The sequence below is a fragment of the Xiphias gladius genome, chromosome 21, assembly GCF_016859285.1.
Source record: "Xiphias gladius isolate SHS-SW01 ecotype Sanya breed wild chromosome 21, ASM1685928v1, whole genome shotgun sequence".
Lineage (NCBI taxonomy): Eukaryota > Metazoa > Chordata > Actinopteri > Istiophoriformes > Xiphiidae > Xiphias > Xiphias gladius.
This window is the reverse complement of record NC_053420.1, coordinates 988,050-1,132,228: the sequence shown is the minus strand read 5'-3', so window position 1 is coordinate 1,132,228 and position 144,179 is coordinate 988,050. Positions and strand designations below refer to the sequence as shown.

The following is a 144,179-nucleotide window of genomic DNA, read 5'->3' as shown; positions in this document are numbered from 1 at the left end:
TTTTCATCTTTACCAGTTAACGTGAGCTCGGTAGAAAACATCACTGAATTCACTGCGTCGATCAAAGGATCCTGCAACTTTTAAGGTGGAATGCGTCCTGGCATGTAACTCGGTGCGTGAGTTGACGTCGTGAATCAGTCAATACCTTAAACGTCAATATGACGACTCTGACCATTGCATGCGTTTTCATTGGCTGTCTTCCATGACGTACGCTTCAGTGATGACTGGATCTTCAAGCGCTTAAAAAGTGTATAAATATGAACAGGCAGTATGTATAACACGACTATGGAAAGTTTGATTTATATACTTATATTCTAATAGAAAGCGTGCTCGGCACAACCCGACCTGCTCTTTTAATGATTGAAGCGAAAATAGCTGACAACGTGAACCGGACACAGGTGGCAGTTACGTGGCTGCTGAGGGCTGCCACCTGCGTCCGGTTCACGTTGTCAGCTCCAGTGGGTAAAAACTGGTCATTTAGTAGCACTTAGCTGAACAGGAGACGCACCATTTCCTCTGTTTACGATTATTTTATGCAGCTCCTCTCCTAATATAGAATTTCCGCTATGTAGAATTGAAAGAAATGTTCCACTAAAATTTAAAACTCGAAATCATGGTTGAGTTGAGACATTAGGGAGGAGCGCGTTAGTATTCATGTCACAGGAAGTGTCCGAACCGAATATTTCTAAAACCATGGAGTTGCTGTTTTCTTAAAGTCAAAAAATGAGGTTCTGCCTCCCTCCCATCCCACTAAATTTCATACCAGGCCCCTAGAACACAATCTGACTGTGAATAAAGTCACATCCCATTCTTCCTTCTTTATTCTGTTGCTCAGCTCTGTTTGCCTGGCTGTTCTACATGCCATTGAAGGAAAAAAAAAAATTGCTCACGTGTCTCACCGTGCAAGTAAATTCAACTGACGGAGGACAGACCAAGAAAAGCCGTGTGCAGTAGATTCGATTAGTACATGTTATCCACGAATCAAGAGAGGCCACCCAAACATTTGTCATGATTATTTACTTTTATACATATTCAGAAAATGAAAGCTGTGAAAAAGACAAGAAGTCTGAGTGACCTAATGTGGATGAACATAACCGTCTGGGTGATTAGTAAAATTAATATCTCGAAGATGATTCATCTTTATCTTACAGCTCTAATCACCTCTGTTCTTCTTCGCGTTTTGCACGAGATACGGGAAAATAGGCAGCACTACATCTTCTTCCTGAATAAACAGTATAAAAAACTGAATATCATAACCTTGGAAGTACAAGTTTCAATCTGACGTCTTTGAGCAGAAATGCCAGGGAGCAATCGGTACGAGGGAAGATTAATAACCATGTTCATTCAAGCGGGTAAATAAATCATTATAAATGGTTGTACATATTTGTCTGACTATGGGATTTTCCAGCATTAGAGCTGTTCTCAAAATTAACTTATTGATTTTTTTTTTTTTTCTAATTTAAAGTGACTGGTTATGATGCAGCTGAAAGGAACAGAGCTGCAGCTTGGTTCACATAATCAGCAATTTTGTCTTCCACAGTCTGTGTAAGCCCGGCTGGGCCTTTCTGAGCACAATGGCTTCGGCCGCAAAGCTGGCAGGTCCTGCCAGCCTCTGCCAGGTTAAAGGACCTGGGGGCACCACGGACCAACAAGTCTGCACGAATATTATACTCAGATACACAAACAGAAACACGCATGTAGTCATGAGCTCATGAGTGCAGACTCATACAAACAGAAAAAAATGCATGCATGCAGGCCCCGTGGAAGGACGATTATGTACGCATGGCAGACTGGCTCACAGATGAACAGCAGACCTTCACGATGAAGATACACGGCCACCAGTTGTCATTTCCAGAGTCTCGCAAGCAGATCAAATCCGTATGTGACATACAGTGAGACACTTTCATTCATGCTTAGAAACACAAATGTGTCTCTGTTGGCTGCATAAACAGATCTGTTTTCCCAGCTACATGGAAAATCAGTCCGTTATCCTTCAATCCAGCAGGAGGTGGTACAGAAGAAGATGATGATGAAGATGAAGATGATGATGATGATGATGATGATGATGATGATGATGATGATGATGATGATGAAGAAGATTTAGGCCCCTCCCAAATAATCTTCATACAGTCTCTCAGAACAAGAAGTAAGAAGTAGATCATAAACCCAACACTACGCAACAGAGGTGAGGTAAAGAAATAAAATGCAGATACTTGAAGTATCAAACTAATGCTGACAGGACAGGGCTCTTCATCAAGGAGCAAATTATATTGACAGCCTTAGATGAAAAGGCAGATTTTGTTTCTTTTCGAGATTCTACTCTTTCTTGGATGATGACTTTGAAACCTCGCTCTGGAAAAAGTTGAACAAAGCTCTTTCAGTGTTGGAGGTGCAGTAGTTGGGGTTATTTTAAATTCCAAAAAAAATATCTGAAAACAAAATTCACTTCTCAATGTTCGGCATATTAAAGGAATTTGCACACACGGAGTTAAAACGACGTGCCTTGAAGCGATGAATGTATTTAAACCTTTTCCAACTTCTGGCTAGAATTTCGTTTCTACAGCCGGCCCACTATCAGATTTGTAACCCTCTCGGATGCTTCTCGGATGCATTCTCCCTTGGCTCTTTACCGATCTGGTCTGCAGTGGCCGTGGGTAAATGGGGGACACACGAACCCTTTATCCAAAAACAGTGTCTGCATGAACAAACATGATCAGAACCACCACAGCAATACACACAGTAGCAGATGCCTCCAGGTCTTCACGCTCACTTGCTGGAAACAGAGCTTGTGCTTTCTGCCAAAGGAATACTTTGGACAAAAAGAACTAGTAAACAACTTCAATTCCCTGAGACAGAGGGGGAAGGGTGTCGAGCTGGCTCGTGAGGCTGGATCCTCCGCATAAATGAAACACTCTTCTCCGTAAACATACACAGCAGTGAAGTAGCTTGCAGATTGGTCGCAGTGTCAGCTGCTGACTGATCAAGATGAAGACAAATACAAACACTAATTCCCCGTTTAGCCATCAGATTACTTTTGACATTTTTCATTGACACAGTTTGCACAGATAAAGACAGACGAAGCGCAAGATCGCTCCTAACACCACCCTCGGTCACTACGTAACCGGCTCTACGCGTTGCTGCCTCAGTTTATGTGTATGCACACTGTACACGCTGCTATGCTCCATGTTTTCTGGCTACCTGTTTATTATTTCTAAATAAACAATATTTAACCATGAACGTAACGACAGAAATACCGCAAGTCATACGGAACGAGAACTAAGGTACAACTCAGGGGACACTAGACACTGATGAACAGGCCTGGACATGGACTCGGTGTTGGAAAATGAGCTAAATGTGCTTTTTATCTTTGCTTTTCAGTTTCATTGAGTTGAAGAAATTTGGCCGTACAGCCATCTTTTACATTTGACTTGAGTCCCGTCTTTTGTTCTGTACAGCTCGCAGCACTTTTGTCAAACTGGCGAACGTGTTTCTTAATTAGCTCGCTTTTAGCCATGCTAGCAGCACGGCTCTATGGTTGGCGCCGTCGGCCTGTCTGTCGGTGCTCGACTTTTATCCGGACTGAAGTATCTCAACAACAACTGGATGGGTTGTCATGAAATTTTTCTGCAGACATTCATGGTCCCCGGAGGATGAGCCCTACTGTCTTCGGTGATCCCCTGACTTTTCCCCCAGTGCCACCATGAGGTAGACATTTGTGGTTTTTGCGTGAATTGTCTCAGCAGCTATTGGATAGATTACCATGAAAATTGCTGCCAAAGTTCGAATAGCTTCATAATTATCAGATACATATGAGAGTGGTCTCTAGTATCTTCTCATCCAACTCTCGCCACGAGGGCAAGTAATTGTGTTCCCCAAAGTGTCAGATATTCCTTCGTGCGTATCGAGCACTCTCAGCCGTCACATTAGTCCATCCCCTCGCTGAACTAAAAAAACCAAGAAAAGAACACAGAGCACAAAAAGACACGGAACAGAAAAGAAAAATCATGACAACACACAAAACGTCAGTCTGACTAAAATGCCGCTCAATTTCTTGTCTGTTAGCCCCGAGTTAATGTTCCCAAAGATTTAAGAAATAATGAACTTCTGTTTCATTGTGTTCACGACCACTGACATGAGACGAGCAGCTCTTGTTGTGTTTGCTTTCCCATGTTTTATTTTGTAGAAGTTAATATTTTAGTACCATTTATAATGGTAAACCAGCGTAATATCATCTCATCTCATACAAACAGAAACCGGCCTTTTGAACTCCACTGCACAATAATATGACAGTTTTCGGTTTTCTCTGCTGAAGGTGGAAATCAGCAGCGTCTCAGAGTGGGAGGGAAGAAAAGAGGGAGAGCCAGACCCGAGTGAAGAGCAAACATGTCCCATAAAATGGAGGGCAGAAAATGTCAAGCTGCTTAGTGATGCTGCGTTCCATCGAAAACCAGGGTGTTTACCAGGCATGAAATCCCTGCACAGAGTTTAGCCCGCAGTCTGGTCAAACTGCTGTCTGTTAATGCAAAGTCTCCAGATGATGCTCCCAACTGTATCTCTAAATCCTAATTTAACCATGATCCCTTTTTCAGTAAATCCTTTCTTAATTTGTCTCTTTAAATTGTTAATTAGAAGGAAAAAAAAGATTCCTTTCTTTCTCTACAAAGCCCAACTTAATCATAACAATAGCTTACATGTTAGATCCACTTCAGACCCACTTCTACAAAGGAAGGTTAAACCTAGTTCCTACTTTCTGAGGCCAGGACCTGGACTAGAGGAATTTTGTACCTATGGCATTCACAGAGAAATGTGCTGTTTCTAACATTTTAAGATGCAAACCTGACCACTGGAGATACGGAGCAAGTTCAAGAGGCTAAAAAAACAAAACGCAGGAAAGGGTAACGCACCTAGAAAGTATTTGTCTCTTGTTTAGAGCAGGAACGTTTAAATGTTGCTTAATAAACAAGATGAACTGTTTGCTTTGTTCGTTTTATCCCAGATTAACGGTCATAACCGATCAAATAATGGCAGACCTTCTCACTTAAATTTTAATGGTGCCATTTAGAGAAAAAAGTAATTGTGCGTGTGTGTGTTTGTGTGTGTGTGTGTGTGTGTGTGCGCGCAGCACAGAGAAATATCACAGCAGTGAGCTAATGTCAGGGTTCTGAATACTATAACAGTACATATTGCACAACCCTAACGAAGAAGCCATCAGTCAGTCTGGTCGGCGGGCCATAATACTCGTACTCGTTAAATTCCAGTCTGGTTTCTGTTAGAGACACGGCACGGAGACGGATCTCCTCAGAGGACCAAATGATGCTTGTGGTGAAAGCTGCTTCTTAATTGTTCTGGATTTAATTGCTGCTTTTGATACCATAGATCATATTATTCTATTAGATAGTCTGAAGAAGTGGCCTGGGATTTCTGGATCGGCAGTCAGATGCTTTACCTCCCATTCCTCGAATCAGAACTCCGTTCCTCAAGGATCAGTTCTGGGACCTGCTCTGTTCTCTCTTCACATGCTCCCTTTAGTGCACATATCTGTCAGTTTAGCTGCGTCTTTAGCATTGCCATTCTGATGATGTCCAGCTCTATGTGTTTGTGAAACCTGGTGATCTCTGAAATTTTTCCACTTTACACAACCGTCTTAAGGCGATTGGTGCATTGTTTCCTGCAGGTAAATCACGACACGCATTAGGTTCAGATCTTTGCACCCAATCAGACCCCGGAAATATTGCCGCAGCGCTCAGGAGGTGAGAGGCTCTCGACTCGAAGCTTGTTTCGGGAAACCTTAAGGTCATTTTTGATTCGCAGTTAAACTTTGAGAAACACCGTAAGTCAGCTATTAAGTCCTGTTATTTTCATTTCGGAACGAGCCCGCCTGCGTCTCAGCTAGCACACAGCATCCACTGTTTTGTCTCCTCACATCTTGACTATTATGATCCTCTGTATTCTTGTTTAAGCCAGGAGGCTGCAGCACAAAGCGTTTTTACACAGGTTTCCTGTCAAATTCGTGATGATATTCAGAATTCTTTTAATTATTTTGAAGGCACGACACAAGTTGGCTCAACCGTATGTTAGTGAGTTGATGGTCCTATACAGGCCTCTCAGGGATCCTAGGTTTGCCCTGCTCAAGGTTTAAGACTCATGGAGACGGAGATTTAGCTCTTCTGTCTGAAAGATTATGGATCAGTCTCCCCCTGGAGATCTGATCAGGAAAGTCTGAATCTTTAAAATCTCGTACTTTTAGTGTTTCTTCCTGGCCCTGATTTGTTCTTGTTCTTTAACACGGGAATAAAACTACCACGAATGGTAGTCAGTTACTCTCTTTAAGTCCACTTTAACACGTCAAAGAGAATCCAGATTTAGCCATTTGCTGATTTCCACATTTTTCATGTCAAGTTAACATGCGGGGGGTTTATTGGATTACCTCCCAAGCTTTGTCAATAAGATGGCAACACACAGAAAATATCATTTGAGCCCGTTATGAGTTTGTGTGTGTACAGCGGTACGCCCCTGCTGAAGATGTTATGGTGTGAATAACCTTAATTCTGAGAAGGAAGCAGGAAGGAAAAGTGGAGGAATTTTTGAACCGGTGTATTGCAGCCTAACTCACCATGTGTCTGCTGGTCCTGAGAGACGGCATACAGTTATAACAATCATCATTTGGTGGATATGTGTTGTCCAAAGTGCATTTTTGTGCCACGTGTGCACACATTTGCAGCGTGTGTGGCCCCGGTGGGAGATGAAGCCCTAACTCTGGCAGAGTTAGTGCCATGCTCCATTAATTCAGGACCACAAAGTTTCCTGCCATCCTCATTGGCCGCGAACTCAATCAGTTGGGGGTTTTTTCCGCCAGCAGAACGCAACAAACACTATCTCTGCCCTCTCCACCCGACCAAATCAAATTTCCTCATGGAAAAGAGGAGCATATGTCAAGCTGGGTTGTGATGCTGAGTTCCTGATATATAAAGGAGCCTACATTTTTTTTAGAAAAGGTATTTCCAGGTCATTGGGGTTGCCGTGGAATTTTCTTTGCTGAAATTACTGTGTCACAAGACTGAACTATCTGAGGAGGCATAACCCGATCAGAGAATTTACTGCCTGCTTCCGTGGGACTAACACGTTTCAAGGAGCAAAATTCGAGTGTTTCTTTGGGTTTAGAGTAAGTCCTAGAAATAATGTCCGGAAAGACCTCTAAACAGTAGCCTGACTGGCTGTCTACAGGCCCATTGCAGTCCTTATTACATGCATTTATGTGTGTGAGAGGCGAGCATGAGAGAAACCCAGAGACAAAGAGGGAAAGAGACAGCCATCCACAGCTGTTGAAATGAGACCTCACATTATACCCAGTCTTCCTCATAAAAACAGGACGCAAGGCTGTCCTCGACAAAACAAGATCGTGCTAGTTTCTAGTTTCTTCTAGGTTTCATATTTCCTCTGATCACGGGGACCTCTAAGCCGCCAAGCTCCTGGAGTTCAGCTCCGCACGTGAGGAGCATCAGTAAACGGCATCAGGTTGTGGAGCTATTTCATCAGTGGGACAAATTAGACTGGCCTATTGTCTGGCTTTAATGAGATGTCCCTCATTCCCTTGTTGTGCGCAGATGTTGTACTCACTGGCCAATCAAAGAGTTGCTAGGCAACAGTGCGTGTAGATGTAGAGGAGTTTGAAAAGATACACCACAGAGGGCTGTGTCTGTTTGTACTTCTGTATACCGGTTTCTCACATGTCAAGTTAAGTCCATTTTATTTCTCTTATCCCATATCACAAATTTGCCTCAAAGGGCTTTTCGATCAGCACAGCAGACGACACCTTCTGTCCTTAGACCCTCGAGCCGAAAAAGGAACAAGCTTTTCAAAGGGGAAAGAGAGAGGAAAAGCCAGGAAGAGCAATGGAGGAGAGATCCCTGTTCCAGAACAAACAAACCAGCAGCACATGATGTGTGTACAGAGTCGACAGAAATTAAGAGTTATAATTCAAATATGGAAAACACACGATATTATTCATAAATTTCCAAACATATATGAAGGATCTGAATCCAGGAGGACACCGGGTAACTTCCAGCTGCTGTCCAAACAGGACCTGAGCGACACCCTGCCCTCCGAAAAACTGCCGTCCCAGCACGACAGCCGAAAAAAGGTTTCTAGCTTTTTGGATTTGCCTCCGCCGATGCACAAGTGCGTGGTCCGTATACTTTACGCTGGGACGATGTCACACACTCAAAGTTGCTCTTATAGGCTCTGAAAAGGTTTTACAAATAAAAAACCTTAATCAATTAAAATCACAATAATGAAATAAAATATAGATTACCTTCAGTTTCAGGTGTCATCAACGGTTTGACAGATGTCTCTTTTTAAAATGGTTATACTTTGTTGCAGTACCTCAAGTGGCCACTGGCACAAATTGGCAGCAAAGCCGAGTGGCGATAGCGTATCAACCTCTCTTAATACATTCATGGTTCACACAGAGGGAAAGGGACACAAAGACACTGCACACGAGGAAAGGGAGACAAGGACACCTTCACACAGAGGAAGAAGAGATGAGGACAACATTCAGACGGCATTGAATGGAGAGAAGGACGAGGGCACTGTTCACACAGAAGGAGAAGTGACTAGGGCACCGTCTGCACAAAGGGACAGAGACGAAGACAACATTCTCACACAGAGACGCACACAGAGACAAAGACACCGTTTACACGGAGGGAAAGACAGACACAAGGACACCATTCTGAAAGAGCGAAAAAGAGATGACGCCACTGCTCACACAGAAGTCAAGTGTGCCATTCGCACAAGGGGAGAGAATGACAAGAAAATGCCCAAGATCCAGGTCCAGGACCTATGGACCCACAGCCAGTGGGACGAGGTCTACCGACCTGCCGATTGTCCAGCACACAAAAGCCTCGGCACTGAAAAGAGGACAAGGAGGAGAAAATGGGGAGAGAGAGAGGAAGGGAGACGGTTAGGTCCACAGCTCGGACCTGTGTCTTTCGGCCTTTCATTCAGACAATCTGCTCTGCTGACTTCTGTCCTGCGATGCTCACAGTGTAGATGTATTCAGTGAATTCATATGTAAATGTGTTGACATTTATCGTATCATTTTGTTTATTCGAGTGCTGGCATTTAATGAATACACTCATCAAATGCTGCTTTGCGTTTAGCTCATCAAATCCTCTCTCGGTTATTCAGTATGTAAATTTTAGCGGGGCGACAGATGAGGCGTCATGAAAATAATGCAGACTAATATCGACTTGTAGATCAGAGCCTGAGCCGCTCGCTTACTTTGTTTGTCTGCATGTTCACAATGAGTTTTCGAATCAATGTGGGTAACGTATGAATAGATGAGAAGCTAATCGACTCCCCCGATCGTGAATTTCACACACACGCAATCATTTTGGGAATATTTCTACTGTGTACTGTATGTGAGACACGCCTTCTACTTGTATTTATTGCTGTATTTATTTATGATTACTTAGTCTCATCGCACTTGAAAGGGGCTCGGCAAAATTCATCGGCGGTACTAGATGTATGGTGAAGTAGAGACTACTTGCAGGGCATCATTTAATTTAAAGTAGATTTATTTAAACGGGGGGAAAACCCTCTTCGAGATAGCTAGCTCTCTAACTGGCACTCAGAAAGCTCATTAGCTCGGCCGCCAACTGCTCAATAAATTCAGACAGTTTATTAAAGAGACATATTTGCGCCATGGACTCTTGTCTCATAAGTGTCTAAAACCCATTCCTTTTAATGGAGCCATTTATTCTCTTATAGATGAGGTTAAATAAAACAGGATGTCGACGCACAGCTAATACGAGACGATAACTGCCTCCATTTTGGACTCCTACAAATTTGTGCGTCAGACTTCAACAGGGCTGAGCTCGACGCAAACGGTTGGAGCAGATTTTCTTCGCCCCTGCGTGCGAGTCCACTGATTGCGGTGACTGCTCTGAAATTAACTGATGTCCCTGCAGAATTTCGCCATTTCAAATGCTTGTGTGGCCGGGGCCTTAGGAAACCCACGAATATTTAGCAGTTGACCGTACTGTGTTTAAGAGAGAGTTGGCGGTCACTAAATCCAGGCTCTATGAAAACTTTGACTGCAATTCAGGGAACCAGACCACACAAAGTCTCATCTGAGATACAGAGTAGATGTGTTTCTTCCGCAAGGAGTCACGGTCTCGATCGCTGCCGTTTCTGTTATGTTGTTTCTCCACTCAAAGGACATATTTAGGCTACAAAGCCCTGCACAGCCACACAGGTGTTTTCAGTCACAGCACTGCAGTGTTCTTGTTGATTTGACCTATGCTCAGGCCGAAGCTTGGTGGGCCCCCAAGATCCATGTACTAAAACAATACAGGTGTTGAGTTTTCTCAACAACAGGTGCAGCGAAACTATCGGGGGAGCGAGAGCGTTGTTGATTAAGTTCGGTCTGTCCTCACCCACGCAGTCATGACTAAGTCCAATAAGTATGTAGTGATTAGTGAAAACACCTGTCACAGCAGGGGCTGTCGAGAACGACCGTCCAAACCTCTGTTACCCAAGTGTAGCCGGTCCGGCCCGACTCTCCAACTCGTATAGTTTCAATTACAATGTCCTTTTAAAAGCTGTTTTTTTTGCGTTTTTAGAATTAATATTAAATTTAGAGTGATTATGATTATCAATACAAAACCAATTTGCATAACAAAGTAACAAAACTCCTTTAAGGAGAGAGAGAGAGAACAGCATCCAAACCACCCAAGAGTTCTGTTAGCCCAGCTGAGATCGATAAACTTCCATGTTACACAAAAGTGTTGTACAAGATAAAACAAATGCATATACACACCGAAATAAACATTATGAGAAAAAAGAACAACATTTGTGACCTTTACAGAGTAAGACCTGTGCCGGTGGTTAGCGCCTTTTACGTTCACGTTTTAACGCGCTACTGCGCTCGTATAGTCTCACCTCTCCTCAGCGGGGCCTGCTGCCAACTGACGGGATTACCGCCAAACTATAGGAAGTGACATGGCCAAAAATGTCAAAGGTCAACTCCCCAAAAGATATTTACAGAGAAACAGGTATGTACAAGAAAATTATGATAAAATGTTAATTTGTGGTAAAAATGAAGTATACCATCTGATGTAAATGTGCCTAAACCTCCATAAAGACCTGTATATTTTTAAATTAGAGGGTAGGAACCAGTGTGCAACCATCAAAAGAAATGTCACTTGGTTGCCTAAAATGTTGAGTAAATCAAGGTGTCCAGAAAAAGTGGTTTAGTGGTTTACGCTGATTCATAAACCGTGGCTCATAAAACACTAGTGAAGCTTTTAACGCACCATTCAGGTCGCTTCCCCTTTACAACCCACTCACATGTAAACTCTTTCCTGAGTAACTTAGACAACGGACTTTTAACTTGAAGCTTATAATACAGATGGTTGCATAATCATGATGTTATAGGTTGTTAGGGATAATAAAGGTATTAAAATAGAAGGTCAGAGGGCATCTCAGTATTTCATAAGATTCACTGTCGGCAGTCATTGTGTAAGAGCTTTTGAAATATTCAAGTAGTCACGATCCAATTTTGGAACAAAACCGTTCATGTGAAGTGGCCGCAGTTTACACAGGTTATATAGTTAAAACTCCTGCTCAGTTATTTCTGTTTTGGTACAAATACATTGAAGAGTGACACTGCAAAGCGAAGACACCAAACTCCTCGCTCTTGCCTTAGTCTTCTAACATTGCCTGTACATCAGTCAGTTTGAAATGACACGCTCTCCATCTACTGCAGCCTCACAAGCAAGAACGAGCCTTCGCTGTCCCTTGGAAGGGTAAAAAATCTTTACAAAAATGTGCAACTCTGCATTGTTGGACAAAAGAACTTAACAAACCCTGGAAAGGACATCAGCGCTCACCTATCACTGACCGGCTTCTCAAGAAGAGACGCAGATAAAAAGGAATCACATGTGTAACAGTGATGCAACAGGCTGGAAACTTTCTTTCTCCCCTCCCTGTCTCTACGAGTCTGTCTGTTGGAAAATGAACGGCTCTCTGAAGACTCGCCGTGCTATTAAAGTTGACTTAACGTTGTCTTTTGGAGAAGAGAAGTCCAACTCGGGCTCAAAAGTAGTCATGCCACAAATGCCGAAGACGATTAAGGTCTCAATTCCCCAATTTTTAACTTCACTCGGGAACTTTGAGGTTGTGAAAGTGTGCACAGCAAAAACTCCGGGTATTGTCTTTAGTGGCAAATGCGGGTCTTTGTCATTCATTACTGGAAACATCTTTATATGTTTCCCCTGTTTCTCAGTCACAGAAGACCTTGAACTCCCTTTTGTTAATGGACTGTCGTTGCTTGGAGATGCTTTTTATCCAACACAAAAAGGCCGCCTTGCATTAAAGGACAGTGGAAGATGTCAAAAAAAGGTCTTCAGACTAACAGTGCCAACTCATTATCTTTCAATTCCTGGAGCTATAAAATTACAGTCAAATGTCCCATTTCTTGTAGTTGTGGAAACGGGTCATAGCAGCGTCGTGGCTCAGCATAATGGAGCGGGTTTTAGAAAACATGCACATTTGACTGGTTTCTTTCAAACGTCCAGTTTGGCCACATTTAATGTTTGCTGAAACCTGTTGTATGAGTTGCAGTTTGTTCGTTAGTGGGCCATCGCGTTTGAGCCTCTCAGCCTCGGACATATACGCAGGCACCTGAGAACCCCAAAGTAGCAAAAACTGTCAGGATGTGGGAAGATCTCTTGTTTGCATAAAGAGAGGACTAAATGACTTGTGTGTTGTTTAGTGGGGTGTCCTCGGATGGATGGCAGGGAAAGATTCCCGCGTTTCCATGTTTATAATGCAGTGAATTGCCTATATAGAACTAGAGCTATTAAACTAGGTTGTGAGCAATCAAAGCTCACCTACTCAAATACTCTAAGTTACCTGAGTATTTCTCTGGTACTCTATACTCTATACTCCGCTATGATTTAGAGGAACGTACTGTATTTTTTTCACTATACTACCAGTTTCATGACCTCTTTACAAGAAGTCCGAGCGTAGCTGTGTCTCGTCAGCATGTTTCTAGGAGATGTTAGCCTTTCCACCAAAGACACATTTCCCGTCTAAACTTCCCACAGTCCAAAATCTGAAAACAGATCAGTTAATCAGAGCTTTGCTTTCTCTTCTTTCCTGCCATCAATCATCGCACGACCCCTCGGATTCATCCGGTGACCCTTTGGAGGGGCCCGAACCCTAGGTTGGGAACCAGTGCACTAACCTATCTTGCTGTATATAAAGTAGTTTTTTAAAAAAAAAGGTACTTTTACTGTGATACTGTAACGACATGAAGCTGAGAATACCTTTACTCGAGCAGATCTGTAAATGCAGTACCTTTCCTTGTAATGGAGTATTTTTACATTGTGGTATTGCTACTTTTACTCAAGTAAAGGACCTGCATACTTCTTACACCACTGGATGGGAGCATCCACATCTGTTGGTTTTCCAGGCCCTTAATAAGTTTGGAGCTGGTAACTGTGGAAAGTCAGATTTGACATGAAGGCAGAACTGGGAGGATCGTCCTCACTTTGTTTTTCTTTCCGCTGGCATCTGCTCTAAATCTTCAACCGGTTTCATTTTGACACCATTCAACACCTTCACAGGACCAATGGATACACTCTAACACATCCATAGATCGCTTTTGGCGCTGACATCGCTGATTTCCACAACCTATTGTTTATTTAAGGTGAGTATAGCTCAAATAAATGTTTGAGTTTATTTTCTTGGCTCGACTCTTTCAAGTATTTATTTTATATCTGGAAGTTACAGTATAACAAAGGCCAGAGTCCAAATCCAATTCCGATTATTGTAATACTCATCGGTTATCCATATACTCAACAGGTATAGAAAATGGTTACACCCTTCATTAGTAGAGTTAAAGGTACAGATTGATAGCTTTGGATTATTGGTAGTGTTGACCTCCGTATTAAACCTTTTTAGAGACACTATAAAGAGAGTGTTTTTAAACCAAATGGTTGCAGGCTTGACTTCATGCCTTCATCGTCCCCTATGACCATAAACCACTGAGACCTTGACTTGATATGTGAATTCATTTCCTCAAGACAACAAACTTCAAATAGTAGGAATAAAGAGGATTGTCAGTTTTATGGGACTTTTCCTCTTTCTGGGCAAAACAGAGCTGGAAACAAAAACAACAAAAAAAAAACTTTAGTCTTAAAAAATAATGCTGGGGGGGGGGGTGAATATATTCAAAAGATTTAAAATTTACTGCTACTCTTTCCTGCTGAATTAATTATCTAAGGGACAGGGTTTTTTTCCTGGATTGCCTTGAGGTTTTTGGAAGACGATTGATGTTATGCTTTTTATCAGCAGCTACACATTGTTATTCTGAACTCACTGTAGTCAGTTTCACTGCTACCAAGCCCGTCTTGTCAGGACTCCAAGAGTTTCTGTTCTTCTTCTCATTATTCATCTCACTGGGATTAATGGTTCTGTCCTCAAAATTGATCAGATATCACAATATTGTCTGACCATATGCTGGAAATGGATTATGGTTTATAACATTGTATTTTGCAAATCGAAAATACGACTGATACCGAACATATCAGTCGAATGTTTGTTTTCCACCAAAACGTCTGATCCTGCAGAACAACATCCACCTGTAGAGACTCCAGCATCATTAAACTGGTTTGTGGTTCTGTTCAGACTCTCGCAGACCCTGGTTAAGGTTCAGGAAAGATCCCGGTCTGGTTTAATACAGAAAGTTTCACAGTGACTTCACACACAACCTGTTTATTTACATTGAACCAAATCCACCATCTTTCCTGAACCTGAACCAAAGAGCTGTCGTCTGAACCACAGACGGGACTCTGGTTGTGAACCTGGTCTCTGGTGAGACAGTCCTGTGCTTTGTGCGTCCTCCATCCACCCCGGCCACCTCCTGGAGACTCTGCTGCCTCTGATCATAATCCGATTACGTTACGTACAAAACACATTTGCTGTTGCAGTTTAGTTGTATGGAAACACAGTTTCAAGGAGACAGAGTTGGACTGTCAGCTGGTGCTCGCTCCCCGGCAGGGACAGACTGAATAAAGTCATATAGCGTATAACTAACCCTTCACATCACTGTCCTGACTACAGCAGTTACCATCTGTGCCACTTCATAACTTAAAATAACCTTTTTGTGCCCGTTGTAATGAGTCATGCAGCTCTAACCGAAGCACTTACAACAAGCAACCACTGCACGCACACGACGCTCAGCACAGACGAACGTGTTTCCTGAGAAAAGGCGCAAATGCAAAGATCCGCCTCGGGATTTTAAGAATCGATACTGGATCGTTCAAGTAAAAATGGCGATCAGTTGGCCTGGACACAGGCCTGCATATCTTGAGGCAGCTGTTGGAGTGAGACTAGTCATACGGTAACATGACAATAAAAGCGTTAATCACATTTTAACGATCCTCCTAAAATGGCAGCAGTGACGATTGAAGCGGTGCACACAGTTTAGTTCATTTGATTTTAGTTCATCTTGGTAATATACTCATCTGAAACCACTAGCGGGAACAAAAAAGTGCCACTTAAGAACAAGGTTCTTGCACCATGTTCACGATGATCATGACAGTAGCGTAGACTGAAGGGTTTCGTGCTCATTTCAATCCTGCAGTTCTGCCTTTACCTGCGAACGAGGGGAGGGGTGGTGGATTTGGGGATTGGGATGGGAGGGGGGGTCTTAGACTGATGTAAGGAGATGGATTCATCTCTTTGTGTTCTGTTTTTTTTTGTGTGTGTGTGTGTTGTGAGGTAAACAATCCCTTTTTCCTTTTTTTCTTTTTTTTCACCACATCCCATATTCTTTGTCATCTTTGCTGAAACCTCAGACTTCCAACACAGTTCACTCGATATCGTCTCACCCCGGAAAAAAGCAGCACAACCCTGAATGTTGGCTTCGGTGAGATTTAGATTTAACGACATCGTCTTTTCTGATTGACAGCCCTGAGGCTTTTGAAATTGTTCAGTTGGTTTAAAAGGCAAAGTATCACATACTATAATTATTCCAGTCATAAAGATGAAATGTAATTCATCTGTGACCCCCAATTTCACAGGACTCATTTTAGAAATCGTTACTTTGCGACAGGAAGTGGCGAGCATTATTCAATACGAGTACCAGATATTTTTGGAAATAAAATAAAAATGAAATAAAAACATAGCTAACACCTATATTCTTAATATATTTTTTCTTTTTCCCTCATTTTAATGTCAGGCTTATATAATATTAGGCTTCTCGACCGGAATTACTACTCAACAAGTTGAGCTCACAGTTGAGTTTGAGGTTCAGTTCGAGATTTACATATTTATTTAGGTATTTGCGTTCAAAGTTCAGGTCAGTAGCCTTTAAAGTTCCAGCAAACGAAAACCCTGACCAGTGCGTTTGGAGAAGGCTGCTGTGTACTAACAGTAACAGACCATCCAACGGACCGTAAGTTATTATTATTATTATTCCTCTAAATTGAGAAATTATTTAATTTCACAGATTAAATGACCCCTGTAGATGCACGGACAACGATTTGTGAAGTAAGACAAGCCATTTGCTCAGACAATGCTAGAATTCACATCTCGGATAATTATAACGGTAGATCGAACGGTAGGTTACTTTGCCGTTGTATCGACCCTGTAACACCGAAGGTTCCATGTCAGAAGTGACGCTTTAGATTTACTTCGGTTTTTAAATGTGTAACATAGGCAGTTCAGATGTAATTACAAATAACTAATGACAATGCAGATGTTTTCAGATTTTAGATACCACTGTTAATTTTCACAGTTTGATTTGACTTTTACATCTGCATATTTAGGTCTATACTTTTTAATTCATTTCAAATTCAGGCTTGTGTTTGCAAGTTTCAATTCACAAGCTTAGTGCTACAGTTAGGTTTGTACTTGTGAAATCCCTTTGGCATGTTTTACTTGTAAGTTTAAAGTTGCAAGTTTGTGCATTATGCTTCCTGTGTGTTACGTCTTATGTTTATGAAAATTCAAGGCCGTGTTTGCCAGCTCAATGTTTATGGGTTTTGAGGCCAAAATTTGAACCGCCAATCGCTTACTGCCAGTTTCGACCACTTTAAGTCTACGTCCTTTTGTTCCTCGCTCTCGGGCCGTCAGTAGCGCATCGGTCCATGTATCTTTTGGTCATTTGATTTTCCTTTCAGAAACGGGTAGTAAAAACTATTATTTGATTTAAATTTTAAAACACAAAGATTCTAATTGAAATACGAGGTGTTCGTCTTTTTCAAGGTCAAAAAGGGATCAGCGAAATTTGATAAATGGTTTGATTTTCGTTTTCCACTTGGGGCCTTTTTCATTTTTTGATCTACATTTTTTCAATATAGTGAGGCAGGTGTTATGCCGAGTTCTGCCCGGGTGTCGCAGGTTAAGCTAAGAGACCAAATTACAATGTGGACTACACCATTTGATCCTTATAATGTCTGTAGTGAAATAGAAGCGGAGGGTGCATTATTAATGCAATATTAATGTGAATGTGAATTTCATACTGTACGTGTACATTTTTTTTTTAAAAATGGGGATAAAACTACAAAATCGGCTCTGCCGAATAATCCATCCCCACTGGAATCAAATGCAATAATCAGTACATGTTTTTGGCCATTTAAGCTTGACAGTGTGAATGTCCAGCATCTAACACTCTGAGGAAGGAAGGGATGTAACGAGAAACAGCGGCATCCGCGTTATAACTTCATTTCTGGAGATGCGTGAATCAAATGGTTTAACACAGTTAGATCCATAAGTATCTGGACAGGGAAACAATTTTCATCATTTTTCCTCTGCACACCGCCACAGTGGATTTGAAACGAAGCCTTCAAGATGTGATTGAAGTGTAGACTGTCAGCTCTACTTGAAGGGGTTTAACAAAAGTATCGTACGAACCGTTTAGGAATTACAGCCATTTTTCTACAGTATGAGGTGTGTGTAGGGTTACCCGGAGTCCACGAGTCCAGGAGCCACACACACGACGTTCGCTGTTCGCTGTCCCTCTGCTTAGTGCGCTTATCTGCACACCAAAGCGTTAGCTAGATTTCGCTGACGTAAGTGTGTCTCAGTCCGTGATTTGAGGACAAAACATGCCTGGCGCTGTAACATACACGTATACAAAAAAAAAAACCCAAAAACGGAGACACTTCTATAATGGTTGCACGCACTTGAGTAACAGAAAGTAATTTTTTTTTTGCTGATTTCGTGTCACACAATTCCAAGCTTCTCTCCCCCTTTGCTTTTTCATGATTCAAACCTTTGCTCTCCCACAGTCAGCCCAGGGCCATGTCTGTGAAAAGCACGGACAGCATGGCCACACCTGCGGGAATCCATTTTGACCGGGGGGTGTGGCGGACCGAACCTCGCGCACGCACACACACACACACACACTGAGTGATTTTTGGTTGTATCGCAGAACCATTACATCATGCCCATACTTTAATCATCTTAGTGAACAGGCACAATGGTCGTAGCAGATGTTGATTCAGGCCAGAGCCACTCACCCAGCGCAGGAACACCATCGCCACAGGACATAAATAACAGCAACATTACAAGGACCAGTGCATCTCACCGTTAACAACAATATTCTATAGTATCAGTAAAAATGACAAAATAAAAAAATAAATCCCCAAAAAAAGAGTGGACCATAGGCCGATGTTGTTACTGACATTGTCACTATTAAGTGATGCATGATTGTAAAGAGTTTCTGCCCTACTCTTGTTCTCCTCTCCTTCTTCCTCCAGTACCCTGTCTCCAGTACGGAGCTGAAATGGCATATGAGAGGAGGCTCCCCACACTGTTACTCACTTTTATCCTCTGCTTCTCACCATGGCCCACCTCTGGAAATAAGTTCTTCAGCCACCGTGGTCAACAATGCCTTGATCCATGTGAGCTTCAGGGCTATCCGCAACTTTACCAGTGCAAAGTACGCATGAAAGATGGCAACGAAGAACATCAATACTGCTCGCCGAGGAGGAATGTGGACTACAGGGGTTACGAATGCCTTAATTGCTGTGAGGAACATGGCTATAACTACCACTGGTGTACAACAAACTCGGGTTGGGGATACTGTGGAGAAGTGGTTGGGGACATGACGCATTACACCTCCACGTATGATCTGCAGTGTCAAGATGGCTGTGAACGGCGAAGTAGCGACTACTACTGGTGCTATACCGCAAAGGGGTATGATTACTGTTCACCGAGTCAGAATGTCGATTACAAAGGCAACGTCTGTCAAAAAGATTATCCCTGTGACAAATACGGGAAAGATTACTACTGGTGTTACTTGGAGAAAGGAAGCTGGGACAAATGTGCAAGAGTGGAGATAAAGGCAATGATTTATCAAACCATAAATAAGGAAGACTGCATTGATGACTGTAAGTATCATGAGTCTAAGGGTTACTTCTGGTGCAATAAGAGAGAGAGCTGGGACTACTGCTCACCTTTATCAGACATCACCTACAAAAATGTGCCTTGTCGCCAAAATCACGAGTGCGGCGCCCATGGCCAGCAATATACCTGGTGCTACACAACAGAGAACAATAACTGGGATTACTGTGGAGTTATTCTTCCTGGAGAGTGCAGTTATTCGCAGTCCCAGCGCACCAAACGGTCTCCTAATGAAGCGGAAGTGATCTGTACGAAGGAGGACAACAACAACAGAAGAGTGACCACTTTCCTAGCAGAAGCAGCTCCCGGAGACATTGCCGAATGCAACAATAGGTTACGCGCCGAAGCGGTAAATTTAATTAACAGGTGGGACAACCAGAGGTTGAGCGACCAGGCCAGATCCAACCTGCTTGTGTCGGATAATCTTCGCATTGACCTGCAGAGATTGTTCGTGAGGAATAATCAGCAGTATTACAACCTGCAAATCCAGCGGAACATACCACGAGGCAGGCACCAAAGCACCACTATATCACAGATCCTAGTTCCTGTAGGCACTTCGTCTGAGTACATGCGTTTTGCCTTCAGGGAGAGTTTAACGCGCCGGGCGAGGATTACGTTAGAAGTAACCGAACAACCAATCACCCAAAGGTGTCAGAGACGACGTCCATAATAACATCAGTCAAACATATGTAGCTAATGATTATGTAGTTAATTAGGTGGTGGTGATGATGTGAAGAACATGAAGGAGACTCCGCTGACACCGTCTTGATTGCATATTAAGGTTTATTACAAAGAAGTACAGCGTCAAATCAAGCACCTGCAAGTCTGCTCGTGAGAGGATGTGAAGCCAATGAACCGCTCTGAAAACCGGCCTTGACCACCGACTCTTAAAAAGGGCCGTTGTCTTCCTAAGAAATGTCACTGACGTATGGTTTCAATCACAAAGCGTTAACTCCCTGCTCAGACTGGGAGGCCTCCTCCGAGGTCCCCCCGACCTTGGGCCTCTATGATAACACATAAATTGATCTCACATGTCAACTTTCGGCAGAACGAGTAAGTCGGCATGAAGCTCTCCATGAGTAAACTTTTCGTCTTTTTCAGTTGATCAATTAGTCACTCAATACCAGATGTTTCATCAGATAATGAGCTTGCATGATTCTGTTTTCATTCTTTTGCCAAACGCAAAAATAAATAAATGAATAAACTTGTGTACCATTCGTCTATGAAGAGAACTGTAACCGTTTCTATTTCATTTTGTTGTAATAGTAAATTAAATTCACTGTGTAAATGGATTTTCATCATGAACAGCTTTAGATACGAATGGAATTCTATGGCTATTTTATTTCACACAATAATGACCAATTCTTTAGTGAAAGAGTTCTTTATACACTAAGCACATTATACCATATATGATGCTGTTCAACAGATTAAAATTTTGTAATTGTACTTTGAATCAATGTATGTCCGAGGATACAAACAGAAAAACGTAATTATGCTAAATATGTAATAAACATAACAAGTTGTGAAGACCACATGTTTTATTTATTTATTTTTTACAAAACAATATGCTGAAAACAATCAAAGATTTTGATTCCAATCAGGAAATTACCAATGATGAGTGGGAACAAGATCGCAAAGCCGAGTATGCGCTCTCGAGTCTGTTATAGTCTACAGCTGCTAATCACGTGACATGTGACTGAGCTTTTCTGTCCAAGGGAACCTGGCTCCAACACCTGGTCTAATGAGAAAGAGAAGAGGGGTATAAATTCATTGCCTCAAACTTCATCAGACGCCAACATTGACTATTGTGCTCATTCACTGTGGATTTAAAATGGATTGCTTTACTTGTAGTAAATGTCGTGTGGAACAGTTCATAAGCAGAAATTTACACAAAGAAAAAACAATCACTCGTGTTTCCTAGCTTAATGTCCTCCACCAGTCAGCATTTGACGCTGGCGTCACCTCTAATGATGGCGCTATGGTGAGTTTAAAAACATTAAACCCAGTTTGGTGTGAAGACATGCCTTAGTTAGTCAGTGGCCTCAGCTGAAACCACAACTCTCAATCAGCGCTCTCCTGACTTTGTCACGTGCTCGCACCCAGTTCCTTAGGGGTAATTCCAGGTCAAATCAACAGATTTCAGAAAATGTTCCCGACTGACCATCTTGGATTTGCTTCATACCTCATGTAAATAATGTCATTGTACTCAACAACTGCAAAACTTTCAGCTTGCATCTTCTTTAGTTTCCGAGATGTCGACGCTTTTAATAAAGGGGTTGTGGCTCTAATACATGAGTGCTGCTAAAAAACTGGAAAGTTCCATAAGTCGTTAGTTTTGAACTATTCGTGCTAGATGCTTGAAATCTTCAGGGATTCTTCTGCACTATTAGATGTCTTTAACTTCTAAAACGGTTGGCCTACAGCTGCATATTTGCCAAGTTATGTCTTGCTGAAAATATTATTAAAAAATTCTTTCGTGCTTTGGAGGCCACTGTGTCTTCACACTGAACCACATCAGATCTTTTGTATATAATACTCATGTTATAGTACTTTCTAAGGAACTAGGTGGGCGTCTGAAAATAAGCAAAATTCTGATCTATGAAGCAACAGAAATGAAAAAAAAATGATTTCACACCTTTATTTCAAGTGCATATTGGCCATATATGAAAAAGTCTACCCTAACAACGTTTTAATTAGTAAATGCACAAAATATGAAGTTGGTACCTTGAAAAAAACTAAATTTATTAAGGTATCAAACACGGCATGTTTAACAGAAATTCTGCAGAAAACAAAACAAAACCGTTCTACAGTCTAACTAATAGAAATAGTTACTAATTTAACAGTCTGAACAATGCAATGATGTCCTTTTCCAAATCCGGTGGCAGTGTATACTGCCTGCCAGCTGGTGGAAGTGGGGCATCAGTGATTTTCAGGATATGCACAAGAAGGACCAAACAGGCATCCGTAGTATTCACTTCCATATGTTGTTTTGTGCTACTGACGGATGAGTTTGAGCGCTGCTCTCCTGCAGTACGTAATCCGGTCTCACAGTGGAAAGAAGCGCCGTCACTGGCAATGTCCTATATCATCCAGCAGCATGATTGGCCTATAAAGAAATGTAAAAAGAAAATACAGAAATAAATAAGTTTGGGGAAGTAAATAGGGAAAATTATACAGATTTATTTATTTATTTATTTTTGATTTTGGCAGTTTCGGTCCTCCATACAAAATAGCATTTTTGTACTGTTGGCTATTCAGTTAAAGCAAATGTGAATTATACCTTAATGAATATCATTATGCAAACAGAATGCCGGTGTCTTTGTTGTGTTTTTTAAATGTGCGGCAAACACTTCAGTGGTCTGCCGCTAGTGGGTGATTTTGTGTGTTGCTGTGAAAATTTGAACATGATGAGAGGAAAGTACGTAAAAATTTTGTGTGTCAGCAGGCAGATATCCCTGCACACTCCTGTTTACGTAAGTTACCAAGTCACGCGGGACCAGATATTAACAACGTTTTCGGTTCTACCAGAAAGATTCGGGAGGTAGGAATAGAATTAAAGTTTTAATTGTGAATAGGATATACAGCCAGAAAGATAACAGATCAAAGAAAAAAATGAAGGAAGGAAAGATGAGTCAGACGCAACAGTTTTAAGACAAGTCTATTCCTACAGTTGTAATGAACGAAGGAATTAGGTAAAGGTAATTACTCGTCCTCAGGCAAGGTTCTTGGTTCTTGCCGGGTGCCAAATAAAAGTGGGTGCAATTGTGCGTAAGTGTTAATACCTTCCTCACGAGGTCCACCAAGATAGAGCGGGTACTGTTCCGACAAGAGCACCAGTAAAATGTCGGTGATCTCACCCGATAGGCATCAGCTATTCAACACGGCAGCAGATCAATTAAGCTGAACACGCGGCGGCGGCGCCACACAAAGTTTGGCGTCTACCGTAGTCAAAAGGAAGGATCAGTCCCAAAAATCCGTCTCATCGGTCTCGTAAAACATACTACGCTATCAATTTGGAACTTGGATTAATAATCACAACCAAAGATATCATATCAATAGCTGGTAAAAGTTGAAGGTCTTTGGAGCTTCGAGTAGAAGAGGTTGGCAGCATTCACTCTTCTGCAACATTAACTAAACCGGGATATGTAATCAGAAGCATTCATTTGCAAAAATATCAAAAGTAAGACACACACACACACGTGTCGTCTATCTGGATGTACCTACTGCCACCTTTAAACTGCACATTTCACGAACTGTTCCTTTCCTCATCGTACAAACAACACGGGGGCCTGTCCTCTAAAACTTTGCTCTCCGGTACCAGTCGTGGTCAAAAACGCCTTTACAGACACAACAGAAACTTGATCCACTGTTACTGTGAGTAAAGCAAATCACGTCCTCACAAGAAAAATCTTTCTACCAAACCAGCGATGAGGAATCACCCTCAGTTTGACCTCTTACATAAACTGTCCCGCGTCTTTCCGAAGGATTCCCAGGCCTAAAATAGTTTCCGTTTGTGTATTAGTGGTTAACAGTGTGTGTGTGTGTGTGTGTGTGTGTGTGTGTGTGTGTGTGTGTGTGTGTGTGTGTGTGTGTGGCGGTGGCGGTGGCGGGGGGTGTATGTGAGAGCAACAGAAATGACATTGAGAAAGTGACTGGAAATAGGCAGCAATAGTACAGGTGTGAGTGAGAAAGTGTGTGTGTGTGTGTGTGTGTGTGTAAGGTGGGGAAACTGAGACACACATGCACACACACACACACACAAAGAGAGAGAGAGAAGAGGATTCAGATTGATGGTCTGTCTCTCAGGGCTCTGTTTAAAGGGGGGGCTGGGGCTCTGGGCCTCAGCCACAGGAGCGTGTAATAACTGCTGAGGAATTTCAATGGCCCCAAACCCCTCTGAGATGTGGACCAGAGCCTCTTCCTCTCTCTCTCTGTTAAAAACTGTGTCTCTCCTCCCTCTCTATTTGTCAGGTCTTCGTACTCCTCCATCCCTCTTTCAGTTCCTGCTCGTTCTGTCCAGCTACGGTGAATTAGGTGTCACACGTAGAGTCCCAGCACACTGCACACCTCCGACAGTGAGGCTTCACCTCAGACCCATTCAGGGGCCTGAATCTCTCCGCACCTCACGTTCTGGGTTTTCTGGTAGTGAGGTGGCTGTGACGTAGCGGAGATGAAAAGCTTAGACACTGCCTCTATAATGCAGCTTTACCCTTTTAGGCTATTTGTCAGTTTAGCCGAGTGTAACTGACTTTTGCGGCATTTGGAATTCCGCTGATCGAAGGCAGATTATCCAGGTGGAGATCTGGACCCATGCGGAACCCTGAAACCCGGTCTCAGAAACTCAGAAATGTTGAACATTATCGCTGGAAAAAACATTCTTGCCGTCACTGGTTTATTGTTAGTCTGTGTGTTCTGAACGGTTTCCGGTGTTATTCTCAAGTGTAGCTCAATCGGTGCTAGAATAAGCAACGTGGCTGAAAAGACCCTCGTGTTTAATTGCAAAACCTAATTCTTCCGTTTGATCCTTTATTGTGAAGCACTGTCCGAACCCTGTTTCGACTTTGACGCCACGTCCTTTATTATTGAATACCTCTCTGCTATTGGATGATGACGACCGAGCCTAGTAGCCATTATGAGTAACAGGCGCCTGCGTTATGCGCTGACGAATTATTAACACTACGAAGCCGGAGCCGTGTATCGGGGCTGACCCTCTGGGTTTGGTGAAATTGCAGATCCATTTATCAGCATCAGAAATGAGCACTCCGATCGGGCCGGTATTTCCGGGTTTTCTTCATCCAACTAAACAGCCAATAAAACCTGTCAGCATAGGCTCTAAGAAATGATGGTGGGCATTTGTTTTTCTTCTGACCTTTTACCGACCAAACAGTTAATCGATAAGTTGAGAACAAAAAGAAATAACTCAATAAATAGGGAGACATGGCAGATTGAAGGATATTTAAAAGAAACGATGCTGAAAATAACTGTTGGCGGTTCTCTATAGAGCCACAACCTGTGACCCAGGTCACAAAGAGATACAGAGCCATCAGAGCCCAGTCTAACAGACTGAAGAGCAGCTTCCTCCCCAGAGCTGTAGGCTCCCCAAACACCCCTTTCCCCTTTGTCCCTCTCTGTTTATGTCTTATTGTTTCTCATTTCTTTCCTCAGTCCAGCAGGAATTAGCTCTTGTCACAGAGAAAGTTGATGAGACACTGCAACTGCTAAAGAGAAGGCTTGGCTGCCTTTCAGCCACCACACACTTGAAGGAGCTACGAAGTACCAGTGCGGCATTTAATTTGCCGAGTGTCTGTGCAACACTGACACCTGCTCCCTATCCTTTCAGTTTCGTGTCCACCGTTGCCCCAGCAGCCCCTTCCGGGCTGTCGCCGTTCACTTTTTCTTCAAGAAGCAAACGCAGGCAGGGCGAGGAGAGCGGAGAGAACCAAAGTTACCCAAAACCACCGCAAATGTATGTTCACATGCGAAAAAATGTGCCTGATGTATTTTGAGAAAAGATCAAATATGACTAGAGTAGTGTGGGTGTTGTGGCTGTGTGTGAAGCAGCGAGAGCTTAGGAAGACACATTAGTCGTGACACATGCGGGGAGTGTGTGTTTCCCTCCCCGAGGCTGGTGTCTGTCTCATGGTTCTTTGTTTCCATATGAAATGCACCATTTCTCAGCTGCAGCACTTGACAAAAGCACAGCCACTGTTTGTGTGTGTGTTTGAGATAGTTTGAATGTAGCCGGCGATTCTCCTAATTGCCTGTTTTGGGTAATGAGCATTTGCAGATCATACGCAGATTAAAAGCACCGTAGCCTTTACAATATGTTGCGCTTGAAAATATTTCATCTTGAAATCCCATTTTCTCCTGCAGACTTGCTGCTCCACTGGTGCTTGTTAAATTCCCGAGAACACATTTTGTTCTCTTTTCGCTGGATGAAAGGAAATGACCTTGTCATTTTTATTCTTCTAAAGAAAATAAACTAATTTGCGCAGAGGTCAAAACTGGGCTGAAACAAGATGGATGCCCAGGCCAGATCGATGCACTTTAATAAACTAGCACAGGAGCGAACACAGCAGAGCGCAAATCCAAAAGAAAATAAATCAAATGAATAATAATAATAATAATAATAGCTCTAATACATCTTCCAGTAATGCAGAAATATACTGTGATTAAACTTGAGCCGGTTTGGCTACTAAGATATTATACTAAGGGAGATGCTCGAGTTAAAAGTTACACACAACCTCAAACTGCTGGTTTTGTATTTGTCTCAACAAACATTTTGTGCTGTGTGTGTTTGTTTGAACCACGAGACCGCGGCTGCCGTCCCCCTATCTTACCCGTTCAGTTTGGGTAACAGGAACCCTTGGTGCCCGTTGCCCCGTTTGGCTGGGCAGTCGGCCTGGGGTGAACCGTGCTCTTGAAAAGGGAGGGTCTCGGTCTGGCGGCTCGTTTGTGGTCTGAAAGCAAGCGGAGCGGTGGTTCAGGATCTCAGCATGAATCAAAAACCAAACCACGGATAAACCCATCTGCCGACCGCGAACTGTTCAGAAAGCGATCTTCCGATCAATCTGTGAAGGTGGTAAATAGATTCGCGTCGATCATTTGGTAACCATGGTAACACGTATGGGAGCGCGGGACCTGTGATCAGTCAGTCAGAGGCAGCTCAAGCTGCAGTTTGCTGTGCCCGTGTCTTGCTCTGCGTACTTTGGCAGTTCAGTAAGTCCATTAAAGAGATCCCACAGTCATGCAGCGGAATATTTCTCCACAAGACTCCTCATTCTGTCCCTGTCTCTCTCAGTCATAATTCATTATATGAACAAGTCTAACAAAACTGATAATGCCCATAATCAGTTCATGCTCATCGAGCTCTTTGTGTCTTCAGAGAAGATCGGTGAAGTTCAGGATGACCTGCTGTCAGTCCCCGCAATTCGATTCCCCCTCGTCGGTCCGTGCGGTTCTGATGGTGCAGGGTGACATCGCCGAAACTGTCCAACATACAGTCCACGTTGCCATCCACAAAGCCACGCCGTGAGCAGGGCTGAAAAGCTGGGACGTAAACATAGTACCTTTTTGTCACTGAGACGGAGAAAGGAAGGACAGTGGAGGACAGTTGTCCATCAACAGCCTTGTCCTGTCAAAACGTCCTCCAGTGAGAAACTCATCCTCCGCAGGCTAACCCAGCGTGAATGGCTCACAACAGCTCTCATGATTTCAAGAAGTAGTTCACCTCTTCTCCACTTCATCCAGGTCACTCACTCCACTTTAACTGCTCTCCAACAGCAAAACAAAATCGCTTCACAAACCCGCCAGCTGTTCTTTCTTTTCCTCGCATGTTTTGTGGCCACAGAAGTAATGCTGCTCTGACCCCCGCTTTGCCTTGGTCTCCCACTAGTTCTTTGCCATTCAAGCGATTCAGAAACTAGAGCATTCAATTCAACGGTTGTTCTCGTTTTCAGCTGTGCTTCATAATAGTCTGAGCTAAATCTCTGCCAGTTGAAGTTAAAAGACATGAGAGCTTCAGCTAAACGTCTGAGATGTAAACGTGAATTTAACTGTCACAAGAGAGGGGTTAAAAAGTGGACCGGAAATTAGACTGCTTGGAATATAACCCGCACTGAGAACACATCACTCGGCAGGCAGAACCACACTCCATGAGTTATTTTTGGGTGTTCAGTCACAATAAAGGATTATATCTGACCATCCGCTCTTTTCCCAGTCCCAGAAGACACTTTGATACTGCAGAGAAGCTAAAGGAAGGGGGTTGGTAGGTTTGGGATAAGAAGACACTCGGCAAAGGTTGGAGACGGGCTGTGGTTTGGGTAACAGGAAGTCAACATGACCCTCCTCAGGTTTCAAGTTACAGTTGACTTTTTCAATAATTCACTTCAATATATATTTTTGTTGGTGCTTTAATGTCCTAAACAAAGCCATAAGAGCGTTAACGTGTGCTTCACAGTAGCTGCGAGTGTCGACATGTTCCTACAAAACACAAATTAGATGAAGATGAAGGTAAAGGAATGTCACCAAACTCTCCCGCTTGAGTCACCGGTGCAAAAGATGAACGACTGTGTCAGAAGATATCTGGTTCTTTGATTTAAAAAGTCAAAGGTACAAGAAGCCTGTGGACATAAAAACCTGGGGGGGGGGTGGTCAACTGCAAGTCCCAGGGTGCATTTCAGCAAGAAACATCAAACCTCAGGGCTTCAGATTCTGTTTTGTGTGCTGCTAATGGCGAGCTGAAGCTAAAGATCACAGTGCTGAGAACAGATAATACAATCTGCAGCTTAGAGCTGCTCGTCCTCTCCTTTTTCACGTTCACGTCCAGCGGTACCCACCAGTCCGGCAGTCGCGTTGAATGTGCTTCCTTCCTCTTTAAAAGCCCTGGCGAGACCCGTCTCCCCTCCCAGTGCAAACTACATCGCAACATCATGAAGCTTCATACTGTTTGTACAGGAAGAAATGGTGTCTATAAATACACACTCCGTCTGACTTGATCCCACAAATGTTTGAAAACACACACACACACACACACTGGCATTCATATACAGACGTACCCGCTCTCCAACACTCTGTGCACCTGTCGTCTTTATCTCTCAGCTTCATGCGTTCATCACATTGTCTATAAAACTTACACCCACACGCATAAACACATCAACATAATGTCACTTAACTCTCAGAGGTTCAAAAAACAGATTATTTCCTCCTACACACACACACACACACAAATAAAACACACGCTACCCTTGTCGTACCTGTTCTCAGATCCGTCTGTGTGTATTCGGTCTATATAAGAGACACGCAGTGACACGCGCACACACACTACACGAACGTACAGATGCTGATTTTATGGGTGGGTGTGAGGCTTTCTGAAGCATGATGGGATTTACACCAACAGGCGCAAGCCGTGGCTCCGTACCGCGGATCCATAAGCTAAATGGGTGAATCACAGCAGCCATGACACGATCGGCTGCAAGTACACACTATTTAATCGCCTTTATCACACAGCAGCACACTGGGGAGTCCATTTTCATTTAATAAACCTTTAAAAGCTCCTCGATTGTCATTTACTTTCCTGCCTCTTTTCTTTTATGCCTGCATAAGCTGTCGCTGAGTGCTTTATGAAGATGTACGAGCATCATAAAAACGTGTTTAGGTTTTCTCGTCACTCTTATTGCCTCTCATGATTGCAATGGTGCCGGTGACACGCTGCTGTGATGTGGGCTATAAAACAGACATTAGTCAAGTCGATACCAGACGTCCCCAGCGTACAAATGTACAGTAGGCACACACACAACCTTCGCATGGGTGTGGCAGTCATGGTCATTTCACGTGCTCTTACCTCTCTCTTGTGAATTGCAATATCTGGAATACTGAATTTAATAGATCCGCGCAACGTTAATTAAAGGCACCGCATCCCGAATATGCTTTCAAGGTCAGATGATGATGATGAATTTTCATTCAAGAAGACATTGAAACTCCCTTCGGTGTCTATATGCTGTGTTATTCAAACACAACAGTTTGAAGATTTGTATTTCTTTATTTTTAATAATTGATTAAAAAGTGTCGCATTCACTTTGGCATAGCGGGTTGACTTTTTCTGTAAATACTGCGAGATAATCATCCGGCCACGTCGTATCTCATTTGTTTAATCCCTACAAAAACAAACAAACAAACTGGGACTACAAACAGCAAAGTGCAAAACCTACAGATCGCTGTTTTTACGGGCAATGACATGCCGGACTGCAGATCTACTGACTTTACCATATTAAAATCTTAGTTTAGCATGCGAAACTTCACTAGTTGGCGCCGAACACAGAGTACGAGGCTGATGGGAAAGTTAGCTTTGCAGGTATTTGGTCATGAATCAAAGTATTGGGCTCACGATCACGTTGACCTGATGACGGCGCTAGAGGAAAGGTCAGAGGATCAGCAGAGTTATCCCAATTCATCCCGAGGGGAACACCAACGTCCGAGCCACGTTTCACCTGAGTTGTTGAGACGTTTCAGTCTGAACCAAAGTGGTGACCGACGGACATCGACATCCCTAAAAACACCGATACAAATCTGTCTTACGTTCTCCGGTTTTCTTTTTTTTTCTTTTCCACTTGTCAGTGACTGTTTGCCAATTTGCACACTGAGGAAGGACGTCTGCTCGAAACGTCCGTGCAGTGCATGAATAAACATTTTAGGTGGTGTGCTGTTTTATTCATGATTTTAGTGCTGGATAGTAACATGGACTGTGGCAAACAGCTTCCTTTCAACCTCCAACAAACTTGCTGCAAAATTCACCCTGATACTTAAGTGATCTGAAATGAATCTTAATGTACTATATGTTTCATCTTTAATAATCATTAATCATTGTCAAACTAACTGATACCTCATTGTCATTACCATAAACAAATGAAGCCAAGGCTGAATGATTGATAGCTTCTGTCACACACCGCTGGGATTGTTAGGGTGTTTAGAGTGGTACACTGTTTCTCAAAGTCAGCAGCATATTTGACATAAATCCTCTCTACCCTGTGATTTTCTGTAAAAAGATGTAAGGACGTGTGATGAAAACAGCTGCTAAGAACAGCATTTCTGCAGTAACAAATTAATAACTTTTAAACTTTAGTTTATGACTTGCAACGTGAAAAGCCTTCTGTTTTCTCAAATGACCTATATGTAAGTTTTTGCCATCGCTACATAGCCAGTGTTAGCATGTTTAAAGCTGTTTACTTATCAGTCTGGAAGAAACGTTGCGCGTTCAGCACCAAACTTCTTCCCTTGACTCTCCCAGAGCTGCCTCCAGCGGTGGAAAGCAGCGCCAGTGTCGACTCTTGTTTTGCTTCTGTTTTTACCACTTCCTTTCGTCCACTGAAGTTAGCATGCTAACCGGCTAGCCCTGGCCCGTCTCTCGTCTGCCCTCAGTGCAACATGGGAGGACGAAGATGTAGCTCGGCTCCGAGGACGTAGTCTAACCTCTTGTCTTGTAAACCCAACGGTGGCTGAAGCTCTTGGTGAGCGACTACCACCACCACCATCACCACCCGCTACTGGAAAGAAACCACGGTGGGGTGCAAATAAATGGCTGAATAAATAATTATTTAAAGGGATTAATAGATGTTGTCTTACCGTTGATGATAGATAACAACCCAGAGCTGCCGATTGAGGGGAAAGTCATTGTCTGAGATTCAGGTGTATTAAAACATGGTGTTTTATTCTCCTTCTTAGACGTGTTTTTTTAGCTTTTATTCGTTCAGAGTATGTTCACCGAGAGGCAACCTCTCTTTCGATCACATTCACACCTGGAAGCAAAGTACAATCCACGGTCTGATCTGCTGGCCACTGAGCAGCTCCACCGGAGCAGTTGAGGTTAGAGCTCAAGGGCACCACAGTGGTGTGGATGAGGGCTGGATAAGTGCTGCTTTTTCACTCTCCCCACCCAGGTTTAATCCTGCCAGCGACCTTCCCGTCACGAGCTTGCTCCGCTAACCTTTAGTCCACCGTTGCCCCGTTCGAGGACGACAGGGTGCATGTTCATCAAAGAGACTGAAAACTTGAAAATGTCGCTTATAAAGGATTTATAATGCGTCGAAAGTCTTATAGACCCCCGGTGCTTGGCAAATGCAGTGCTGAGAAAGGTTAATGCAGACTGAAATGATGCAAAGTCGTATGATTGGACAAATACACACATATACTGTATTTACTAAATAATTGGTCGGAAGAACCAACTGCCCGACAAGCAGCTTTGTTTATAACACGACTGAACATATTACAAATCAAAAGGATTGATTAAGAATCAAAAGTGCATCTTGTGTGGATCTCTGGGGTGGTGTCTTTCGTCGGTAGCATAGAAATACATCACCCCAGGTGGAATCAGAGCCCGGGTCAGCGGCTTAACAGGCACCCGCATCCCACTTTACGAGATGTCATGATGCCACAGTAAAGCCAGATGTCCGCAGGATCCGGCTGCTTCACGTTCTGGTTCTGCTCCAGCTCGGTGACGGTGTCGCGGTGGAGCGTCTGTTCTTCGGCAGCCTCATTTATTTTAGAGTTTAGAATTGTTTTGCTGACATCTCTCGTGTTTTACAATTTGAATGTTTGCAGCTTATTTAGGCGTGGTAACATGCTTTGTGGCTGTACTTTACTCGCTTCCTTTTGTCTGAACGTCCTGAACAGTGTATGCAGAGTAGTCTTTGTCCTCATTACAGCCGGAATTATGTATAAATTCATCTTTTTTCTCTCCGTTTTGGTCCTCCGTCCTCACCGGGCTGGAGTTTGTCTCACCACACGCTGCCCGGTGAGGGTCAGGGGTTTTGTGGCATTAAAAGCCTTTTGTCGCCTCCCGAGGTCACTCTTGAAATCGGCACAGCCAATCAAACAGTTTGGGCGCTGTCATGAATCTGTGAAGCGCAGCACAGCAGCTTGAGAGTGACTGCAGTAACAGGCAGAACTAATTTACTATTCAAATCACTGTTAAGTCACTATTTCACCGGAGAAATATGTAAATAACGAGAAACCAATCACGAGTGGGACTGTATTAAAACACAGTGGTGGTGATCACAGAGAGCAGGAGGAGCCTGAGCGGAGGTCAGGTTCTCCGTCTCACCTCTCGCCAGATGTTGGCTGGGATGCAGTGCTGTTGTTTTCCAACTGAGGATGAAGAGAAAGAGACGTAGTAGCAGGAAAGCTTTCTCCATCTCTCTCTGTCGCTCCTCCTCCGGTTTTGCTGTACAGGCCTTCAGTAACACACGCATTACTACGTCGATAGTCAATAAATGCAGGCATTTACACATTCACATGAGAAGTTAAGGCCTCGGAGACACAAGCTGCTGAGGCAAAATTAAAAAGCCAGCAGGTAAAGATACCAGGGTGGAGACTCGAGGCGTGAGCGAGACGCCGTCTTGAATTGGCAACGGATAGTCCCCTGCAGTCCTGACAGAGCCAGACATTGGCCGTGAGGTTCTGGGTTTCAATCCAAGCCCTTAAAATGTTGATTAGCTAAAGGTGAAACTTGGACGGCGTGATTCCCTCCACCCTCCACTGCATTTGTTCTCAAGTGTGACGAGATCTGAGGAGGGAAAAGAGGGAAGAATTTCTGCCACAGAGAATTAACAGTTAATGTTAAGTCTCCTTCAAACACCTCGAGCAAACAGATGGAGGAGCGCTGTCTGGACCGCTGCCCAGGTGTGAAAGTGTGTCGGGAGGCTAGCGTTGTTGGCGTCGTTATTCTAAGTCCGATTTAGTGATGTTGTCAGCCTTGCCCAAGTCAGACTTCCTTCCGTTCCTCCACTGAGAAAATGAATTTAAAAAATACCATTAAACTTGATTTGTGTGTAGGTACATATATTATGTATAAAATACTTGTATCTGATCCCAGTGATGACATTACTCAAACAAAATATATTATTCTTTCGAGCATTCCCCAAAGTAAATGGCCCATAGAACAAGAACAGAACAGTAAACAGAGGTAAACAAATATATTTCACACATTACAGATCGGTGTTGGAGCAAATGCTGAAGTCGCAGTTTACACATTACCATTCAAGCCCTTCTGTAGACAACAACCTTGACCTTGAAAAGTGCTTTGCCTGTTCATTTGGGGTTTTCGCGCCCAGGGCGGTGGGCGTGCCGCAAAGGTCGGAGGAGAGACAAAACGAGTTCCATACAAATAAGGTAGTTTCCGTAAAGTTACGCTGAGACTGAGCGCCGGGACTGTTCCCAGAAAAAAAGGGGACTGCCCTCATGTGCAAAGTCCCGCTGGCCGGTGGCGGTCAATGAACTGGGAACCGCGCAGAGTCGCGGCTGAAACTCTGTGCACGCACAAAGACAGATGTGTGCGTCCGCATTTTATTTCTCCAGATTTATAAAGGCTATTTTGATTGCCCGTATTATCATTAATTGACCACATGTACCTGTAAACCATCATCAGCGGTGGTAGGAGCAGAATGATGTAGTTTATGGCCTTGACTTTAGAAGTAGAAGAACTATCTAAACCAATAATGTTTTACTATGTAGATTCTGTCCCTCACCTAATTTTCCATCTTCACCTTGTCATATTATAATAATACGCCCCAGTTATAATGTATTCTACATACTGTGTTTTTATAACAATACTAGTTTAAGTGTGTGTAAGGGCATATGCCTGGTTCTAGCGTATATATGCATTATTGGCTTGTGTACCCAACTTTTTGATAATAAGTACTAATACAAGATGTTAGAAGATTAAGATATTACTTTATCTTAGATACAGTTAATATGTAGCCTTACAGTTCTGTATGCCGGTTTCAGAATACGGAGAAACATCTGCGGAAGTCATTCGCTTGGAACATCGAGTTAGAAACCTTGAACTGAACAAGAACTGCTGTCAGATGTGACACTTGACGGCCGAAGCGACGGCGGCAGCTGCTGCCGAAAAAACATCACAAAACGAGCAGCTTTCGGTCGGGGGGGGGGCAAAATCAGGTGGATGCGAGGGAGATGAGGTGAAATGAAACATGTCAGTTTCTGTCGCATGGTTTTTTTCCCAAGAAATGACTGGATAAAGGGCAGCACGCACTCCTGGTGCTGATGAAAGCCACTCAGACCCAAGGTTGTTGTTCAGCTGAGTGATGGGTGGAAGCAATAAGTGATTCAATATCACACCGAGAGGTAACGGTGTGGGAAAAAGTGGCAGTCATTTTCACTGTATCACCCTCAATATTTGAACATTTTCAGAATCACAGTTTATGTACCATATGTGAGGTAAGAAAAAACTAAGAATGGAGGTCACTGGTAGGAGACATGAGGACAGAGGTCAAGAGACAATACTTTTAGAGATAGTGTTGTACTTTTTCAGATGAGCAACGCACGCAGGTCCGTATTCCGAGTAACCACGAGGGGCCTCGTTTATCAAAGCATGCGTAGGACCAGTTGATAGTAACTGCCCCTACTAACAAGAAAACTGGGTTTCAGCAAGCACATTGATAAATCTCGCCTGTTCCGCATCCATCTGCTAGTGCACTTCCCGATCCCCCTAGAATAACAGGGAGGGTCAACACATCCCTGTGAGTTGCTTCTTATGAGCAAAAGTTTAAAACCAGGAAAAGATAATGGAGTACAACACATCCCAGACAGTGAGGTGAAGATGGGAAACAAATCCCATAATGCTCCTTCCTGCCGTGTTACTGCTGTTATTTTAGTCTGCCCTGTGTTGTACAACGTTTCTGCTGTCTCCACACCTCATTTGTTGCTGTATGATTAGTCTTAGACCAAGAGTGATGGTCGAGATCTCCCTACCAAGCAGGGTAGTGGGATTTACAGTTAGAAGATAATGGCCCTTTCTGTCCCACGGATACCGCATAGTGTCAGTTGTTTGCCCTTTTCGCATTTCATAGCTGAGAACCAAAGATCAAGCAGTGATGAAATTCAACTCTACTGTTAGGACACTTCTTCAAGCAGCTTATTTATACAGACAGAAAGATACAGTATTTGACCATTACTTTACATTGTGGTCAAATAAAGAACTGCAGTACCCAGAGTAGACATTGGGCACAGCACCACTTCAATGCAATTCACAGATTCTGAATTAGCTATTCAGTTGTTATATATTTAATATTTAACTTTTTCAGCTGAACAGAAATTAGACCTGTTTTAGCTAAATCAATTCAAATGTAAAAAAACTGGCATAACACAACATTAACATAACCAATCCGTTATCAATGCAGGCTGATTACAATTGAACCCCATTGACAGATCTTGTGGATCTCTCATATGAAGCCCCAGGTGCTTCCTTATTACTTAACTCTGAAAGAAATGGTCGCCTTGATTTCCAAGTAAAGCGAAAATGCCAGTTTCCATGAACCAAAGTTTCAGGCTGATCTTTTCTCACACGGTTGACGGCAGAAATGATTTGTGTGGCGGTAATTTAGGACTCGGTTTGCAGGCGATTGCACTTGTGTACCTTCAGTGAACTGTTGTCATCGTGGACTGGGTTGATGCTAAAAGTCACACTCTTTCAAACACAAGAGGAAATCAATAAATTACATACTATTAAAGTGTTTAAGCACAAAACTGTGTGTACATAAGAAAAGCCCTTTATTATTTTATTGATGTCATGAGCTTTGGTATTTAATCATTTTATCATTCTTTGCTTCAGTCAAAAAGATTTGAGTGCATTTGGAAAATTATGTTGTACTCAAATTCAGCCCTGTCCAAACCTTTTTTTTTTAAATGAATAAATAAAAACAGAGCGAAAAAGAAGATAAATGCAAGACGATCTGTGTGGATTAAGACCAGTGTAGCATGCCATAAAACAAGTCCAATATATAACCAAAAAAAAGATCACACAATACAATAAGAATCAGCAAGAGACAAAGAAAAGGCAGCAACAGTAGAGAATAAACGTAATCAACTGTAGTCAACATAAAATCATCCTCCCTGTCTCCCTCATCCCTCCCCAGCCCCCATGCCCAGGACCACACTGCCAGTAAATGCACCTCATCGCTCGGTCTGAGGCCAAACAACTCGAATCCAGCAGGAAATGAATTCATAGATCAAAAAGCTGGTAGGGAACAATATACCGTGCAGCGCTGCAGACATCTCATTTGGGTTAACAGAAACTGCAGTATGGTTCAGTGGCACCACTAATGACTAGACTGATAGTGTTGAGTTTGATGGATGGGGCCGAAAACGTAAGGATTGGATTGGTATGCAACAATAGCCTGGATTCCACTGGTGGGCCCAACGGGGCTTGGATCCAGTGTTAACTCATCATTCCTCTGACAAACCTTCTCTCAAAAGAAAATATCTGGAAATCCTTCAACATGTTGTTGCTCACAGGCAATTTGGGGGCAGTGTTAGGATTTGAAATTAGCCAGATTTGGTTGGTGCATTTGAAAGGAACAAGTACAGCCTGAACCTGTTTGTGTAGCTGCAGCCCATTCTCACCGCCTGCCAACGATTGAAGTCATTTGACAACTTAACAAGACTACGGGCTTTTACAGACCCATAGTGGGTCTGCTCTGGTCTGAAAACAATCGGTGGATGAGTTTGTTGCGTTTTTGCATCACAAAAAGCCGCGTGAGGCCGTTCGCTTGGCTCATCGGTTCCATGTGTCGGGGGCGAGAGCAAGAAAAGAAAGAAAAGGAAGAAGCTTGTCCAGGACAAGGTCCAGGACAAGCTCCTATCGCCCCAAATACTGTATCAAGAAGACCTCGATTCGTTCTCCAGCTAGCTGCTACTAACTGTTGATTTCACTCATCTGCATCCCAGTATTCCCGAGCCATTTTCCCCAAACCTTCAGGGCACTCCTTTTAGCTGATTTCAGATCGAGGTTGGATCACATTCCCATCTGAAACACTCCAGAATACCATTCGTGACCGGACTAAGACCACCTCCCCTAAGGGGTCACGGTGCCTTTTTTTGGCCCGGTTTCAGTGTTCCGATGCCATTCAGATGTGGATCAAAGTGGTGGACCACCAAACCCACATTGGCGTCCCTAGAGCCACGCCACTCGCTCAGCTACAAGTGAGACGTTAATACACGTCCGACAGTTTCCCCCGTCACCCTGAGAGCGGCTGGAGTTTAGATTATGACATTAACAAAAGTCCTCAGACACACAGGAAACAAACCTCTGTTAGTACTTGGTGATTTATAGATACTGTTCAGCCGCAGCTCGGGTGACACCCTGCAAAACCCTGTGACAGCGGACTGGTGAACGGTGACAGAACAGTTTGTGCCTCAGTGCAAAATGTTTGACTTTATGTGTGAACGGTCTGCAACCCACAGGGCGCCATTTTCCGACTCGGTTTTCTGTGGTAGCATAGCAACAGTTGCTGATCATGCGGTTCTCAGGAGAAGTCTGCCAGCTCATCAAACACACACACACACACACAAATATATACACAGCTGTCTTCCTAGGTTCTCCTATGGAACAAACAGTGTTATACTCAGTGGGCTGTAGCTGTAGAGCAGGGTTATGATTTTCTCTGCATTTGCACAGATCCTTCATATGAGAGCGTTTAGTCAAAACAGTTGAATCCCTCATTCGTATCAAGAGGCCTGTGGTGGAGAGGAACTAAGTTATACTCATTTTAATTTCAGTAATTCTAATTACGTTTCGATGATAATACTTCATCATTTTTACTTAAATGCTGTTAGGAAAGCAGGACTTTCACATGCAGTGCGGTGTTTTTGGCTGGTTTTGCTCCAGCGAGGGCTGCAGGTTGACACAGCGAAGGCTCCGGAGTCCAGCAGACATCCTACAGCTTTGTTATCAAATGACAGCAAATTGATGCTTGAGGGAATATAACTGCTGGCTTCTGCTGTTGCTGCGTGATTATTTAAAGATGTTTTCAAGCGCAGCAGCTAAGAGTTGAATTATATTTCTCTCTCCCCACCGGATACTCGCTGCTACTACTCTTAAATGTCAAGTTAAACTTTCATGACAGTACCGAGGCTTTTCATGGAAAGTAACACCAGACGTGCAGCCGTTGATCTCTTTTCCTTTCGCCAGCCATGTTCACTGCCATATATATACGTGTGATTTTTTTGTCCACCTCCCTATAAAACGTATCACTTAAACCCATGGCTTTGAATAGACTTGGTTCATGTGAATAAGCATGGCTTTAACTCTCAGCATGTTTTGCTGAATGTGTATATCGTTGGCCATAGAGGGCAGTGCCCCCAGCTGAAAATAACAGCTCCTCAAGCTCACCTACATCCCTCCTTTTCTTTCCGCCCTGCTCATCTGTTGTTGTTTTTTTTCCACTGTATTACTTGTAAGTATTTTTGTCTTCTTCTTTGTCATCCTGGTAGTTTTTTCCTCCACCTTTCCTGTCTTGAGTTTTCTTTCTGGCTCCACTGCACCTTTCCCCTTCTCTGATGAAGGCGTCGTAACTATAAAGTTTTTTGCAGTTATCAATCTTTCTTTCCAAGCGTCTTCTTTCCCGTTGCTCCTTTTGGCCTCTCCTAGATGGTTAACCTCTTCCATAACCGTATTTTCTCCTTTTTAGCTTCCTCCTCTCTCAGCCTCTCCCCTTCTTCCCATCTTTCGATCCCTCCCCTGGTGTCAGATCAGTGGTGTGGGTCAGAGCAAAGGAGGACAGAAGCCTCAAGACAGACACATTAGCACTGTTAATTGGGTTGACCCAGATGGTCCATCATGATCAGCCAAACTAAGGTTCATCTTCTACAGACACAGATACTGAAATGTCCTCAGGTGCAGTCAAAGGAATCAAAGCACCAAAAGTTTCCTAAGAGTAGCTGCAGCATGAATTTTCTTCAACAGCCGAATGGTGAAAAACAGCAAAATTACAGCACCTACCCATCTTTGAGTGTCTCCTCTTTATCAAAACGAATGCTAAAACCCATTTTAATAGAAAAGGCAACATTATAAACTACGATCTAAATGTAGTGCAGGCGTCACCGAACTTCCTGACGAAACTGAACTGAAATTCGACACTGTTCTTTTACAATGAAAATGCAGCAGTGATGTGGCCAGCTAACGTTGGTGCGGTTGGAGGAACAGAGTGTAAGTAGGTGGAGTATGGGGGGGCTTCAGAAAGAACCGAAACCAAATGAGCTTCCATCGTCCCCGTTAAAAGCTGCAGAGTTTCCAAATGTCCAGGCAGGAAAAAACAGGTCCTGTCTGCGAGATCGAATCCCCACAACGTGTTTGCAAGAGCAGATGGTTCCACGTTTGATTTTTAAGTGCATTTCTTCCTTCAGAAGACACTAAATACAGTAAATACGGTTTCCACGTCTAAATGCATCAAGTTATTTTCACATACAGAGACATGTGTTAGGGTTATGTGTTAGATAGGGAACTTAATATTTTTTCATTTTACAACAGTTCAGTAAATGTGTTTCCATTCTCCGTGTTATTTCTGGATATAGCTAACGTTGGGCCTTTATAGAAAGTCTCAACAACGGACGATTTTACAGAACTCAAATAGTGAACACAGTAGGGACGAAACATATGACTATATTCTAGCAAGACAAATCAAATTGAAAATGTCTTTTCATCCATCCATTCTCCACCGGTTCTCTGCATGTCCACACAACTGCAGCTGAATCGAAGCTCCACGTGTTGGGACTGTGGACGAAAACGGAGCACCTGGCAGAGACCTGCACAGACATGGGAAGGACATAAAAAACCTCCACACACAGAGGTTCGGGTCCATGGATGTAGGTTGTGATGGCGGCCCATTCGCTGCAGTGACAGCTGCTCGTCCTGTGCCTCCCTCGCCGCCCTTCCTACCGCGGGGCCTGTTACACGTGCACTCTGTGGCCTTTCTGTGACCGAGCCAGCTGCCCACGACTGCCAGCGCATGACTGGAGTGGAAGCAATGTCCTGGTGTGTCTCTTTGTGGACAGAAGGATTCCGATTGTCTTCAAGCAGCAGTTGTCGAATGCGTGGAACATGGCGTAATGTTCCTTGTTATATATACGTCGTAAAACCTCTTCTCCGGCTAATTCTGGATTCTTCCAACCTCATTATTCAGCCTAGACTCTCAACACACCAAATAATCAAATCGTTCCTATCACATAACATTTCTGAATAATCCTGATATATAAATAATCCATCTATGAGCTGTCACCCAACAGCTCTGATCTGCCTCACTCCTACAAATGAACCGAGATCTGTAAACGGGAAGTCACATGAACCGACAGGGAACTCACTGATTGGACAGTTCCGGTGATGTCATCCCGCATCGTCCGCAGCACGTGGACTCATTTCTTTATGAGGGCGGCAGGACGTTTTTCCTGGATCCGGCGGCATCATTGTGACTGTGGACAACATTTCATCCCTGTGACGTCCTCTGAAGCTTGGGTTTGAAGGACCTTCACACTGTGTGTCAGCTGGGCCACTGACATATTCCCATGTTAATGTATGTACATTGACTTCTTTTTAGCCCAGATAACATTTTTCATATATATATAGATATATATATGTGTGTTTATATCGATATGTACCGTCATGTTTCTATGAATCCATTTATCATCAGGTCTGTTTTTTCCGGTGTTTCCTAAAGACACGACCTTGTTAGCCTGACCGCGCGGGATGAGGGTCGTCTCACCTTTCCTGTTCTCCTCTCAATCCTCAGACGGTCCCTCAGGTCAGACCGCTGCGATTGGCTCATCGATCGGTGACAGGTCTGATGCAAACCGGCGCCGTGCAGACAAACAGTGAAGTGACAGGCGGTCGAGATGACGCATAGTTACATCAACCTCTGGGTGTAACAGCATAAACAGACGCGGAGGGTGCCGGGTAAGAGCGAGACAGGCGTGGTGAAGACAAGGAGAGGGGAAGGCAATAAAGAGGGGAGAGACGGGGGAGAGGACACTGACAGAAATGACAGCGACGAATGAAAAAGTGTAGACCTCAGGACGAACACTCGTTCCTTTGGTTGGAACATATTTAGAACACAAATGAACTAAATAACAGACAGAGCGAGGGTTAAATATAGTTCAATCAAGTGTTTTTATAATTTATTTTACTTAAAAGCACAGGAATTAACATCAGCACTGTATAACCGACACTAAAAGCTTCATTTTCCTGGGCAGGTTGAAACAAACGGGACATACAGGAAGCAGACAAAACAACATCGAGGCATATTTAAGAGCAAAGAAACCTGGTGAAAACCACGAGGGGACGGACATATACAAGCACGTCAAACAGTCAGACCCTAGCAACTACACATAAGCCCGAGTATCACAAAGATCCACAGAAGTAAAGGTGACACCAGGAACTGATCAGCCCATTAGAAGTGTGTACCACTGCATGTGCGAACTGTGGTGCAGCCTGTGTCTGCTGATGTATTTTTGTATGTTTGTCTATTTCAGTCCAATTGGAAACAAAATCACGTGACAGTTTTCGGTGTCACTCGACAGACCACTGACGATACACTTCTGTGCATATTTGATAGTCTTCGTCTGAGTGATTGGTTGCCTGATTGTTGTTACCCCCTACGGTTGTCACCCCCCCATCCCGTCTATCACCGTGTCACCACGCAGAAGTTTTGTGATGCTGAGCGATGCACAGAGGACATATTCTCAGACCGGTTAGGTGAATGTCCATCTGGTGGTGGTGGTGATGATCAGCCACGGGAGTCGACTGATTGGGCCTTTGAGCTGACAAGGCTCGGACATGTCACAGTTTCTCAAAGCCTGTCACCCGTTGCGCTTCCAAATCCAAGCACAGATGTAGATTTGATGCTCGTCCACAGACGTGCAAATCACTGCGCAGTCTTCTTTAAGCTTTTTTCTTTATGGCGGATTAATGAAGTGAATTTGTGACAGCTGGAAATGTAGTCACCTACTGCTGATGATGGAAGACCCCGGTACAGAGGGAATGTAAAGTTCAATGAAAGCAGTTTTCCAAGATCTGAGATGCATTCAGCAGAGATTCATCACTCTTAAAGGGCGGGGTGCACTGGTATAAATCATTCTGAGTGTGACATTCAACCTGAAGTGAAATATTTCTATCTTGCAGGAAGTGGTCTGTAGTAGAATGAAAGCGCCGCTTGTACATACGCCACTGACTTTTCTAATGATCATCACAAAAAACGGAACAAACCGTCTGTGCATTTTTTGTTCTAAAGCACCAGAATCAATGTCAGTTAACACTCGGGGGAGATTCAGGGGAGCATCCGGTCATAGGATTTCACCCAAAAGGTTTCAGGACACTTTTAGTGTCTGGGCACCTTTTTCTGAACGACTGTATTGTGCTGGTTCTTCCTTTAGTTTTCAATTCTACCTGCAATCATTGATGACATTTGAAAGGTAGAGTAGGTTAGAAACCAAGCACCTTGTTTCATTAATCATCAGTTATCATCTCCAGCATAAAGGAGGTGGTGGTACTTAGAGATGAACACTATGCCGCACTGGATCATGCGAGGACCTAGCCATCCCGGCACTGTCTCCTGCACATCTTCTTAAAATTCAATTTTGTCAGCCAGGTTATAAACATATGAGTAATTTCTATGTCTTTTAATTTTGTTTTTAATTTTGTTTTACACGCTGCAAATTTTAGATTTTGATCTTACAGCATGTCTGCCTGGTTCCCGTCTTGTTGGTTTCATTCCTGCAACTTCGTTTTTTAGGTCTTAAGCGCTAGTGTACGTCGGTGACGAGTGTCTGCCACGCAAAGACAGCTGAGTGTTTTAATAAAGGTCTTGTGGGATAGGACGCTCAGGCTGGCAGCAAAGATAAGGACTCAACGGTGCGGGGAGAGCAGGTGTGCGAGTCAGCAGAACCATCAGAACCAAGGTAATGTCACAAAGTCACACAGTCGGGGGAGGCAGGAGGAACCAGCTGAGCTGACTTAATGGTGGAGAAGGAGCCCACATCTGGTCAATGTGTCACTGTTGGTTAGATAATGAGGCCACAGGCAGAGAGAAGTGTGATCTGGACATGCTGGACAACTTCCCTCAACAAACATTTGGGGTAAAAGTTTCAACTTACTTTTAAAACTTTTGAATGGCACATAGCCTGAGATATTATATAAAACTAGTTTGATCCGTGAAAAGCAAAGAAAAAGAGCAAGACACAATGAAAAGGCAACACTTTTACTAAAACACCTTGACTGTGTTTAAGGCTGTTCAGTTCAGTGCAGTTATTATGAATAGTTTTACGTATATTAACAGTGAATCACTGGACTCCTCGCACGCAGGGGTTAAAGTGGACCGTACCGATCCAGAACCACGTTCCCGCACCTTCCAGACCGGCAGCGTCATACATACTAAGGTCAATGTACCGGCCTTCTCTGACAGCGTGATGATTGGCCAATCGCAACACAGTTAGGTCATGCGCGTTAACCTTCTAGACTAAGCAGTGTACAGACGACAACTAAACCGCAACAGCAAATACGTTTTGAAGGAAATGTAATTGCGACGGATCATGTTTTATATTAACTTGATAAAATGTTGTTAATTTACATATTTGGCAAGTTGTTAATAGTTGTTGATCCTGAACGTATCAGTCAAATGTTCAGAGACAACGTGTTTGATTTCCACCAGAACGTCTGATCCTGCAGCGCAACATCCACCTGTAGCGACTCCAGCTTCATTAAACTGGTTTACGGTTCTGTTCTTCATACTCTCGCAGCACCTGGTTCGGGTTCGGGAAAGATCCTGGTCTGGTTTGATACAGAAAAAGTTCACAGTGACACAACCTGTTTATTTACATTGAACCTAAACCACCGTCTTTCCTGAACCTGAACCAAAGAGCTGTTGTTGTCTGTACAACACACGGGACTCTGGATGTGGATCTGGACTCTGATCTGACAGTCGTGCACTTTGTGCGTCATCCATCCACCCCGACCACCGACTGGAGTCTCCGCAGCCGTTAATAAGTGTCATAAAAAAAAGGTTGCCTCAACCACACCTCAACGCAATCGGGCAAACGGTTTGGCAGTATATGAGCGTCATTGGTGGGGTTGCCCCTTGGTTTGTTTGTAAAAAGTCTGCAAGACCACGAGCGGGATCGGATCTTGACGGTTACACTGCAGCCACCTGAAACAAAGCACAGGTGTCACAGCACGCTTTGTGTGTACCGGTGTTGATCCCACTGTACTGAGGAGAAACAAAAGTTAGGCTTCTAGGCTTCGGCTGAACTTGTGAGTTATTCTCACCCCTCTGTCCATGGCCGGGCTGGACGGCAGGAACGATCACAGGGACCGACAACGCTTTCACAGCACAAACCCGAAGACGTCCCTCAGCGGAGAACGGGCGCGCCTCCCTGTAACCTCTACCCCTCTCTGCTCCGTCTGCTCTGAGTCTCGGTTTTACCTTCCCTCGCTCTGTCGCTCCCGTTTCTTTTTCACTCCTTTATATTCCCGTCTCTCTCTCTCTCACACGCAGACAACTCACAGCACATTGTCTCCTATAATTACAACTGAATTATCATCACGATCAAAGGCTCCATTATTACCGTTACGTCTTTGGCCTCTTAATTTATCTCTCTGTCTCTCTTTCTCTCCCCCTCTTCCTCCCTCCCCCGGTCCCCCTCTCTCTCAGCTATTATCGGCAGAGTAATTCTGGGTGATGGGAAAGACGGACGCGTACAAAGACAGAACGGGAGGGAGAGAAAGAGAAATCCCAGCCTCCGCCGTGTCCTCGCTGACAGATTGTGGCGGTAATGAATGTATGCGATTCCGCGGCACTCGCCACTCTTGGCATTTTAATTGAATTTTTTATTCCTGCACTTCAAGAGGGCCGGGAGGCACAGGGACAAGGATGACTCAGTGTGTGTGTGTGTGTTTGGAGGTGTGTATGGGCAGGTGGGTGTGGGTGTGCGTGTCTGTTCGTGACCAGGTCTGCGCCTGCTTCTGTTAAATATAGTAAGTCTGGAATTTGTAGGGGAGGAGTGACGGATGAGTCACTGCGTGTTTGTACAGTACACCCGTCCTCTGCTGCTTGTTGTCCAGGGAAGTGAATGTTTTCTAAGTCCCTCCCCCACACAGTGATTGTCCAATCATAGCTCAGCAACTGCAACCACAAGGCAAGTGAGGACGCTGACTGCCTGGCTCTTCCAGCTTTAGCCTGTTAGCATCCAAACCTGTGTCCTGGAAATGACATTATATTATGTTTCATAATATGAAACATAATCAATGGTGAGATTATGTTCACAGGCAAAGTTTTTTTTAATGATGGACGTCTCCAGGAGGTGGTTGAGGTGGAAGGAGGACGCACAGAGCACAGGACTGTCAGACCAGAGACCAGGTTCACATCCAGAGTCCCGTCTGTGGTTCAGACAACAGCAGCTCTTTGGTCCAGGTTCAGGAAAGATGGTGGATTTGGTTCAATGTAAATAAACAGGTCGTGTCACTGTGAACTTTTTCTGTATCAAACCAGACCAGGATCTTTCCCGAACCCGAACCAGGTGCTGCGAGAGTCTGAACAGAACCGTGAACCAGTTTAATGATGCTGGAGTCTCCACAGGTGGATGTTGCGCTGCAGGATCAGATATTTTGGTGGAAAACAAACACGTTGTCTCTGAACATTTGACTGATACGTTCAGTATCAGTCAAATTAATGTAAATCAACAACATTTCCTCATGATATTGATAGAAAACGTGATCTGGTTGGAATTATGTCTCCTGTTGCAGTTTAGTTGTATGGAAAGTGGATTTTTGGGAGACGGGGTTGTAGCATCACACGTGTGCAGCCATCAGGTGCAAATTTAAAAACCTTTCCAGCGTTGTCATTTGAAAAGGAGTGAGCTGGAAGCATTGAACATCAGCTGGAGAAGCTTTTTAACCCAATCGTGGACCCAACATTTTGCCAGCAACAGTTTCACGCACCAAAAACGACGGTTGTTGGCCAGAAACGAGAAGCTGCTTTCGTCTACATCTGCCTGAAATCAAGGATCCTTTGTTCCAAAAATGAATACAAGTCTCAAATGGTAAACCTGCCACTGTTACCAGTTACCTGCATAATGTGTCATGTGAGAATGGAAAGCTTAGGCACAGCAACAGTCACCAAGTAAAGGTCAGCTGCGTATCACAGGTGCGAGTGAGGCTAAACAAATCTCGCGTCTCTTTTTGAACGTGCTAGCGGCATTCATCTAGGGATGGCGACGCTGGTCAGTCAGCCAGGCGGTCCATCATACGGGTCCAGACGGAAATATCAGTTATTGGACAGACTGCCGAGAAATTTTCTAAAAGCGTCATACTTCCCATGGGATGAACTGTAATAACTGGATGGTACGCAGCAAAGGAAACCATGAAATCCTCTCATTTGAGGAGCTGGAACCTCTGCATGTTTGGCTTTTTGGCTTGAAAAGGACAGAAACAGTTGATTATTATTCATTTTCTGACGATCCATTAATCAATGAATAGGAACAACTGAAAACCAACGACCAAAACTAACCCGTTAAACAATGATGGTGTGAAGTCTCTGTAGGTGTCAAGGGTCTTAAGCTCTGATCTCATCTAAACTCCTGCTGTTTGATGTGCGCAGGGTCCATGTGCAGGCGTACGCAGGCAGAGGTGTGTGTACGTGTCTGTTTGTTTCTGCGTGTGCGTCTCAGGGTGTTGATGAAAAACATAAAAGTTATTAACACAATAAGACAGCGGCTGCTTGAGAAGCTTGAGGTAAATCTCTGACCGTTGGAGTAAATCCCACCTTTCATTTTCCACATTCGAACTTTATTTATTATCGCTGGGAGACCGGCTGCTTGGTCTCACACTAATTTGATGTGTGTGTGTGTGTGTGTGTGTGGGGGGGGGGTTTGATTGTTGTTCTGCTTCCCTCTCAGATTCACAGATTCTTTACATTTGGGGGTGATAGACAGAGTTGTTATTCCATGTTTCCCTCGCAGGGAGGGGGGGGTTGTATCTACGAGCGCTCAGCTCCTTTTTTTCTTTTTGCTCACGGCACTTCAGTGCTCCCCTCGCACATGCGGAATTACAAATACATCTGCATGTGTGCGCTCTGTGAGTGCGAGCAGGCATATTGGCATCCCCTGGTAAAGATGCGACGGAGGTGGAAACAAACACGTATGTGGCGAGCAGTGTGTCATTTGTTATATAAGCAAGATGGGGGCTCCAGTCCCACAAGTCGAGAGATACAGTCAGAGACGGGCAGGAAGAGAAATACCTTTCAGACCTGAGCACTGGGTAACTTCTGAATGACAGAGTGGCCATTTTAAGCAGTTGTCGTCGACACATCCACGGACAGAACACAGAAGCCATTAAAATGCTCTTGGGCGGAGGCGTCGGAGAGGGTGTGGAGGGATTGGGGGGGGGGGCAATAGAAACTTGAAAGTTCCTGGAGGAGAAGTAAAAGAGGAGAGGAGGAGGCGAAGAAACAACCTCTGAGGAGACACTGAGACATTAGTGTTCGCAGGGTTTTAAACTTCCGGCCTGTTTGGGGGCTCAGTGGATCAAAACTGAAACCAGGTGAAATTTCAGTGGGTTGCTGCTCAAAGCCTGAAGACTCTTGAATATTAAGGGGATTTTTTCCACAATATGAAATTGAATTGCATCTCCAAACGCCTCCTGCTGAAAGATCATGCTCCCACTGTGTGGAGTGGAGTGTGTGTGTGTGTGTGTGTATCCACGTTCATCTGCATCCGCGGGAACGTTTGTTGTGTGTTTCTTTATCGTCATCATTATTATTTGCTGGCTTCATTTCACACCAGAGACGCCCTGATCTGATCCTGAGGACCAGTACCGAGGCGTAGTTTTAATGCATCGCTGTCGGCTGATATCATAACGCTGGTCTCCTTTCTGTCGGCCGTGCTCTACACTAGGAGCCTTTCTGCTCCGTATGTGAGTGAAAAAAGGATTTGGGGGCAGCAGTGACTGACTCCGCTCCGACACGTTAACCAACATTTAGCTAAGTAGGCCTCCGGTCGTCCCTGTATCAGCAGATAAACAAAACTCACTCAACTTTTCTGGGATTGGTTTACGACCAGAGTGGCACCTCTTTACCGCGTAGCTTGTGCTACGGAAATGCTGCAGTATGCCTCAGGCGTCTTTATTTCCTAAACCAAAGTCACTCAGGTAATGCCACACAGAAGAGGTGTGTTTTTCTTCATCCAGTAGATATACAGCAGCCCACATCACACATTATGTCCCCCCCGTGTCCTTATGTCCTCCCTTGCGGAAACACCTGATCCACGCCCGGCAACCTTCTGCGAGCGTGTCAGGTGAGCGCACACACGTTTCTTTTCTGGCTGTGAGTTTTACCTTGTGCTGCAGCAGCTGATTGCTACGGTGAAAGGACGGCATTCAGCTCGGACGTGAGCAGAAAGTCCTGCTGAAACGTTACAGGTCTGACCTCCTCGGATTATGGTTGGTAACAGAAAAAGGTAGCGTGTCGTACCTGAGTCACGTGTATGTAGAGAGGTGCATGTCTGAAAGGGGCTCGAGTGTCTCAGTGCCTGTGTGTGTGTGTGTGTGTAATCATGTTTATTGTATTGAGTATACCTGCACTCGTAGGGATGTTTTTTGACATGGAGACGTGTCAACAGATGAGCTGTGAAGGGCGAATCCGTGTGTGCCTGTTAGTTCTGTATATGCCTGAGTGTGTGAATGCAGCACGTTGACCTCTGCTGATGCATCGGTGTGTGTTTTTAAATCTGCCTGTGGTTTTGCCTGTTCGAGTGTGTATATATGTGTGTGTGTGTAGTGCATCTGTGTCTGTTAGTGCCGTATGTGATCGCAGTGTGAGAGCACATATGTTGACCTCTATGCATGGATGTGTCTTTTAAAATCAAAGTGTGTGTGCACGCAAATTGCATGTTGACCTTAAGTGCACAGATTTGTGTTCTATGCCTGTGGTTTTATACAGTATGCGTGGCTGTAAGTGTGTGTGTGTGTGTGTGCAGGAATAAAAGTCTAAACGGAGGCAGAACTCTCTGCCGCTGCACTCGACTGTAGCCATAGTAACATGGGTTAAGGTGAATCTCATCGATGCGGCGGTAATGATTTGAATAGCTCGGAGGGTCACGCCTGCGCTGGATCCATCGGGGAATTTGGGACGTATTGATGTTTACACACAGTAATAGATCTCAGATTGTTATGTTGGCGGCAGACTCAAGTGTTAAAGTAGGAATTTTAATGGAAAAGTTTGACCCTCCAGTGTAAAACCGGCCTGTTTTTCAGCATCTGTCGAATCTTTTGTTTATCCTCCGCCTTGCCAGTGATGAGCTAAGGGTAGATTAACACATTAACACATCACCTGCCAGCGGCGCGCGCTTGCGCTCCTTTGATCGGCCAGTGCCGTTTGTGCCGCAACAGTTCAGCCAGAGACAACAGTTTTGGCCAAATTCCTCCACGCTTGCTCCCCCGCTGCGGAAAGACCACAGCCCGAGATTTGACGCTTGTCAGTGGTTTATAGTTATAATCTTTGATAGAGATTTCAGTCCTGGTGGATTGGTGACACCCATGGTTACCGTAGTAACAGCGAGGTGCAAGTTAACGCCACAGCGAACAGTGTTTGAACGGCTACTCTGTCATAAATCCAGTATTGGAGCAGCTGGTGCGTCTGTTTCCAGTGCAGCCAAACAAACCGGTTGTTTCAATAAAGAAGTGAGTCGATGATAATCACAACCTCCATCTGACTTCATGCCGCACACAAACTGATTCAATCGTCAACAGTTTTCACTGAAAACTACCTAGATTTGAGAGGTAGATTGGTGCAAACTGATTTTCACCCGGATTTGACGTCGCCAACCATTAGAACATTTGCACGGCAAACGGGATCCTGTTGTGGTGAAGGGCAGCTCAAAAACTATACGTCAGGAAATAGAGAGTAGAGTGAAAAAAGGAAAGAAAAGACAAACAAGCCGCTGCTAATGCCCCAGATCAGCCAGAGCTGATCCACTGACTTGTTCACTTGGAGTGGATTGAGCACAAATAATTACAGAGAGGAATCAAGAGGTAGAGTGTGACAGAGGTTCCACTAAAGAAAGGGGGGAGAAGAAAGGAAAAGGGTGAGATGGAGGGTGACTCAGGTTGAATAGATGATGGACACATCGCATCTCAGGACCTCATCTTTTATTTAACCAGAGCTGCTGCTGAGAAAGACGGAGTCGAAAAGAAGATACTGGAGGAGGAGAGAAGAGGAAGGAGGGATTAAGATTAAAAAACAAGAGAGGAAGGTAGGAGAGGGAACAAGCGGGAAGGAAATGAGAGAGAAGGAGGAAGTAGAACAAGAGCATGGGAAAGAGAGACTTGAAGAGAGGGAGACATTGATGTGAGACTCTGAGGCTGGAGTCATGCTATAAAACTGTCACCGCAGCCGTTTGATGAGCTCCCATATTTCACTTTTCTGTAGCTGCCATTCACTTATTACGCATCCTCCTCCTTTTCTGTGTTCCTCCCGCTTCTGGAGAGTCTCTTGCAGGAAGGTGACAACCTGGAGGCAAAGATCATCCCATCACAACACATTAGATTAAACAAATTACATGAAAAGGTGGTACATTCAGGGGCATAGAGATGATGGATACAAAAATGTTCTGAAACCACAGTTTCAACACTTGGGGCACTTGGGGCCAGCACAAGCAGCGTTCAGACAGTTGCCTGTCTGGGTGGTGTTGCGGTAGCATTGGGGAACAGGTGAGGGGCTCATTTAAAGTGGGCGGCTCAGAGCCAGATATTTATATTTTGCTGGACGTCAGGTCTTACTGTGTATTGACGTTACAGCAGAAAAGCCCTGCGTGTCCCGCGTTGGTCCGCTGCGTGTTCACAACTCCAGGTGGTGCTGTACAACACGCCACCGCCTCAGCTACAATGCTGATGTTGCTAGCAGCTTGATTGTTACCTTTCAGAGACTCAAACGGAGTTTTTTTGCAACAAACCTGGAAGCTGCATCTGTCAGAGCTGCTATGAGATCAGCGGTCACTGGCCTTGCCCACAAAGGCCGGCACAGCTCGGGTCAAAGTTCAACTAACTTAGCTTTGAACGTCGCAGCACACCACGCACACTACGGCGGCAGGAGTTGCACGCAAAATCTGTTGATTTTTCTGCCATAATTTGAATACGCCATTAGACTGAGGACAGACCTCTCAGTACCACATCTGTTTGTGGAGCAAAGCCTCTCTAAATACAGTACAGCAAATGTGCAACACACACAGAATAAGGTTTCCAACTATTTAAATGAAACAGCTGCTGTATGAACAGATAATAAAGTTATAATTGTTGACGAGTACTGTACATTAGTAAACACTTCATAATGCGCTTACATCTGCTTTCAGCTACATCGACATCTTCTCATCTGTTCTTTCCCCATTTAGTTGGTTGTTGTCGTCCTATGTGCTCGTCTCAGTGGCTTCTTCTTGTTGTGTGGAAAGACGTTTTTCCTCACCATCTTGAACCCATCTACTCGGGCAATATGGAGTCAAAGCAGGATGACTTCAAGAGACAAATGCTGCGAGAAATTATCCACCAGCAGGTGTGTTTGTGGTGTTGGACGTACACGTATCACATGCTTTCATCATCTCTGGTGATAATGACAGAGAGTCGGTTGTTGTGTGGGACTGAGGTGTGATAAGAGATCAGCAGAGTGTTTTTGTGTGTGAGGTCTGTAATTTCATCCATTCACAACGTTCATGACATACCCAAGTAGAAACGCTGAAAACATCCCCCATTCGCTCTGCCTTTCCTTCCTCTTTCAGGAGGACACAGCGGCATCTGTCTAACGGAGAGCAACAGTGCAGTTCCTCCTCTACCCTGCAGACGACATTATGTTACAGCATGTGCCCTAATCCCGCACCTCCAGACGTTTTTCATTCTGTAGCGATCGCCCAAGTTATGTTGTGAGAAATACTATAGTACCTTCTTTTCTTCGTCCACCCCCCAACCCTACCAGTCCTGTCAACCGGTGATATGGCTCTGATTTACCCGCTTCCTGGAGGTCCAGCCCCGTTCCGCCCCTTTATGTCCCTTCATGATGAGCCGCACAGACCTCCACTTCCTCAGCCCGTCCAGGCACCTGCGCCGTTATCGGTCCGCGCTCGTCCCAGATTTGCCTCTGAACCCGGCAAATCATCTCCTCTCATCATTCCCAGGAATCTGTCGAGGAACTGACAACTAAGCATCTCCGGAGACTCGACAACTGCTTAACAATCACGCGTAACTGTGACTCAGCAGAAGCCTTGTGACCATTTGTCCTTTTTTTTTGCCCTTTCTTCTTCTTGACTAAAGCCTTGGGGGTTTGTGAATTTTTGCTTGGTAGTGAACTGAATTGAACTGAACTGAACTGAACTGAACTGTGGTTGGGAACGCTTCCTTGTTTTGAGCTTTGTTTTGTTGGATAACCAGGAAATCACGAAGTCGAGTTTTTGTTTTTTGGTACTTTATAAACTGAACTGAGTCATATGGAAGTGGACTGGACTCTAGCTGATTTGAACTGAGTGTTTCCTTCCACTGCATGGCCATTCATTCTAAACGTGTTTGTGTTGTGAGAAGTCGCCAGGGGTCACGTTTTTCCTTGGTGGGGTTGGATTTGTACTGACTGGTCCAAACTTGGTTAAACTGCTACAATTCTCACCTGTCGCTCACACAGATACAGTCACACTGAGGCAACAGCGGGTTTGTCTCTTTCAAAATCTATTGTTTCCCCGGGAGGAGAAGATCACATGCCAAAGAACAGAGCAGCATTTAAATGCACTCACATAAGATTTCTCACATCTCACAGACTGTTTCCATTACTGTCCCCTCTATCTTTTCTTTTCAATGTCATCCGGCTATCATACGAATCTCTTCAAAAAGGAATTCAGTCCCTGAGAGAAACATGGTCTTATATAGTTAGAATTATTGAGTGAAATGTGCTTTTTCCACATGTAAATTCGACCCACTGTGTGATTCTCAAAACCCTCTACTACAGTCACCGACAGAGCTTTTAAACTATTTAATGCCTCAGTATCCATACATGTAATTTCAGTATGGTTGAGGTTTGGTGGAGGTAAAGCAACTAAACAGTTTTATTCCTGAGAGAAATATCTGACGATTAAGCAGATAAATGATGTTCGAAAACTCTGACTTTATCTGCCTGTTTGGTGCTGTACGGGTAGTTTACATTTGCCGGCTGATGAGAGGGAACCAATAGTAAAGTTGTAGGCTGTAAAAAAACAAACAAACAAACAAACAAACAAACAAAAAACAATGAGTTGAAAGATGCTAAAATGTTGTGTACAGGTTAGAAGAACTACAGTCAGTCTGTGGGTTCATCACTATGAGCGTCATCTTTTATAGTCATTTCATCCATTGTTAATATACAATATTCAAACCGGGACTGATTTTAAGGTTTTGTATCTGACTGGTGTAATTAGAGCAGCTTCAAACTTTTTTTTTCATTGTTTTTTTTTGTTTGTTTTTTTTGTTGTTTTTTTTTCGACTTTTTTCAGCGGAAACACGTAGTGAACACAGCGCTGACGTATCATCACCTTTTGTGTTGATATGTTGAACTTGTTCTCAAACAGCTGCTTATTTCCACATTCAGCTGTTACAGAGCAACGTGATCCTTCATCTGGATCTGGTGTTTATGTCACCTGATGAATCTAGGTCCAGTACTCCCTCTCTTTTAGCTCTGGTTTTGGTCTCCACCAGCTCCTGAGGGACATATTTGGCTCTTTAGCTGCTAAATGCTCCACCATGTTCAGCAGCTTCCCTGTGACTGGGTCTGTCTGCTGTTTGATGCTGAGCAGGTGGTGGACAGTGGCTCTTTACAGCTGTTTCTCTGAAAACATCTGCTTGCAGCAGCCAAAATCGAAGCTGTGAGAGCAGTGAGAGTGAACCAGATCAATAAACAGATAATCAATGAGCCGAAATTCACTGTAAAGCTCCGTGAAGCTGAGAGGAGCTGCAGGTTCAGCCGGTAACTCTCTGGAGGTTCATCACTACCACAGACACCTTTCTCACTGTCACACTGTTTTCACATTGACATTTCATACAGTGGTTTTATAAGAAATATACCGTACACAGTAGCCACTTTAAGGGTAGGGCTACAGTTAGGCTAGGGAATGACCATGGTCATGGTTAAGACAAGGCAAGCATGAATTGTTGGTCTAGGGTGGAAACCCCCAACCACCACTTCAACCTCCACACTATTACTTGCCTCCTTGCTACATGAAGGGCACACTTTGGCTCGCAGAATTATCTCACAGGAAAGTAATTCTGAGGAATATTGGGCTGTTTTGTTTTGGGGTAAACATGGCCTTCAAAAGATACTTCATTTGTTCCTCAAGTGGCAATTTAAGGCCAGTGAGTTTGCAAAAATACATACAAATTATTCAATGAAACTCATGATAACAATCTAAAAATACAAATAATAGTAATCATGTGTGGGGTCAATGATAATCTTGCATGAATTTTTGAGGAAGAGTTCAGTGTTAAGCTGTACTTGAGCTGACGTTAACATCTTGCAAAGAGTTCTTGTCCTTTTGACAAAGACTTGAAAACCAGCAAAAACAAAAATGAAAAAGTTAAAACTCTTTGAATAAAAGAGAAATAAAGACTCAACACCAAAGTGCACTCAATTTTTGTCTGTAACATTAGGAAAACATGCATAAGCACTTACAGGAGAGAAGCCTGGAGTTTGTGAAAGATGAGATTATTGTGAACAAACCAAACAGTAGTCATACTCCTTCCTCTCCTCGGCATTCTTCATCTCTGCCTGTCTTCACCCGGTTTCAATGTGTTTTCTGTACTCTTGAATGATGTGGAAATTATTAATGAAAAGCAAATCAACAAAGAGCATTTCCAAGCTCTGTAATGTATGCAGGCATACGCCCCATGTTCAGTCCAAATTTCCCTGCCACAGCAGTTCCACACTCACTCCCCGAGGGAAACTATAGAAAACACTGTAGGAAACGTTAGTGGGGATACTCCCCTTCACAGGAACTGACAAGTGCCTTTCAACACAGGAACCAAAGACTCAGTAATTGACATTTTGCAGAAATCAAGAAGACATATTTCTTTGAAAATATAAAGGGTCTGGTAAAAAAGATTATTAAAAAAAAAGAAGGGCTGCGTCAAAAGAAGATGATAAACTTCCACAATGGGATCAATAAAGTGGAGATAGAAAGGTGGATTTCAAGATTTATTCATGGTATTTCTGTTGCTCTATTGTCCTCCCTGCAATGAAATGAAATAGGTTGAATAAATCATTCAAATATGACGCTGAATATTTCATCCACTTACAGTCAAGAAAACATTTCCCTCAAAAACCAGTACATGTTAATAAAAATGGACTTTGTATTTGACATACCCAAATGGTGCATGGTGTGTGCTTTGTCAGACCGCAGTGGATTTCCCGTCACCAGTAGAAAGCTGGTCTCCTCAAATAGACCCTCCACAATAAACCCTCTGCTCGTTTACTTTCAAAGAGCCAGACAGTGTAATGAGGCAGGGTAAGCTGGCATTATTGGAGTTCTTTCAATACGGCTGGACTGTTTAACTGCCGAGAGAAAGTTCAACGTGGTACAAAAAAAAAAAAAAGAAATCCACAAATGGGAAATCAGACACTCCCAAGGGTACACTGCAAGCATGGTTTACTTTCTTAATGATAGGAGTGATGTGTTGTTTCTAGAGGCAGGGTCTGCTAAGCTAGCTGCTCTGGGTACAGCTAATGGTCCGCCAGTATGTCCTAAAGCAGTGATTACCAACCAGGGACACTTGTGCCCCCGGGGGCTACGTGGGAAGACTGTAGAGTAGCTCAACTGATTTGACTAAAGTTATATGATTTCCTTAAAACGTGTATCCACGTATTGATTCAGCCGTAATACCTGAATGATAAAACAGTTGGAAAAAAAAACAATAATAATGACAGTTCAACACTTCAAATAGTCCCAGTCACTCCCTATTTACTATGTAGTGCACTCCATTTTATTTAAGTGTGTATTGCCCTCAGGAATTCCACAGTGGAACAAAAAGACTGGTATCCTTGGCACTGCCTCCTGCCAACAATCCCACAATGCAATGCTCTGCATTTTACAGATGCTAAAATTACTGTTGTGCGTCTCTCAGTGACGAGCGAAAAATGTCGATGATTGGCCAAGTGTCCAACATCTGAAATTTCAGTGTTTCACACATCGGGAGTAATGAATGAGCGATCAAGGGAATAGTTAAAAGTAACGGATAAACAGAAACCAGGGAAAGAATGCTGAAAACAATGGGATATGGCCGCAATGCATAGCTGACCGATGGCTGACACGGCCAATGGGAACATATGCATGCAGAGATGAGTGGATGGAAGCAAAGACGGTTAATTGTATGAAAAAAACAGCTGTAACAATATGGAACCTCCAGTTGAAAGTCCATTCGAGTGAACACACGTGGAAGGTTATGGGTGGGGTCGATGAGGGGGTACGTTAGTTCACCTGAGAGCTGCGAGGGTAAATCAGGCAAAAAAAGGCTGGGAACCGCTGACGTAAAGAAATGCCGTCGTTCGGACTGTGTAGCGAGTGTGAGACAGGGATATAAGCAGTGAAGAGTCCCGCAACCTTCGAAATCGTTTCTCTACGCCAACAATCAGATGGCACGTACAGGCACCTGTCAACAGCGTATTCTTACACGTGAACAACGTGCGATGTTTAACATTTTTTGTCCCGTGGTGCTGTTGTGGCACACGAGCTCCAAATTCAAAAGCGGTAGGCAAAAAACGTGCCAGATATTTTTAACAATGGACTTGAGTTGAGAGCCAGCCTCCTGAAATAGGTCTTACACAATACCCCCATCCCATTTGCTTCAAAGAGCCAGACAGTGTAATGAGGATACCAAAATGTTTTCAGTAGCGCTGGAGTGCTGGTCCTGTGAGAGAGAGTTCCACATGATGAAACAAATCCTCCAAAATAAGGGAGACAGCAAACCTTGAGGGAAGAGTACACTCGTGGTTTTCCTCTCAAAACATGGTGATCATTTTTCTGGTTGATGCATTTGGATGTAATGAATATAAAAAGCGGGAATGTGAGTCTTTGTGTCGGGAGTTAATCAGATCGCGGTTGTCAAAGTGTTGAATTGTCTCACAGAGTGAAATGTGCAGATTCTTTTGGAAGAGTAACAACAGAAATGGAGAGTCATGCTAAATATTTCACAACAGTGGCACATATATTAGAACCCTTTTATCGGTGGAGAGAGCAGCGGCGAACCGGCAACAAAGAGCAGCCTGGGAATTTGCTGTCAAGCGACCCCAGTTTGACAAACCGCACTCGAACTGACAGAACGTGGTTGTCGATCAACTAAGCGTTAATTTTAAGGAAGAATAAGAGAACACGCACACACTAATACGTGAAACGATGAAACTCATTTTCCCAGCTTTCCCTCCCCATGTTTGTGTGTAGGGAAGTTAAGTTACTGTGACGATCACCTGACACCTAATGGAACCTAAAAACCTGCTGTCATCACCAGAACTATTGCAAATGTTAGAAAAACAGTCCACGGTCTTTAAACACAGAACCACATCAGAACCAGCAGACTCTATATTCACACTACAATATGACACAGAGCATATTATATTTACAGCAAACTCATTTCACATAGAGAACACTATACAATATCACGCAAAGCCTATAATATTCACACTGTATCACACACATCACATTATATTCACCGTGGTTTTTGTTTGTGCATGTGGCTCCGGTAGCTGGTCATCATGGATGATGGACTCTTGCGGTCCATTTGGTTGCCCTGGTTTAGGCCAGAAAACAAACACACCCAAACACAAACAATGTTTTCGTACCTGTCAGACCTACACGTACCATCTACTGAAGACAGAAAAAATCAGTTGTTAAACAGTGAAACACAACCTGCTTGTTGACCTACACTGTTTTGTCGACCTAAAATGGGAGTTGTGTGACATTTCCTGGTTTAATGTTCACAAAGCTCAGAAGTAACCAATGTTAGACACACTTTAGAGACACTAAACTAAAAGACGTTTGTGCACTGAGCCTGACTAGTTAAAGCCTGGAAGAGGTCAAACCTGCAGCGGGACTCTAGCTCTGAAACCCCAAGTTTGACCCTTTGGAGTCCAGGTTTATTTAGGATCAGGTTTGTCTTTGTTTCAAACGTGACTTACGTTTTGTCAGTTTAACAAAATAAAAAGCTGACAGGTCAAACACTTCAAGGCTGTAAAAAGTATTATTTTAAAGTATTATTTAAAGTATTTCAATCTTTATATAGAGAGACGGCAGAAAAATGTATGAATAAAACTATAATACAGTCTGTCTCCATTGTGATGGAGTGATCTAAATCCCAAATGGGTTTTGTGTCTTTTTCACTGAAAGTCTATGTTTGACTGTAAATCACTGAAAGTATTCATCATTAAAAGTTTGAATCATTTCCTTCAAAGCCGTTAATTAATGGTCAGCAGATATGAGACGGTGCTGATGAGAAGCTCCTCATCAGCACTTTCAACTGGTTTTCTCTGCTTGTCTCTACATGATAGTTAAGTTACGAACAAGTGAAGTTACGGTGAATAAAATACGACCAGTGGATTCACTGACGAACAGACAGAGTTTTCAAATTCATTTTGCTCTTTGGTCAGTTCATTGAACTAGACATGACAAGGCACCTGCTCCCTGCTCAGTCCTCTTTGACGTTTGTCCTCACCGTCGCCTGCAGACTGTTTAAATAAATCCGCTACCTCAGCACAGCCAGCGGCAGCCAGCAAAGCCTTTTTCTGTTTTGGACGCACCTTCTCTGCACCGCCGACCGCCGGCTTTCTTTTTCAGTTGTTGTTTCGCCAAGGAGTGCTAGATGCTTGAATGTGAATGAGAAAATGAGCTTCTAATCTCAGCACCAGGTTAAGTGTCAAAATTCATCATTATATTTTTGGCTTAACCGTGCTTTAGATATACCGTACTTGCTGTGGTGCATCCACACACAGTTTTCTTGCACAGTGAGGTTTCATTGCCAATTTAAGTCAAAGGTTTGAGACTTTAAGAAGGATGGTTGTGTACCGAAGAGCGATAAGTCAAAGGACCACCAAAGTCAGTAGCATTAATCATCGAGGGAACATGAATGTCTGCACAAAATTGGAGGCAATCCCTCTGATGGATGTTGAGATATTTCATAGTCTAAGTAAAAAAAACTAGCCTGTCAAGCCAGTAGGAATCATCCTCTGTGTCAAAATTCATAGCAATCCATCAAATTGTTGTTCAGACTCTTCACTCAAAGCCCCAGATGAGATTTAGCAAGTCATCATCTTATCTGATTGGAGCTCTACTTTTGCACCGGCGCATGGCGTGAAATGCTGCGGTGCGCTTGCCGTCGGGCAGTGAGCAGGTCAGCTGCTCAGCGCATTTTTGCTCCACAGTTTTTTATTCACGTTATTCAGTGAAATCACATCCACACAAACCTCCTTAAATGAAAACACAGCCCCTGACACATCGTCGTGCGGCCAAATGTTTTTTTGTGCGACTGGTGATAATGCCAGCCAGGCAGAATCAGCTGTGATCCGGGACAGCTAGCAGGCAGTCTGTGGCGACGGCCTTTCCTTCGCCCTGGTGAGTCTCTGCACAGCCGTCTGAAGGCAGCAGGTGTCTGCTCCATCTGCAGTCTCTGACAGGGGCGGCGTCGTCACCGTCAACTCACAACTACGCACGGCAGATCCTGCGGTTAAATTTTGCTCGAAAAGCAGGAGACTGTTGCGCATCGGCACAAGACTGACACGTTGGAAACATCCCTCTCCGCTAAAAACTCCCTCAGTGCTGTCTGTCCCCCTCCCCCAGCGTCTCCATTCAAAACACAGGGTAACCTGGGCAACAGCCGCGCACGTCATCCTCTTTTTAACAAGTCTGCCCAAAGTGACCTGCAGCTCTGCAGCTCTGTATTTTGACTTACCACACAGATAGACATGTTGCTGTGATCACCCACACGATGTGATAGAGACTGTTTGGTCGCTATATATCTATAATGAATCCTGATTTATTTGCCAATCATACCGGGATCACCTTCATGTCGCAGTATGGAGAGGAGGCAGGCGACTCTTTCTTCCCCAGACTGCCTGCGATCAATTCTCCACCTAAAACAGGCAGATCCACAGATTCGTGGAGCTGTGCCTTTGACAGATGTCCCGATGTTGCCTGTGTCTGAAAGCGAACAGATTGCAAAGCCTCAGCAGTCGGTGAAAGCATCAGGAACATTTTTTTCTCTCATTCAGTCTCAGATGCAAGTAACAGGATCCCAACTTGAGAGGTGTTACATAAGAGGGTTACTTTGACTTTTAATGGCAAACAAGGTAGAAAAAGCTAATTAAAATTCTTACTAAGATATTTATGTGTATGTGAGTTAAATTGGGTGAGAGAAACTGGATTAAAAGAGCAAGCAATTGAACAAAAACAAGGCCCTGAAAACATTTTATTCCCCTCATTTAAACTGATAAGCTAAGAAGTTCTTGAAACTGAAAAACACATGAAAGGTTGAGCTACATGAGATGGAAATGACTCATCTAGAATTAGCATTTTGCTTGCCTTTATTATTCATCATAAAACTGCACCGCAGTGGTTTCAGCTACGCCGGTGCAGGCGAGCTCAGATGAAGTGCAACCACGATGAAACGTCACCCCTGCTCTCAGAGGTATTCGGCTGCTAGAATGTGTTTTAATCGGAAGAATCTTCCCACCTGATTGGTTAGATTTGTGTTTTACACTTGGAGCGTTTAGCTGACATTTTCATTCAGAACTACTGGGTGCCCAGGCAATTATGAAGTATGTGATGCAAGATATCTAGATGGCCGTTTGAGGTTAAAATCTATAATATTATCCGTTCAAGTACCGTTCATGTTAAGTTCACTTTGCAGGACATGTCACATGTAAGTTAATTTTTTGACACGGGTTTTTCCTAGAAAGACAGTAATGTGACAAAATACGTCAGCAACAAGCTTTTGGTTGAGACGTCAATACTTTCCCGTAGGTGTCGGGAACATTTTTATTCTCAACTCTCTTCCTTAGACCAATGGTAAAGTTGACACTTTGGGAAATACGCTTGGTGCCTTTCTTGCTGAAAATTAGATGTTTAGATTGATACCGCTCTCGTGTATGTCCTTAAATATATGAGGGTGCAGCCAGCAGCTTGTTACCTTAGCTTAGCACGAAGACTGGAAACAGGGGAAACCAGGTAGCCTGGCTCTGTCCAAAGGAAACAAAGTGCGCCTACCAGAATCTCTTACACTCGCTGATTAACACGTTTATGCTAAGCTAAGCTAACTGGCTGTACCTTCATATTTAGAGTGGTATCAATCTGAACGTCCGACCTTCTGCAGGGAAAGTGAATAAGCCTGTTTCCCAAAATGTCAACTTTACCATCGGTCTAAGGAATAAGAAAATCAGTGCGATGGACGTCAGTGTGACAGGAAGTAACTTGAATGACCTCAAAAGCTCCAAGGAATAATTATCCGGATGATTCACACAATAACCTATGAAATGTGCCGCTATCCTGTAGTTTCATTAATTACACACTGAATGTCCCTCTGATGATTATAGCAGGGCTAAGAAAAATACAACTGCTTCCATGCCAGCCTTCATCCCCTGATTACTGACTGTAGCCTCTGTTGGAGGTGGAGGCCGACAGATTGACACGGCATCAACCCCCCACCACCCCCCACACCGTTTCCCTCGCAAGTCGCAGTTGTGGGGGGATTTGATGTTTTGATGTGAAGGCTCTAATTACAGACAGTGTATGTGACACTACCAAGCTGGCACTTTTACTGCTTTACCGTCCAACATCTGAAAACTCAGACTTGTATAGTTCTTGATTTTCCGATGTATGTATGTCTCACACCTGCTGCTGCAGTTGTCCATTAGGTGTTAGGTGCCAAAACGAACCACATATGCCAGAACAATAGTAGTAGTGGTAACGGTGAAGTCCCAGTGTGATGTGAAATTTAGGGAACAAAACAGCACCGCTAATCAACTGGAATGAAGGAGGACGTGTGCAGCTGGCTCATTAACAGTCACAGCTCATTAGGGCGCTTTAATCAAAATTCAGAAACCGTACCGGGCTGCCGACGAGTTACCAATATGGCAACGGCACAATGAGAGCAAACACAAGAGTTAAGAGTTAATACAAGTTAAAAAGCAAGTTTTGGACCTCAAGCTTTAGTTGTGTGTACGAAGCTATACTGTAGAGTGCCACTGTATGGAGACACCCTCCTCCCCCACCACCCATCCTGTCAACATGTCAGCACTTAAATATCATCTTGATGATGTGGAAGCCGAAAGCAAAAAAATCCAGCAAGCGCAAGCGCCGGAGAGGAAGGCGGTGACAGCAGCTCATTTTCCAGTTTTTAAATTAGCAATAGAAGTTTTCATTCATTGATTCTTTTTTTCCTCTCGCTGCTCTTTGCCAGTGTACACTAATTTTTGCTCCGTGTGACTTCCCCTCAGCCCATAGCCAATAATTTGTGCAACAAAATTGAAAGGATAGTTTCAGGCACAACAGGGGATTTGGGTTGGTGCGTTCCCCTCAGTGTACAGGGTGACACACAAAACAAACCATATTATAGTTTTCCCATTAATTAGTTATTTACAGACTTGGCAGGACTAAAGCTGGGTTTGTAGTCCTAGGTTCAGGGGTTAGACCGTACCTATGGCAGCACTTACCATCCGGAGCAATGTGCCACCCTAAACCACCCTGAGCCACCCTGAGCTCGGAGGTCTGTTTGGGCCAAGTACACATCCTGCCTTTAGCTGTGCAAAACAGACACTTCAATCAGCCCCCGAGGACAGAAAGTGTCTCGTGAGGCTGGGGATGAAATGCATTCTATATTTAATTTTATTTTTATCATCATCTTTGAGTTACACTTTTCCAGAAAGTGTGTGCTGGGTATGTTTTTTTTAGCACTTTTACCAATTGAAAATTTCGGATGGTTGCAGAGGGTTCGTTTAAACTTTTTCACAAACCGATCTAAAAGAAAAATTGTAGCACGTAAATGATTTAACCTCATAACCTTCTGGCTGTCCTCTTTCTCCGCACGGCCTCCGTCTTGACCTAAATGTGCGGGAACGTATGTTACTCTTCTTCCCAACAATGGCGGCTTCCGAGCTGAACGGGCTGCGTGCGTTGTTGTCAATCTGTTGCTTGATTGAACACGACAACGTCAACCGCTGCGCTGAACAGACGATAGATATCCATCTTCAGGGAGCCGATTAAACAGGTGAGGATGAATGCATGACGTATTCATCACACAGCTGTTCTTATTAGACGCGTCGGCGCACACAAACACCAGACCGTGTTAAATCGCATCCCATGTAAACAGTTGACCTGAAATCAGAATCAGAATGAAGACACGTGTGCAGGTAACCGCAGCCACTGCCATCTATACAGCCATGCTGCCAACATGGCTGAAACAGTCGCATGAAATATATTCAACTGAGATAGTAATGAGCAGGGTCGTTGAGAGACACCTCAACCAGTGTAGACGAAAAGATTGAATTTAACGGAACTGAACTAAGCCGGATTCACGCGATCAAACTCACACTGCACTTCTCCTCGTCTGTTCAGCTGCGGCGAAACATGTCAGCTCAGGTGCATGAATTAAATATCACCGCAGACCCACTGAGTTTTCAGTGAGCTACGTCCTGAATAAAAGCAAAAGTATGTTCACTTGCCTGCAATTAAGCGGGGGTTAATGGATGATCTGTGGAGACTGACGCAGGAGCGGGCAGCTAAGAAGAAAAAACCTCCCAGCTCCAGGGGGTCTTTGTTAAAATGCAGCCAATAATATACATAGGTGGTTCGGGGAACTGCAAAGCTGAGAACGAGACCGCTAGGCTTAGCCTAACAAGGGCGCACATACACAGAGGCTATAGCAAATATAAGCAAACATAAGTCCCTGCAGACAAAAAGAAAGGTCATCCGTGTTTTGAGAGAAAAGAGGGTGTTTTCTGGATTTACAGTCAGCTACAGAAATCAAAAGGCCATGTGTTGTTGCTATAGCTACAGAGACAAAGATCTCAAAGCTCCCGAGATGTGGAGGGCAGATTCTCCTCCCGGGGCTGGAACTGGGAGTTTTCTCTGTGTTTATCACACACACTCAGCCCCATGGGAGGCCCCGGGCTACCTCGGGATGGCGGTAGAATCTCTACTTCTTCGAGACAAAAGCCCGGCTATTATATTATGTAAATTTCAGATCTGTCTGTCAGACTGCTGGCGATGATTAATTGCCATCTAACCGCGAGTCACAGAGATGCAGAGCTACGATGGTACAGGAACCTTATTTATTTATTTATTTCTCCTGGCAACGGCAGATGAAATGGTGGCGATGCACAAATACACACATACAGTACATACACATGCTTTACCCTAGACACAAAAGTAGCGTTGCTCCAAATGTTCCACAGCAGAAAAATATGCTTAAATATATTACGAAAGCAACAGAAAATCACAGGATCATCATCATCATCACGGCTTGTCGGTTTACTGGGCGGTTTGGGGGAGAGTCTCTCGTGAAGAGCCGCCACTGTTTCTCAGTGAATGTGCTCACACAACGTTCGTATCTGATGAAACTGCAACAGCAAATGCGTTTTGTAGGAAACGTAATTGCGACCGGATTATATTTTTCTCATATCAGTCAATGTTCAGAGACAACGTGTTTGTTTTCCACCAAAGCGTCTGATCCTGCAGCGCAACATCCACCTGTAGAGACTCCAGCATCATTAAACTGGTTTATGGTTCTGTTCCTCAGACTCTCGCAGCACCTGGTCTGGGTTCGGGTAGGATCCTGGTCTGGTTTACTACAGAAAGTTTCACAGTAACTTCAGACACAACCTGTTTATTTACATTGAACCAAAACCACCATCTTTGCTAAAGCTTAACCAGAGAGCTGTTGTTGTCTGTACAACACACAGGGGACTGGATGTGGACCTGGTCTCTGGTCTGTCAGTCCTGCGCTTTGTACGTGGTCCATCCACCCCGACCACCTCCTGGAGACTCTGCAGCCGTTAATAAATGTAGCGCTTCATTCCTTCAAAAATACACTGCCTCTAGACATAATCCAGCCATATATGAACTGAATTCTTTGGAGACAGGGTTGGCTCTCATGTGCTTCTATCGACCAATCACTGACCTGCGCCGTCAGTCCGGGGAACTCCTTCCCCTGTGTCTTTATTCCACATCATTTGACTCCTATAATTAAGTTTCGCTCTCTCTCTAAATAGTTTGACAGAGCGAGATCATTTCAGTGTCTGGATCCTGTCACGACACTGCAGTTCCACAGACGATACAACAGCCTTCGTAAAACGGTTTTGAAATCAGACCTAGAATTAGATTCACACAGATGAGACGATAGCAGCTTGGAAAATAATTTTGGCTCATGATAAAGCTGGTTTCAGGCAGTTAAGTCTGACTTGATTGTGTAATGTGACTCATTTTTGAAAATCTTGTATATGTTTAAATAGTTACGTTATTTTGTCACAGATATGCAGATTAATGCATGATATAATCTGGCAACATCTAACCATTTCTCAAACAGGCTTTAGCTACTTATCATGGAAAATAGTTGGCAACTTTGCTGGGAGCGCTCCCACAAACAAAGCTCATGGAAGAGAGGATAAGAATATGAAAGTGTTCTTGCGTGAGGCCCTTTGTGTTGATACGATAGTGAATTGAGCTATTCCACTGGTTTCATCAACTCTCTAAACACGCCTGTAATCCGATGCTGCTGTTCACACACAGATGTATCCAGAGGTTGACGTGGGATTTGGCAGGTGGGGGAGCGAGATCCAGCGTAGCTGGGGGGAGGGGCGGGTAGCACACTGAGTGACAGGCACACAGAGAGGGCCGGTACAGTCTTGGTGGATTTTCTGATGGTCCACCAGCCCACTAATGCAGCGGCCCACTGGGATCTGTCCCGGTAAACCCGATGGCCAGTCCGACTATGGATCGGAACCATAGACTGTACATATAAAAATGGAAAAAGGAAGTGTGTCGAGTGTGGCGGCGGGGCCGCGGGGTGACATTATTTCTGATTCGTTGAGTGAGTACCTCCATGGCATCAGCTGGAGGAAACATCAGGCTGCCGCACACGAAAAATGAACTCCCTTGACATTATTGTCTATGAAATTGCCAGTCAGATTCTTTTAGGCCTCCTTGTCAACCGAAGGTGCCGGATTGAACCCCCAGACGCATCAATACAAGCACAGACCTCCAGCAGCTTTCCTCTGTGAGCGATCCAGGTGCGTGTGATCCACATCTGCTGAGTCTACAGCAGGCCCTGTGGCTCTGTCTGAGCTCCGTGGACAGCGGAGGAGAGCAGAGTCTGCGGTGTTGCCTGGGAAATGACAAGAGGACAGATGCAGGCTTATGTCAGGTAGGCTTGGAGTTGACCTTCAGATGGGAACCAGGGTAGTTGCCCGGGCAGTGGTTGGCATGCGCTCATGCTCGTTTATATGTATGCATGCATACAGAAGTGCACATAAGCCAAAATTTCATGCTCACACACTTGCAAGTGAGTCACCAGTATTAAATATACAATAAATATCTGTAAACACTCTAAAACTGAGTCTTAATTGAAGACTTTGCTGATCACATCGGTATGATGATCAGTACGTTGCCTTGTATGACTCCTATTCCCTCTCACAATCTGTTCCTGGCCTTTTCATCAAGTCCTGATGTCACATAAACTCTTTGTACAGTTCTAAAGAACACGGGCTTTGACCCCTAGACGACAGCGTTTAGCCCCACTAGCGCTGTGGCTCTAGGAACAGCAACACGGGTCGGTCGGTCCACCACTCGGAAATATCTCAACGACTATTTGCTTGATTGTCATGTAATTTTGTAGAGCCATTCATAGTTCCCAGTGGAGCCTGTTGACCGTTCCTGAAAACCTAACGACCTTCCCATCAGCCTCAGCTGTGCTGCTGTGTGCTTTGTGCTAATTAGCTAATGTTGGCGTGCTAACACGCTAAACTAAGACGGTGGTCATACATTACACCTGCTGACCATCACCATCTTAGCAATGTCGGTGATGTTAGCATATAGATCAAAGCGCCCCTGTGACTAAGTGTGTTTAAACAATACCGCGTAAAACTACCACTGGCCCAGTTCACCTGTCCCATGTACATCCACTGATGTTAGTTTTGGCACTTAAAGCTGTGTAAGTTGATTTTTAGACACTAGGGGGCAGAGACTCCCAAACAGGCCGACAGGACACACAGCGCTGACATACAGTGCGATCGCCGGTGAGTTACTGTGAACAACACGCCAGCAAACGATCTTCCCCACATCCAGCGCTCATGAAGCAGAAGCATCACTCACGGGCCTTTAAGCTCAGGCTCGGTCTCCAGCGTCTGCAGAGATCAAAATATCCGCATCTACAGTGGCCTCAGAAAGTTTGCAGGCCCCTTCGCTTTCTGCTCACGTTGCTGTGTTGTAGATTTCATTTTAAATAGATAAAATCGCCAATGAGCCAATGAGTCTACACTCAATAACCCATAATGGCAAAGTGAGGACATACTTTTAGAAATGCTGAAAGATTTCAGTTTTTAATTTTCAATAGACTTCGTCATTATGGGTTACTGAGTGTAGACTGATGGGGAAAATGGCAGTTTTATCCATCTGAAATAAAATCTACAACCCAGTAAAGTGTGAAACAGTGAGGGGGTGTGAATACTCGCTGAAGCGACCGTGTATTTGCTTGTAGTTGTCGGATTTTCTCCATGCACTAGCTGCTACCTTTGTCTATTTGCCGTTTGATACTAGGCAGGAGGAATAAATCTGCCTTATGCTGGTGAGAACAGTGAGACTGATCCAAAGAGTAAATGTAATTGTAAAAGCACAACAAAAAGAAGCTAATAGGCTCCGTGGAGCTGCAGAGTTGGTAATTAATTGTCTGTGGGTTTATCAATATAAATGACCCCTTTTCACATTTAATGTCATCATTTTATTCAGTGTTCACATGAAAACAATGTCAACACAGTTGATGTTTCTACTTCATGCGTATTCAGCGATTTATCTTTTCCTTTGTTTGGAAGATTTGTTCTCACGGAAGAGAACAACTGAGTGCACTTTCTCGCCAAGTTTAAATGATTGCTTATTTCCATGGCAAATTATCTGTGTGCATTCGAGTGTGCGGTTTCCAAATTATTGACTGATGTTCGCAGCCAACAAGCCCTGGTGTCGTGGCTTGAATACAGACAACCAACCAAAGGAGGGATTCACTCTGCACTGAATGTAAATGGAAGGGAATCGCCTGCCTAACAGCCCTGCTGGAGACGATCTCCGTTCCATCTCCATCTCTGTCTTAACACATTCAGACAGGGAACGGAAGACGGAATATGACTCTACCGTTCGCTGAAGTGGGCTTGCAGCAGGTTATTTTGAGGCACTGGCAGAGTTGGAGGGAATACACCTTTCAGTAAGACAGTAAGTCCTTCCAACCTGCTTCTGAGTCCGTAGATAAGACGCCAACAAAGAAACCAATCATGTGTCAGCGGCAATAAGGGTTGATACGGTCAACACTAAGACTTTGGTTGCAGCCGGCTGCTCTGTCAGTCCTTGTTTCAGTGTGATAGGGAAGTTCTTAAGGGAAAAAAATATAAATAACATTTATGACATTTAGACTTTTTTTTTTTAAGGAAAGTGGTATGTGATACAGCTGGGACTAAGACAGCAGAGCTAAATCTGAGATCAGAAATCATGGGCCCATCCTGCTACGGAGGGGAAAGCTGCTTACACTTGCATCAGGCTTTTATTCACAACTTCAAGTATGGTAGTAATAAAATTGCTTTATGAATGGATGCTAATTGATTTCAGAAAGAAAACAATAAAGATGCCTCTGTAGAGACAAGGATGTGGTTATCCTAATGAGACATTACCTCCAGGAGCTTGTGAACTTTTAATGAAGTGACATTCACACATAATATTTCAGTGCTTTGTCTACAGCTAAAAAAATAAGTTAGGAGAGATAGCCCGAGCTATTAACTTTATAATGAGCTCTTGTGGAGGGCTGGAGCCGTGCTGAACTGCAGGTAACAGTCTGAACCACCAGCAGACTGAATGTACCACTGAACCGAAGACAGGCAGAATCAGCGCTGGACGTCACGGCCGTCCCTCACAACAGAAATTCAAACTTTGAAGAAACTGAGCAAACTACGCAGTCAGTGACTACGAATCTTTTAACGGAACTGAATGACGCATCAGCCAAATCATTCATAACTTCCACCTCTGGTTGAATGTCACTGTCGCCTACATCTCATCGCTGCGGTCGCCTATTTCCTGGCTCCACGGTGGTAGAACAAGCTCCCGACTAATAACCCACCTTTTCTGACTACATCTAAACCCTGGCTAGCATTTACTCTTTTCTCATAAAAAAACCCCAAAACTGAACATGGATTTAGTCTTTTGTTTAAAAGGGAAACACTCGCGCTTGTGAGGAATGTAATGTACTGAAGACACAGTGTCGACATCATATAGTTTTTCCACCAGAGAGCACGGAAAGTTTATTTTTACTGTGTACAATGTGCCCCTCAGTATGTACTGTGTCTTAGTCACAATTTAATAAGATCGTGATAAATAAATGTCAGGCGTTAAAAATGTGTTTTATTATGTGTGTATGTTGGAAAAGAAATACTACAGATAAGTTATGATGTGATTTTTCAAACGTCCAAATATTGATATTAGTATTGGCCTCAAAAATCTGGTGCAGATGAAGATGAAGAAAGCATCAGCACATATTCACTTCCAGGCAGCTGATTTCTGCAGATGTGGCCCTAAAAGGCCAGAATCCTTAAATCTGAGGATCTGAACCATGGACTTGTTTACAAAGTGTCCTGACCACTGTGAAGACAAATCCTGCGTCTTTCTTTGTCTGTCCTTCCATCAGTACAGATGATGAAAGAGAGAAAGGTTCCGGTGTAGTACAGCTCCGTATGCTCTGCAAATAACATTGACTGTGTCCCTGGCTTTAAAAGACGTACGGTTGGCAGCTGCAATCACATTAAGCAGTACAGTGTGCATTCCCCGCATTCACAAAGAAAGATCCCATTTCACATGGTTTCACATTCAGATCCAGTGTTACAGAAAAAAACATCAGCATTGCTTTATTTCATCCCCACGTAGACTGATGTAACAGGGTTCTGTTTGATTTACTACTGTAGTCGTTACCCTTTCAGTTGTCTGAAGGCTCAGATTTATGCTTCTGTAAACCTTTGAACACATTTTCACTGACGATAACTGATTCCTTTGGAATTGTGTTAATGACTTATATTGTACGGTATTAGCTCTGCCCTGAAAGACAGAACGGAGTATTCTGAGTCCAATGTCTAACACGTAATAATAATAATTAAATGAGGTGTATGGTGAAAGTTTTCTGGTAGTTAGAAGTAAAAATTATTCTAAGTAATTATAATATAATCTATTATGCTGACAAACCAAAATGATGCATTTGAAAGGAGTTTTTGATTCCCATTATTCAGCGGAATAATTAGAGTTTTAAAAGATCCACTTGACTTGTCCCAGCACATTAGACGATACCGATGCTAGGACAGCAACTAGAAGAAGGTCTTTGGCCCATGTCAGGTCTCGTGTCCTGAGCACTGTAGTCTTAGTTTTTACATCCGAGCTTGATCTCCACATCAGCTCCACAGTAACGGCAGTAGGACAAGATTGTAGGCTCAGCAGCCATCTGCTTCCTGCTTTACAGGGACCCTCTTCGACCCCGATGGACCTCAGCAGAATGTCAATTAGGAAGGAAGCAAATTGATGCCCGTGAAATGGTCACAGATGGGAGCGGCAAAATCAAGTGGACGTCCAGCTGATATAACGGATTGGTATAATTACTGTTTCTTTTTCCCGTAGATTGAGTGCCTTTTTTGTGGAAATGAAAATTTCTTGCATAATTAACCAATCTTGTTTGTTGTTAATAACATTCCTTACAGTCTTTTTATTCCACAATAGAGGTGTATCTAAAACAGTCCTGTCCAAAAGCACCAGAAACTGCTTCAGTTTTTCCTCTTGGGAACTGGACATGTGCCGTTTATTTATCCACAGTGGAGTGGGACTTTATGTGCATGGCTCATACTAACATATGCAGAGTCCCATCACCAGAGGAAACATATTGGACTGGCATATGATTTCCCTGAGCAGGCTCCTAAAAACACTAATGGGAAATAATGAAAATATTACATTTCCTTTCTATTTCAACAGTGTTGTTGGATGGAATTCAGGGATGAATTGATGAGAGTCAGAGACATCCGCCTTGACGAAACCACACTTTAAAAGTGCAGCTACAGAGAAAATATGAAAGGGCAATATAGAAAACAATATAGGAAACCATCTTGCACCGCTCAGAAGCTGGGGGGCCTGATGTGTCTCACTGAGGAATCTCACTATGCAGAGCCCAACAACACCCCGAGGCAAAATAAAGTTTAAAGAGATAGAGCTTTACTATTTCAGCTTAAACTGTCAGCTTGGTAAAAGCCCTTCTGTCAAAAGCCTTCTACTGTGGCTGAAAACTGTAAAGAATCACATGTCGCTGGGTTGAATCTCTGTTGTTGTTTTTTTCTTTCTTTTTATTCCGATCGTCTGGAAGATGCAGAGCTTTGGTCGTGGACAGAGCAGAGTGCTGCAGTGAACCCGGCTGTTCTCTCACCGACAGGATGAGTGGACCAAAATAATACCATGGAAAAACACCAAAACACAACACAGAGAGAAGCACCAGCGTTCAGAGAAAAAAACGCCTTTCCACTACTTTAACTCTGCCTTGTCCCAGATGGGAGTGTAAGGGAAACAAAATTCCTTTCCACAGAATGATATGAATGATAAAGTGGGCGTAATATCCAGTGGAAGAGAAGTGAGTTGAATTGCACCTGCTGAATCATAAATAGAGATATAAAACATAATAATAAACAACATGCCAAGAGCTTCCTGAATAGATATGAGGTAGCAGACTCAACTTCAAACTCAATTTTTTCCCCCCGACTTCCTCTCATCAGACATAATACATCAGAATTGATTTTTGTGTGTAGGCTGATGGAACCTAATAAGGTTTTGTGATGCTGATGGTAAATTCATGTGCAGGTGTATAAACTAGAATCAGGTCCAGGGGCCGTTTTCGTAAAAACATCCTGAGGCTAAAAGTAGATCCTGACAGGCAGACAGGCAGGCAGACAGGCAGGCAGGCAGACAGGCAGGCAGGCAGGCAGGCAGACAGGCAGGCAGACAGGCAGGCAGGCAGGCAGGCTGACAGGCAGGCTGACAGGCAGGCAGGCAGGCAGGTAGGCAGGCTGACAGGCAGGCTGACAGGCAGGCAGGCAGGCAGGCAGGCAGGCAGGCAGGTAGGCAGGCTGACAGACAGGCAGGCAGGCAAACAGGCAGGCAGACAGGCAGACTGACAGACTGACAGACTGACAGACAGGCAGACAGGCAGGAAGGCAGGCAGGTAGACAGGCAGGCAGGCAGGCAGGCAGGCTGACAGAGAGGCAGGCAGGCAGGCAGACAGGCAGACAGGCAGACAGACAGGCAGACAGGCAGACAGGCAGACAGGCAGGCAGGCAGGCAGACAGGCAGGCAGGCAGGCAGGCTGACAGGCAGGCTGACAGGCAGGCAGGCAGGCAGGCAGGCAGGCAGGCAGACTGAGAGACAGACAGGCAGACAGGCAGACAGGCAGGCAGGTAGGCAGGCAGGCAGACAGGCAGGCAGGCTGACAGAAAGGCAGGCAGGCAGGCAGGCAGGCAGGCAGACAGGCAGACAGACAGGCAGGCAGGCAGACAGGCAGACAGACAGCAGGCAGACAGGCTGAGACAAGGCAGGCAGTGAGAAACAGACAGGTTTTTAAGCAGCGTCAAAGATTTCATATATGAACCGAAGTAAAACATTGACTTGTCCAGTGGATTTCATCTGGCATCAGACGCCACCTACATGTTGATACCATGACATTTTTTTCCAGTTGACCAGACAAAGCTTCATTCTTCGATGGTTTAATTCTACCTTTTGTGCCAGTTTTACCGCTTTATCCAGCGATGGCCACGAAATCACCTCTTTTTCAACTGCATTTTCCAGTGTCCCTTTAATTGAGAGTTGAGCAAACTTTCATCTCTGGTGTTACTAGATAGCTCTACTTTATTGGTGAGCTAACTGTATCCTTATGAACCTGAAATCATGATTAAACAAGCTCATTACTGTCCTTTTTACAAAATACTGCTGACTGGCTGTGAGCAGGTCTCGGTGGCTCTGGAGTCATTTGGACATTTAACTTCTGACTGGATTTATTGCTAAAATACTTTTTGGAATGCTGTTAGTGAAAAACTTCGGACTCTTGAAGTTAGGACTTTTTTTTAGATTTAGATTTTTAGGAGTTTCTCCTAAATAAACCAGGTAGGACTTACTTTCCGCTTTAAGATGTTTTGTGGATATTGACCCACAGGACTCCTGCGTCCCTAATTCCTGAGTCGACTTGATTGCGGGCTGGTTAATAAGCAGCTCTTAGTTAGAAACCTTTAGCACCGTTTAGGAGGACTCAAACCCCTGATTTAAGAGGGTGGATCCTAAAAGAAGATATGCAGAATAAGCAGAATGTTCATCTCACGACGCAAGCTGGTGATGTTACAGACAGAAGTGTGCGTTGTGCTGCTTGCTAGAGTTCAGTGAGGAGACTCGGTCGGTTTGTTTGGTGGGTCGAGCAGCTGATGGGTTATTTTTTGGGCTGGGGACACTGTAGACAGAGGTGTTTTTTGTTTTGTTTTGTTTTTTTTGCCAAAGTCAGACAGCTGAAGAAGATTGTTTGGTGGCTCAGGTGAACTGATCGTGTTGTTAGCTGGTGATTTTGCAGACAGAAGTGAATATAGCTTGGTTCAGAGGGCTCTGCTGAGTGTGTGTGTGCATGTCCGTAAAGAGAGAGGGTGTTTCTCCTGAGTCGTCTCAGTGTCGTGGGCCAAACTCAACCAAACAGCAGTCGCTGAGAAGAAGCCCACCTGACGACACAGTCAACTGACTGAACTCTTGCACTCAAACACGACTTGATATCGAAATTATTTTCTTTTCTCTTTGGTAAGACAGGTCAAGAGACAGGACTCATGCATGGAAAAGTTTCTGCTACCAGAGGAGCTGCTAATAAGTGGCTCTTTGTAGGACTGGTGGAGCGGCTTTATAACCTTAGACCCTCAGTTACCCAGCGGTCCTGATGGAGCAGCTGCTCTTTTCTTGGGCGACTTTACACAAGATCTTTCGGGATGTCTCGAGGGTTTGTGTCTGAACTCTGAACTTCTGCCGAGCGACGGATGAACCAGTCATAATCGCTGATCCGGGCCCAGAGGTCGATGGACAAGCGAGTGTCATCCTGAAACAAAATAAAAGAGGCGTCACTGGAAGGGGAAAAAAGACTGAAAAAAACAAACGAAAGAAAAAAGCCAGCCGGCAAATAGATGCTCATTAAAACATACTTTTAGAATGGAGTTTAATACTAATAAACAGATACAGTGTTCATTCATTTCAGTGGCTGCTGATTTATTTGGATTTCATCGCTTATTCATTTATTTCACTGTCGTTTATTGATTTAATGTATTCATTATTTATCAACAGCACTATGACCCATCTAGCCTTCGGTAGGGTTCAGCTGGCGGCTACGGGCTAGACGAGTGGAACCAGATAAAAACAGTGATGGCTGTCACTGAGTGGGTCGTGGCATTCGGAGGACACTGCCTGTCCAGCCAGTGTAGTCTGGCCTGAGGCAGGGACACACACCGGGACTGTATCTGAACAGACGGGATCAGGTTGGACCGGGTCTGGTACGGTCTGGGTCAGCTGGTGCTGATGAAGCAGGTGAAACATACGGCATGTTAGATGTAAAGACTTCTCATAAAGATTTGTTCAAACATGTTTCATGTTATGCCAATGATGGCGTCAGTGGGCTGGCCCAGTCACATCCTCAAGCCCCTCCCCCTTCGGTCTACCTGCCTTCATAACCAGCGCACCTGAATCAATCAATCAATCAATCAATCAAATAAATAAATAAATAAAATTAAATACAATAAAAATAAAATAAAATAAAATAAAGTGCCAAAGTGGACGAAACGCTGGGGAGTAGCAGATAAAGTGCGGGCCAAAAAAAAAGAAAAAAAAGCTCTTCAGGCAGATGCTACCTCATATGTTTGTGGCAGGACCTTCTTCAGCACCCCTAGCCGATGATGATGATGATGATGATGATGATGATGATGATGATGATGATGATGATGATGATGGCACAGTGAGGAGGCAGAGGCAGTAGAACTGGCGGTAAGCCGGAGCTAACAACGGGCAGACTGCCTGAGTCAACATGATGATGATGATCATGGTTAGCATTAGGCTATGCTACACTGGAGCCCATTAAGATCCACTTGGTGACACTGAGCAAAAACCTGCTGGCGGAGAACAACCTAGCCGCAAAGTTATGGTGACAACAGTACAATAAAACAAACTCTGCACACTCTGCTCCGCCTCAGGTGTAGTTTGCTAGCTAGCTAGCTAGCTAGTTAGTTATAAAGTTATCGTTACGAGGTCCCAGTGGCTAACACAGTTTGTAGACGTTTGCTAGCGGCTAGCTAGCGAGCTAGCTGTCTGTGTGTGTATGATTTCCCTGGTGAGCTAAAAATATCTTTCAGTGCGGCTCAGATACGTTGTCTGATTGGAAGCACGTCGTTATTTGGTCGGCCTCCATTCATCAGCATTAACAGTGAGTCAGCTGGCAGCGGTTGTTGTTTTGTTCATTTATTTATCAGGCTGTAGGCTAACGCTGCTCTCCGGGGACCTGGGAATAAAAACGTGTTTGGGAGCCAGCTTTTGTGTGGGTGTTGCTGGGCAACATACAGAAATGAAATCGAGACGTCCCTTTTTTTAATTTATTTTTTAAATAACAATTTGTCTATTACCTGTATTGTATTGTCTTGTCAGTGCAGCTTTTTTTGCACTTCTTTATCAGGAAATCCAGTAATTCTGGACTTGATTGTATCATTATGTTATTAGTTATAGTTACTGAGAAAGCTGCTCTTGTAGCCTAATAATGTAGATGAAATAACCCCCCCCCCCCCTCTCCCCTTACAGGACGCCTTCACATGTTTGTTAAAGGGTACATCGAAGGGAGTCCACCCGATTCCTTTTTGACTCGGTGAGTTTACAGTTCATGCAATGCTACCTTGTCTGGAAAACACCCATCATCTGATTAGTTATTTATCATGTCTGTTTTCTCTCTCTCTCCCTCTCACACACAGGATTCCATCGCTTGTCTCAGGATTCATCAGTGAATTAATCAGAGTGGAGTATACAGTTTCACAACGCCACTTTTTGAAGGTATCTATCATGTTTCCATCTGTAAACATTCCTTGATTCTGTTTTTAGGGATTGGCACGGTTGGTGTACATATTCAGGGGAGCGCCGAGATGGGTGCTGTGTGATCGATTGTGGTGGGCTGGCCTGGGCCAAAATGCCAGGACCCATTTTTTGTCCCAGTAGATAAACAGCTTTACTTTAAGTTATTTTCATTTCACAAAGTTCACTCAGCTCCAGGTCCCTCTGCAGTCTCTGCAGTCCTACGTCTCTCCATCCATCACAAAACTCTGTGCTTCTTTGCTCCTCTTTTGGCCTCTTCAGCAGAAATGTCTCTGCATAGAAACAGAACAACCTGCTGGTTTTCTTCGTACAAGAACACGTGTGGCAGTCGCTGTTCTCCGCGGATTTTCGGGGTCGTCTACCTCCAGCGCGCACCAGTGGTTACTGAGCAGTGGTTCAGTGGGATGTCTAGTGGATCTACTCAGTCGTAAGGTTTATGCTCCTACCTGACTGTCAGAGACGAAAAGATCTGTGCGAGTTGGTGGAAACAACCTTGATGTGTGGTTTGTCCAGTCTTTGTAGCTTTCAGCTCGTCTGTAGGTTTGTCCCAAGATTAAGCAGATACAATGCAGACATAAGGCCACGGTCAAGGACAAGCTGCCGAGTATCAGCTCCTTGTTTGGGTGAGAGTAGGATTCAAGCAGTTTAAAGGTTCATTAAGTCGGGCCTAGAGTATGGCGTTAACTGTCTGAGCCTGATACCTATTGGAAGGTCTAATGAGAGGTCAATACATCATTTAGCATGAATACGGGGCTTCCACAGGAATGCTCACCCAAATTTAAGCACAGTCTCCTGTGCGTACATTAGGTGCTGTTGATTCACACATTTTTCAGAGATCAAGTAGTCACGTAATATAATTGATTCCAGATCAAGTAGTCCAGATTGGCCCAGATATAATGACCCTGATCATGAGACGTAAAAGTGAAACATTAAATACTTCCATTAAAGGAGATGCTAAATCCCACATTTGTGTAACCCGTCTATCATTCACACACTCACTCACTCTCCTGACAGGCTCAAAATTATTTTCTCTGCGGGTTGGAATTTTTCAGACTTTTTTTGAGCTCCTCATCTGTGACAGTTTGACAGATGATTCGGTCTGTTTCTGTAGGCGTGATTGGGAGACGCTTTTGACTTGTTTCGACAAAACATTTTAAGGTCTGACTACCTTCAAAAGAGACACCGCTGTATAAATGGTCTTGAGGAAACTTGCTAGGCCAGCAACAAATAACCATTAATCAACGCTCTCTGAAGGGGACATTTTCCATTCAAAAACAATATCTAATGTTGTGAATAGTATGTAATTATCTAGTTCTTGAATATAATAAAACCATTCATTTTTTTAATCATTTTATTCAGGCTAATAGTGTATCTTTAGAATACCATCTTCCATATCGCCACCATAGACTTACAGATAATAGTCGTAAACACGAGTGGATGTTTTTAAAGACCTCAGACATTATTTTAATACAGTACCACCAGTGCACTTTGGGGTTCAGTGTCTGGCTAATAGTTGCTTTGAGAGTTTTTGACGGCGGTACAGATGTAACATCAGTTGCCCCCTCCTCACTGGACGGTTATTTGGACTCCCCCTCCCTCTTGGTACCAGCAGCCAACCCATCAACCTGTCGCCTGTCTCCAACCGGGCTGCTTCTGGTGTCAAAAGAGGCTAATAATTCAAATGATTCCGCATCCTTTGCAGTGGAATTGCTTAAAGCAGGGATCATAATGCAATCTTTGATTTAATGTCATCCCGCAACTGTTCGTCTTCCAGCAGTATTTTTCATCAGCAAGAAGACTTGTGACTCAGACTGTTTGGCTAATATTGTCAGCGGTAAAATGAACTCTGCCTCTCTACGTGGGCACTTTGGGCAACAGATATGGTAGATTAAGTAAGAAAATATCTGCTGCATAAATGGAAATAATAAATCATAAACTGTTGCTTAAGTCCTTTCTGACAATGGCGAAAGCAATCCACACGCTAAGCAAGATGTAGCCCAGAGCCCTTCAATTAACTGAAATGGGCTGTGTGCATTTAATAATGTATTTAAACAGCCACTTTTCCACCCTCAGCTATTGCGCTCAGGTCTTACTGACACCACACTGATTTTTAATGTCATAATGTTAAAGCTGCTCATTGCACTTACCCTGGAGGAAGAGGAAGATACTGTAAGAACATCTTAGAGGAGAGCAAGTGTTGATTCGCATGAGTCAGTGTATGAGCAGAATGAGTAATAATGATGGTATTAAAAATGATAAAAAGCAGCAGCAGCAGTGGAGGAGAGAGAGAAGTCTTTCAGCTCGGAGTCATTCAAACTGTCAGTCACAGTGGAGTAGAGTTCCAGGGTTGTGGTACTTGGTGCTAAAAGGGGAAATCTGAGTCCTCCACTTTTATTCCTACTCACAAACTCAGGAATAAAAGCTATTTCTCAAGTTTCTTTTGAGCCATACATATGAGCACACATCTTTAAAAAACAAACCAAAACATGTTCTGCAGTGAATGTACAAAATATTGTTAGTCCTGGAGATCAACAAAACATCAGCATTAGCAGTATGATCCAGACCAGGGTAGTTTGAGCCGGGTTTTTGCATTTTTCCTTCAGATTTGAACATTTGATTGGATGTTACATCACTTTTACTTTTTTCCCATCTATTAGTGGTGCCAACAACAGGAGTAAAGCTAATGTTAATTTGATTTGTGATCATTTTCAGGGCATCTTCAGCGTCTGCCCTTGTCAGTGTACTCAGTTCTCCTTATTAGGATTCCTCTGATGTACCTCTACCTGCAGCAGTATTTCTTGCGGCAAAATTTTGTTTCCATTTGAAGTCACTTAATAAATGTGTCCTATTGTCAGTGAAGAAGTTTTAGTTCTATATTCCAAGAAAGTTTTCAAGGACTTGTGTGTTCCAATTTGTGCGTGGCTCGATGAGTACAGCGACACCGTAGATGTGTAGTAGCTGGGCATTAGAAAGCAGAAAAACGGGGACTTTCACGTGTGGTTCATGAGGTTTTCCATCATTTTCGCAAACCTCAGTGCGTGCTAAAACATAACCATGTTGTATTTGATCCATGTTATCTAAGCACCATTTCAAATGCAATGAAATCCCCATCACGTGTTCTGATATGAAGCAATATGCACATCAGTGAGATTATCAGCCAAGATATGTAGCTCTGTGTGCATCTGAGTACATCTAGTCTGTAGGAATGTGAACTGAATTCCCACTGTGGGACCAACAACAGGCACGTGTGTGTGTGTGTGTGAGTGATCACGTGTGACTATCTGTGTCCTGTATATGATTATATGCGGTTTGCTGTGCGTGTGTGTGTGTCAGCTAGAGAGCACTGAAGATCCTATCATTATTTATTACAGATGGTTTTTACATCCTGTGCCGGGTGACGTACTGTCACTTTGCAACAGCTAATCTAATGCCAATATTTAAATAAGGAGAGATCAGTTGGAAATGAGTCACATTATCTGTTGAGAGCTGAGACTGCCGCAGGGAGTTTTGGTGTTTGGATGAGTTTTCATCGGTGGGAGAAAACAAAAGGACCACAAGAGAGAGGCGTGATGATGGAGCCAGCAGGTGGAGGATAAATCTCTCAGGCTGAGTGAGAGCAGGATTCAACAACTGATTGGTTCATAGATGGGTTCAGGACCATGGGACGACCCTCGATTGGTCAGATGCGGTGATAGGAAATGTATGACGGAGAAGAGCTTTGACAGAAAGTAGGAAATTGGGAGGCTGGAAAGTGCAACTTTATATGTTTAAAGCATTTTGCACTTTGAGTCAAAATAAATTGTAGTCCAATCAGAGCCAATAACTGTCGTAAATTGTAATTTTCAGTTAAATATAAATAAACCACCAAATCTGGCAACACTGGAGCTGCTGCATTTCAGTGGAAAGTTAGAATTTGAGACTTTTCGACATGTCTTGAAAACAGCAGAATATTTTTTTAATATCTGAACAAAGTTGGTATAATCATACAGCATCAAAGCGGTGCTCATAGAAATTGACATAGATTACAGTCGCTGGGTGGCTGAGTGCATGAAGAAACACCACCAGGAAGCAGCAGTACTTTATATTCTACTACACTACATTTGAGAGGCAAATATAACACTTTTTGCTGCACTAGATTTTTCTGACAGCTTCAGTTACTGGCTTCGTTTCAGTTAAAGATTTTACATAAACGATATAAGATGAGCTTATAAAATACAATACATTGTCAAAGATTAAAGCAATGGTTGCCCACCTCTTTGTCATGTGACCTCTTATAAAAATCGGTGTGTGTCTCCTTGTCCTGTGTCAAACGTCTCCGAGTTGTTTTCAGTTCCACAATTTTCCCTCTAAGCTTCTCACGTGGTTTCAGTTCAGTCACTGTTCAAAAGATCAGTATGTCACCAGAAATCAAAGATTAGAGAAAAAGTCCAAAAACTGACAATAGATCAGTGAATCAGGGCTTTGTTTTCTCTTCTTTACTCCCATGAATCATCTGACGACCCCTCAGGTTCACCTGATGACCCACTGGAGGGGCCCCACCCCCAGGTTGGGACCATAGTGGACTGAACTCTCTCCCTGTCTGTGACGTAGCTAAAAGCAGCTCCACCTGGAGCAGCTCCAGCAGTAAAACGCTGCCGAAGCCTCCGTGACTCAGGATCAATGATCTGATCACGTCAGAGGGAATCAGAGACCAGTCACGGCACAATGAAGTACTTTTACTGTGATACTGGAACTACATGAAGCACTTTTACTGTGATACTGGAGCTACATGAAGTACTTTTACTGTGATACTGGAACTACAGGAAGTACTTTTACTGTGATACTGGAGCTACAGGAAGTACCTTTACTGTGATACCGGAACCACAGGAAGTACTTTTACTGTGATACTGGAGCTACATGAAGTACTTTTACTGTGATACCGGAACTACAGGAAGTACTTTTACATTGATAATGGAACTACAGGAAGTAGTTTTACTGTGACTCTTTAACTGCATGAAGTAGTTTTACTGTGATACTGGATCTACAGGAAGTACTTTTACTGTGATACTGGAACTACGTGAAGTACTTTTACTGTGATACTGGAACTACAGGAAGTACTTTTACTGTGATACTGGAACTACAGGAAGTACTTTTACTGTGATACTGGAGCTACAGGAAGTACTTTTACTGTGATACTGGAGCTACATGAAGTACTTTTACTGTGATACTGGAGCTACATGAAGTACTTTTACTGTGATACCGGAACTACAGGAAGTACTTTTACATTGATAATGGAACTACAGGAAGTAGTTTTACTGTGACTCTTTAACTGCATGAAGTAGTTTTACTGTGATACTGGATCTACAGGAAGTACTTTTACTGTGATACTGGAACTACAGGAAGTAGTTTTACATTGATACTGGAGCTACAGCTTAAGTCTGACTCTGAACACAAAATGTCAAAATGTTGCACCTGTCTTTTTCAATCTACTCTTCTCTTTTTTCTGAAACCGATTGGTAGCCATCAACAGGTGGTGTGTGTGTGTGTGTATGTGTGTGTGTGTGTGTGTATGTGTGTGTGTGTGTGTGTGTGTGTGTGTGTGTGTGTGTGTGAGTGAGTGAGTGAGTGAGAGACAGCGAGGATTGTGGGAAGCCACAAAATGAGACACCTGTTCTCTCCTGCATGGTGTCAGTGGAGCCAAAACTGGAGAGAGAGTAAAGTGTTAATCAATCATTTTGGCCCCCAGCTGGGCCCTCCAGGGCTTCCGAGAGGGAGAGGCAGCAAAGTGTGGGTACACCGGATCACCTCTGTAAACAGTGTGCACTGCATGTGTATATGAACAAGCGCGTGTACGAGTGTCTGTTTCAGAGAAAGCAAGTCACAAAGACACACAACGGGAGTTTGTTTTGTCTTCGTGTTCTCAACATTCTCATTGAAATGACAAAGACTGGGTGGGTGGGTGGGTGGGTGGGTGGGTTTGTAGGCTGGTGGCCAACAAACATGCGACGGCTGCCAACATGTAGAAGAGTGGTTTATTCAAAGCTACCTCTCTGGAGTCTGGCTGAGTGTATTTGTGAGTCCTGGCTGAGCAGAGATACTGTGTCCGTGAATCATCCCCAAAGCAGTTTTATGGCTCTAATGAAAACTGTAGTCATGTTCTCTAACAACACCAATTGGGAACCCTGGCCAAAATCTGAATACACTGTCAAGTGGTCTGCGTTCCCATGGTGCAGTGCGTATTGCATCAGTGCAGGGAGAAAAGGAATGATGCTTTAAAAGTGTGAACGGTTGAGACAGCATTTTCTGTGTCTCATACGGTGGAGTCTAACTACACCACTGAACAAACGCTGCCTTAACATGGTCTTAATTTTGGCCAAATGACCTCTAATGCGTGTAAACCACAGAAATAATGATCTACTTTATTTATTCATTTATTTACTGCACCTGTGGAGAAATGCAGCTCCCTCTGAAGTCAGGGGACAAAGGTACAGACTCTGCTGCTGCTCAGTGACATTTAAATTAAAGGATTTAAGCTTATGCATCAGGACCCTACTGGAGTTCTGTGAGCACAGTTTTAGTCCCCAAACAGTCTCTAAAGGCTTGACACTCACCCGTGCAGAACAGCGCACTGAAATTCCTCTACAAACCGGGATGGGTCTATGTCACCATCGCATTAAGGAGCGCCGTGATGCTACTAATCGTCTGCGAAGTCAGCAGCTCGTGCAGCAGTAGGGGGAAAAGCTCAGTGGGTCCCACCTCTGATCATCGTGTAATCAATCTTACTTTGCAGCTGTAGTTTTACTTCACACAGGGTGTTTACAATCTGAGGAATGACGTTTTCATTTGGACCTGTTCCATTCCAAAAAATGTGCCATTGTTGTCTTTCGGTTCCGGTCCACTTCGTGTTCACACTGACTTTTTACAAACAAACTAAGAGGACTGACTGGTAACTCACTGATTGGACAGTTTTGGTGATTGTCACCAGAGTGGTCAAGCTCTTTGGGGAAGATGTGTTTTCTTGAGAAGAGAAGTGTTTTGTGTGTTTTAGCAACAACTGGGAAGAATACTTAAGGCAGACAGGCATGGCCATAGGGAAATAAAACAGTGAAGCAGGCTACAGAGACGATAATGATATCAGTATTATTGATAACAAGAGAGCTGAGCAACAGAACAGATAAATTCATGGAAGATTAATGTACCGTTTAAAAAAACCAAACAAAAACGAATAAATATGCAAAATCTTGATTTTAACATAAATTTTCATTTAAATAGAGAGTAATGTCATGGGGCTCCCTGTTGCTGTGAGTTTTGACAGTCTGGTTATTTCATCACCGTTTCTGGACCCGTGAAAGAGAGAAAGCTAGATGGACAGATGCTGTAGGTGGGTGCATGATTTGTAAATGCCACCTAGTTACCTGGTTTGAAACCAGATAAGGTTTGGTTGCAAGTTAAACACAAAGGATTGGATCAGTATAGGATAAAAAAAAAAAAAAGTCAATTTTCTGAGACATTGTCTTCCTACACAGACCATGTACAACCTGTCTGTTTGTCCCATCTGCGGCGTTTTGATTGTCAACTGCCAGGCTGCCATGTTTCTCTCCGTCTGCTTTGTGACGTTGTTTGATTAGAAATCTATGGATTTTAGTTGATGATGTTGATGTTATTGTTAGGTGTTAGCATGAGACCCTGCTGTGGCCGGACTAATAATGCTACTACACAGTGAGCCGATCGGTGACAGTTTCCTTCCCTTTAATTCTGTAGCAACATTTTGGACTTCAGCGAAAGCCCAAATACAAATGAAAAGGTTGCGAGCTTATAGTTCAGTGTACCGCGTGTAATTCTTTCTTAGCCCAAACGACCCCGTACCAGCCCACCATTTATTTACTTTTCTAACAGCACCTTTGCCATTGTGCTTCACCGCAGAGTCACCAAAACCGACAACACTGCAGTGAGTTACAGTAGGTTCCCTGTTTGTGGCCTATACTGCCACCCTGTGTATGAATAGCGTCACTGTTTTGAGTATCTTAGGAACTCTGTGGATTGTGCACAGTAACGAGCCGATTAAAGCTTGGCGAGCTGCGCCATGAGTGATACTTTTCTAGGGGGAGTCAATGCTACGTCTGTTTCTTTTTTTATAGGAAAATTCAAGCCCCTTATAACCCATTTCCAGGCTGTTCTAATAGTCACTGACAGAGTGACAGTCAGGATTTTTGAACATCAGTTGGAACATCAGTTTCTTGGCAGCCATCAGCAAACTAATCTCAGCATGGATGTATGTGCAGTACACTGGGACACTGAGCCGTGTTGCAGCAGGCAAAGCCAGATGAAGCGCATTTACGTGTAAAAACCTTAAACTAATTTCTAAGATCATTGTCATCAGGGGAGCAGGACTAGAATTTTCTCTCGTTGACAGAGAAACGTCAATGCTGACAGAACTTAATATAATCTGACCACGGATCTGTTGTTACAGCAACAACATCTAAAGGTCAGTGTTTTTGAAAATCATTTCATCGTTTGGCTGTCGCAGGAGTCGTCAACAACTACAGCTTAAGTGTTACAAGTGTTGTTGCCAGTACACTGTCTTTTAATAATGTAGATGTTACCTTCCACAGTTGTTGATCATTGATCCATTTACATGTTCGGTGGACAGACGATCAATGGACCTTTGCTCCGCTGAGGCTTGTGATTAAGTCAATACAGTAACTGGAGTACCTCAAACTGCATATGTTTATCTGATTGCCTTCAATTATTGCAGTGTTTTTACAGCTGTCAATCTGTGCAAGCAGCAAGAGACTGTTTTTTTTTTTTTTTCTTTTTCCCCGCGTATCTTCACTTCTGTCATGTATCTTACTCTGATTGTAGTTGTTTCCGCTTCCTTTAATGTTATCTAATCGTTTTTATCTAGTCGTTTTTATCTAGTCGTTTTTATCTAGTCGTTTTCGCAACTGTTTTTTAGGCCTCTCTAATCTCATTTAAATGGTTTTTTTTAAACTTTATTATTAGTATCGTCTTGGTGGGGTTTGTTGAGGATGTTAGCAGCAGGAGAGGAGGATTGTAAACACAACTCAGTCATCAGTCATTTCATAATTTGTTGCTAGATTGCTACATGTGTGTAGATACAGTATACGCAGGGAATGTCATTCGAGCTTTTGCTCTCTCTGTTTTTTTGTTTGAACCTCTGACTCAATGAACGGATTTACAGATGATCTGGTACTGCGAGAGGTTTCCCAGTCTGAAGCTCAAGCACACCATCGCACTTCCTTTACTTTACATTAATACACATAATAATGTGAGCGTCGCTACCATTGAGGTCCCAGAGGTCTGGGCCTCAGTAACTTTTATAACAAGCAAACTTTTTTTCTGATAAAGACTGCAATTTTATTATTTTCATTGCCCCTGTGAATATTGTCTCGATTCTTCGAAATGTAATGGAAGGGTCAAACGTTGTAGTGTGATAATTTATCTACTTAGATTATTCCCCAAGATGAACACTGGATTACTGGCAGTAACACTGGAAGGTTGGAGGAAATAACAGCAGCAATAAGAGTGAGTAACTTCAGGCATTTAGGTAGCTAATTTCATTTCTTAAACCTGCAATAACTGATTTTTTGCCCACTTGGGGGCAGCAGAAGCAAGTCGTGAACACAACAGTGAACAAAACCATTCTGTTTTTGGTCTCCACCGGCTCCTGAGGGAAATATCTGGCTCTTTAGCTGCAAAATGCACCGCTACGTTCACCAGCTGGTCTCTGACTGCATCTGTCTGCTGCTTGCTGCCGAGCAGGTAGTGGACAGTGACTTTTCACAGCTGTTCCTCTGAAAACATCTGCCTGCTAATTCTCAGTAAGTTCATCACAACCAGGGACCATTGTCATTTCACACGTTCTTATTGTTTAAATATCCATTACAGCCACTTTAGACGGTATAAGTAAGGCATTTACGTAGGCCTACATAGTTTACATGTACACCTGTGGGGTAACAGCATTTTGGTGTCTGCATGGCCACACTTAGTGTCTTCGTCCCACTGTAGATGCCGGTATTTTTTAAGACAATAATTATTAGATCAGCCATGAATTAAGATGATGACAGTGTAGAAGAATGTGTGCATTATTACGGAGAGTTTTTTGTTCTATTTTTTGGATTATATTTTCTGATAAATATAGGAAACCTAGTCACGATTCACAGGAAAAGTGTTCTTGGGGAAAATTCATAAATCTGCCCACTTTCCTACTGGAGGGCCCAATTACTTGACTTCACTGAGCGATGGCTCCGATCTGAGAGTCATCTTAAACAGTTGACCTTCACATCATGCTTTCAGTCTGCTTTTTCCACATTCACAGGGGGCTCGCTTTATATCAATACATTGACTCACATGAGCCTTGGGAAGTCCCATTCGGTGCTCAAACGGTGCAGCCAGTCAGATGATTTGCAAGGAGTCGATAAACTTGAGACCAAGGCTAGTTCTGAAGAACTGGATGAATTAGCATGTGGAAAAAAATCCCTGACTTGTACAACAGCCTGGACCTCAGTGTAAAATCTGGTTACACAGTAGATACTGTGGTTTCCTGTGACTTATGATTTATTTAATGAATACCATTCACACTTTTTGTTGTTTTTGTTTGGTAACCAAAAAACCAGACCAGGTCCAGACCTAGTCTGGGGCTGGACTCGCCCTTCATCTGTCTGCTTCTCTCCTAATCTCTGTGCTCACATAGACAGTAATTTAATACATCTTAATTCGCAGTAAAGCTGTCCTCATTGACATGTTTTACTCTTTCTGTTGTCAGACGACGTGCTTTTTTACGTCGTCCATCCACCCCAGTCATCTCCTGGAGACTGCTGCCGTTGAAGAATGTAACGCTTCTTTCATACAAAAAAAAACCAAACTTTGTCTCTGAAACTAATCCAGCTAAGGATTACATTTCCTACCAAACATATTTGTGGAGCAGTTTAGTTGTACAGAAATGTCATTTTGTGAGAGACAAGGTCGTAAATGTATGTGCTCATACTTCAGGACCATGTTAGATATGAAGTGCCTTGTACAATGGCCACCTGTTGAGGGAACGGAGCAGACATGGCACATTTAGGGAGGACACATTTGTCTTCTGTGGAAGAAAATTTGCGTTAATTGTTTTGTCCTATTTTGTGTAGTTACAACTGTTATGCGAACTGAGGGACACCTGTTACGAAGTGAAAGAGAAATTGATTTGATGAATTCCTCAGTTTTCTGAACACTGAGGTGCCAAGTCACCAACATGTGTTGCAATAAAGCAGAAAACCCATCACAAAGCAATATCCTGCAGCGTCCCATCTGTCCACTGTTCAGCAAAAAGCACAGGCGGTGCAGACTACATGTCTTCTTAGTTTGCTGTGTCTGTGTGTGTCAGTCACTCTGTGGGGACTCACCTGGCATAAGGGTTACCACTCAATTTCAGCATGAAAACCTAAAGTTAGGTTTAGGTTAGGGTTAGAGTTTCCTGCAGTTGGTCATGTAGTGGTTTGGGTTATATCCTAAGTAAGAGAAGGAGTGAGAGAGAAATTTAATCAGTCAGCAATCATCACTCCTGCAGTGGGGATCACTGCTGAGACTGGATTAAATGGTTCAAACTAGCCCCGGCTTGTACCTCTAATGAATTCACAGAAAAATTAATACACTGCAATGTTTGAAACAACCAAAAAATGTTTTGTTCTGACAACACCTCCTGCTGCTCGGACATTATTTTCAGAGTTCTCGAAGACTATTCTAACCATTAGGATAGAAAAAAAATATTCAATCAGTTGCACATCAAAAATGTTTAACCTTTTTCCCAACTTGCAGCTGGACTTGCTGATCCAAACAAACATGGACACATCTTTCCTTGATTTTTACAACTTTTAACTTTTAATTCAATATAATGTGTTAATATTTTTCTGGTGTCGTACAAAAAACGGAAGGAAATATGTCATTAACACTGGTGTTTCTGAGCATCAGTGGTTCAGGTTGAGTACAACTGATTTGACTTTGGTTGAATCAGATATCCCAGGGTTCCAGAAGATTCCATTACTGACCACTAAACATTGAAAATCAGAAACAGTTACTTCAATGATACTCCGTTAATTCTGTTAAAATTATACAAAAATCGAACTCACAACTTCTCGAAAATTAGTCTTTATTTGGCCGTGTGCATTATTTGATTTGTGGTTCCTTTATGCAAGGAGGGATATAAGGGTGCGGGTGGGCATGTAGTATGTCTGCCACAGACCTGCAGTTAACATTTGTATTTTTATTAACCATGACCACAATCTTTCCGCAACTGTGACCGCAGTCTTTCCCCAACTGTAACCACCCCACAGATGCCATGTGCAGATATTGTAGAAAGGCAGAAGGTCTAAAGTGACGGCATTGGATGTAAAAAAACCAAACAAAATAAAGCTGTCGTTGAACGTAATCATCAGTGTTCGTCTGGGGATACGTTTTGATTTTGTGTTTTAGAAGCTGATATTTTATAATAGTTACCTCTTGCTGACGTCTCACTTCCAATGTTGCCGGTGTCGTAGCTTAAGTTCATATAATTAATGACTTAACTGTTGATTCACCGTTATATCAGGATTTCCCATCCCTCCAAAAGTAATCTTGGCGTTCTGCACGTTAGGTGATTTTAAAACAGTAGGTGTTTGATGTGAAATTCTGACTAAGATAATCAATGTAAAAAATCAAATGTTAATGTTCCCCGTTATTGCTTCAGACCAGTGGTGCCTCAGTCTGAGTATGTCCATGTTAAAGCTGTGTTTAAGGCTTCAGTAAATATCTCTGTATGGTAGAGAGTTTTCAGCTCTATGAAATGGGCTCTCCCACCTGTGCTCAGTGTCCCTGAGAGGGGGATGCTCAACATGGTTCAGAGTATGTATGAAGGTCCAGTCCCCAACATATTTCATAATGTGGGTCATACTCCATTAAGCTAAAGTGGAATGAAACTGATGTGAGTGCTTTGATATATTTTTTTTACAGCGGCTTTTCACATCCCTGCAGGGCGGAGATAGCTCCATTGTATTTCATGCTTCCATTTTACATAGAGCCGTTTATACCCAAAGAGAGAGTTCAGCCAGTAAAATGGTTCTTAACTGTTTTTGAAGAACCATTAGCAATTTATAGAGCTAATGGCTATTATACGATCAGCAATTATAACTATTTTCACTTTTAAAGCAATCCACGCTGAATTTTAACTTACCAATTTATTTGCAAATTTCCAATCAGGGCTGTTGTCATTTGTACCAGATATATATTCTTCTAGGGACCTTGAGCAAGGCTTTGATTTAATATCCACACATTGTATGACTTTGTTTTTTGCAGTTTTAAACGCAAACACTGTAATGTTCAATTTCAAGTGTAGGACTTGTTTTGGTTTCAAAGAATGACTTTCCAAAGACAGCTCTGGTAAAACATTGTCTGCTTGGAAAAGCCTTTTTTAGAGTCGTCTTTTCATGTGGCTCTATGTCATTGTGTGCTTGTTAGAAGACTCGGAGAGATGTCTCCCAGTGGTAATGATTTTTCTGCAGCAGAGGAAGGATTTACTGGATCATCTATCCAATGAAAACAGCCAACAGAAAGCAGCAGGCTAATTGTTTCTTGTTGTTCCACTAAAGTCTAACCTGCCTGCCCGAGCCTCTGTCATTCATTCTCCTTCTGTCTCTTTTTTGCTGTTTTGTGTTCTTTTCATTTTATTTCCCATCGTTCTTAGTCTCCATGTATCTGCATGTCTCTTTTTAAGGATGTACCACCCCCACTGTTACTCCCTCACGCCATCTCTCTCTTTTTTTTTTTTTTACCTCTCTGCATTTACTTCACACTGTCTTATTGAAGAATGGAGCAAGCTATTGTCCTCCTACTATCGTTGTGTCTCCATTTTATTACACTTCATTCTGAGCTTCATATTGTTTGGAAGGTCTTTTTTTTTTTTTTAAGACAACACCTTTGGTGACAAAATCACAACAGTATAATGTCTCTGTTAGGACATGTATTCATGTTCAGCAGCCATGGAAAGGAAAAAACCTTCAATAACTGAACGAAATGAGTGAATAAATAATCTTGTTTTGGCTAATCACTGAACAAGACAAGGGGAAATTTAATTACATTCCGTGTAATTAGAGGAAGACTACCTCCACATCCTGGTGCGCCCTGTCTCCTGTTCAAATCGCTGAGATTCACCCATAAGCACTTAATTGCTTTTGGCATTAAACAGCTCTTTGAACAAAGGAAACTGCTCAGAAATGTCATTTTGTCCTTAAGCAGAAAAACTGTGTAAGAGTGGGGTTGACGTGATGAAACAGGAAACAAGCTGTCACTTTGTTTTACCAGGCTGTTTCCATATACTGGCTTTTAATTGTGGGCTCAGGCCTTGAGTATAGCTCTACACTCGGTGGCCACTTTAGCAGGTATGCCTGTAGAGTCTAATGCAATCCAATACACCTTTTCTACCATGCAGCCTATTCTTATGGTGCCTGTAATGCTCACTTGTGTCGTAGAGGTGTTGGTTCAACTCTGTTTTAACATTGGCCTCATAGTGAGTGAGGGGGTTGACGTGTTCTAATATTCTGTCACCCTCACGTATGTGAAGTGAAATGCAACCGCTCTCAATATAATGCAGCCTGGTACAACAGCACCTTTAACTGTGACCTTGGCAATAAACATCAGTGAATTCACACTTTTATGACAGTGTCAACAAAAATTGAACTTTAGAAAATTTTTGAATTTACGGCCCGAGCTGTTTCATTGAATTGCAATAATATTGCAGAGGTGTACCTAATAAAGTGGACACTTGGTGCATATCTACATCGTGTTACAACACCTCTGAGGAGAGGAATAATAAGGGAGAGAGAAAAACAATGTCATGTGTTTTGATCAGTCAGTTTCACATGAATATTACTGATATAATGCCAGTAGCTGGAGACGATAGTATCACTGTGTCGCAGTCTGAACTGAACGGAGCCATTATTAATATTATTAGTTACACCTGCGCTTTTCTTGTTACGACAAGTCATTCTGCTGTGAAAAAATTCCCATCAGCAAGTGAGCAACTGAAACATTAACGCAAACTTAGTGAGTAAATGGTGTTTTTGAACGACGGGTGAACACGATGAATGGGTCAAAGTACTGTTTACATATATCTCTGGAGCGTTGGCAGCATTTCTGACAATAGGAAGTTTTGGTTTGTGAAAGTGCCTGATTGTGCCCCATTTTTTTGCCTGATTGTCTTGTACCACTTACACAATCTATTGTTGACACATGAAACATCTGTTGAGTGTTTGGTGGGTCTAACCAGAACCAGAACCAGAACTCTTGCCTTGACCCCAGATTGACATCATTGTACCAACAGCAGTCCAACACTACAGCAGCTGATTTTCAATGATTGTTTCCTCCTTCATTTTGTTCAGCGAGTGCTAGTCAATCAAATCAGCTGCTGAAGTGTTTGTTTGGGATGAAGACTTGCTCACACGTGGCTTTCAAAGAGGCTCATTGTGTGGCTAAAAACCACAGGACACTGAATGGACTGCGGGTTTTCATGGATCTACACACAAAGTCCTGTATGTGTTGGAAACTTTCAAACGTGTTGAACTCCTGTCTAAGCGGTAAACTAACGGGCTAAACTACCACAGTGCGTTGCTGCCACCGAAAAAAAAGAAAGAATCTCATTATAATGAGAATACATTTCTTGTTTTTACAAGAATCTTTTCATGTAATACATTCCTAGTTTTATGTTAATACCAAATTACTCAGTTTTTACAAGCAACTTTTTTCTTTTTCTAATAACAAATCTTTTTATTTTGTTAGACAAAATTACAACAAAACACTTCTCTGAAAATGTTGTCACCACGATGAGAAACACGGCCGAATTTCTTTTTGGCAGCTGCACGCTGACACCGGAAAAAGGAAGCCGATGTTATTTATAAGAATTTCTGAGACATCACATGGCTTGAAATGTCATAATTTTCCTAACTCTGACTCTCAACCATTTTTTCCTAGAAAAAAAAAAACAGTGCTTAAAGAATTCAACCTAAGTCGTGTACCCTTGCGACCTTGATTAAGTGGTGCTTGTTTTGATGAACTAGACCTTTTGACGGTGCCGTATGTTCAGCTCACCCCTGTTTGGATTCACGTCAGGCAGACTGTCTGTTTTTGGTTAACGGACAATGTCTGATGTAAGTGTTGCTTTTAAATGAATCTGTGCTACAAATCACAATGTGAGTATTCCTGCGACTGAGCTGGGATGAGTGTTTATGTCTTAATAAGAAAACACTCAAATAATTTATTTAACATACATTGAAGGTGCATCACGTGATCGTCCAAATGTTGTTCCAGATTCTTCTTCCTTGGCAAAAATAAAGCAAATATGGGGAAAATATGAAATCCTTCTAATTATATGGTCAGAGGGGGGAAAAAAAAAGGTCAGTGGTCTCCAGCTTCAGTTCAAGGAAAATAGTGTCAGCATGAGCTTTCAAAAAACAGCTCAACAGTAGAAGGGTACGCACTCGCTCTGTTTTGCCTTCTCTCCGTTTCCCCGGTGTTTGTAGGATTTACGAGATTCCCATCACTTCCACTGGCCTCACTCTTTCTCCGCATCTGTTGTTCACTCGCTCACCGATGCTTTCTGTTGCTCTCTCGCGCTTTCTGTCTCGAGGATTTATGAGATTCCTATCGCTCTGCTTCGGCCCTATCTTACCATCTAGTTATAACGCTTTCACTCTTTTCTCTCTCACTTTTTTCTCATCTGGTTGCAGTCCAGAGACCAAATGTTCTATCAAACACCGGACTCTTAGGAAACCTGACAGGTCTGCACCTGACAGTGGTGAATGGGGAAATTAATATGGGTGAACCATTATTTTCCACATTGCCCCACAGTGGTCCGAAAACTAAGCTTGCTGGGGGGATGGGGGGCACACCCCACTGAAAAAAATTTGATTTCCCTTATCTACATATGCACATCTTAAGATGTTTAGAGGGCAAAAATTGGATGACGATAGCTTTATTTTTTTTTTTTTTTAAATTTGAATTGTAGAGATGTCTCAAACAGTACATGAATGTAAGAAAAATGTGTTTTATACGATAATATATTTATACAATAATACCACACTAGAAATATGCTAGGTTTGTGTTGATGAATTGAGCCTATAGGTTTCCACTGTAGTTTCCAAAGAACAAATAACTCTGTGGTAATCAGACCCACACCGTTTGAATGTGATCAGGTGAGTTTTTGTTTGTGTTGAACAGCACACGGACATAATGTTGATCCTCGCCTGGGCACAGTGGACAGTACCTGCTCTCCCTCTCTCATCTCCTTCACCTTCTCTTTGTCTTTTTCTCTCAGTCTCCTCATCTTGTCCTGTATCTCTTCCCTTCCCGAAGCTGAGCTGGGATTGATGCAGTCTTTTCATTTTTGACTGGGACAGCGAAGAAAGTAAACACAGATATTTATAAGCAAATGTTACCGGCCTCCTTTACGCAAACTGAGAGAAAAGCATTTCAACTTTCGTTGAAAGTTTATCAGTATGACGTTGGATGGATGCAATTAATGCTAGCTAGCAAGCTAGCTAGTTAGCATTAATTCACTCATGTGAAACTAACTAGCGGGCATCATGATGGATGCCCACTGTTTAATGTAGCACGTCGGCAGAGGAGCCATTGGTCATATGATGCCGGGGTATGAATGGCACTGAATTACGAGCAGTCCGCTACTAAGATTCTCTAGTTACCTGTATCACGCTTCAGCAGATCCAGCTGCCTCTCTGGTCTGTTGACTTCATCCTGTCTCACTTTCTCTGTTGTTTTGCCTCTTTTACATTCGCGTCTCCCTCTGTCTGTCCGCCTCCCGCTTCTCTCACCGCTCCTGATCTCTCCCGTTCTCAGATAGGACTGGGTCCCTTGGGTACAAAGCCGAGTAGTCTCTTCCATTAAAAGTCCAGGACCCGACATATATCATTACTTTTCCTTCCTTCCTTTGAATGGTTCCTTCTCTCCCTCATCTGGGCCTTGATTCCACAATTAGACACACGTCTCTCAGGAATTGCACCATTTTCTTTCTCCATCTCCATTCCCTCTTTTCATCCCCTTACTTCCATACAAAATTGTATTCTCCCCCCCCCCCCCCTTCATCAACACAGTTTTGGATTTCATCTTCTTTCCAGGTCCTTTTCAGTTCATTCAAAATGGTGGACCAAACTTCAGGCACCCGCATATGGAGGAGCAGGAGTATGTAGAGATTTCATAAAAAGCCTTTATAACTTACATGGAAGTTCATGACACTAAAGAAAAATTCAATTTGAAACAAAATGACTGGTGGTTTGACATGAGACAACACCTGAGTCTGACCCTTTTATACCCAACTCTAATACATGGTTGGACCCATTACAGACGCTGAGTTTCTAATAAACAGTCATTGCTGTTGTGTGCCTTATTAAAATGCTTTTCCACTGGATAGTCCACATTCTGCTTTGTTATTGCACATTTGTGTTCGGAGAGTCCATCCTTTAGACTTTTTTTGTGTGAGTCTTATTAAAAAAACAAATACAGATAATGTTCTACAATGGTTGTGTTGGTCGCTTTTCAGAATTGGCCTATTGGAACAAATGTGTGCTCATGTTAGCAAAAAATGCTTTTGAGGAATTTCCATCACATTTTGTAAGTCTTGAGTACCAAATAATACAAAAGAAATAATACTGAAATCAATACCGCCATTATGTTTTTCATCCGAGTCAATAACGTGTTAACCTATATTAAGATTATTAAGTATTGAGGCTTTAGGATAGGTTAAACCCGAGAGAGACTTTTTCCAGGCCTATATACCGTTTGTTCAGGCCTGAATTTTTTGTGAAACATATATTTCAGTACCAAACAATGTTTTGGGTTTTTGAAATTTTGGGTATGTAAACTGTGATTGACACTCATTATCTCCCCAACTACCCATTTAGGGGACACCCCTGCATGTCGAGATGTAGCCAATTAGCACACTACTGTGTTTTTGTACATTTTGTCTTGTTTTGTCACTTTCTCCTGCAGTGGCCGTTTAGCAAATTTACAGTCAACTTGTAGCCAGATGGCTGTGATAGAATTGATGACCAGGGTTTTGACAGCAGTGAATGCGAGATCAGTCTGTCACGTCCACGTTAGTATCGTCTGTTTTAGTGAATCCGGGGCTTCTCGCTCTCTCTCTTCCTCTCGGCTCTGCCCTGCCAGAGGGTTAAGGGCAGTGAGCTGGCAGGCACCTCGTTAGATACATATCCCTTTGTCCGCTTCGAAAATCTGCAACGCACGGACACGGAATCCCAGTTAGAGAAGTCACTGCTATTCATTGAGGCCTGAAATTAATCCCATATGTCTTTACAAGGGAATCCATCCAGGCATAGAGGAAGCGAGAGAGACGGAGAGAGAGAAGCTGAGAGAAACTAGAGGCAAGGAATTCACTGACATACATGCATGGATAAATATGCACTTTCGTAATCATGATGATGATACTCCAGTGCGCTGTGTGTTAAAACAGTATCCTCTCAGAATAACGGAACCCATCCCAGACTGAAACTCTGTCGCGGCAACAGAATGAACTCTACAGAGAGCAACACACATGCAGTTTGATTACATCGCATGAGCTCAACAGAACCAGTAGGGACAACATGGTGGTCTGTGGGGGGGTTAAGACACCGATCATGTCACTACAGTGTCCCTGACTGGGGGACCATATGCTGCATGTCATCTCCCATGTCCCTGCTGTTGTTTCGTGTCAACTTTGTACCGTCACCATCGAATAAAAAAGGAAAAAAATACTTACAAAAATTATCGAAAAACGTCCATGGATAGTGACAAAGGTTAAATGTTAAACAAGGCTAAGAGACTCCAACCGCGATAAAAGCCCTGTGAGGCTGTAATTTAGTCACTTAAGGCTAATTAGCAAAGTCTGAATGTAGCAGAATGGAAATGAGAAGCCTGTTAGTAGGAAGACACCTTGCAGTATGTCCCCCTGCGACCAGAAGGGAAAGAGGACGCTACCATATTCTAACTCTATTTTCTGTTATCTTCGCTTGTGATCATGAGATAAACAGTAGAAATACAGAGTTTGCATAACAAATTAATACACAAGGAATGCGTGCTTGCATGTGTGACAGACCAGCATTGTCATTCCTAGAGCCAGGGGCGTCGTACCGAGCCCCCAACATAGGGAGGGTTCTCAAGAAAGCTCACAAAGCCTGGAGATTAAACATTGTTTTGACAATGTTACCACGATAAGCAAATTATTACTGTTGACTGAATAAATAGTGCGACTATTTGTGTTGTCTAAAACATTATTATTAGCTCATTTCAGAGGTGTCAGTAGGTACATTAACAAAGCTACGCCACATCACCTTCACAAAACTTTACCTCAACATCCTTGGGCAGGAGGCCTGAATCTCTACGATACTACACGTGGCAACCAGTTATTAACTGTACAGCAACTGTTCAGATTCTGGCACTGTTTGATGTGTATGCTGTTTGCCGTCTGGCAAAAACTGGGCTTAAACTTTTTCTGAGAGGAAACACTGCTCTCCTGGACTGAGGATGACCCTCACTACCCCTTACTAGTTGTGAGTGTCTGACAGTGTTTCCCTCTGAGCAATACTCAGTTGTGTAAATAAGTAACTTGACAGTGCAATATAAGCCAGTCTGTATGAATGTATTTCCTTGGGATGTTTGGCTGTTTTTGTTGTTGTTTCCATTTTCAGCGCTGTAATTTTACGGTCATGTCATTATGAAAGTTTTGTACAGTAATATCAGAACACCGGTTTTCTCGGAAAAAATCCGATAATTTGTATTAAGCGTATGTTCTGCCTCCATAGTTTCGGTCGATTCTCAGTTATTTTGGATTTTTTCACGTTTAGTTTTTTCCACTTTCTCCCTGAGACCGATTGTAAACTGTAATAGTTTGCTTGTAGTTCAGCAACTCCAACAGAGTGAGACGTCTTTTCTGGTAAAAACCTCAGTTGTTCTGAGGGGAACATGAACACCTGAGCCACATTTCATTCAGTCTTAGTCTCAAGTGTTTGCGCTCGTTTTGTGTTATTATTTACAGAAAAAAAGAAACATTAAAGTCTTTAAACATCTCGAGTGTCTCTACCTCGTCCTGTTGCAATAACTCTTAAACAGACCAGCTCCAGTGTAGTTTTTCCCCTATGCGGTCTTGTTTTCCTTGCGTCCTTTGTTTCCATCCAAACTTGTGAGACCAAAGGTTCTTTTTGAAATGTTTGTTCTTGGCAGTTTCTGAATAGAAAAGACAAGTAATTCAGTCTGAGGGGACGAGCCAGCCTTCAACTGGGAGGACGGGAGCCTGCACAGAAACATGACGAAGAAGATTAAAAAGATGTCAGAGTCAAGGACACCTCCACAGACGATCGGTGAATGAATAGAAAGATGGAATAGACAGAAATGTAAGGATGAGATAAGCGTGAAAGACACAAAGGACAAGTACAGATTCCGGTTGTGGACTTTATTAATTATCACTGAAGTTTGAAAGTTATTTTGGCAATGATACAATGACTTTGACTTTTGTGCAAATTCTTTTAATTCAGAAAAAACCATTTGTCCGAAGAGAACTGCTGTATACAGTATTGATTAGCAACCGTACATTCAGACTAACAGATGTTATATTCACTAATAAGGTTCCGAAAATTACAATTTTGTAGCAAATTTCCTGAAGTGTGAGGATTTGGAGAATGTTATTATTCACTGTGCACAAAAACAATCATCCTAGTGGCTGTACTTTGGCTCAGTGGTCCATTGAGCTAAATGCTAATCTCATCATTCTAACTTGCTGATGTTTAGCAGGTACAATGTTTACCATGTTCACCATCGGTTCAGCGTGTTATAATTCATTTGTTAATCAACAGTAAACACACAGCCGAGGCTGAACCTCATTAGTTCTGCACGTATCTGGTCATAAATCAAAGTATTGTACAAATTAAAATGTCGACCTGATGGTGACCCTTGATGAAAAGTCAGTGGAGCAGCGAAGTTATTACAGTTCATTCTGAGGGGAACATGGGTGTCTGAACCACATTTCATCACAATCCATCCACTAGTTGTTGAGATATTTGAGTCAGAGGGTCATCAGAGCCGGTAGGATTCATCCCGTTGGAACAATAAATGTCCAGAATGTCACAGCAGCCGATGTTTTTGAGACATTTCAGTCTGGACCAAAGTGGCAGATTGATAAACTGACAAATGCTTCTCTGAAATGACCTTGACAGAGCTGAGAGTGTCCGGATAAAGTCTCTACACTTCTGTTTGCTTTGGCTAAATTTAGGTGTTCGAGGGAGACTGATACTGAGACAAAGGGTGATGGAGAAAAATAATTTGGAAGGCAATTAGAATCCAGGGCGGGAAAGGCCGACTCCACCTCCAGTAATAAAAACTACTCTATTTAAAAATAAAATTATTCCAGTGCCAGTAGATCTCATGTTTTGAGAACAGCTTGTCCCCTTTTTTATGCTGAAGTTACAATCTGCATATCAGATGTTGGTGCATGCATTTTAATTATAATTTAATCCGACAAGGGGATCTGCCTGTATATACTAACAAAAATAATAATAACAATAATAATATCAATGCTTTTTGTGCTCACGGAAAAGCTATACAGCCTTTAGTTAGAACTCTGCTCTGGGTCATATGGCCATTTGAGTTATTGACTGAAACACAGGATTAAGATCATTAACCTGATTGCATCAGAATCCGGACATGCTACACTATTGTCCTTCGGAACATCAGTGTAGCGTGTGTGTGTGTGTGTGTGTGTGTGTGTGTGTGTGTGTGTGTGTGAATTCCTTTATGCATGTAAATCTGCGGTACATACGAGCCCGGTTGCCCGTTGATGTTTGCTCCCGGATTTGCTGACGTCTTGTGTGAGAGTGTGTGATCATGTCTCCACTTGTACACGCACGTAACGTTCCCGGCTGAGCGCAGGCACGTCTGCTCCTGACTGTGTGGGCCTGTGCATTTCCATGTACGGCGTGTTGACACTTGTATGGGTCTGTGTGCATTGGTTCACGCGTATAGAAAATTCCTACTCGAAGGTAAAAACCAACAACGACGGCACATCTACCCACCGCATGAAAGAGTCCTCTGTTCCCTGGAGCTCAATCTGATGCGTGTCGTTTAGAATGACCCACAGTCACACATCATTACTCCCCTCTTGGGCTCTCACTCCCGGAGCAGCTCTCACAGATGCAGAATGTCATTCGCTGAAATAACCGCTGCACATATTGTAAACAGTCAGTCGGTGTGACCTGGTGTACCTCCGCCCTCTACACAAAAACACAGTGTAACCGAACATTAGGCTGTGGCAGCTTTGCGATACCTACATAAACCCTTGACTTGCAGATCTCCTAACATGGCAGCTTAGCTGTGCCCCAGGCTCTGGCCCTGGAGTTGGGAATCACGTCATCTGTGACCATTTTCACTCTCCTCCTTTTTTTTACAGCGTTTTCTGCACAACGTTGGGATTTACTGCGGCTCTCCTGCTTCTGAATCGCTTGGAAGACTAAACTTTACAGCAACGGCGGCATGAATTTTTTAGAGCCGTCAATTGTAACAGTTTTAGGAAGAATAAAAAATAATACATATTTATGAAAAATATGCATATATGTACGTATCAAAAGAAGACCTGTGAATGATTATAATTATTTATTTACTTATTTTTTAGCTCTACAAGAGGCTGGACCTAAAGATGATGAGAAATTCTTGGTTGTTCTCTTGGTCCGTGCAGAATTTTGGTCCAGAACGAAAAATGTCAACGAATAGAGATGTGTGTCGTTGTCGGGGCTGATCTGGTCATATTTTCATTGATTGCGTCGCTTAAGGTAACCTAGTCAAATGCGGAACTTTCTTTACCGTGTTTCGTCCACCTCGGCCTCTGCTTGCTGCAGCGCCGCCGCACTTCATTACAGCTGGCTCTACAGTGCAGCATGTCACTGCATGTGAGAGTGAAAATTAGTGTGTGAATGTGAAAAATTAATTGGGCTCAGTGGTGACTGACTCAGAGGTCACTGAGCTTCACTGCTGTCGAGTCTGCTGTCTCTTCTCTCTGTCTTGTATAATCAAAGGTCAGCGTAGAAAACGTTCAGGTGGCAGCTTCTGGTTTTCAGCCGGCACGGAAATCACAAGTTAAAATAAGAGCGGCGGCTCACGTCGGCTGTCGGTGATTAGTTTTAGCTCTGTGAGTAATTCAGTGTCAGATTAAAATTCAAAATGCCTGTTTTCTGTACTCAACCAAAGATCCTTTGAGAGGGAAGGTACTCCCCTCGATAACACCACTATACAATGAGAGTGGACTGAGTGTTTCTCACCAGCACCAGCTGATCTCACCTCAGTTTCGAGAGTCACCTTGTCCCAGCTTTCATACATACGTGATCAATAATTTAAGATCATCAGCTTCATAATTTTGAATCAGGATCAAGTGGCTCAGGGCAAATGTGGTGTCTAAAATTAAGACTACAGTTGTTATTTCTGTGTGTCAGACACATATTTAATCAACATGTTGTATCTTCAGCTGCCATGTTTATAATTAATTTTACTATACTGAGCATCTTGGCATCGAATCCGACTCGGGATCGGGGCCAAAAAAACTTTATCGGAACGGCCCTGTCAGCAGTTACTGTCCAGATTTTGATGCATATTTGCTGCAGATATTAATGGCCACAGGGTTTTCAATGACCTACAGATCTTTCTTCTAGTTGGACCATAATTTCCATTTGTACACAAGAGATATCCAAATGTAATGGTCAGATGGCTGTGGTATTTGCTAAACTACGGTATGATGGTTGTGGCGAGGTAGCTCTACGTACGATCCCGGGATGTCAGGGAGGAACGGTTTGTCCTAAATGACATGTTAAAGAGCTGAGAAGGAATGTTTAATGATTTTCTAACTCATTGCAGTTTCAGTTTAAATGTTGCATTAAAAACTAATTAACTAATGACCTGTGTGGTGCATCTGAAGAGTGTGTGTGTGTCTCATTGAAGATATGATCAGGTCATTGTGAAGGCAAGATCGGACTGCAGGTTCAAGGTATTATGGGTATTAGTGTAAAAGCTCAGGTGACATTTGAACGTTGATCCGGGGTCAGCTTTTTAAATCCCTACTACATTGCCCGGATTAAAGCCGTGGAAACTGAATAAATGTGTCTCTCAAGGGCATCTTCATGACTGAGATCTCTCTCACAAACACACACATGCGCGCACTCACTCACACACACACACACACACACACACACACACACACGCACGCGCACTCACGTTCGGTACACCTGTAAGGTCCACTGCAATCCAATGAAGATGACTAATTTACTGTATATACAGCTCATCGTAATGCAGCCTGGTTCAGTGTAACTAACCGCGACCTCCAACCATATTCTCACAAAATTAAGATTGTGGAGATGGTTCTAGTTCGTCTCCTGGGCTGCTAATAGAAATATAATTACACTCATACATTTCATAACCCCCCATGAACCTTGTAGGTTATGGAGAAGACATTAGTCTCCAAGTGTGTCCTTCAGACAGCACGTCTCCAAGGGCTTGGTGATGATGTTGCCTGGAAGGAGGCAGGCTAAAACTTTCTCTAGGTCCTTGAGATGTGGCTGCTGGCTTTCTGGATTTAGGCCAGCACTGCCTATCGAGTGCTTTGACATCTGCTGGTACAGTCTGCATTTGCTAATAAACCTGAGATAATGTCATATAGTCAGTGTTAATCTGACTTCTGTTCAAGATCGTTTGCGTGACAAAATTCAGGATATGGTGCAAAGCTCCAGCTTTGGTCACCAGATAAAGTCTGTCTCTGTGGTGGGTGTGGTCTAATGGTGTGTCGACTACATCGGTATTGTCTGGCCTGACGTGAGGCCAGTTTGTTACGGTACAGTTCTGGTCAGCGCAGCTCGGACATCCAGCCTAAGACTCGGGCTCGGCGCCTAAACCGAATGAACGAAAACACTATGCTGCGAGTTCTCTACCTCCTCGGGAGAGAGAGGACACCGCACTGATTTCAGGACTAGACACTGATTTCAGGACTTTGAATGGAGAGTACCACTGTGGGTTGTTTGTAGCCTTATGATGTCGCTAGGCTAGTGAGTGTTTTGAGTCCATCTGTAGTGAGTCTATCAGAGTTAATCAGCCTTAAAAGTGTTTGGTCAGTCCAGTTTAACCTGCAGGAGTCTCCGAGGGATGGTGGAACATGTTCTGCTGCCACAGAGGAAATAAATTCATGACGAGTGAAAACGAGTTCTTAGTGTCTCGCTCGCAGGAAACTCACAGAGAGGGCCGGTAAAGAGACAGACAGGGCCGTTAAAAACCTAATGGATTTTTTTTACGGTTCCCCGGTCCCCCCATGCGGCGGCCCACTTGACGTTCCGCCGATGCGAGGGTCCTCCGGGATTTGTCCTGGTGGTCCTGATGGCCAGTCCGACTATGAAACAGGGAGAGAATCTGTCTAAGAGCCAAGAATAACAGGATTCACAGATGATGAGCTCAGAAAGACTGAAGCCTGGAAAACGTGAACCGTCAGAGAAAGTGATTATTTGAGAGGAATCGACTTGCGACAGTTACTCAGTCACCAGACTAGTGGCCACTGGGAGAGCGAGCTGTCTACAGACGTCCAACCGAACAAACGTCTTGATGAGCAGCCAGATGCTGTTACATTGTCACATGACGACGGAGGATGAGAAAATTACAGTTCAGATCCATCCACTGTAAGTCTTGTTTTACCCGTGTTGTTTTGTAGGAGTGCAATCACTCAGTGTGAAGGATTACCTCAGGACGGAGCGATCACTTCTCCAGTAAGCAGACTGGTTTCACTTTTCAACCTGTGAAAAACAAAAACCTGTGTTGTGTTTTTATAAATATCGTAATGATTATGGTCCACAATGATGTGAAAATGCATATTTTCACAATGCACAATGTCCAAACGCCCCAAAAAATCACAAGTGCCTTATATTGCAACGTACACTTTGCTTTGTGCAGAACTGAAATATTGTGGACACTTTGGCCTTATATAAGCTATGTGAGGTTTCAGAGAGCTCATAATTACTCCCAAAAAAATAGATTTTGGATACCGTCTCAGTATTATCCCCATGTATAGGTATTATGAGGTCTACCATTTGTGAACTGTTCCTCTAAAGCCATATGCCTGCAGTTTGGAGAGTAATATGTCCTAGTTTATAGTATCATCATTTATTTTTAATTAGTCAACACACCTGACGTGCACTTCTTTTTACTGCTGCTGTGATTTCTTCTATCCGAACCATTAGTGTCAAAGATATTGATCCATTTGATCAATTTTGTTTCTATTTCTGTTCTTTTTTTTTCCTGATGAGTTCTTCTTATGTGTTAATCAGTTTGATTTGTCAGCTTGAAGCAGTCGTTTATCACATAAGTGGACTGCATGGGTTAAAATTAGAGAGAAGCACAAGTGTAAGTACTCCCAGGACCTCTGGCAAAGTTTAATATCATCAGTCTCACAACTTGAGAAAATAACTTATACCTTAACAGATCATTCCTCAGTTACCCCCCAGAGCTCAGATGGAGACGGCAGTCATTAACCAACATGGCTAATCAGACCAAGAAACGTGGAGTGCCTTAATGATCGTGAGGTTTAGAAACTAAGCGGAGAACGGAGTAACAGACAGGTGATGCTTTTTCTGGTCTGCAGGAAGGAGTTTGTAGACAACACTGAAAGAAAGTTTTAGGAACGGACTAGAACCTCCAAAAGTTTCTCATTCAGTACGTCGCACGGCCATAGACGTTTGGTCAGGGTCAAGAAATTAAATAGTTTTCTAGCACATTTTTGTCCACATACATCATCTTGCGATGCACCTGAACACATCACCGTTGCTATTTAAAATCGAACGTTAAAATTGAATAAGTGCAGCATCTGTTAAAAGCTATAGATCACTATTTTCTTATTTAATCTGTAATACTGCACTGTGAGGAATACTGAACATTGTTAGCTCTCTAAAAATAAGACATTAAAATATAAAATTACTCATCGAAAGGCTTAGCACTTACAAATAGCTACACAGACATGCGCGCACACACACATGCACACACACAACAGCAACAGGCAGCTTCTTAAGACTCCATATGAAACTGCCTCTTCGGACGCAGAAACTCCTTGTATACCTGTTCTGTAACTACCTCACACAGGTTCCTCAGTGTGAACCAAGACTCACGGAAATGCTCCATCCTGATTGGTAGTCACCCACGGGCGATTATTAAGCCTGACAGAGGCCAGGGAATGTTCAAATCGGGGAATCTATGAGCCTTTTCCACAAACACTAAGTCAATCAGCCAACGGAGGACAGACCACTGAGCGCTTGAACTTTGCTGCCTTGTTGCTCTTTGTGAAGTTTAATTGGCAGTGACATTCCAAAGTGTGATTGATTTCTGATGTTGCACTTGTATCATTTCCTCTTAGTATAAAACGGTAAAGTGTATAGAAGCAAACTAGCTTAAAGCGGAGCAGACACTGTACAGATAAAGCCCAGATTTCAACCCTGAATTGGTCACCTCCACCAGATGAGTTACCATTTGACGTACAGTTTGAGGGCGTCACTGCTGTAAACAGTAGTGAGCTTGTTTTAATACACATAATTTGAGTAGTGTTTTAGATCTTGTAGTTCTGACTGGCACTGAGCATTGAGTGATATAAAACTTAACTTCACTCCAGGACACACAGGCCGTGTTGTCTGCTTTTTCCGTCCGCGGCTCCGTATTTGCCTTTTTTGTTTCTTGCTTTCTGTTCAAAGTAGAATTGCACGAAGAAACGCTGCCTTTCTCACTTTTGGTCAACATTGTTGAGGATTCGGTCGTCTAGCAGCTCTGTGAGGCAGATGTTAGCAATAAAATGTTTACATGTTTGCATGCTAACATTCGCTAATTAGCACACAGTGTACAGCTAAGGCTGACGAGAAAGGCATTAGTTTTGCACGTATCTGATCATAAACCAAAGTATCGGTCAGATTAAAATGTCAACCTGATGTTGGCGGGAGGGGAGCATGAACGTTCGACCCGCATTTCATCACAATCCATTCAGTAATTGTTAAGACATTTCACTGGTGGCACGACTGATGCTGCCATCCACAGAGCCACGCTGCTGCATAGTGAAAACACTACACTATGACAATGAGTATGCAGTATGTGCTGAATAGATTTAGTATGTAGTATGGACGGGACGCACGCTATGTTTTCCCTCAGTGCCCCCCCCCTCTCTGACACAGTAGAGTTGTAATTTGCTGTCTTTGTGTCGGCATCTTCAGTAAACTGCTTAGTGGCGTCTAATTACCTCTGCGTGTTTGCCAACTGTGTCAGGGATTTTATTTATTTATATTTATTTATTTTTTTTAGATTTCAAATAAGCTTTTACAAGTGAACCACTGGGATGTGACATGTAGTCTGGTCCATAGAGAGAGAATTGTTTACCTCCGAGAATAAACGGAGTGATTGTCTTGCTAGAGCAGTGGAGCTCATTATTGGTGCGGTATTAAGGAGGAAGGGGGAACGATTGCTAAAAAGAGAAACCAAGGGAACACGAACCATCTGCTTGCCAATGAAAGCAATGAGGTTTTCACAAAGAGAGGGGAGTTAGGGAGGTTTAGTGAGAGAGGAGCTAAGGGAATAGAAAAGAAAGGAAGAGATATAAAAACACTGTGTTACTACCAAAGTCTTTGTCAAGCCCTGCAATTAAAGCCAGTGGCTGAACACTCCTCAAAGTGGGGAAAAGGAGGAGACAACAAACATGAAATCTTTGCCGGCTATGTTGTTACTAATGCTAATTTGTCTTCACATCGAACGAGACGTGACTGACGAAATTAGATTTCAACCGTCTCTAAGACCATCACCAATGCCCTTTTTCGTGCAGCATTACAGTCAGATGTGGACGAGAATAATGCCGCATCACTTATGATCGTTTTACCAGTACATTAACATTAAACCTGTATGATCTGGACTGGTTTTCCCGATACTGATTCAAATAGCTGGATCGGGTATCGTGACAATAGGGCCGACCTGTGGGGCCGATCTATTCAATTCAATTCCGTTATCCTGTTTATGTCTGTGTGCACGCGCTACGTCATGCGGTAGAAGTACGCCTGTAGAGACATACACTTCGCTAGCAGAAGAGCTAACTTAGCATCGAGGGAGCTAAAAACAAAGGGTCAGCGGTTCGGAGGAATTTCAAAACATTTCATTTTGAATGTGTCCTTTAACATAAAATATGTTTTTGCATCCTTGTCTTTGTGCATCTCCAGAGGTGGCATTTTTAAATACAGTACCATGTTCAGCATCATTTATATCCAGAATAAGAATGAACATTTATCATTTACCTATGGTTCATAATTGATTTAAACACAGTAATCATGAGAAATAAGCATTACTTACGTGTCCTTGTCTTGATATACTCTGTAGGCCAGGATGTCATGTTGTAGTGTGTTTTCCACGAGGACACAATGCACCACTGTCACTGTTACATACTATAGCTGAATTGTCTTTCGCAGTTTCCAGTAGATGTCTCCTCCAATGCTGAAATGAAAATTTACTTGAGCACAGCTAACAAAAGATGCCTCGCAAATATTTCAAAAAAGGCTGTTGAGTACAAGTGTGTGTGTGTGTGTGTGTGTGTGTGTGTGTGTGTGTGTGTGTGTGTGTGTGTGTGTGTGTGTGTGTGTGTGTGTGTGTGTGTGTTAGGGAGAAAGAGCAAGCAAGTGCAATCAGTACTATATATAAATACAATAACATGTAGCCGAGGTGTCAATTGTAGAAATGCAATCACAGTAAATTGCAGTTTTATAATCTAGGAGTTGATGGCGTCATCCTGTAATTAGATAAAACATAATGAAACCTGTGAACGGTGATGAGCTTACACTTCTTCTTTCTCATTCAGTAACAGTCAAGTTTCATTTACCGTGCATTTGTTCCTACAAGTTTTTAATTCACAAATACATTTGACTTATCAACACAAATCACAACATGGGGCTTATTGTCATTGTCCCTCTTGGTCCAGATAAATTCAGGTGATGGTTTAAGCCCTGGCTGGAACTTTCTCCTCTCTTTGTGGAGGGATACTGTAGATCAAAACTCCTAAACATCTCCAGGTGAACACGGAAGGCTGAACTCACAGAATCCTTTTTCTTCTCTCTTCCATCTAGTATTTTTTAGGCATCGCAGTTCAGCCACGATGGTAAACGTAACACTGTGTGCAGTTTACTGACATCAGTATACAAGATTTATGAATATTGAAAGTCAAACTGTTTTTTAACTGTTAAATCTTGCTGCCACTTGGAAGCGGTTCTTTCTTGCAGACTCCATATTTTCTCTCCTATAAACCTCAAAGAAATACGATCTACACTATAAACTATACAACTTACAGTCTTCTTTTATGTGTTTGCATGTAAGATAAAAGATTTTAGCTACTGCATAAAACCCCAGGGACGAAAAATTAAAAGATCACGTTTCTGCATCATTACCAAGTGTACAGTATAACTTTTGGGTTTTTCTTTATTGAGGAGCCAACATATGTAAGGTCTGTCTCTGTACTCTGTTGGTCATGATTAGCGTCGCGCCACATTGCGACAACTCAATATAAAGCAGACAGAATTCTTTATGGAGGCATATACCATTAAAAAGTGTGCTCTGAGACACTCTTCCTGCATAGATGTGTGTAGGGCCGAGGATAAGGAATATTAAAGTGTGATACTTTATTGATCCCCACAGGGCAAATTCCTCGACTAGCAGCGAACAGATCAGAGCGCGGGGTCAGACACTTTACCCGGTAGTTGGCAGGGCTTCAGTGTCGTGTCCAAGGTCATTTCAGCAGAGTAGATGCTTCCTGACTCTGGGTCATGAACTGAGTGCCTGCAGTTTAAAAGCAGACTCGTAAACCAACAGTCTTTTCCTTCCTGGGAGAACTGAGCTGTTGGAAAAGCTAACACAAAACAGCGTTGATGCATGGAAACGGTTAGACAAGTTCTTATTTTACTGTTATTTTACTAAAAACTAAAAACACTCGTTGTTGGATGAAACCACTACATCCTCAGCATAAATGACAACAACATAACAGGAAAACACCCATACAAGAAAAACGCCAAAAACCACAAGTTGTCCTGCGGACATGGACGGCTTAACCGGCTATGGAGCAAAAATATGTTCTCATTAAACAGGGCAGCAACTACTCAATAAATAGATAAGTTGATTGACATAAAATTTGCAAACAGTTTTGGTAATCAATTAATTCCATAAGGCTGAACAGCTAAACCCTGAGCTGACACTCACTGGAAAGCCGCGTAAGGTCAAGGGGGGCTGCAGATTCGTCTGATAATTCACCTGGCACACTGTTTTCACATTGTCATTTAATACATTTTACTATTAAGAATATCCATTAAGGCTGCTTTAAGAAAATCAACCTGAAAGTATGAAAGTGAGGGCGACATGTCCTCCCCATCCCCGAAGCAAATCACGTCCTTTCATGTATGTAAGTGGCTTGGTGGGTCATATGACTCCAGCCAGTCTGAGACATAGCGGGCAAATGCGAATTAGCCTTTATTCCACGTCATGCAGGCCCCCCAGGCTAACATGCAGCCTTTCCACTTGACTTCCAGCCAGTCTCTGCGTAGTGTTGCCATGGCATCGGGCTGTAGGATGAAGGAATTCAGCCACCATTGGTGGAAGTCTGCCTGGAGCCTCCTCAGGATCCTCTCATGCGTCACTCACAGCAAGCTGTGACTCCGCTCTCCTCCGCTCTCCTCTGATTTCTTCTCTCCCTTGTTCACACCTAGACATCTCAGACTTTGCTGGTTAGCACAAAATCGTCTGTTTGCCTTCAGCATTCTTTTCTCACGTATCCCAGCTTCTCTCCTTCCATTTATTCTTCCACCGTCACCGTCTCCCGCTGGCTTTTCCTGCTGTCCATCCTCCCGTTCAACTCTTTCCAGATTTCACTGTGCCTTCCTCTCCTTCACAGGTCACACCTTCCATCAGGCCATCCATCCTTGCACCACCTGCCCCCAGTTCTTATTCCCTCTCTATCCACGCTTCTCTAACCTGTTTTCTACTTTCCTCTCTCCTTCTTTCTCTCTTCCCTGCACCTTCCTCCATTATACTATCCGTGATTCCACCCCTCCATCATTTTCTCCCTACCCCCACTCGCCATCTCGGATGCAGCCTCCGGCCTCCTCTCATCTCGGCTAAAGCACCGCTGAGGGTAGGAAGGGACCGTCACACAACCAAGAGCAAAGTAAAAAGCTGCAGGAACAGAGACGTCTTATGAGGATTGTGGGAAAAGCAGTGTGAAAAACACTGGGCATTCTATATCTTTTTCCTTCTTTCTCACTCCTTTGTGCTCCACTATTTTCTCCGTCCTTCGTGCTTTTACATCTTCTCTCCTAGTTTTAACCCCATTTTTCTGTGGGAGTCTCTTTAGCAGCAGTATGTGCTGTTAACACACACACACACACAAAACTCTATTTCTAATAAGTTGTGAAATTTCATTCCTATAGTATACACTGCCTGGAGAGAAATAACTTATCGTGAAGGAGAGGCTTCTTCAGTTGCATTTTAAAGCACTTTATCAGAAATACCACACTAATACTGGGCAGTTCCTCCCTCTGCTCTGAAAAGAGCCTCAGGTCTTCGTGGCCTGGATCCCACCAGATGTTGGAAACTTTCCTTTGAGATCTTGCTCAATGTTGGCGTGATTGCATCACCAATTTCTGTAGATTTTTCAGCTGGTAAACTGTGGCCATAAAGGGAAGCACATGGTCAGCAACAACACTCAGACAGGCTGTGGCCTTCAAACCATGATTGGTTGGTATTAAGGGGCCAAAGTGGAGCCAAGAAAACCTTCCCCACACCATTACACCACCACCAGCAGCCTGGACTGTTGACACAAGGGAGGTTGGGTCTATGGATTCATGCTGTCAAGGCCAAGTTCTGACCCAACCATCTGCTGCCTCAGCAGAAATCCAGATCCATCAGACCAGGCTACGTGTTTTCCAGTCCTCAACTGTCCAGTTTTGGTGCAGCCTGTGTCCACTGCAGGCTCAGGTTTCTGTTATTGGCTGACAGGACTGGAACCTGACCTGTCTACAACAGCAGAAGACCGTCCACCTCAAGGTTGGACGCGTTGTTCATTCTAAGAAGCTTTTCTGTTCATCACAGCTGTAAACAGTGGTCACCTGAGTTACCGTAGCCTCTGTCAGCTCCAACCAGTCTGGCCGTTCTCCTCTGACCTCTCTCATCAACAAGGTGTTTTTAGTTTTTGGCTCCATTCTGACTAAAAACTCTGAAAATCCCAGGACACCAGCAGTTTCAGAAACACTCAAACCATCTGTCTGGCACCAACAATCCTGCCCCGATCAAAATGACTGAGACCAAATTTTTTCCCTCCATTCTGATGTTTGATGTGAACATTAACTGAAGCTCATGACCTGATTTTATGCACCGCTCCGCTGCCACATGATGAGCTGATTGGACACTGGCATGAATAAACATGTGAACAGGTGTTCCCAGAAAAGTGCTTGTGAATGTATAATCTGGTGCTGAAAAAAAAAAAAAGAAGCTTGTGTCGGTATCTGTTTATGTCACTACATCTGTATTTGGATTGATAGTGGAAAGAGACATGGCGTGCACTTGAATTCTGCTTCATTTTGTGTTGAGCTGTTTTGTACTTCCATTTACAGTATACTCCTGCATGCATACAGTATATCTGTACTGTAAGTGTAGTTGCCAAAAAATAACATTTTAACCAGGTTTTTGAATTAATCAAATAATTAAGCACGATTTTGTATTTGAACCCTTCAAAAATACGGAGAAATGCACGTCTAACCTGAGTTTAATAGAAGCTGTATCAGAGTTAATGGTTATGGTGGAAATGAAAAGTGAAAATAGACCAGTAGGTTACAACAGTGGAGAAAAAAGTTACATTGGGCCTTAGTGCATGATTTATATTAACGAATCGGACGTTGTGTATATAACAGGAGGAAGAGAGCAAAAAAAAGTGCCTCTCACACATGAACGTTTGCTGCTTTTCTTCGTCATATATGATGGAAAATGAAATATTTTAACAAAATGAGACGTCAGAGGGCGTCAGTTTGGGCTTTAGGAAATTGTGATCAGCAGTTAATCAGATAAGTTTTTGAGGAAAATTGTGACATATGTTGCTCCAGTTGCTCAAATATGAGGATTTGCTGTTTTTTTTTGTATAATGTATCATTGTGAAATGAATAAATTCTGTCTAAAGAAAGAGATCACCTGGGGCTCTGGAAAATTGTTATGGTTATTTATTTATTTGAGATAAAATAACTAATTAATTAATAGAGAAAATAAAAATATGAAAATTAGTAATGAAAATAAATGTCAGTTGCAGGCCTAGATACATACTGTACCTTACCAAGTGTACATGAGACAAACGAAACTAATCCAGAAGACAGAAAACTTGTTTGTTTGTTTTTGGTGAAGTCCATCTGCACATAGGCAGAGAATGAGGAGTTAATGTTGGCCACTTTTAGTCACGATACGATCTGCGATCCGGAGACATTTCTAAAGCATAATCATCATTAAAAAGTACCGACTGTGGATTACAAGTTACCCGGCACCTTATCACACCAGACAGAAAGGTATTCACATCGACCCAGACTTTTTTAACTGGATGACACCGGAGTTGGGTTCGGGTCCTGTTCCTTATCTGAGTTTTGGTTACATTCCTACTAGTTAGGCGGCTCAGATGTTGCTCTGCCGGATGTGACGCCCGTACCTTTACCTTACCAACAGTCACCACACACAAGTACTGAGTCTGAGTGACACATGCAAGACGGAGGACGGCCGTCACGGAGTACTTTGTTGACAGCATGAATGTTAGTGTTCAGAAAAGGTATTGTTGATTTGGTATTAAAAGGCATGCCTGTCAGAGCCGACAGGTTTCTTTTAAAGACGATCTTTCGGGCTTGTGTTAGCTAGTCGACAGTAGAGCAGGAGGTGTTACAGTGACACGCCATACATGTTAGACCGCTGGCTCATCATACCACTCAGTGATGCTGCGTGTGGTTGTGTCCACCTCACACACACACACACACACACACATTACAGAAGAAAGTACCATAAAGGATCGATCTGAGGTGTGACCAAAGCAGCTCTCCTGCCTCGGTGCTTTTAAAGGCTGCAGATGGAAACAACTGCAGCCTGAACTTGAAATAACTGCAGAGGCTGCAGAGTCACAATGTATATGGACGGAGGCAGTGGATACTGATCTGGTGACAATAAATAATGGAGTCGAGTAAAATGTTTAATGGACAGTTACAATAGCAATGAGAAAGTATCACAATATCGCATTTTTAGAAGCTGGACTCAGGCGTATCCAACTTCAGCTGGACGCACCTGCTCAGTCCCACAAGTCGTCGTCTGTAAATCTCGGGTACGACCCATAGGAGCGTCTCCTGAAAGGTGTACCCGACCTTTGTCCTCACGGTTCCAACAATGAACACGCAGTTAAGGTTGTGGAGCATCCATTGATAAAACGAACGACGATGACTATTGGTTTCACACAGGCAAACGAACAGCACTCTCCTGTGTGAGAGTCCTGCGTTTTGTGGACTCATCCAGCTCGACCTGGTCCTAACATGTCACTCTGTATACGTCACTAGACTTCCTCTTTTGCTCGCGTCATAATTAATACATTCGCTAGACGGCGCTTAACAGTAAAACGCATTGTGCACAGACGACCTATGGGCCCATTGTTTTACAGGACGACAGTCTCGCTCAGTCTGTATTTCACTGCGTCTGCCCTTGGAAATGTTCATGTTAAGTACGTCATTATGTTAGAGAATCACGTTTGCAATTCTCTTTATATTTGCTAGTTTTTCCGGGTCATTGTGCCCTTTGGGATGCCTTCTTCCACTGTTTCATGTCGATTCCTAAATACCACGATCCGACAGTTTCTCCAGTGAAGTGATGATTGCTCAGAACACACTGAGCTTGTAGAAGTGAACAGCGGAGTGGATTATGTTGCCGGAGAAGTTCTTATGGACTTTTTTTTTTTTTTTTTAATTCAGTTAAACCACCGTTAACCCAAGGTTACTGCAGCCGCTGGGGAAACAGCCTGGTATATAGTATAGTAGTATAGCATATTATAGTTTTCCTTTAAGGAAGGCTGGTGCTTAACATTTAACTCCTGGGTCATCAATGAGTACTTACTCACCTAATAGACGTTCTCTCTCTCGATCCTTCTCCAGCTCTCTCTCAAAGAAGTTCTTTGCTAAGCTTTAATGTTACCTCAAGTCAGGTGGAATGTGGAAGGCTTCTCCTTGATTTGCTGTGGTTCGGATTGTGCGTCACTTTGGAGAAAAGCATCTGATAGATGAATAAATGTAAATATAATGATAAAATATTTCTAAGGTATTGTACCTTCGGAAAGCAACTTAAACATTTTAATTGTAGACGAAGAGTCGCAGTCAGTGCCAACGTCAGTGACAAATATAGAGTTTCCTTTGATTGCCTCATAATTAAAGCCACCCCAGTTAAGCTGTTTTAATGTTGTGCAGCAGCAGCAGGAAATGTTGTGTTAGTTTTAGCAGTAAGATAATCCAGCTCTGACACGGCTGCAGGGGAGTGAACAGTGAACAGCGAGGCTGATATCAGTCAGATCAAATTTTAAACAGTAACACTGGATTACAGGCTGCAATTTTTCCTGTCTGTCCTGTGTGTGTTAATGTGTGTGTGTGTGTGTGTGTGTGTGTGTGTGTGTGTGTGTGTGTGTGTGTGTGTGTGTGTGCGTGCGTGTGAAGGCAATTTGAATCCAGTGTGGAAATGGTGGACCCCTCCACAAACAATCAAAAGTGCTATATAGGAAGAAATTAAAGAAAGTTAATACACTGAGTGATTGTTGCTGAAAAAATACCATGCCAACCATAAATTGTATGCTTGTAGGCTTGACCTCATTAGCGGCGACGGCAGGATTATATTTCATATTAAGCACAAGAACCGCCTGCACGCTTGTAGGCAGCCTCAAACGTCTGGGTTCCCACACACGCACATATGTCGACTCAGTGAGCAGGTGGGAGAGAGAGATTGATCCATGTTATTTTGCACTTAAGGTACCAACACAGCACCAACATAAAACCCTGAACAGCCTACCGCATGCGTTTCAAAGACAACAAAAACAACAACAGCCCGCTAAATAATAGGCGACAATATACTATATTACTATTGCGCTATATTGAATATCCCAGAGAAATGTGCAGTAACAGTGGGCATTAAGCAGGCGACGGATTCCCTTATTTAGCAGCATCATCGTAAGAACAGTTAGGTGCAAAGATAATAACAACAATATATACGACAGCAAGACCAAACCAAGCAGCTACAATCAACAATCAAAAAGCCAAATGAGAAAATAAAATGAAATCGTATTCCTTGGTATTTCATGTCCATTCTCCGTCTGTCACACTCATGCGGAACGGCCTCCGCATCAATTCCAGTATCATGATGGATGTTCATCAGTCCACTCAGTCATTTGTCAGTCATCGTATTCCTGAGATATGTCTTCAAGCGACGTAAACAGCAGAAGGAGCTGCCGGTTGAAACAGGCATCGTTAGGAAAACCCTTATGACAGTGTTTGTTTTGGATACAAGGCTGCAGACGATCTCAAAATCTGGCAGATGTGACTCACGGCAGGTGCAAGTATAGCAGTCATAGTCCAAGCTCCGCATCTGCAGTGTCAACATCGGGCCTCAGAGCACCACACTCCTTTATCTCCTGCCATTAAGTGTGTGTCAACAGTGGCAGTTTGTCAGGTAGATGGTCCCGGGCTTTAAGACGTGGCGGTGCAAGGCAATACTCTGTCCCTCACCCCTGTGATCAGATGGTCGGTGAACGGCAAGAAAAGGTTTCTTTTCCAGTACTCTTGACGGTTTGCAGCAGGTGTGTTAGAACTTTGCGTTTGTGTGTTGGCCTTGGGTTTGGCTCCTTCCCAGGGCTAAGATAAGAAATTCAGCTGTGCACAGTTGTGCACTCACATGAGTTGCTGTTGGCGAGTGTCTCGAAACTATGTATATTGCATTACTCCAGTCAATAAGTGCCTTCGTTCTCAGAATCATGTCTTCTGATGAGAGAATCGTGCAAGCTAACACAAAAAACGCCATCAACGCTTTTGCTGGGGTTGTCCCCCCTCTAGGAGGCTAGAATCTAGACTGTGATGCTTGTAGTTTGACAGTCAGATGCCCTTTGAGTCGATTCACACTGGCAATATCATCTTGAGAGGCTAAGGTCCCGCATAATGTGGATGTTTGCTGCTTTCACACATCATCCGAGTCCTTGTGGCTTGGACAACAGTCACTGAGGGGGGTATCAGCCACGCTAGATTCGTCCTGGGGCTTCCCACTTTGCAAAGTGGGTGGATCGTAGACATGTAGCTGGCCGCTAGCTTCTGTCATAATGTTAACGCCATCACTGCCAAGGTCACGATTAAGCGCCAGAAATGGTGATCACGCAATGACCCGATGGTCGGACTTCAAATGTATTTGCGTCACAACGTAAGTGAGGGGATGCAGCCAAAACATAAGACAGGATCTGCTGCTGTAACAAATCTTATTTTCAAAGATAGGATGTTAAAAAATGAACCAAATCATTGAAGAAATGTCCGCGCAATGCGTACGGGATCACGGCTGCCGCTGCCAATGGATTTCATGAAAAACTGAAGTATGAACTTTAGCGTCTCACTCCTGGGTCACCAGTGGGTCTATTTATCATATTAAACACGAAGATATTGCCGTTTTACAACATTCAGTAGTCACTTTTACCTCAAATAAGAGTTTTCATTACATTACATTCCAAACGTGACCTTATTTCTTATGTCAGACTGCAGAGTGAAATTGCTTCACAGGAGTTGCCTGCTGGTAAGAAAGATTGGACAGTTTACTGAAAGGTTAAAGGTTTCAATCCCCACCGCAGCTGTGTGATAAATTGCCCTGTCCTTGGCCCAGAGACTAAACCCCTGCCTGCTCACACTCACCCTGCTGAGCAGTGTCAGCTAGATGTCATGAATTAAATGTTCACACCTTACTCCGACACCACAACACTGCACCACGTTGTAGGCGTCCGACGCCCGACAGAGGCCCGTCGAGGATGTAAAGGTCATCACTCAAATACGTCAGCACCTCCTGCCCAAGGGGGATTATGGGAAAGTATTTGCCCTCCATGTGACACGCACTAAACTGTTGAGGCTACAGTGACGCATCACATTAAGGTATAAGCGATGGCAGCGATAATAGCACACTATCTGGTTTACCTCGAATACCGCACATGACATTTGACACGTGACAAAATTTCAAAAAGCCCGCTTGCTGTTGTGAGGCACGATGAGCCACCATCACTCTGTGACTCTGGGACGTGACTGGAAGGGGGCGCACTTTTTGAAAGTGCTCCACAGATAAAGATCATTATTAATATTATTATTATTATTATTTATTATTTATTATTCACTTGTAAGTCACTCCCTCATTTGTAAGTTGCTTTTGATAAAAGCGACTTATAAATGAGTAAATGTAAAAGTATTGTTGTTGTTGTTGTTGTTGTTGTGGCTGTTTTTTGCAGCGCCGCTCTCCAGTTTTCCTGTGGCCTGGGTGTGTGTTGTAGGCCACCACGAGTTGGCGAACACTAACCCGAAGCACAGTTTTGAAATACTAATTGGCCTCTCACATTATGCAGCAGAGCCCTTTTTTTTCCAAGATGAGCCACATGAAAACTAAACAGCACAACCAAGCTACCACACCTGGTCTGTTTTAATGGAAAATTTCATTAAAGTGGAGGATGAATTTGCAAAGTAAGAAAACACCTGCTTTACGGTGAGGTAGTTTTACTGAGTGTTCATGTTTACAGGTTTATGATTCACGATGACCGATATCAGGACCTGTATAACACCGTAATGATTTTTAGCGAGGTTCTTGGATAATTCAGATTAGAAACATGGTGCAGCACAGTTCTGGCTTTGGACAGAAAAAGCAACATTTGATTTAATTCTCTGATTAGTGAGTCACTGGTGTTACCTGTTGTTGAGTCCAATTTGTTGTTTCCCTGCAAACAATGAGCTGATTCTACCTTTGGTCCTGGATTGACACATGTGGTTCGAGTGAAACTTTCTCAACATTCCAGTCAAAGCTCTGCATGACGTGTTGTTTACTACATATTGGTGTAAGTACAGGAGATGCTGTAAATTCTGAAATAGTGTTCCCGTATAGACCTCAGTAGCAGAGAAAAACAGGCCTTTATGTTAGGGACAGACTTTTATTTCTCCTGTTCCCCTTTTAAAACAACCGCAACACTTCCTCCATCTTTGCTTGTTGTCGTTATAAATTCAGTGTAATGTCCATTTCATCCGTACAAGAGTCATTTCAGCCGCTCACTTTGCTTTTTCCCCCAAACAGCGTTAAGCTACCACGAATGAAACTCAACACTTCCTCCAGTATTTTCATAGTAAAAGTCTTGCTGCCTTACCTGTAAGGTTAGGCTTTTAATGTCGTGAAAAACCAAAACAGAACAAAAAAACCACCAGAGATCATTGAGTTTTGTTGGCAGTAGCTTACCTCTGATCAGGAGTACGGCAAAGGAGAAGCGTAGTCGTACCGATGAATTAGTGCTGTGGAAATGGACCGAATTGACCGTGTGAGCTGTTGTTGTTGGCTGCGGCCTTTATTAGAGACCGGCATTTATGTGTTCCTGCTGAACGCACCCCAGCCGTTGTTAGAGACTCGGCCGTTATGTTAATACCCGCTTTTATAAGAGAATTTACCTGGTCTCACCTTTTCTCACACCAGGGAATAAGTGCACACTGAGCAAATGCAGATATCCCAACACTTGATTATAAATGCAAACACAGCACAACTCAGGGTCTGTATAATTACAGTATATACAGTTTCTGGCATGTTATAAATCCTAAATCGCTGCGGTCATGCTTAAATTGGGATCCATTTAAAGATGAACTCATTGCCGCAGATAACATCATATCATGGAGCCCGGTCCCGGGGCTGCGTTACATGGACCGTTCCTCGGCTCGGCTCTAATTTACTGCTTATCTGGTCTAAGTGCACCTTTGGGTGCCTGTGAGCCGTCCCGTATCTGGTAGCTGGCTAACAGGCGGCACACGAGAAGTGGAAATAAGATGCATAGCACCCGGGGGAGCGTCCTAATCGGCCTGGCTGGCCTTTCGCAGGACGCCTGTGTGTATTTACTGGACATAGGGAGTCTGTGTGTTCTGCTGGTGTCAATATAATTGTGTTTCTGCGTCCCTTCGTGTGAGTGTGTGTTTCCAGTGATCATGGCAGTGTGAGCAGACTGTATCAGAGTGTTTTCCCTGCATCAGATATATTTGGCTTCGGGTCAAAGTACCAGCTGATCTCAACGGTTTCACTCGGTTTGTGTCATTTACGGAGACACAGTGGGGACAGTTGTCAGTAACATTGATTTATTACCCATAGTGCAGGGCTTGGCTTCTACGCTGCATCCCTCATAGAGGATATCAGTTTATTGCTCCTCTTCTCTGTTGGATTTCATGGCATTTTATTTTCACTACATTCGTTGGATCCGCACAGAAAAGAAATCAATAAGAGAAAGTGTCGCACCAGAGCTGTACACACACGAAGCAAACGAAGTCTGAGAAAAGGGTTTGATGCTGACCTCAATGTATTTAACTTCCCTGGCTCGACACATGGCTATGATAGTGTATGTTAAAGGACAATACCGCTGGTTCAGCCCAGCAAATCCCGTGTGCTTACAACTTACTGACGATTTCCCAAGTTCATGCAAGCAATTTTGAAATTTGTTTTTTCCTGCCTTCCAGGGGGTCATTGGTATTATTTCATTTCCCTACACTATCAAAATCAACTCACAGAGACTTGAAACTTGCTCAACATAGCTAATGCATCACAATGAAACACACATGTGCACTGGTTTTTAATGAACTTAATTAATCGTTGAGTTTTAATGCAGTTAAATCAGCAGAGTGATCTTTCAATCCTTCGTGGTGGTGCATTCAAGTGCTGACATCAAAGCTTCAGCACTCAGCTACCACTTAACACTGCTGACTTCAGAGTGGAAGACAGTCTCAGCCACCGACGGCAAATTAGCGCACCGTCCCTCGGGGCTCAGATGCACGCTCTCATTGGCCGATCAGGGCTTAAGACCCGCATAGGCTGAGTACACCATGAATAGTAACTCTCCAAAATGGCGATGCTTTCAAAAGAATTTTGTCAGACAGCGAATTAAATGATGAGGACATGATCATGCTTTCTACCTTGGGAATGGGACATTTGGAGCCGCTGTTGGAGGACGAGGCAGCGGCGCAGCGGATGAACCTCCCTGTGGGACAAACCGTTCTGATTCCGTGCTCTCTGGTAAAGCTGACAAAGTTGCTCATCCATCGTAGATGCACTGTCTTGCTCGGAAAATGGTTTACTTGAGAGAGCCGATACTGTCCAATCAGAATTCCTCACTGGCAGGAATGTGTACACGGCCGGATTGAGCTCCTGGGGGGCCCACGGCAAAAGATTTAACGTTGGGCCCCTGTTGACCTCCACTGTACATGTAACCCAGAAACCCACCAGTACTCTAGAGCTGAAGTGATTAGTTGATTAATTGATTCTTCAACTGGAGAAAAACTCATTGGAAACAAGGTTGATAACTGATGAATTATTTGGAAATTTTGCTTAATAAAAGAAAGGAAAACATTCTTTGTTATCAAATGTGAGTATTTGCTAGTTTTTCCCAGTTTCCTATGATAGTAAACTGAACATTTTTGTGTTTTTAACTGTTGGTCAGATCACAAAAGTAATTAGAACATGATCACTTGGGCCTCAGGTAATAATGAGGCATTTTTCACTTTTTTCTGACATTTTGTTCACTAAAAAAATGATTTATTTCTCACATCTGACAATTTTCTTTAATAATGAAAAAATTTAATGTTTGCAGTTGTAAAGTCCTTCTGTGATGGAATAATTTGACCTTGCCCAAGGTTTTCTGTCTGTTAATAACTTGAAATATGATTAAACACAATAAAACAACACAAGAGCACAATATAAACTCAAAAAATTCTCTTAAAACTAGTTTTCCGTCCACAAAACCAGGGCCACGGGATGGGGGATGGAGGATGGAGGACTCTCCACTTGATTGGAGCAAACTTCTAACAAATGTGCGATTAGGGAAATGATGCAGATCCAGATGATATGGAGTGAACTTGAGGATTTTGGGGCCCCTGGGGGTCTGAAGCCCCTGTACAGTTGCCTGCTTCGGCCGGTTGGTGATCCAGCCTTAAATGTGTATCTCCACCATGGTAATTAGTCCGTGTTAAAAATATTTTTTTCAAACTAAATCATAATTACCATCAGTTATAAATGCGGACTTGTGTCACAACGGGCGATGCACTGAATTAAGGTGGGTGCATCACCTGAGCATTTTATTTTGAAAATGGTCTTAGATCCTAGAGCCCGCATGAAACTATTTAAAATTCTTAAGGAAACATTGGACTAAGTGCCAGAATTAAATCCTGAAATAATGAGATAGAAAAATTTAACTGCGTCTTTCTAAAACTTCACATGGAATCACCCAAGGGTTCAATATGCAGAGCCAGTAGAGCTGGTACAAAGGCAGCCCTGGTTGTTTGGGATAATTAGGGATGCTGCGTTACCCCTCTCTTCTTCAAAGAGATCATTCCATGAAAATATTTTAATTAGTGTAATTATTGCATTTTAAAACACTGAAAATGGTCAAAAAGAATAAAAAGAAGTAAAACAAATCTTATTTGATTATTTAAAATGCTTTGGACAAAAACCTTGTCCTCTTCTTTGACATGTTGAGTGTCCACCAGTGTCCCACCGGTGGACATTCTCTGTCACATCAAAGGATGTTTCAGCCTTTTGTGACAGTTATTGACCTTGCTATTCTTAGCTACTCCGTCACCAGCAGTTAGCAAGACACATTTGCATAATTTTCTTATAATAATAATATTTAATAATAATAAATATGTAGATTAAACTGCAGTTTTAATTTAAAAAATATAATTTAGGGGTGTCACACAAAAGGACAACAAAGCTTACCACTTTTAGTGGTTTAAAAAAAGTTAAATATTTGAAAAGTTCTGAGATAAAAACTTTCCATATGTGCGTCATGGGCTTCAGTGGGGGCTTCAGTAACATGACCCCGAATGGGTCCTTCAGCTAAATAAAGTTGTCCTTGGAATTGCCCGATTAATGTCAGGATATGGTGTCACATTGGATGAAGTGGTTTTCAGTGACAACATGAATCAAGTTCCTACGCTTTTAGAAATGTGTGGATGAAAAAAATGATGGACATTTACTAAAAAAGACCCTTGTAAATTTATGCCTAAGGTATTTATCAACATTTTTAGGCTTTTATTTTTAATTTATAAAAGTTATAATTTATTGAACCATTGCTTGAGACAGTCACACCCTAGGACAACTTTGAGATTTGGCTCAAAAATATTTAAAAAATCCAATAACCAAGCAGTTTTTAAAACAACAGGTCCATGTTAAAAAAAGAAATGTTTAACTATTTATTGTAATTTAAATGATGACAATACTCATTATATTCATTTTTATCTTGTGTGAGAGTAAAATGCCAGGACACCTCAACAACCCACTTGCATCTACATATATTTTGCTAATAATTTGTACTCATTATTCAGAAGCTGTACTTGTACCGTTCTGATACGTACTTAAGCTCCCCTCTAGAGTTTTCTTGTAAACAGACTTGGTGTTTACATTTAGCGTTACTCTCCTTGAAGTCTAACAAACATGTTGAATGCATTTCCTTCCTCATAAAACATTTAGAAAGATTTTTTGAACCTTTTGAATACTGCATTGTTAAATCCGTTTTTACTAGCTATCGGTCTTCCTCACTGCCGTCGTTGGCACATTGCTACCTCCACCTGGTAGGCTCCCCTCACAAAAGAGCTCCTGAACTTCTGTGGCATCAGCCAGGTCCAGGTCCTGTGTCCACCTCAGTCAAGAGAGAAGGAAGCAAGAGAGAGACTACAGAGGATTACCTGGAGGAGGTCAAAAAGAAAAAGGTAAACCAACCGTGAAAGTCTGGCCAGATGTGCAGCAGAGGCTGAGGGCAAGGCTGGCAGTCAGATGGCTCAGCGCATAGCAGAGTCAAATGCTCTGAGGAGGGTCTGAAGGGAAAAGTTAGCTGAGCTCACCAACATTGAGGAAGAGATTGCGACCAAGGGAGAAGAGCTCAGATTAATGTAGTCTAGTTCTTGTGTACACGCACACACAAATGCACACACATTACTCTTGTGTATTCTCAGTTCTGTGTAGTCACGATCAGTTTCCCTTGTATCCTTTGTCCTTTTTACATTTCATTCATAAGGTCTTAAAAGGGGTCTTAAAAAGTCATTAAGGAGGAAGTAAAGTCTCGTTGAATCCTGCAGAAACCCTGATTACCCGTGTACATGTGTGTGTGCGTGTGACAAATGCAGGTAGCGAACAAAATCCACTCATACAAAACTACTCCAAAGTGCTACCAGTGGTCAAACGTCCACAGGGTACCCTTAAATAAAGGATCTGAACACTTTCCTCGCCAGTGATCAACACCGCCCATGATGCTGCAGCCCCCAGTGGAACGTAGTTAGCTAACGTAATGTCCGTTTCATCGTCTCCTTCTGGAGACCTCTCCCTGTAGTCCGAAGCTCTCTCACCATTTTTTTCTCTCGTTGAGGTGGTTTTTTAATGTACCTTGGTGTTCGAATCATAGTTCTAGCGGTGTACCTGATTAGCTTTGAGGCTCGCGTTTGCCCCTCAGACAGCATTTGTCTCCAGGCTTGGTGCTGTCTTGCTGGGGTACTTGACTGTAGTTTTCTTCTGCACGATGTGCCCTGATACCTACTGAATCTGTGGATATTCTTAGGTAGACAAACAGTGAATCCCTCTGTCCAGAGGTGGGTATATGCTCTATACCTGTGCGCACACACCACTGCACACCTGTACACATCCACGTGTATGCCAAAGCAAATGTGTGTTTACTACTATGAATCTTTCGTGTAAGTTTGGGTGTGTTTTTGTGTTTAGTGCCTCCAGGTAAGCATCAAAACAAACATCATACTTTAATGAGATTCTCAGAGCCCAGGCATCTGTGTTGGCAGCCTGGAGGCTCCTCCTGGGAGAAAGAAACCTGCATGGTGAGACCAGGTGGTAGGAAACTCTGACAGCTCTCTACCACCACGACGTTTTCTCTCATCAGAGCCAGAGAGACGCAGTGGTTCGTCGGACGCAGGGTAGCGGTGGCTCGGTTTTGGGAGAGCTACCAGCCTCCTTTGTGTCACTGCTTTAAACACACGCAACACCATCCACACACACGATGCCGCAAGAGGAAACCTCCCTCCTGCTGCGCTGTTCCTGAACAGCAGGAGGATCACGAGGAGTCCAGGAATGCAAGTGGAGCCGTATGCTCAGAGTCAAAGCGGATAAATCAAACCTGCACTCTGGATTTTCCGGCTCCAGGAGCTGACACAACCCACAAAGCTCAGGCTTTAAAACAGCCTTTTAAAAATGTACGGGTGATGTTACAGGGACAACCTCCAAATTTTGCCCAAGTCATTGGTATAGCTTGCAAAAAAAGTCAGTCTGTCTGGTCAGACAAATGCGAAGAACAGCATGGCTTTAATCAAGATCTCTGAGTGCATCTGAGTGTAGCTGTAGAGGTAGTGTGGGTTCAGAATGTCATTGGACAAGCAACAGAACTTGTCAGGTTTTTCAGATGCCTCATATGCCCCATTTTTAGGTTTCCTTGAGAAGGATCCCTCGTCGCTGTCTGAATTATGATTCTGGTCTGGCAGCAACCGAGCAGGAAGTTATTATTAGTGCCATAAAAAATTGTAGGGAGGTAGATATGGATTCATGGGTCAATAAAGTCTGTGACTCCAACACAGGAGCCAACCGTTAGTTTCAGTCAATGCTGAACCTTTTCCTAACCTTAACCAGGCAGTTTTTCGATCCATGCTAGCAGCACATGAAACAGTTTTAGAAGTGATGCTGTCTCGCTGATGAGGGCATCAGATCAAAAAATATCAAGTCATACTTGTCGTTTGCAAAGGCGAAGACAAACAACCTATCCCGTTTAGTTTGGAGATCTTGTTGCGTAGTTGAGTTCGGGCCGGATCCTGTTGTAGGCAGTTCACCTTGAACTGAGCATCTGTGAGGGAGAATGTTTGTTTGTTGAAATCTGCAGTGACAACATTTAACTGAATCACTACCTTTAAAACCCAAATCCAGTGGATTGAATGTTGTGGGCGCTTTCCTTACAGAGCATAGATGTCGTCACTTGCTAAATGTTAACAATGTGAGCACTGGTCTTTAAACCTGCACCATGCACAGTACATAATGTTAGCGCTTTTCCTTTGTCTGTTGCAGAGAACACCCTTAGATTGAACTGTCATTCCCAGAAATGAAATCACAAATCACTGAGTTAATTACAGCACTTCTAGAAGAGCTTTTCAAGTCATTGTACATTTAGTTTGATCATTGCAATCCTGAAAACTCATTACAAAGTCCCATTTGCAGACATGAGTAAAATTTATACACAGGCTTTACAGGTTTTCCATTATAACCTTCCACATTTTACACTATTATTTAATTTTTTAGACTTCAGTATTTGTGCAGGGGTTGTTTATTACAGCCGATCATCAGCAGGAGACTTTGGTGGCAAAATTCCTGAATATATGGTTTCACAAACAGGAAATCCCTAAAACTACATTCTTAAATGAAGCTGCAAGTACCAAACATTTCCTGTCTAAAACCAACTGAAAGCAGGTTTCCATTTCTTGGAAGTGTATAACATACGTGGGTTCAATGATATTTTTATTAAAGTATAGAACAGAGTGATTGTTTTTCCTTGTTATGTTCGGCCAAGGTTTTTTATTGAGCAATATCTCCAGTGAGAATGAGTCAGACACAGGCTCTGATTGAGAATGGGAATGGATCAGCCCTGCTTTTGATTGCCGAGGGACAACAGACACTGTGACTCAGACCATGTAATTACAGACTTGACCTTGGCATTTCTGATGGCCTGTAACGAAATTTAGAAGTACCCTACCTTTAAAGTGTCATTTCCACGACTGGATATTATTCATCATGTGTGACTGCAATTGATGTGTGATGTTTGAAAGCCTGTAAAGATGTATTTTTAGACGCTAGGATGACATTAGTCATTCTGTTTCTGAAATGTATTTACGCACAGAGGCTCATTCTTGACCTTGGGATTACATATAAGTGATTACAGTTCCTCTACCTTTTGGCTGTAACCTACAGCCTTCTTCAGTGAGTCGAGCTTGGTAAGGATAGAGTACATGACCCGAGTACAGAACTTTACAGGTTGACCTCTTGTTACTCCGTGGGATGACACCTGAGTTAAACTGGCCAAAGAAGGCTGTGGGACACAGCTGAAAGTGAACCTGGAGATGGTCAGATATAGTTCTTATATCTGCTACAAGAAACAAATGGACACATAGATTTGATGAGCTGGATAAAAGAAAAAATGTATCTTCTTTACCCTTTAGGGAGATGGAAATCAAAACACGTCGCACAACCGGTAAATGTTAAGGATGGAGGTGATTTGAAACCACTGTGTTTTGAAAGAGAAAAATGTAGAATGTATTTGAAGTGCTCTACTATGTATTTATGGTCACGGGTATTTTTCCTGCAATTTTTGCTCTTTTGTACATAGCATTTCTGAAGGAAAGGATGACTGTAATGTTTTGTATATATGGTATTTATGGTGATTTATTGGTCACATGACAGATGTATGTGTTGTCTATCAGGAAATCGGAAACAGCCTCAGGTAATCTGACGAAGGCAAAACATGAACCGAAAACATTTGGTGAATAAGGCTACCGGAGAAGAGTTGTGCGGCACGGACTTACATTGAAGCTCAGGCTGATTAGCTCCTCGCTGTATGTGAGTGCTGGAAGTCAGAAACTTTTACCCTTAAGGAATAACCTGACAAACATGTTATTTAAACACTATTTTTAAATACAAAAAAACCAATCGGTATTAGTTTTACTGTAGTTGATAGAGTGAAAACTGTTTTCAGTCTCAACATTTTCATGTCTAGAAACATACAGATACACTCAATACATACAGGTGAGGTATTGTCATATATGCACATATAAATTCATGTTCTGACTTATAGCCCCACATATACTCATCCTCAACTGTACCTACTCTTCAGAGATGTTTTATTATATTAAGGTCTGCTAAAGGTCTGCTCCTCCATTTTAGAATCCTCTATCTGCGACCCATAATGCAAAGAGAGGATTGAGGGAGTGATCGCTGTCATTTGCTATGGCGGGTGCCTTGACCGTGATGGCCGTGTTGTTAAGCTCTCAGAGGTCTGGTGCCGGGAGCCCAACGAGTTTGTTTGCGGTATGTCTGACACTGTTAAAGTTTGTTTTGTTCTTTCAGTTTTTGCTTTTCTGGGATCATTTTGGTGCCTGCATTTGAGAGCGGACAGTAAAGAGATGACGGGAAACGAGGGGAAAGAGATGGGGAAGGACTTGCAACAGTGGTCCCTAGCTGGAGTTGAACCAGGAACGCTGTGACTCATGGTCAGTGCATACGGGACGCCTACTGTTGGGTATTATTATTATCACATTACAATATTATGTGAATATTCAGAACCACGCAGCTACATAAAATCATATATATTTACAAAAATCTAAAAGAAAATCAAAGATTTAGCTCAGAGAAAACATAATCAGAAGAAGCCCATGCCCCTTTTGATCCCGCTCGTTAAAGGAATCCACTCTCTAAATTAAAGGTATACTAAGCGGGACTAGGCCTAGTGGGCTGAACACCCACTGCCCAAAGGTTGCAGCCCAGAAACGCCCTGAACACAACAGAATAAGAAGAAAATAAGGAAATACAGGCAGAGGGCAGGGTCGGTGCAGATAAATACACCGCCACACACTTCTAGTGGGTCATAAGCGATGATTGAGAGGGATTACTTTTGTACGAGTCTATACATTGTTTGTTAGGTCAATCTTGCGTATTATACCTTTCGGTATACAGTGCATTCAGAAATTATTCAGACAACTCCACTTTTTTTTCACATTTTATTATGTTGGAGCCTTTATGCTAAAAATATTTAAATTCATCTTCCCCTCATCGATCTCCACTCAATACCCTATGATGGCAGAGTGAAAACAGAATTTTATATAAGTCTGCAAATTTATTAAAAAAGAAAAACTGAATGATCACATTGACATAAGTATTCAGACCCTTTGCTGTGACACTTGAAATTTAACTCAGGTGCCTCCCAGTTCTCTTGATCATCTTTGAGATGTTTCTACACCTTGACTGGAGTCCACCTGTGGTGGATTCAATCGATTGGACACGATTTGGAAAGGCACACACTCGTCTATATAATGTCTCACCGCTGACAACGTATATCAGAGCAGAAACCAAGCCATGAGGTCCAAGGAACTGCCTGCAGAGCTCAGAGACAGAATTGTGTTGAGCAACAGATCTGGGGAGGTTTCAGAAAAATTTCTGCTGCATTGAAGGTTCCCCAGAGCACAGTGGCCTCCATAATTCTTCAATGGAAGACTTTTGGAAGAACCAGGACTCTTCCTAGAGTTGCCGCCCGGCCACACTGAGCAATCGGGGAGAAGGGTCTTTGTAAGACAAGTGACCAAGAACCTGATGGTCACTCTGGCTGAGCTCCAGAGATCCAGCGTAGAGAAGGGAGAAACCTCCAGAAGGACAATCATCACTGCAGCACTCCACCGATCTTTGCTTTAAGTCAGAGAGGCCAGACTGAAGCCTCTCCTCAGTGAAAGACACATGAAAGCTGCTTGGAGTTTCCATGAAAGAACCTAAAGGACTCTCACACTTTGAGAAACAGGATCCTCTGGTCTGATGAAACCAAGATTGAACTGAAGTGTCATGTCTGGAGGAAAACAGGTACCACTCATCACCTGCCCAGTACCATCCCAACGGTGAAGCATGGTGGGGACAGCACCATGCTGGGGGGGGGTTTCTTCAGCAGCAGGGACAGGGAGACTGGTCTGGGTTGAGGGAAAGCTGAACGGAGCAAAGTAAAGAGAGAACCTTAATGAAAACCTGGTCCAGAGCACTCAGGACCTCAGACTGGGCTGAAGGTTCACCATCCAACAGGACACTGACCCTAAGCACACAACCAAGACAACGCAGGAGTGGCTCAGGAGGGAGCCAATCGAACATCTCTGGAGAGACCTGCTATTGGCTGTCCACTGACGGTCCCTGTCCAACCTGACGGAGCTTGAGAGGATCTGCAGAGAAGAAGGGCAGAAAATCCCCAAATCCAGTTGTGCAAAGCTTGTGTCGTCAGACCCAAGAGGCTGTAATCGCTGCCAAAGGTGCTTCAACTAAGTACTGAGAAAAGTGTCTGAATACTTATGTCAATGTGATATTTCAGTTCTTCCTTTTTAATACATTTACAAAAAACTCTAAAATTCAGTTTTCACTTTGTCATCACGGAGCACTGAGTGTAGATTGATGAGGGAAAACATGAAATTAAACGATTTTAGCATCAGGCTGCAACAAAACAAAATGTGAAAACAGTGAAGGCTCTGAATAATTTCTGACTGCACTGTACCGTGTTGTCACGTGTGTCTGTCACCTAACCAGCCTGTCATGTCTGTCTTTTACCAGTAACAGGTTTCCACCTCAGTGTAGTTCAGCCTTTTAACACCTCAGTGCCTTGTGTCCAACTCACTCACTGAGTCAAGTTCGACACTCGCTGCTAAACATCAAGTGCGGGCACCTAATGTCGAAAGGTGCTGGGGATCAAAACGCACGCCAGTGGGGAGGCTTGATCGCCGTTGCAACAGACACACACCTGTTAGATAGGAACACACGGACAGCTGAAGATGAGTGGTTTCAGTATTTCAAGAGTCAGAAGATAAAGAAGAAAACCACTCCTCCTCTCTGTTTCTCAGCTCACGTCTTCCGTCTCTTTCCGCATCTCTCACTTTGCACCTCCTCTTCCTCCTCCAGCTTCTCCGTCTTGGTGAGAATTGATACATAATGGCAGCAGTTGGACCGTGAAGTCGAAGCCTGCAAATAACAACACGTATAGCGCCTGGGTTGCCATGGCGACGGACTCGCAGCCCACAAGGCGCGATGGGAGCCGCTGTAACGCTGCGGGTGTAATGTCAGTCGTCTTCCTCGGCATCTTCCCACCGCCGAACATGCACACGAGCCCTTCCCTCTACGTGGTGGGGGGATTTTAAATGTCAGTTTATTTCTACACGGCTGTATTTTGGAAGAAAGAAAACACAACTCGTTTTTCATCACCATTCACGCTACAGCGCCTATGACCCCATTCACGCTCTCATGTTCCGCTCAGAGAGTGTATCTCAGACCTCATGATCAGGACAGTAGTGGTAAATAAAAAGCTGTCCTCGCCTCAGCCCAGAAAGACGGAACTTTTCAGTCTCCATTCTCACACACACACACACACACACACACACACACACACTCTATAGTCTTTATTAACGATCAGTGTTTGACTTGTAGATGAAAAATAACTATTTTGTGTTTCATAATAACTGAGACTATCTTCAAATGTCACTGCTATGTCCACAAAAGTTACTGCTGTAAACACCAATTTAACAACCTAACACACAATAACATAAATAATACACTGCTGTGTAGTGTTAGTCTCCTGTATTAAAAGCTCTGTCAGTCATTTCATAGCAGGGATCAAATCTGGTGTTTTTAATTTTGTTACTGGAGCTGCCCTTTTGTTTACATATGGATTAAAGTTCGTGTCTATAAAAATAACAAACCTCGACAGGAATTCATCTCGACAGAGACGTGAGTTACCATTCCTCTTTTTCTGTCTCTTTAATGTGAACATTTCTTTCCACCCGATTCCTGGGCTGCTTATGAATTTGTTCAAGTCTCTTTTCCTCCTCAAACTTTTTCTTTAAATCTCGGATCAGTTCTTCTTTACTTCAGCTTGTTTCTACGTTTTGTAGGAAACATAATTCCAACCAGATCACGTTTTCTATCAACATAAAGATGAAATGTTTTTAATTTACATAGTCGACAAGCGACAAATGTGTTGATACTGAACGTATCAGTCAAATGTTCAGAGACAACGTGTTTGTTTTCCACCAAAACGTCTGATCCTGCAGAACAACATCCACCTGTGGAGACTCCAGCATCATTAAACTGGTTTATGGTTCTGTTCAGACTCTCGCAGACCCTGGTTCAGGTTCGGGAAAGATCCCGGTCTGGTTTGATACAGAAAAAGTTCACAGTGACTTCAGACACAACCTGTTTATTTACATTGAACCAAAACCGCTATCTTTGCTAAAGCTTAACCAGAGAGCTGCTGTTGTCTGTACAACACACAGGGGACTGGATGTGGACCTGGTCTCAGGTCTGTCAGTCCTGCGCTTTGTACGTGGTCCATCCACCCAGACCACCTCCTGGAGACTCTGCAGCCGTTAATAAATGTAACGCTTCACTTATTTCTTCAAAAAACAATCCTTTTACCTCTGAAGATAATCTAGCCAGCGACTATGATGCCACCACAACGGAAGTGGAAATAAAGTTTAGCGGCATACGAACAAGGTTGAATTAGGTCATATGAGACGAAAGAAGGCACTCGGTGAAGTAGTTAGGTTGCCCACCCCGAGCTCCTCCGCTGCCGTTCATAGATGTGCGACTCCATTCGTTTTAACAGAAACATTATACGAGTACGTTTCCTACCAAACGTATTTACTGTTGCCGTTTAGTTGTATAGAGACATGATTTCTAGGAGACAGCGTTGAGTTTCTCCCTCTCCTCTGTCTCCTTATCATAGAACGTGCAGAGGAATCGGAGGAAACAGGTGTAAAGTGTGGGTAAACACTGGGGGAGCGCTGCTTAAACACTGTTTCAGAATTTGATAGACGGGTAAACAGTGTTTACACGCATTTGACCTCCACTGCTGCCCTGCTCGTATTTCAACAAATAATCAAAAGCCTCTTCGGTTGAAGTGGCGCTCAGAGATGATCGCACAAAGTATCTTGCTTCTTCACCCTTAAACGAAGCAATAAATCAGAGAAAGAAATGCCAGAGTCGGTGAGCTCATCTTGTTCATTATGAAGGTGAAAACAGAAGCATGTCTCACCATTACACTGCAGAGTCATGGCTTTGTCAGAAATTGATTAATGTTTCAAAACAGGCCATTTAAGGAGCGTAATTCGGCGAGGTCCGACTGGACCGGCCGTGCGATGTGATTATTAATTTGTATTAAAGTGATTCTCAAATGCCGATAGTTCCCCCGGTATTGTTTTTTGACAGTGAACTCGGCGGCAATCATAAATCATACTTTTCTTCTATGAGGCAGTACAAGCTGTCCCGTCCAAAAGCAATTCATCATCTTAATAAATGTGTCAGCACTGTGCTTTTTTATATTCTCACTTTTTTCTTCTTCTCGTTTAACTCAAAGATGGAAGAGTTAATCCTGACACTTAAGATTTAAAGTGCACAGATCGAAATGAACAGGAGAAATTAAAGCCGTGAAAATGGAACTTCCCCACCGGCTTTGTCCCTGTGGGAAGACTTCGGGAACCATTATATATAAGGAATCTTTCAGATTCTCAGATGAACAGTTGAACTTCATATTAAATCCACTTATCCGAGTCAGTGTAATAAGATTATAGTACATACAGTTTACTATCTGTTTATCCTGGCCTCAGGAATGTCCATCACATCAAGTCATTTTCCTTTTTCCAGAGGGAATCCAGTTATTCTGTCCTGTAAACACCCCAGAGGTGGGTGATGCAGCGACAGGACCGCCGCCTGCTGCCGTGGCTCAGCCAGCTCTCGAACGGGCCCACTCCCTCCCATTCACAGCCAGGAGGCGGAGAGTCGCCTGGAGCTGTAATGTTGAGAAGAAAGGCGCCATCTGAGCCGAGATCCTCCGACGTGTCCTCCATCATAAACATGAGTGGCAAATCACAGGGGCTTCCCTGCCTCCTGTTTCCCTGCGATGATTCAACAGTCAGTTCGGTGGCCGGTTTTATAGAGAGAGTAGACGTTTTAGTAAGAGTGAATCTGCCAGTGTTGCCCCTCTAGCCGTGTAAACGTAGCAATGCCAAAACCTAAAAATACTCCATTACAAGTAAACATTCTGTCTGCGATACACTCAGTTGACAGTTTATTTTCTATCACTGAGGTCGGGCTGAATAACGGACACGTCTCTGTTCAACAGCAGCTCGAACTGCTGCCTCCACGCCGATCAAACTGGGGATGCACGCCGTCTGAAACAGCTTCAGCACAAACAGAACATGCACGAAGGAGGATTAGTTACGACCGATTTAGCTTTGGCTAGGTGTTCCTAATAAACTGACAACTGAGCGTATGGAAAATAACAAGCGTGTGTTCAAAATTGCCATGGTATCAAATGTATTCATTAAGAGTAAACTTTACTTACAAGCTTTTAAAGTTTGTTTAGAGTGAGTCTCTTGGAGTTAGTCAGCCATAGAAGTGTTTCAAAAGCTCAGTTCAACCTGAAGGAACTTCTGAAGCCTCGTGTAACAAAGGAGAAAAATTCTACGTGAACGCTTTTGTCCTGACGTCTTCACTGCAGAAACAGACCAGACACCCATCATGGGTTTGACGGCCAAGAACCTCTACGCTCTGCTTTTTTTGGTTAAGTTCTCGTATGTGTTCATTAAGGGAGGACGGGGTCTTGGAGCAGAATCCTCAAACAGCTGAGCATTTTTTGCCCAATTCAGACAGCAGCACACACAGACGTTTTGGAGTGTCTCAAAATTGCCCTTAACTACAGTCCTTGAGTAAATCGTAATCACTTACATTCCTGGGCTCTACGGACTTTGTAGGCACAGTGTACATGTGACTTAATAGCGCCTAATTTTAGGAATCAGATTTCAAATATCCAATTAGTATGTGCTAAGTAATAACTTCCGTCATCGTGCCACAGGCCCTGGCGTTTATAATATGGCTCACTGACTGTATTATACCCTCAGCAGATTTGTTGTACCTACAAGCCAAACCGTAATTTATTGGCACAAAGCTAAGACATTCAGGGAAATGGCTCCGAATAGAGTAACCGTGACCCGCATTCTTCTTTCTGCGGCTGTTTTTCTTCTCCTTGTACCGAACGCTGCCACATCTGCAGCAGAAGCTATAATCAGCGGCGGAAGCCATGGTATTCTAAACAGATGATTATCACTCTCTCATTCTCATATAGTATTTTAATGTTGGAACACGTGCCCCGCAATTAAAGCCAACCCATGTAGGATTATTCTGAATAAGTCAAATGAATTGTGTGACCAGCCGTGACGTGCCACCTCCTCGGCTTGCTTCTCTCTAAAGGCTTATTTCATTTCCTCTAACCTTGGCTTTCAGTACCTAACTCCTCAGGATGGCTGTTTTTCATATTTATCAGGGATTTGAAGCAGGAGAGAAGCTTTAAATTACCAAATGAAAGGACAAAGCGCATCATGCAGGCTTTTTTTTTTTCCCTGATAAAAGTCAGGGAGTATTTTCAGAGAATTAGAACGGACCGTGTGGACTCACTGCAGTCTCTAAAATTGACAGTCCAAAACCTTTGATTCTCTATTATTGAAAAGATTGGTGTTTTAAGGAATAAACCGTAAGAACGGCACTATAATTCCAGCTCCCATCAGTGTTGACCGTTACACACATGAAACTTTTCCATCAGCAGAGGCAAAGTAATGACTGAGCTGAGAGGTCGATAAACAGTATTTACGTCTTGGCTTTATTATTGTCCTTCTCGCATTTTGGGGCAAAGAAGGTGAGACGTCGTTAAAGATAATGTAAGGTTAAGGCGGGGCACTATTTTTTGGCTAAGGTTAGGGAAAGGTCTGTCTGTAACTCCAGATATAAAATATTTCACATTTTACATAAACAAGACAAATTTTTAAAGACAAAATAGAAACATAGTCACATAAAACCAACAAATATATAATCTGACATGGAGTCAGACGTTCTTTGTTAAGTTTCAAAAAGATATCACCACTCAGAATGTGCTCTTTCCAACATCTGAGAAGATCATTTAAGGGTTGAGTGGGTCGGATCCCGGTTTTTGATCCAGCTGTTTATCTGTTTTACTGCCCACTGGGACTTAATGTTAACACTTAACACTCTTCCTCTGTCCCACGTCCATTTCACAGAACATACTATGTGAATTAATCAGTGCAGGAAGAGGCTAGAAAGAGTTAAAATATCTGCGATTTTACATTTTGGATGTTGGTCATCCATTTTAGTTTTTCTTGCATTTTTTGACCCGTGTTAGCAGCGCGGCTCCAAGGAGGGCGATGTCAGTCTGTCAGGGTTTTGGTTGGTCCACCGCTTTGGTTCACACTAAAACACCTCAGCAACTATTGGATGGATTGCCACGAAAATAGGGTCACATGTTCATGTTCCCCTCAGGATGAACTGCAATAACTTTGGCGATCCTCTGACTTGTCATCTAGCGCCACCATCAGGTCGACATTTTAATTTGTCCAGCACTTTGGTTTATGACCAGGTAGCTGCAGAATAAATGACGTTCCCATCAAACCCAGCCGGACACTGCGTTTAATGCTAATTAGCAAATGTTAGCATGCTAACATGGTTCCACTAAGTTAGTGAACATGGTAAAACATTGCACCTGATAACCTTCAGCATGTTAGCATTGTCGTCGTGAGCGTGTTAGCAGGCGGCAATGCCGGCAACACACTGGGAAGATGTAGAGTATCTGAGATTTTACAATTTTTAGGTCTCATTATTTTTTGATTGAATTCCTTCACATCAGTTGCACTAAAGAAGATGGAAATGCAGTATTTTTCAGTGCAGCAGCTCTTCAGCCCATTTCTTGCTCTCTTTTGTTTTGTTTTCTACATGGATGTAGAGAGTGAGAGAGAGGGGCAGCGACTGGTGTGTTTTCAGGTGTGTGATGTCCCATTAGTCCGTAAGCAGCAGCAGCAGCTCAGCACAGAGCTTCAGAGACCAGCACCATCTGGCTCAGTGTCACTGCCTCACGATGGATGATGGAGCTCTGCTGCGCTGTGCGCCCGCCTGCCTCCCTGAGCCTTATAGCAAATACAGGACGCTGTGTTCACAGACAGTTAGAGTCGGGGATTTTACACGTGCGCGGACCACGTTGTTGGCATTGCTCCCGAAGTGAAAATGAGAGTTCAGCTCCACCGTGACTGCAGGGTGCCCTTGAGCAAGTACACCGAAGACTGTGTCTGATTAAACTGTTTGCTCCTCTGCAAAAAGCACATTTAACACTTGTTAATGTTAAAACTGCGACTGCATTTTTGATTTGCGTGCGGGTTTCCTACCTGCATCATTTGGGTCCTACAGGAAACTGCATGAAGCCGCCGATCAAACAAGATTTGACTCTTTCATTCTCCCCTTGAGCAAGGCAGCGCACCTGCCGCCTACTACAGAGGTGCAGCGCTGTGCTTTTCATTGCTTTCAACCAGTCCGTGCTATGCATCCTGATCCGGCTCTTGTTGAAACCTTCCCAGATGAGCATTTAAAGCTTGAATACAGTTTAGTAGGAGTGCTCTGCTAATGCATTCCGTGTCATTGTGAGGCAGTGGAAGACAGCAATGAAACCTTTCAGGTTTTTAATTATGCATTTGAAGCGTTCATGCTCAACACTCATACCCATGTGGATTCCATATTCTCTCCATCCTTTTAATGTGCTACAGAGGACGATGTCATGTTTTTTTTTTCCTGTCCCACTGGCATTTGTGCTTCATCTGTATGGAGGAAGGCAGGCAGAGAGAAAATATGTTGTGTGACTGCGAATCCCTGAAAATCTGGCACCAAATTGATTTCGCTTATTCAGAGTCAGAGTTATTTTCAATCTGAACAATATTTTTGTTCTTTTCTGAACGTCATTTGGCTTTTTTGTGTCAGGGGAAGTGATGCTGATTATCACCTTTGATATTTGGGTGAGTGGAGTGTGCACGAGGCCCCGGTAGAATGAGGAGCACAAATAGACGAGGTAAATGAGGTAACACAAGCAGGGAAGGGAATTGATAAGATTTTATTGTTACCAACGGCATTATTGATTCCGCTTATCGGTTCGATTCTCCATCGATTCCCTTAACGATTCCTGATCGCTTTTCTGTGTTGAAAAACGGTGGGCACGCCGTCAACACGTGTTTTATTACCTCTGAGTGTGTCATCATCTAAAATGGATGAAATGAGAGAACATTTGTAGAGGAAAAACCTGCTAAAGCCTGCCTGCGTGGTGCTAATGTCACCTGTCGAAACACAGGATATTTCCCCTCGGTAACGGACGAGCTGCTCGGCTGGGAAGCGGCGGCACTCGCGTGTAGTGTTGAACACGTGGCGTTCCCGGAGCTTAAGCCCCTGTTGCGTAGAAAGTGGTTTCAGCATACTGCTGGTGTTTCCACATTTACTTAAAATGACCATTTTCTAGACATTACAGCTAACACTTTGCTCCACCCGTCTAAGCAGAAGCAGACCTGTGCAGAACAGAATGAGGTCTAGTCAAACTATTATTATACTATTTAATATTTAGCGAATAGAATATTTTCTATAGAATCTTAAGGTATGTGGATATTAACATAAGCATACAATAAATAAGAAATTGTAGAAAATATAAAACATAGAAAATAATTAAATATAACACTGGGTTTTTAGTCCAGTACAATATTAGACAAAGAGCTTTGGCCTACAGGCTGTGGCAGCAGTTTTATTATTCATTTTATCAGCTGCATCAGGCGCATTCAAACTGGCTTCCAAGCATTTCCTTTTATGCATTTTCAAATAGAAACTACTATTCATAGTTCGGCTTGGCTGAATACTTGATGGTTGTTACCCACTGAGAGACGTGCATCCATATTCAACATTCTAAGTTCAATATTTCACCAATAGTCAATATCAATCCATGGCTTTCTGTCTTGCATCAGTCCAGAGTTGTACCTGAACCTTGACCGAGAGACTGCATCATCATCGTGCCTCTGAGGAACTCCATCACGCCCACACGTTGTCTGGACCGGCCCCTGCAGAGGAAGTGCATTTGGAACGTGTTCACGATTGGCGCGGTTGTCTTTTCTGAGCTGCAGTGTGTAAACCCCGTTGCCAATTGCCGTTTATCAATCGAAATTAATAGTTGTATTTAACTCTCACTTTTGTCAGGCACAAAGTGACAGAGCACAGTTCTGGAAGTGGCTTGAAAGCGAGACACTGACAGACAGACCAGTAGACGCATGGTCCGCCCAGTTTAGAGACGCAGACAGACCGTAGACGCCCAACTACTTAACGTTACCGTTATTTGCTGACATTAATCCTGGAGAGGAGAGAACACAAGTTCGCCTGACTGCTGTTCCTGCATTTCACTCATGCTGTGTTGTTTTATTTTTCTCTTTTTGTGACCAGAAGGATAGTTCCGCTTCATCGTCTCATCGCAGTTGTGAACATTGACACCAACTCTGACACCAGGTGGCGGCGGGGCCCTAAGTAACTTGCATTGAGCATTGAGCAAAGAGGGCCATCCGACTCTGGCTGTCAGAAAAACCAGTGACGTTGCAAAAAAGAACTGAAAAGCTCGGAGGCATAAGGTTCCAGTGGTTTGGACCATTTGGAACCGGTTCTGGATTCCCGTCCCTGAACACAAGGCGACGCAAGTATTTTGCTAACGAGACTCCAGCTCCCATCAGTGTTGACCGTTACACACATGAAACTTTTCCATCAGCAGAGGCAAAGTAATGACTGAGCTGAGAGGTCGATAAACAGTATTTACGTCTTGGCTTTATTATTGTCCTTCTCGCCTTTTGGGGCAAAGAAGGTGAGACGTCGTTAAAGATAATGTAAGGTTAAGGCGGGGCACTATTTTTTGGCTAAGGTTAGGGAAAGGTCTGTCTGTAACTCCAGAAATAAAATATTTCACATTTTACATAAACAAGACAAATTTTTAAAGACAAAATAGAAACATAGTCACATAAAACCAACAAATATATAATCTGACGTGGAGTCAGACGTTCTTTGTTAAGTTTCAAAAAGATTTCGCCACTCAGAATGTGCATGTTCAGCGTTGCCACTCTGGTGCTCTCTGACAACAATAATATTTTTCCACTTAGAAAATCAGGTCTGGACTTTCCTCCTCATTTCTTGAGTCATCTACTTCATGGGTGATTGGCACAGTTGTTAAAAAGGTATGGGGATGTGATTTGACTGGCTAATAGGATAATTACCACACACTCCCATTTATATTCCATCCTAGCCGACCCCTTTGTACATAATACAGAGTGCCTATATGAATGGAAATAGCAAGTAGGACTGAATGAGCCTCCTTTGACCTTTCGCGCTGGTCCTCAGAATTGTGTCTGAATCTCAATAGCGGCCTCATCACATGAGCCACAAAGGATTCCCAAGTGCTTATATTTCTCCGCAGAATCTCAGCATGAGAATGATATGAAAGCATTGCCTACATCCAGTCAATATTTTAAGATGCCTTACTCCCTGACCTTCTCCTCTGGTTCAGGCTATTACTGTAAAACTGACCTTTTAATGATTGTAAAATTAAGTATTTATCTGGAAGAAATCAATGGCTGACATTTGTTTAGTTGCCAGGAATCAATATCTGATACATGAGATGGCCCAGATAACGGCGGGTTACACTACAGGCTGTGGAGATAATGCTGAAGTGATTGTTTTAATCCAACGTTTTAAATCTATCCTTTTAATCTAACGTGCGATCAAGTGAGTTTAGTGTTTCACAAATTTATCTGAGAAATGTGTGTCGGAGCACTCACAGCCTTTTTTTTTTTTTCTATCAACACTCAGATCTGACCCAGTTAAAACACAGAGACAACGTCCTCTACCACTGGCGAGTGAATATCATCATATACATAGACCATACAAAATATTCCATGAAAAAATATCGACGCGCTTCTTTTTGTAAAGATTAGATCCGGAAACTTATATGATGATTAGTTTATGACGCAGTCTTACAGGACACCATATAAACCAACGCTGCCTCTCGCTAAAAGGATCTTTATGGACTTTTGGTCCAAGCAGTATAATGAGTCAATCCGAAAGTGCTAGATCCTACACTTCCTCTGATGCAACTCAAGTGAGTCTTTTCATTAGACTCCACCAACAAATCCTGGCCCGCGGGTTTTGTTTATCTTTAAAATGGCTGCCATCTTGACGTCGCTGCAACCGTGAGTGAATGATGCCTCCGTATTTCAGTAGGGTCCCAAATTCTGATCATTGTTTTGATAGTTCTCAAAATCTGTGACTTAATCTGAATTTTATTGAATCGGAGCATTTCGTTAATAGTTATCAAAATGTGTGACGCTACCTAAATACTATGAGGCACAAAAAGTAATATGTGATAAGGTGTGATAAAAACCATTAGCAGTGGCTGACAATGCTCCTCAGGTCACTGAATCTGATTAGTCACAGAATTTGGTGTAACGCCTGTTTCATCTTCAGGCTTCACTTGCTTTGTACCTGTACGTTTTTTCAGGTCATTAAAGATCCTCTGCCACTCTACCCTCACTCTACCACACAAACCATTTAAATACCCATTGACGTAACTGGGAGTGTGTAGACTTAATGTTAACCAACATCATCTGTTTCAATTACCTTAATAACTAAAGATAACTAGGCTAAGTTCTTATAATGTCTTTCCTAACAAAAGTAACTCTGCATAATAGTAAACTAGCAGGTTCAAAAAAGGAACACAACACATCAGATGGTCTTAACATGGTGTAATGGCTACTTGAATTAATGTTCCAGCTGCACTGAAAAGATTTTCGTCGCGTAGATTGAGATGGCACGAGTGGAAAATATGTGGCATTTCTCCTGCTGCTCGGGGAAACACTCGCGTGGGTCATTTCAGAAGGTGGCGACTGTCAGCGTATGTTGATGACGCGAGGAGTTTACCAGCACCTGCACTCCCTTAAAACCATGTTTTGTTTTCAATTAAACCCACTGAATTGTGAGGTGGACTACATTACAAATACATTTGTTGAGCTGAAATTGTGTGAGAAAGGCAAATCTGCTAAAAAAAATACCCGACCATCTTTACAGAAAATGCATCTTTGTCTTTTATTTAACTCCACACTTATTTTGGACGTGTAGCCTTAGATTCAGTGCCACAGAAGACAGCGCCACTGTAAATGTGCAGATTAATAAAGGAGGTGTACTTTTAGCGTCTCATGTAAATGAAACACCATTTGCAGAAAGCTGGCTGTGGTGGATATCCGTGGAATTAAAATCCCTGATGAGCATGTATTGCTAATTACCGCAGGGGCTTTGGGTTTTCACATTGACGTGTAACATAAACCCCTTAGTATCGTACAGATGACTCAACATCTCAAATCAACCCCTCGTCATTACAATCTGTGTGGATTATGAGGGATTATACACAGTTCAGTCATTACACGTACACAGAGTCGTACCTTATCGGGGTCTCAGATAGCCACAGTTTGTTTTACACAGATCCAAGCACCGTGGAGGGACACGCAGACCACAGCCTCAAAGTGTGACTGAGCTCCTGTATAAGAGACATACGACCCAGCGAGAACTGGTTTAAATCCCAGTAGAATTTATACACTGCCAATTAGCCCATTTTAAAGGAGGTCTGTTGTTAAAAATACTAACTTTTTTACCTATAATAGGTCACTCAAAAATAACACACATCTGTCATGGATCAGTTGTAATGATAACAATACCATCATATCTGTATTCTTTTACCTTTGCTGTCTTAAGTAATGTTGACACACAGCTGGACAAAGCTAAAACACAACAGTATTGTTAAATTACGAACCAATCGTGTGTTGTACTTTTTCAGTCAGTCCCGAGGCTTGAGCTCTATTGTGTTATTTTCAGTCATGCTAGTAGTGTGGGTCCAGGGGCAGCCGTGTCAGATGATCTGCCACTTTGGTCCACACTAAAATATCTCAACAACCATCGGATGGATTGCTGTGAAATTTTGCCCAGTGGATGACCCCTGCTGACTGTGGCAATCATCTGACGTTTCCTGTAGTACCACCATGAGGCTGATATTTGTGGTTTAGAGTGAAATATCTCAACAACTGCTGGATGGATTCATGAAAACATTTGTTTAGGCGTTTAAGTTCCCCTCAGGGTGAAATGCAAAAACCTTTTTGATCCCCGAAAGGCCCCGGAACCGACTTTCTCAGTCAGTGTCTTACTATTAGTGATGTTTGGTTGTTGTTTTGTTTTGGCCATATGAGAGATTTCCTGGGATTTCCTGATTGTTTTGTCTGTGCTTCGTTGGGAAAAGGTAATGTCAGGATTTCCCATTATTTGAGTCAAAATCTGACGGCGCGCCGCTGTCAATCAGGGCTGATCAAATCACAACCAAACACTCCCGGTGACACAGTGTTAGGTCGTAATAAATAATAACTAAAGATGTTTGTTCCAAGCTTTAACTTTGGTCTCTGCTCATAGAGTAACGAATCTTTAATTTTATAGAGAGGTTCCCCAGATTTCAGAGGCTTAAACTTTTCATCTGTTCATCACTGTTTATGACCAAATATCTGCAAAACTACTGAGCATGGTAGGTTTGGGTAGCGTTAGGGTTAAGCGTAAAGATTATACCTGCTTAACATCAGCATGTTGTCATTGTTATTGAGCTGACATTAGCAGTAGTGACTAAGCAGAGCCTGGCTGCAGACTCTCAGTCTGGTTAAGCACTAATGACTAAGGTTGGATTTCATCCAAATAATTAGCTTAATTATTTAACTTTTGTTGTTACAAGTAGTATTAAAAGAGGAACGGTATGACATTTACTGACACCAAAGTCTAAACCTACGCAGTGAGAAACTGCTGAGCAAACGTAAAGCACAACAGCATTTCCAAACTATAACTGAATCATGTTTACCCCATTGTGCACTGATAACTATGACCCATCCATCCATCCGTCCGTCCATTAGCCTATCCTTTGACACTGGGCGAGAGGTGGGGTACACCCTGGACAGGTCGCCAGTCCACCACGGGGCTGGTAAATGGAGACAAACCACCCGTCACGCTCACGACCTGCACCTCTTGTCATTATTGGTATTATTATCATTATTGTAATTATTGTTACCACTGGATGTGTAGAACACGGATGTCAGTTTCTGTCAGTGATCAACAAAGCCAAAGCAAAGTGTGAAGTGATGTCATTTAAACTCTCCTGCCATGAACTTCCGTCACGAGCTGTGGGAGGGATATTGGTGTTTTTACGCCCTCTCTGTAGTCTAATCAGGCTAAATTGATTCCCCTGCTTCGACTTTGATCTCTGTGTTTACTTGTCCCAATCGATACTTCACCTCAGCCTTTATCACCTCTGTCTCTTCCTCTCTCTCACCTCGGTGGGTGGAAAATTCATCCTGTTCCTCTTGTTCCTTTTAATCAAAGGACCCTCACACATCACGCCTGGTCGTAATTAAAGGTCAACGCAGTCGGCGAGTGAGAGGCAGCTGATTTACAGCCAAGGAATCCAGTTTGTCTTTACAGTTTACTCATTGTGACTCCTTTTGCAAATATAGAAAGTCAATAGTGATGATGTTTCCTGACGTGGAAACGGTTTAATGGGGTTAAACTGCTGGGACTTTCAACTTGGAGTGTATGTATGTAGATAATATGATAGAAGTTCTTTGCTATACTCTCTTTGAAATGTGTTGGTCGGGCCTGGAAAGACACGTGGTTGTGTTTGTATTTCAGAAGATAATAATCGCGTTTGCCTCTGACTAGGTTTTGTCCAGCTACATGGAGAACCCATTATCATGTTCAAATTCTGAAATATCACGTATCGAACTCAGTCTTACTCTGAATCTCCACAGGATCTGGCTGCGCTCTCACTCACTATTTCATTCTGGTCACGAGAAACAAACTGTTTTTCTCGCAGAGAGCAGGCGGAGCCTGAGTGGAGGTCTGACCGGCTGAGACTCATTCGGGTTCTCAGTCCTCGCCAGATTTTGGCTGTGGTGCACTAGTCTGTCCTGTTTTCCCGCTCAACAAAGGATGAA

General features: G+C 43.1%; 1 protein-coding gene and 1 long non-coding RNA gene across 3 annotated transcripts; both read left to right on the top strand.

Annotated features, from left to right (window-relative positions):
* Window positions 1–16,435: 16,435 nt before the first annotated feature.
* Window positions 16,436–20,946, top strand: LOC120806979. Its single transcript, XM_040158563.1, has 2 exons — window positions 16,436–16,465; window positions 18,774–20,946. The coding sequence occupies exon 2, from the start codon at window positions 18,800–18,802 to the stop codon at window positions 20,087–20,089; it is 1,290 nt and encodes a 429-aa protein (XP_040014497.1). The 5' UTR covers window positions 16,436–16,465; window positions 18,774–18,799; the 3' UTR covers window positions 20,090–20,946.
* Window positions 20,947–75,859: 54,913 nt separating this feature from the next.
* Window positions 75,860–130,935, top strand: LOC120782962. 2 transcript variants are annotated; one of them, XR_005706285.1, is made up of 5 exons: window positions 75,860–76,480; window positions 76,849–76,912; window positions 77,016–77,094; window positions 127,659–127,745; window positions 130,177–130,935. It is a non-coding gene; the product is annotated as an uncharacterized LOC120782962 (long non-coding RNA). The 2 variants fall into 2 exon arrangements; XR_005706284.1 differs by lacking the exons at window positions 127,659–127,745; window positions 130,177–130,935 and adding an exon at window positions 77,395–78,130.
* The last annotated feature ends 13,244 nt before the right edge of the window (window positions 130,936–144,179 follow it).

Excerpts from the sequence above, each read along its gene's own strand:
- LOC120806979 (XM_040158563.1), top strand. The coding sequence starts at position 18,800 with ATGGCATATGAGAGGAGGCTCCCCACACTGTTACTCACTTTTATCCTC.